General features: G+C 40.9%; 1 protein-coding gene and 1 long non-coding RNA gene across 2 annotated transcripts; one reads left to right on the top strand and one right to left on the bottom strand.

The window, feature by feature from the left end:
* Nucleotides 1–4,407: 4,407 nt before the first annotated feature.
* Nucleotides 4,408–5,582, bottom strand: LOC118495455. The gene is made up of 2 exons (XR_004897885.1): nucleotides 5,422–5,582; nucleotides 4,408–4,868 (listed from the first exon to the last, which is right to left on the bottom strand). It is a non-coding gene; the product is annotated as an uncharacterized LOC118495455 (long non-coding RNA).
* Nucleotides 5,583–24,911: 19,329 nt separating this feature from the next.
* On the top strand, nucleotides 24,912–141,948 carry tmtc2b (transmembrane O-mannosyltransferase targeting cadherins 2b). The gene is made up of 12 exons (XM_031283099.2): nucleotides 24,912–25,395; nucleotides 74,772–75,348; nucleotides 101,806–102,652; nucleotides 104,499–104,613; nucleotides 108,313–108,398; nucleotides 110,949–111,133; nucleotides 112,256–112,334; nucleotides 115,626–115,747; nucleotides 124,204–124,285; nucleotides 125,711–125,825; nucleotides 131,562–131,625; nucleotides 139,542–141,948. Exons 1-12 carry the CDS (start codon nucleotides 25,313–25,315, stop codon nucleotides 139,719–139,721), a joined length of 2,535 nt encoding a protein of 844 aa, XP_031138959.1. The 5' UTR covers nucleotides 24,912–25,312; the 3' UTR covers nucleotides 139,722–141,948.
* Nucleotides 141,949–144,179: the final 2,231 nt, after the last annotated feature.

The raw sequence follows: 144,179 nt of genomic DNA, 5'->3' as shown, positions 1-144,179 counted from the left end.
AGAGAGAGAGAGAGAGAGAGAGAGAGAATGAGGGCCATTTGGGGCATTGCATTGTCACATCCTGTTGATTGTAATGATGTGCGCTCTCCCACTCTCTGATGCTCACGCAAAGCATACAGACATACAATGACTATAAAACTGTCCTTGTCCGTCTGGCAGTAGTAAACAAACTCCATCACTGTGTCCAAATACAGAAAATCTGAATATTGGAAGACATGCACTTTTTATGATGCACAATTTTAGTTGGAACACAAAATAAGAGACTTAATGGGAAGTGGAAAGTGGAGAACTTATTGTACAAATAGAGTGGAAAATTAGTCCCATTGGCTGCCAAAGCTTTTCTTCAACATCTTAAGCACATTTGTTACCTGCTCCAAAGGCATAAAAAGTTTCCGTGTCATACTAGTACATGGCAGGACTTTAACATTCATTATGGTTTCAAAGCAACAGGTCATAGTCCAAAACATTGCGGTTGGGTTAGTTAATTTAAGGCACGCAGAGCAGAATATTGACACAGCCTAAGGCAAGGCCGAGTGTCCTGATTTCCAAAATAGCATGCTTTTCATTTCACTGTACAAAAGTTCATTACCCCTCTTCGTTCCAGTAAATAAGGTGAACTCAGCTAGAATGACTTCTTTGTGTTTGGCTCTCGTGGCGTGATTGCATGCTGAGAGTGAAAATGACCACACTTTAAAGCATGAAGCTCAGACACACACACACACACACACACACACACACACACACACACACACACTTACAGACTGTGAGTGGCAAGCCTTGGACAGCAACCACAGCTAACAGAGAGCTGGAGTAGTAGAGTAAAGTAACTGGAATTAGCAGTGATGAGAGGAGGAAAAAAAAGGCCAGGGAGGAGCACAGGGTTGAAGCACCAACATGAAGCCCTACTAACAGAACGTTACACAACATGGCCAAAAGTATATAGACACATGTACTTGTATATGTGTTTCCTGCCTGTCCCACTTCCAGACTTGTGGACTCTATAGTGATGATTCAACACATTCTCATGAACGGGTTTGTATGATATCGTAGGAAAAGTTATGCACACTAAAAAAAGATATTATACGAAAAATAGGAGACCTCTGACTGGTCACGTGACATCAGCTACCGAGCTCCGTGCTACAGAGTGGCAGTTGTTAGCTGTTTAAGCCGGTACAGAGCTTCGTGCCGCCAGCTATAGTGCTCCCGCATGGTGCTCCGTCAGGTCAGCGGTAGTTGGTGGTTCAGTTACCCGAGAATAAGTGACACAACGAGCTGCCGGTCATTCCGGCAGAGATTACATTTAAAGGGGTGATAGAATGATTATATAGGGTATTTCACACTGTTCCTTAAGGTCTCCTAATAGGGTATGTAACATTGGTTGGGCTGAAAATGTCCCAGGTGCTATTTTTTTTAGCCCTTATGCATCCCTGTGTAATGGCTCTATTTGGAACGACAGCTTTTCTTCCAAATAAGGTATGCTCATGAATATTCAGATGAGCTGCGCGCTGACTGGGTTGAGGAACCACATACACAAACATTGGAGACGATACAGCAGGTCTCATATTTTACAAACACACACACACACACACACACACACACACACACACACACACATCTGCGCGCACACAAAAACAGACACACTGTCTGTTATAGGTGTTATATACTGAACACATCCAAGCTGGTGCGCGCCATCGTGACGTCAAAATGATGTCATATCCTGCCGGCGCATCTGATTTATAGCGCGCGCCGAGCTGTCGTGCACGGCTCTTTTTTTTTCAGTAGCGCGCGACAAAGCGGAAACGGGAGGCCGAACGGGTCGCAGCCAACCGGATGCCAGGGCTCTCACAGTGACTGCTAGTCTCTCTTGTAAACTTACTGGGTTAAGATGAGTTCTTTTATGGTGAATGAAAGTCTTGATCCGACGAAGTAGCTCATCCAATCAAATCGAAGCTGTCGGTACGATCCGTTCTGCACATGCACAAGATAATACTGTTTTACCGAGGATACGACCTGCACGATCTGTTCCACGCTAGCCTATGGCTAGCCTCCACCGGGAAGCTAACGTTAGTTTAGCTAACAGCTAATTCGGCTAACCGCTAGCTGACAGCTAGATTCAGTCTAAAATAACGTTAACTCAAACTTAATGGGAAAAGCAGGCTACAGCTAAATTAAGACTTCACAGTAATAACAATACAGACAAGTATTGAGTGATTGGATTTTAAATGACCACAAGTAAAGTAGAACTGACGTAACAGCTGTTATATATGTTAGGTGTTTGTTATATATGTCAACGTTTATTTTCAAGTTTTATTTTGAGGGTCTTTTAAAGTTATTACATGCTGTCTCAGCTAGCAGTTAGCCGAATTAGCTGTTAGCTAAACTAACGTTAGCTTGCCTGTGGAGGCTAACGGCAGACCGCTACAATCAGCTAGCGGTTAGCCGAATGAGCCGTTAGCTAAACTAACGTTAGCTTGCCTGTGGAGGCTAACGGCAGACCGCTACAATCAGCTAGCGGTTAGCCGAATGAGCCGTTAGCTAAACTAACGTTAGCTTGCCTGTGGAGGCTAACGGCAGACTGCTACAATCAGCTAGCGGTTATCCAAATTAGCTGTTAGCTAAACTAACGTTAGCTTGGCTGTCGACCGGAAGCGTGGAACAGATCGTGCAGTGTCGTAAATCCTCGTACAACCGCGCATGCGCGAACATTTTGCGCATGTGCAGAACGGATCGTGCAGGCAGAACGAATCGTGTACCGACAGAAGCATTGACGGCAATGCTGCAGCCAGTTCCAATATGGTCCAGCTGCGGCTTGTGTCCGCTCACGCCACGCCCCCGCTCACGCCACGCCCCCCGCTCACGTCACGCCCCTTATTTTCTTCGCCTTCAAAATAAAAGCCAGTTTGGGGTGGAACTATAGAATGTCAGTTCATATTGTATTGGATTCGTTTTTTTTTATTTGCTAATACATAATACATTGAACTGCAAACAACAATCATCAGTTCATGTTGTATTGGATCAGTTTTTTTTTATTTGCTAATTTATAATACAAACAACAAAACTTCAAATATGTATTTAAAAAAAAATCTATATCCGTAGTATAATTTCAATCCCTCTCACCACTGCATAGATGCTTGGAAATGTATGCATTTGACTTTGTTTTAAAGATGTGGGGTCAGAAGTGGAGGAAGAAGAAGATATTGGTGACAGGAGGAAGGAAATAACAGGATTATTTGGCAATGGGAAAGAAACAGGGGACAATGCCTTAGTTAAGGGAGTTTTTCCTCGCTACTGTCACACTAAATGCTTGCTCTTGGGGGAATTACTGGAATTGTTGGTCTTTGTAAATTATAGAATGTGGTCTAGACCGACTCTATCTGTAAAGTGTCTTGAGATAACTCTTGTTATTTTATACTATAAATAAAATTGACTTGAATGAGATAATTTGTTGCTAATAACATTTTATTCAAAAACAAAATCAAAACATATGGTATGTATGTCACAAACAGCAGATTACTTACAGTAAGGCTTAGAAGAACATGTTTGGCACAGTTAAAAGCCAACAAGTAAGAGTGTTTTTTTAAGGTGAAGTTAGAAAGAATATCAATCAATAGAGAGTCAATAGACAGAGCCTGTTAACTATAGGTCAAACACAGAAAATTGTTAAGAGTCAGGAAATAAGGCAGGACTGCCTGATTAAAACTACTTGACAAGACAAAATAAAGCAGATAGGTTTTATGCTTTGGACTAAATAATATAACTTTGGGTTTATTCTCATTCTGCTGTAAAAACGTTTCAGTCAACCAGGCTCCTGGAGATGATAATAATTGGTTAGTTTACTGTAATTATTAGGCTCCAAAGGTACATACTGTAGGTAAATCCGTACCTGTACTGGTCTATTCTTGTTTTGCACATGATAATATGTTGTGCACAACTAGGATAATAAATAAATGAAGGGGAAGGACCGAATCCTCTGATTCTGATGATTATGCACTGGTGAAATCACAGTAATAAACATAATATAATTATATTGTGATAACGTTTTGACTTATATACTAATGAGCTATAACACTATTTAGGAGAAGAGAAGTGAAGCCGGATAGGCTTCACAGCTACAGACTGTTTAGATTCAATGTTTCACCTGTTTAACATGTCTGGACTGTGGGAGGAAGGAAGGAAACCCACACGGACATGGGAGAGATCGTGACTGTACTGTAAGTAAACACAACCACATGCAAACACATGCTGCTGAACACAGAAAGACCCCCGCTGGTTTGAAACCAGAACATTCCTGCAGTAAAAGTGCTGAACACTGAGTCAACCATGAAGATGTGGATGTAAATATATGAGAGGACATGTTAGATTGACATGAATGGGGCTGGGTAGGGATTTGCCTTCTTGTAGTTTTTCTTCATCTTATTCATCTGTTCTCCATCAAACCCTCCTTATTTTGTGAGAGTAATTGTTGTGTTCCAAACAATCTTATGTAAGTATTTTAGAGTTTTTGGTACCCTGGTGATCAATGAACAATCTTTTTCACCATCTCTCTTCGGGTTGACCTCTGGTCTGAGAAGATGAACCTGTTCTTCTCTCAGGCATTCCCGTCTCTCTTAAAGTTTTCACTTATCCAAATATTTAAAAATCTACTGGATGGACTGACACAACGTTTGGTTCACACATAGCTCAGGGTGTCTCTAGGGTCACAGCAAAGTCCCAGCTTATTGGAGGACACAAAAAGGTGGGTGACAGCAGCTGTGTTTGTTGCATGGGTAGGTCCTGGTAATGCAACTACTGTCTGTGTGTGTTCTCCTTTTCCTGGGCTGGTCGCAATAGAGTACATTTGAGTAGAAGGCTCTCTCTAGATTGAAGCACTAAAAGAGAAAAAGAGAGTAAATAAATGCAGCAAGTACATATTAAATTATTTTTTCACACCCCTTTGTTACATAAAAAGAATAGTAATTGTATTATTTATTTGTTACATAAATCTAATTTTCCTTTTTCAGATGCTCAGAGCTATTTGTTAAAAGTTCAATGACAAAGTAAATGTCCTGGGGAGCATGTGTCAGGGTGGTACATACAAAGTAATCAGTTCTGTTTCTTCTGATGTTTAAAATACATCTGACAATGCAGTAATGATGTTGTGAAATGTCATGTAGCAATAATAATGAAGCCAGATATGCCAGACCGCATTATTATTTTTACTATTATTATATTACTCTGTGTTGCTTTTATTCAATTTGAATACATTTATTAACTTTACAACTACTATTGTGACACTGCATTTTGCTGTACTTTAATGTGTAGGTCTTACATTTCATTCACTGTTCACCACAGTCATGAGGCGATACCAAAATTTGCAGTCAGTTATTTCAATAAAACATGAGATATTTAATATCACATTGTATGTTTTTAAAAAAAAAATACCTGCATGTTTAACTGTGTTTCGCTTGTGGCCCTGTAAATGAGGGACCAGCTTACACAAGTCTCCCTTCTTTTCACAAAGGGGACACTTGTACTGTGAATCACAGGTCGGTACCAACTGAGGATCATTGTGCTCTGGCAGAACAGACTGAAGAGAAGAGGAAGAAATGATATATACAACACAATGTTAGTAAAAGACGCTTTAACTTTTGAATGTAGCCAATTCTCAATAACTGAAATTACATTAAAGTGACTATGTCACTTTGTAGTGTTTCTGAAACTCTGTCATATTTCATTTAATAAAAACTATCATCATCTGAAGTACCTCACTCAAACACACACACACACACACACACACACACACACACACACACACACACACACACACACACACACACACACACACACACACACACACACACACACAGAGTTAGTGGCGTGTCGTGAGCGGACGGGGGCGTGTCGTGAGCGGATGGGGGGGCGTGGCGTGAGCGGACGGGGGCGTGGCGTGAGCGGCCGCAAGCCGCAGGCCGCAGCTGGACCCTTCTCGCCAGTTCTGCCATTGTTTACCTTTTTCTTCTTCTTCTAGTCCGTAGAAAGAGCAACGTCGGTAGTATTTGCTCATTAGCGCCACCGCTGTTCAGGAGAAGACTGCAACTAGTGTTGCGACCACCAGCGCGGGTATAAAATGGTCACGGCGATCTCATGACGTCACAGTTGGATGCGCCACGCGGGCTGCGGTTACTGTAAAACACGCTTTACATGCCCAGACATGCCCGGGCGTGAGCCGCAGCGGCTAAAACAGCCAATACAAAACGCAGTTTTGACACTTTCATTACAACTAGTGTTGTTGTAACGTTACCCTTAGGACAGGGGTGGCGAACCTGTGGCTCTTGAGCCGTATGCGGCTCTTTGCCTGCTCCTTTGAGGCTCTTACTGTGTGGCTGGGGGCTGTGTTATTGGTGGATTTATTTTTATTCTTTTTTTAACTTTTTGAAACATTTCAGATAAGTACAAAAAAAATGGAATGCACTTGCCAATACATTTGCCAATTATTTTAAAATAAAAAATAATGCAGCAGAGTTTTGAGGACAAATTCTGCAACCCGAGGAAAAAAAAGCTGCCACAGATCACCTTCCTCATTAACCCTTTCACTGCTGAATCAGATTGTTTGAAAGCCCTTTTAGTGACAAACGAGTGAAAGAGTCGCTTCGAGTGGCACAACCGAGTTCTAGCAAGACCTGAAAAGGATTGTGGATAACAAAGACTGTCAGATTTCCCACTGAGTCAATCTAAGTAAGAAAAAAAAACTATGAAAACTGCTATGTATTATGACTGTCATCAGATCTGGAAGACGCTGTTGTAGTGTGGACGTGCATGTGTTGTGTGGCTTTTTGCTATGGTACAGGTTTTTTTGTGGCTCTTTATGATGAACTGGTTGGCCACCCCTGCCTTAGGACATAAAAAACCTCCACCAAAGAATCACATCTCACCTCGTAGCTAGTAAGCACGGGGAGCGGAGAGTGAACCCCTGCAAACATGTCCTCAGCGGCGCTGCGTTAGATCCACAACTCCCTCTCGTCCGATATACTCGTTCTAAACACTTTTCTCTGGGCCAGTAGGCTATTCCGTTGTACAGTATGAAACAATGCATTTACGACCATGGTTCATTTTCAATATCCTTGAAAAACTTCCAAACTTTCTTCTTTCTAAAGTACACAGTGCAGCTCGTGTGTGACATCCTCCAGCTCAGTGGGTCTGCGAAGGGGGAGAGGCCTACAGGGAAGGCAGCAAACTCGGCCACCTTTCCCGGCAGAATGTGGAGCTTGTGAAGTCCGACACTGTCTTACCAAATTTGCAATTAGCCATCAATTTTGGTAAAATGGCCCATATTTGAGCTTTACATAGTTGAATTCTCGCGTAAAAAAAGTCTCAGAAGTGAATTTAGTAATGTAATAGTCTCTAGTCTTTGCCCATTTTCAGAGGCAGTTTCAAATTGTGAGATTTGCAGAGGAAAGAGGTGTCAATGGGATTTTGAGGTTCTATGTATGTCCTATTTACCCACTAATCTGTCATTTTTCAACTATGACAAGATAAAATCGGTTTTGCATTCTATCACCCCTTTAAATTTAGGCAAGAAAAAGTGAGCGTTATGCGGCAACGAAAGTTACGTTTTTGCACAAAAGCTTATCTGGGGGGCAGCAGCTTCAGCATGGCACCCCAAACTTCCCTTCCCTTTCCCGAGCCCCATTAACCAGCTCTTACTTGGGGATCTCGAGGTGTTCCCAGGCCAGGGTGGAGATATAATCTCTCCACCTACATATAGTCCTGGATCTTCCCCGAGGCCTCTTCCCAGCTGGACGGGCCTGGAACACCTCCCTAGGGAGGCAACTCAATACTGTCTTTCGTTAAACCCCTGGTGACATCCTCGGAGTTAATTTTTCACACAATATGTAATAGGAGTGGGGGAAAAATTTGATTCACCTATGTATCGTGCTTTTTTTTGCGACGGTTTTTATTACTTCCCCTAGAATCTATATTTTTTATTTTCTTACCGATGATTCACCTAAATATTTTCTGTTTAGTACTGCCGACGATGACTACATCATATACGTTTCCAGCAGAGCCAAAGCAGAAAATGCAGAAAATACATGTTATGTACTTCTTTACAAAATAAATAAATGTCAGACTGACTGACTGACACGTGATGTGCATTCTTTTTAGAAAAAAAAAAGGTTTTTAGAAATGTCTAATGTCTGTATTATTCAACTTTTGTTTTTGTTTAAGGATGAAAAGAAAATCGAATTGCAATACTTCTAGAATCGCAACAGATGAAAATCGCACAACACAAATGGAATCGGCACCCATGTATCGTGAAAGAATCGAATCCAGACAAAAGCATATCAACCAGCCCTGCAATATCTAAGGAGGGATGTGATGAAAAATGATTTGTTGACAGCAACAGGCCTTTTTAAGGCGCGGTGAGTCATTATCAGTGCATCTGTGTGGGTTTAGTGAGAGACAAGCATCATCATAACACAGGAGGATAGGAGTGGATCCCATAACTCACATTCAATGTTAAGGTCAACTGTTTCCTCTATAAAATAGGGGCTGGTTGCATGGCTTCCAGCATTAAGGAGAAATGTGGGAATTATAAAAAGTCATAAAAGAAGTCCTTCTGCATTCTTACGTGAATGTGTTGAGGGGCAGGTGCATTGCTACAGTAAAGCCTCCAAAGTACAAATGATACAGAAGGGATGCTGCAAACTCTCTGAAGCTCCCAACTACATTTCATTGATCAACAGATGATGTTTTGAGCTGACAACGATCTGTTGAAAACAATAGCAACAGTGTTTCCATCAGTGCCTTTGTGTCTATAATGTGCTGGATGCTAAATCAGAAACTTTCTCGTGGTTTATGGTAAGAATAAAATCCACCAGACATACAGTCAAAGAGGTTTGGTCTTTCTGAGTGGCAGGGAAATTCCCCAATGTAACCTCAGTGGGCAATTCACTTAGGTGACTCAAAATGTCACGTTATGTGCATTCAGGTTGTCACGTTCATACTGTTTGCATGGAATGTAACCTTTAAAAGAGAGTTGTAGGGTGATGTGTGCACGTACAAGTTGCGCACTTTATTAAACACATTAAAACATCAAATTGACTAAAAGGAACAAATAAAAAAATCTCAGTACAAAAAAAAAAAGTTCAACTTCTTCCTTGAATCGCTTCCAGATGTCCAGGAGAAAAATAAACTGAAATTCAAATGTTGCAGAAAAATGTCCAAACATTATCAAACCACTGTTTATCACCAGTCAAAATATTTTCCCCAACATCCTCCACATCTGTCCCCACCCATGTCTGCCGCGCCCGGCTGTACTGCTGAAAGGATGTGCAGATTAAAGGGCTCATTAGAGCCTCAGTGGCACTGTATCCTATATCACAGGGGAGTGTGGTGCAATTGCAGAGCAGAGGGTCTGTGTAATCCTTGTTGACGATATAAACAGTTTGAAGTATCTCGGCGCCCGAAGCACAGCGAGGACAAAAGACATCATTATGCGTGTTGAGGAATCATCAATCTCCTTTTTTTATATATGAGGCTGCAGAGCTGCAGTATCAGAGCATTCTCTGTAATTTCACATGGGAGTTGGAGCCATTTTTCTCTGCTTATTATCTCCCAGGCTTCGGCGATGGAGTCTGTGTACGGACTGTGCACTTTCAAATACGCTCTCTCTTATACAGTGTTACTGTATGTCACTGATTCAGAGCTGATTAACAATAATGGGCTACTGCACTTATCACATCAGTATGCTGGAAGTACACCACAGTACCGTCTAATATCTGCTCTAGGGGCACATACAAAGATGATTTTCATTTTTAAACATTGGCTCAAGATTGACTGTTTTGGGCAGTGGGAATAATAGCAATCAGTGGCAAACAACATCTGCTGCACCCCATTCTTTTTCACTGAAAAACAGAAATTATGATGGTGGAAAATAGCCTGCTGTAACATTCAGTTAGAGCTCTGTGATATGCCAAAAAAGCAAGAGACTGAGTTGAAAAACACATTCTTAGTTTTCTGAAAGAAAGTAAAAAACATGTATTCATTTTGTAGCTGGCCGATCACATGAAATCGTCTCACAGTCTCAAAGTCCATGTATGTTGGGCCTCGCAGACGTTCTTCTGTGTTCTGTATGCAACATTTAAATCCACTTTTATGACATTTGACGGAAAATATGTAGAGGCTGCCTGTGGTGTTGTGGTATTGTGCTCAGCCTTTGTTTAGTATCTGTCATCTCTTCGCCTGGTATTGCGTGCGCTGGCAAACACGACTGCAGCCCATGTGCTGTTGTCCTCAGCTTGTTTTACAAAAACACACCACGGAACAGACTTGTCAGATAAGATGTAGTCGTTTTACATTGATGACATCTTTAATGAACGCAAAGGCCCTGGTTCTATCTTGTTATGAAGGTGAAGCCCTTTGCTGCATGTCACTCCCCCTCTCTTTCTCCCATTTCATGTCTAAGCTCTCCTATCAAATAAAGGCCTAAAATGCCAAAAAAAAAAAGAATCTAAAAAAACCTTTGACCTCATTGCCACTGCCCTTTCAAAGCGCAACCAATTCCAGAAGCAATGCGCTGCACTTTGCCTCTGCTCTGCGCCCTACAGTACCCCATGGTTTTAACGCAGACCATGTGTAGGCAGTGTTGTAATGTAACAAAGTACAAATACTTCGTAACATTACAACACTTCGTACAAATACTTCGTTACTGTACTTAAGTAGAATTTTCACGTATCTGTACTTTACTTCGTTATTTATATTTCCGGAAACTTTTACTTTTACTCCACTACATTTCCTAAATAAAATGTAGACTTTTACTCCACTACATTTTCCCTAACATCTTACTTACTCGTTACTACAAAATCTGAGAAATCTGTTACACTGGAAAAAAAAGCAGGTTTGGTGAATTATTGCTCCTAGATTGAAGTTAATGCATGCTCCATTCCACTTGGTGACGTAATGCCTAGCGGCATTATAAATAAAAAAACATAGGCCAAAACTAAAGAAGAGGAGGAAGCATAATGACTGATAGTGTCATGGAAGCACCTGGTATATGCTCTGCCACCAATGTAACAGACGATGACCACCCCGACGACAGTGGTGAACGGTGATGAACGGCGCTGAAGATAACGTTACACACCTTTGGCCATAAAGTTCATAATCAAAGTTCTTTTTACTTTTACTTCTAATAATTAAGTACATTTAATATCAGAAAATTACTTTTGATACTTGAAGTGCTCATATTATGCTTTTTAGCTTTTTTCCCTTTCTTTTATTGTGTTTTATATCTTTTTTGTGCATGTAATAGGTTTACAAAGTGAAAAAGGGACTCTCCAACAGAAAACACTGTTCACAAACTGCTCCAAACAGCTCTATTGTAGTCCAGCCTTTACTTCCGTGACGAACGCTCGTCACTTTTCTGATCTAGGTACTGCGCATGTGCGACTTCCAACAAAGATGGAACAGAAGTGAGATGCCTCACTCTGTAGCTAAAACAGAGAGCTCAACACACAGGGTGAAAAGAGGAGCTGCAGCAATGTGTAGTACAACAAAAAATATGGTGTTTTTTTGAAAATTAAACTATGTAAACCTGATTCTGATATAAACTCTAAATACAATTATGAACCTGAAAATGCACATAATATGAGCACTCTCAAGTGATATTCTAAAATATTCTAACTTCTACCAAAGTCATTTTCTGGTAAGATACTTGTACTTTTACTCAAGTACTGCTTTCAAGTACTTTATACAAGACTGTGTGTAGGCAGCTTTAGCATAGCCTTTGTCAAATTGCGTAAGCTGGCTTTGTCCATGATGTCGGAGAATTTCGATAAAGCTACGGACATGTATTATGAGTGCGTCAAACATCTTGGGCAATTTGGTTTGCCTGGAACACGCCAAGGAAAATACCCAGTCTGTATTGTTGTGATTTCTTCTTCTATTAATTTCCGGCAGACTAGGCACGGGAAGTGCATTGCTGCCTCCTGCGGGTGAAAAACAACAACGCATTTGGTCTTTGCAAACGGACATGATGTACATGTTTATTTCTTATATAGAGCGGGGAAGTGAAATCCGATCACAAGTGGTCACTGAAGACACGTGTGCCAGGTGTGGACACATACTTACAGCTGTCCACTTGTGATCAGATCACCCAAGATGCATGTTAATGTCAGATGCGGCCAGTGATGGGAGTAACTCTATGAAGGTAAATATGGTGCAAAAAGGGAGAGCTTGTAGAATACAATGTGAGAACTTGCAGAACAAAAAATCTGAACTTGTATGTTAAAATTTGCACTTGTAAAAATGTAATTTGCACTTGTAAAAATAAAATTTGCACTTGTAAAAAATATTCACACACATGTGATCTGAATTTGAAGTCATACAAAGAAAAAAAACATGAGAGCTTGTAAAAAAAATCTGAACTTGTAAGTTGAAATTTGCACTTGTAGAAAATGTTCACACACCTGTATTCTGAATGTGAAGTTACAGAAAAAATATTCACAAATGTGTAGATTGATATTTACATGAACACAATGACAGCTGCAAACTTATAATGCAACATTTACTCGTATACTTTTTTTTTTTTACTCTGGTTCATTTTCCATCACAACCACAACTCAGTGATTACAACCTCTCGTATCTGTCACTGCAACTTCACATATGTGCTCTCTCGCATCACAAAGTGGCGAATCTGCGCACCTCGACTTTCACAACACTCTTGACGATACATTTGGTGCAAAACTAATTTGTACCTGTGGACTTAGGCTGTGGAGCTCTGAGCTAACAGAACGGGAAAAGCAGGGTTTCTATCGCCAGATGAGGGACAACTCTGTCTGGCTTATTTATGTAGCATGGAAACTTGGTGGAATAGCATGCTAGCGTTAGCTAACTAGCAGCCAGCCCGCTTCTAAATAAATACCTTTTAATTGTCTAAACATTTTTAACAGTCAAACTAAAACACTGGCGGTGAGCTCCACGGCCTGCAGCCGCAGACGGACCGTCATCAGTGGGTAACAGGTGCCAAGTTTCGCATCCCTGCCGAGAATTGCATCCACTAGGGAAAATAATGATTTTATAAGGCAAAGTACTGTTTAAAAACTAGGCAATAGTAAATCTCTTTGTCATGTTCATCAATAATGATTAGGATTTTAGAAGGTTTAGAGACATCAATGTTTTATCAGACTCTGTAGTAGCATTTCCTTGCTACCTAGATGCAATTTTCGGCAGCAATGAATTCTGCAGAAATTATTGTTTCTGCCCAAGCGGGTGCAATTCTTAGCAGGGATGCACAACATCAGCAAAGCAAGCTCTGGTAATGGCCGGGGGATGGGCCGCTGCTACTGGATGTGGGGCTCTCCGTGTCCCGCTGGAGCTCCGACTGCAGGTCGAGGTCGGCAGCGAAGCTTTCTGGCAAAAGCAGTGTTACTACGCTGGTCGATCCCCATTGATGACAGTCCGTCTGCGGCTGCAGGCCGTGGAGCTCACCGCCAGTGTTTTAGTTTGACTGTTAAAAATGTTTAGACAATTAAAAGGTATTTATTTAGAAGCGGGCTGGCTGCTAGTTAGCTAACGCTAGCATGCTATTCCACCAAGTTTCCATGCTACATAAATAAGCCAGACAGAGTTGTCCCTCATCTGGCGATAGAAACCCTGCTTTTCCCGTTCTGTTAGCTCAGAGCTCCACAGCCTAAGTCCACAGGTACAAATTAGTTCTGCACCAAATGTATCGTCAAGAGTGTTGTGAAAGTCGAGGTGCGCAGATTGGCCACTTTGTGATGCGAGAGAGCACATATGTGAAGTTGCAGTGACAGATTCGAGAGGTTGTAATCACTGAGTTGTGGTTGTGATGGAAAATGAACCAGAGTAAAAAAAAAAAAAGTATACAAGTAAATGTTGCATTATAAGTTTGCAGCTGTCATTGTGTTCATGTAAATATCAATCTACACATTTGTGAATATTTTTTCTGTAACTTCACATTCAGAATACAGGTGTGTGAACATTTTCTACAAGCGCAAATTTCAACTTACAAGTTCAGATTTTTTTTACAAGCTCTCATGTTTTTTTTCTTTGTATGACTTCAAATTCAGATCACATGTGTGAATATTTTTTACAAGTGCAAATTTTATTTTTACAAGTGCAAATTTTAACATACAAGTTCAGATTTTTTGTTCTGCAAGTTCTCACATTGTATTCTACAAGCTCTCCCTTTTTGCACCATATTTACCTTCATATAACTCGTTACAAAAGAAATGCAATTACAATAATGTATTCGTTTTTTGCTGTAACGCAGTAATATAACGCATTACTAATAAAATGTCGGTAATATTATACCCGTTACAATCTCAGTAACGCGAGTTACAACACATTTTAACCCGACATTTTTAAGAATTCACCAACACCGCCAAACGTTAACAGAAAAAAAAAGTCTGCGAGTGTTATTTCTTGTTGCTGGATTCGGTGGTGGAAATGACTACAGAGAAAGATACATTTGCGACATGGACATTATTTTCAGGAGTTGTTTACGCTGCGTTGAAGCGAGCTGTCCCGTCACTGTTCCCGTGGTCAGAGCCAGAACCAGAGACGGTAGGCTAGGGACATCTGTGTCCTGTCAGTGCCGATAGCAATGTGACCGAGCAACTGACAGATAACAACATGTCGGGAATTAATGTTTAGTCTTGCTACACGTAATATCATTACATTTTATCAGCGGTAGAAAGTAACCGTTATCATAGGCTACTTTGATTCAATTGTAAGGTGCTTTTAATTGAGTATTTTCATTTTCTCAAGTAGGCTATTGTACGTTTTACTTAACTATTTATTTTATAGCTTTAGTTACTTTGCAGATTCAGATTAATAATACAAAATAATATGAATAAATTATGATTTATATAGTGGATAAAGATGAGACTTTGTTGACCCCGTGGTGAAATTCACAAGCTACCTGCCAAGTCATACTTCCGCTGTTATTTTAGTGAAAGTAAATGTGGCAAGCTGGATGGTCTCGTGCCCATTTTTATCAACACAAACAATGGACAGTTCACCCAACAAGGAATCTACACACTGGGAGCCGGAGCAGACAGCTACTATGAATACCTGCTGAAGCAGTGGATCCAGGGAGGCAAGAAGGAGAACAAGTTAGTTGACCAGGGCCTGAGATCTGTCATCATGGTCCACAATAGCTAAGAGCAGTTCTAGTTGAGCACAATGTCATATGTCACATCCATTTAGTTGAATATGGCACTGCTTTTTACTTTGATCTCGGAACAACACATTCAATTGGTATTATAGCATGTAATGTTTGATCAGCACTAAATCCCAGAATTAAAGCTAGGACACATGAAAGTGATTAAGTATTTAGTAGAAAAACAGCTGATTTTTGAACATTTCCTGCGTCATGTGCTTTATCCCACTTGTTTGTCTCTGATGACACTCGTCTCTGTTCTTTCATTCATGTAATGACATTATTACCAGTGTAAAAGATGTGGGTTTCCTCTGATGTATAATAGCACATAATCCCCTAGACCACATTATATGGACAAATTACAGCCTGTGCAGTTCTGTTCAGAGAGTTGACTGTGTCTCCCCCATATCAAGCCAGTCTGACATCCTGGTGTGTGACTCCACTTCAACACTGAGGCACCATGTGAATATTTGGCTTTGAACACTATAGGAGCTGAGGGGAAAACAAAGCAGAAGAAGAACAAAGGAAAACGTTGGAGCCACTTGCTTTTTCCTTGCTTAACCACTGAAACTATTTTACTACGTAGAAAGCATCACAGAGGCCCAACAACAATTTGTCAACTGCGCGTTGTCTCCCGAGAGAGAGCAGGAGAAGTAAGTCAGAGCGACAGCAAGAGCAGGAGAGCGGGCACAAAAGAGAAAACGAGGATAGAAAAAGGACTTGTGCGGGAAGTGGGTTGGCAAAGGCGAGAGGGGGAAGACATTTACATGCAAGGCTTAACTTTGGCACATTAGCATTCAGTGACTAGTCACTCTCCACTATGTGCTCACCCCACTATAAATCAAACAGCATGTTTACAGCGTAGGAGTGCACCGGCGGAGGAGTTATTGCTGATGCAAGGCACACCGTGAGACCACTCTGAGCGGTTCACATTTGATTTTGATTTTATGTGCAAAGTCTGCAGGCTAAGCTGTTTTTTTCTATGCTAATGACATTCAGGAGAACATCTTGATAAAAATGGATTTGACTGATAATTGGCCACAGACAGACAATAAAACCTCTTTGTCTTCCGGTAATTCATGCAATTCAATCAACTTTCTGTGAGTTCCCCTGATAGAGCATCTATGGCTGTTCTGATCTTATATCACTCTCTACCACTCTCAAACCCCTGCACTCAGATTATCACTCTGCGCTCAGATTCATCACGGGAGATCCCTATGACACTCACTACTGTACTCTGTACAGCAACGTTGGTTGGACCTCTCTGGCACAATGGCGCGAAAAACATTTGTGTCTTTTCATCCATAAAACTCTCGTTGGACTCTCACCACCATATATAGCATTTTTACTGAACTGGATCAAAGGACCTTACCAAAGTTGCTCAACACATTGCCTTATGCTTCATGTCGCACAGGCTAAAGGAGAAATCTGGCGCAAAATGAACCTGGGGGTTAATAACACACGTGTACCGAGTCGACCGTTCTCTGGGATATGTTTTCATGCTAATCGAATGTGACCAGTTTTAGCGCAAACCGCTAATTAGCTTATAACGCTAGTCGTCGGGGCACGGGTAAAGTAACGGGTAAAGTGCTTACGGGTAAAGTAAGCACTTCACTTCTGTGTGTGATTGCTTTCATTGAGTATTATTTACTTGTTTTGTGCTTTATGTTTTATATAAACTACAGTATGTCTTGTATCTCGGCATCATTGAAAATGAGGGAAACCTCAATGATTTCGGAGTTTCCTTAATAACGGTTATGATGATATCAACTCATTCACAAGTTTAACAGGATCTGATTGTTCTTCACGCAGAGATTAGGGAGGAGTCCAAGTCTGTCCCACAACAACTAGGGTGGTGGAAAACAAGTTGTAATCCCAACACTGACATACAGTGTATGGCAAACATCACCAGACTTCAGCTACTTTAGCATTCATTTAGAGTCGTGTTTCTGGTCTAATATTTACTCTCGTCTCAGTTCTGTTTTTGGTCTCCACTGCCACGCTGGCATGTTGGGATACGTTGTTAATGTTATTAGTAACACCTGTGCTTTTCCTGCTATGACAAGTCAAACTCTCCGCTGTAATATTATGTAATAAAATTAAAAAAAGCTTTTTTTTCTTGGTGGTAATTTTAGTAAGGTGGCATTCATGAACACGCTCCCTTGTTTCCCTCCTCTGGTTGTCATCTGCAGAAAATGCCGCTCCTTCAAACATCTGCCAAACTGCAGCCGAGCCAAGAGACTTATGACCGGCGAGTCGACCATGTAATTCTGTCTAACTCAGTCTCAAGACATGACATCAAAAAATATGCAATTCCTCATCAACAAGACCTTCATTCGTAGTAAGCCCTCCTCTCTCCAGAGGAGTGGAGGCTGGGAGCAGGAGGAGCAGAGGAGACCTGAGCTGACATTTAATGGCTCCCTCGACTCGCCTCTCTTTTCCAATCCTCTGCAGAACGCATTAACCCAGATCAGCTGTGCTTCTCGTCAGAGCCAGGCTGAGGACCAAATGTTACACGTAAAAAAACCCAACTGGGATGGATGTGTAAACACAAACTCTTATAAAAGACACTGGTTTATATGTGTGTGTGTGTGTGTGTGTGTGTGTGTGTGTGTGTGTGTGTGCAAAACATCCATACACACGTAACCTGTCTTTCTGGCACTGTAACAAACTCACACATCCAGCTCTCTGGAAATCCCAGCATGCTCAGGTTGCTGGGACAGATTCAGGGAGCTGTGTGTTCATTACAGTAAAATATAAACATCCTCTCATTGAACATATTTATGGGCTTTAGGAGAGATGAGCTGGATAAGCCAAAGCAGTCCATTGGGTCTCATTGAAAAGACCATTTACATTGCAGGTTGTTGCTACAGATCACTGTGTGATCTGTAGCAACAGTTTCACAGATAACCACCAACTACTTGCATTTTGAGTATTACTTAAAATATCTCTTTTACTTGTGTTTCAACAATCTCTGTTTTATTTCACTTATTCATGGACCAAGGCAGATTTTTATTCACTCTTTGTTGAGGGATAGAATGGGAAGTCGACTTCCAAGAAAATCATTATATCTGGCTGCATTCAATATCTGCAGGACATTCTGAAGCAAAAACTAAGCTTACTCCAGCAGAGGGTCATTTTGCTCTTTAGGCAAAAAAAAGGCAGTCAGATAAATGTCCTTTGTCCAAGAAGTGTAATTTATGTTGCTTTTAAAGGTTATAGAAGGATCCGGTATGAATCCACACAGCTCTAATGTGCAGCGGAGTTTGGAACCTGCCAGTTGCGAGTATGGATTATAGAGGCAAAGAGGTTCAAAATAACAGAGGTTTCAGCGATTGTCTCTGGAGTGGAGACGTTGATTCATCCATGGAAAGACCTTGCTCCGGGTAATTGTATTATGCAGATGAGAACGAGTGCTCCTGTGTCTGTGACCGTGCTGAAAGGGACATAGGGTGGCGTGCGGCTGGCAGGACACTAATGGGCTGGCGGAGTGATCCATACACTTATGGGAAGCATGCCACCACCACCACCACCACCACCACAATGATCTCCTGATCAGTTGCAGTTATCCCCTTTCCTTGGGTTAACAGGAAACATTCTGAAAGAAAGCCACAGCATTCCTCTGACAATGCCTGTCTGTATAGCATAAACAGATGGGAGTTCTTGGCCATGCTGAGCCCCAGCTTAACTCTTTACTTTGAGATCTATTGTTTTTATTTATAGCAGGCTGCTGTTATGTTGGCATTTTCATCCTGTGGAGAACTTGGTGCTTAATCAAAAAAAGAATGTGTAGTTACTCAACCCTTCATTGCTAATGATAACAAAAATGTAATTTAAATGAATTAATTATATATAATATATCACACGTGTTGAAATGCACCATGGAAACTGTTCATTTTGGAGATGATTCGTTGGTTTTTGGTTCTTGAAGGCAGTTTTTTATGTTCTCCTTCCACTCTGACTTTGTGCCATTAATAATCACCTTCCTCCCACTTGCTATTAAAACATAGCAATTTCTGATGCTGTGCATTGATCCTTCTGAGCTTCACGTTGCATGTAAAAGGTTAGTCAGTGCAAATAAATGCTACATTCTCTCCTGTACTTATCAGTGGAGGTGGCGGGTGATGTGTGGGTAAATGAAGGTAAAAAAATCACAGTCATTCATCTATGGCTTACCCACTCCAGCTTGCTTTCATTTGGGCAAATAACAAGAATCCACCTCAGAACTTAAGATTTAAAAGAGAAAAAGACTTGGTTCCCTTCCTCGCCAAAGATCAAGACTTTGCCTCTGTTCTCAGACTTGGGAGAGAGACAGCAGCGTGGCTGCCGCTGCAGGGGGGCGTCGGGGTTCAAAGCAAGATGCAGATTCTGCTTGATGGGAGATTTTGGTGGTTACTTGAAGAGGAAAAAAAGGAGTGCGGATAAAGAACCATGGGTTATGTAGCCTACCACTGATTTAGGCAGGTACAACCTGAGAGAGAATAGCAAGCTGCAGCTGGGTGCTTTGATGATACAGTTCATTTTATGCTCACAATTTAATTGCTTTTTAAATTGGATATGTTGCTCTCTACGCACCATCGCATACTGAAATGTGGTGGAGGGGAGGATGTATGTCATCTCCATATATATTTTAGAGGGACTAGGTTCAATGTAATCTTTCTAATGTCCCACAACCAGGTAGTTTGAATCTCCCAAGACCTTTACTCTCAACAGCAGAAGGTCCTTCTCCTCCAGCCCCGTCACAGTTAATGGACCTGCCACATGGATTGACTAGCGAACTCCCTAATGAAAAACAGACTAATTATATTAATGGAAATGCCACTGCGTCTTGCTTGACGGACATATGCTTCTTCCACCTCCACTCGATCTGTCTGTCAGCGACACATTCTCTCTGACTGCGCCATCAAGTCTGAAGTGAAAAGTAATTTACTGGTGATAGTTTACTGCTGAGTAAGCTGCTTCGAGATGAATATTCACAGTCTACAAACTAATGATCTCGTGTTTTTCCTGATTGCTGGAAAGTCTCTTTTGGAGTACAAGTTGAAAAGTAGAAATGTGAGGGGACCCATCACACATCTTGCTAGATATTCTGCTGAATGTCAGTCCCTCCAAAACACCCTCAAAGTCGATAAAGCCTCTTGGCTTCGTGCAAAGCCATACTTAGGAGAGCCTGCGTTAAGCATCACTTTCTGTTTTACCACACTCGCGTTTCCTCTTCGTTTTTTTTCCATGCAGAAGTGATTTGGCCCTCAGACATGGGTCTGAACCTGCAATTATCTAACAGCCAAAGCAGTGTCCCTGTAATTCTTTCAAACCGTCCAGGATCCAAAGACATTCAGGGAGGTCTTCCTCTGTCACACACATCAGGCAAACCCCTCCCCCTCCAGCACCACCTCTTTTCTCTCCTTCACCCACACACACACAAATACACACACACACACACACACACACACACACACACACACACACACACACACACACACAAACACACACACACACACACACACACACACACACACACACACACACATACACGTGTTTTCACTTTGGTGGACACTTTACATGTGTGAAGCTGAGAACTTATCTTCATAATGTACAGTCACCATGATTCCCTCGCACAGAAGATACAATATAAATACTTTTAACGTTAAATTTATATATATATTATATATTTAACCAGTCCACACAGGTGTTATTGTGTTTATACGTAAAAGTAGCGATAACACATGTAAATACACTTTAATTGCAGCTTATAAATACTCATGGAGTCGACCAACTTCTGGCACCTGTGAACAGGTATTCCAGCCCAGGACGATTGAACTACATTCCACAATTCCTCTGCATTACTGGGTTTTGCCTCAGAAACAGCATTTTTGATGTCACCCCACAAGTTTTCTATGGTATTGAGGTCTGGGGATTGGGCTGGCCACTCCATAACATCAGTCTTGTTCATCTGGAACCAAGACTTTGCTTGCTTACTGGTCTGTTTTGGGTCATTGTCTTGTTGAAAGACCCATTTCAAAGGCATTTCCTCTTCAGCATAAGGCAACATGACCTCTTCAAGTATTTTGATGTATTGAAACTGATCCATGATCCTTGGTATGCGATAAATAGGCCCAACACCACAGTATGAGAAACATCCCCATAACATGATTTTTGCACCACCATGCTTTACTGTCTTCACAGTGTACTGTGGCTTGAATTAAGTGCATGGGGGTCGTCGGACAAACTGTCTGCGGCCCCTAGACCCAAAAAGAACAATTTTGCTCTCATCAATCCACAGAATGTTGCCCCATTTCTCCTTTGGCCAGTCAATGTGTCCTTTGGCAAATGTCAACCTATTCAGTACATGTCTTTTTTTCAGCAATGGGACTTGCTTCACATAGCCTTCTTCTGATCGTAACAGTAATCACAGGTAACTTTAAGTCTTCTTTGATTTTCCTGGAGTTGATCATTGGTTGAGCCTTTGCCATTTTGGCTATTCTTCGATCCATTCGAATGGTAGTTGACCGTTTTTTCCCATGCCATTTAGGCTTTGGATGCCATTTCAAGGCATTTGAAATCATTTTGGCTGAGCAGCCTATAATTTTCTGCACTTCCTTATATGTTTTCCCCTCTCCAATCAACTTTTTAATCAAAGTTCGCTGTTCCTCAGAGCAACGTCTTGAACGACCCATTTTGCTGAGTATTTCAGTGAGAAATGCACTATAACCAGCATGCACAACATTTGCTTCCTTCCTTCCTTAAATATGGGCCATAACTGACACCTGCTTCTTCACAAAATCAATCACCTCACTAATTGAACACAACACTGCTATTATTTTGAACATGCCCCTTTCAATTACAGATTCAATTACACAGAATAAGCAGCATGCATGTCATGACTGTTGGGTCTGTTGGTTTTCTATGACTCTACAACACTTACTAGTAAATTATTTGCCATGTAGAAATATCACTTCTACCAAAATAATTGATTTATGAGGTTAGTGATGTTGGACTGCTATTATTTTGAACACAACTGTATAAAGGGATGTGCAAAAAGTTCAAAAAAGAAAAAGTTCAAAAAGGAAAAAGGATATGTAGAATGTGCAGAGGACATGATGTAGTTGCTGTTTCTGCCAGTGGTGGATAATAAAGCACAAGCAACAGTGAGACATTGTAGCATGTGTGTCAGGCTTTGAACCTGATGTGGAAACAGGGTTGGATCGTTGATGTTTGGATATTTAATCAGTCCTCAGTGAATCGTAGACCAGAAGCAAAAACCTTGTGCCAGTTGCTCTGATCAGTCTAATTAATTCCTGAAATGTGTTACGTCGTAGTGTGCTGCTGCTGTCCTGTGAAAGGCTACATTGACGCCTGCTCCGACAGATGGGCTCTGTCTATTGAAGCAACCCTGAATCAATATGCAATGGGCCAGGCTACATGCTTTGTCTGTGGAGCACTTTTACAATTATTCTTTTTTTCTCTCCTTTTCTTTGCTGCTGGTCTCTTACTTTTTTATATTGTGCAATATCCTCTATGGAAGCAAGTCCAAGAACATTTGTCATAGTCATGACCAGTGGAAGACTTTGATTTGAATGTGCTATATTGTTTGTGGAAATTAAAACATGTTGTTCATGCAGAAATGGATGATACAGGATTCAATCTAGAAAAGTATAATAATAACCAAACATTGTTGTTACTCTTCATTTTATTTTACTCTATCACTTTTTTTATTTTTTAAATGGGGCATTTTGGAACAATGAGATACTAATTGTATAACTTCATTGCATTTATTTAAGGACAATGAATTTAGTTGTACAACAGAGACTGAAGTAATGAGTATGTGAGTTGTACTGTCTCCCCACAGACATCATGCACTGTGAGCCCTCTACTGGTCACTGTGGGGCCAGCTATAATGTCGCCTTCACTCATTGTTGAGGCCTAAAGCAATGGAAAGCAATTACTGCATTTGACACTGACGAGACTTTTAGTAGCCAGTATGATCAACATGTCACATTCTGTATCCTTCACATAAAGTAAAATAAAAAAAAAAATTTCCCTTTATGATTTAATCAGACAACCACTCTTTTTATCTTTTTTTTTTTCTTCTTTTTTTTTATTATCAAAGTGCTCTCTACTCTAACAGAATCTAGTCAGTGGACTGACAGAAGTCCAGTCACAAAACTATGATTCCTACTAAAGGCAGACTATAAAGTAGCTTTACATAAACAACTAGCCTTTTGCACTTTTTTCAATGAACAGAAATCAAAGCACATACACACAATGTCCCTTTTGCTGTTTTCTGCAGCTGTAATCATTTATGTTTAGATTATTAAAGCCATATCAGAATCAGAATGAAAGTTGATTAAAAGATGATTTTACAGCAATCCTGTTGTACTTTACATAGCTTTGGTGTTTAATTGGTATGCATCCCAATGAAGGAATAAGAGATACATAATAGCCTATACCATAATGTACACTATGCAGCTATTGGTAGATGAGGAGAGTGACATCTCTGATTGAAATAGCATTACATTCATTAAGGTGGTAACACCTAGGGAATGAAATAATAGTCAAATTAAACAAAATATTCATGATAATGCTCGAAGAAACCAAAGTAGCCTACCAACCTGAATAACTTCTAGATGTCCCTGAACGTCACTCTGAGGACCACCTCCATGTTATGGACGTGTTATGTTAGTGGTAGTAAATGACCCTTACCAACGGCTCTCAGCATCATGTAGTGTGATTTATCCCCGTCTCCGGAGGAGGGGCAGTGCGCATGCGCCCCAACTCTCCTAACCTAACCACATGCGTTTGGATTACGACTGCGTCAATTAACCAGAGACACCAAGAGCAGAGGCGGAAGTGAAGCAGATGCATCTCAGTTTTAAAGCACAAGTTCAAGCTCTATTATAAATCAAGAGAAAAGTGACAATAGAAGCTGTAATATAGATAAACTCATGTGAATACATTTAATGTATGTCGCCTACTTTTGCTAATTGCTTTTTTAGATGAGAATAGCGCTTAACAAAATGTAAAATATCAAAGATCAGATAATGCAGTAGTGGATAATAATAAAAATGGAATGATAGTGAATAACGGAAGACTTATGTTCAGTCATAATCATAAGTAATGGGAAATGTACTTGCAGTCATTGCAGACAGCCTACAATTTGGGATAGTAACACATTATTTTTGCATGTCCTAATTTATCTGTTATTTGTGCTATAAAATTAGAAGAAAACTTCCTCATATCATAATGTCTCATATTAGGGCTGGGCAATATATCGATATTATATCAATATCGTTATATGAGACTGGATATCGTCTTAGATTTTGGATATTGTGATCTAAGTGATCTGTCCCTGGTTTTAATGGCTGGATTACAGTAAAGTGATGTAATTTTTTGAATTTACCAGACTGTTCTAGCTTTTCTATTATTTGCGTTTACCCACTATAGTTATTATATAGGCTACACATTAATGATGATTATTTGTCAAAAATCTCATTGTGTAAATATTTTTTGTAAGCACCAATTGTCAACCCTACAATACCGCTGCAATGTCGATATTGAGATATTTGGTCAACAATATTGTGATATTAGATTTTTTTTCCATATCGCCCAGCTCTATCTCATATTGTCTTTAGCACCAGTAGGTCCATTGCTCGTAAAATGTAACTTTGATCAGCAAGCCTTATTTTGAAAGGTCTACCGGAAGTTGTAGATGCCTCTGTGGCTGACTTGAGAGCGGATTATCCAGCAGCGGCCGCCGGGGCCGCTGAGCATCAGAGCGCTGATCGTCCTCTGTGTCGGCGAGGCGTGCGGTTCGCTGTCACAGATTCACGTAAACGCTGCTCGTGTTTTATTTTCTTCCCAACTCCCAGCAGGATAACAAGCTCTCGAGCTCAGACCCAACATGGGTTAGAAAGAAAGCGACCTATGGATTATTACACTTTGTGCACTTCGCCGAGAATGATGGGGGGAGAAACAGACTTGTTTTCGCAGAGACATCCTGACAAAGACGGGGACTGAGAGGGAAACGAGATTGGGATTCGCTGCTTCTCTCAGTCTCGCTTCGCATCTTTGTCTTTTTTATCATTTATACTGTGTATTTTTTTTAATTTTTATTATTATTATTATTTCCCCGCGTGTGTGCGAGACAGAGAAATGTTTGCAGAATTGCTGTGCAGCGCCGTGGCTCTGGTCCTGTATGTCAACACTCTGGGCGCCGATTTCTGCTACGATGACAGGTACTTGGTTAAATGAATGACATCCAGCCTCATGTTACTAACGGCACTGGCTCCACTGTGTGTTCTCACCGATAGGCTACCTTATCATTTCTGGACAACAGCAAAGCAAAAATCATGATGTTGCCATAACTGTGAATGAGCGGTATTTCATTGCACCAGCAACACTGACAGTTAACTCATGTGAGTTTTTTTTTTTTTTTTTTTTTTTTTTTTAACACAAGCAGTCTGCCTCAAGGAAAGTGCCAATGTATCAATCAATAGTGCTTTGAAGAGCTGTAGAGTGATCAAAAATCAGTAACTTGGAAACCACTGTTATATTCGTACAGACACCTGTGTGTTTTTAGTGAGTTTATAGGCATCATGATCATACAGTATGTTCACATTTCCAATTATATTCCTGCAGCATTCTTTCAGTAATATCTTTCTGGCATCACTATAGTTTTCCCTGACTGATGAACAGTGAAACCAGTAGTAGTGTTGCAGTCTCCAGAGTCTAGAGTTGCTCCAAGTCTTGAGTTGTGCTGAGGAACTAATTGATCTCTGGAGGAGAAATATGTCTGCTCTCCCCAACAGCACCACACAGAAGCCCCCTTTTTGCCCAACAGTTCCGAATGTGCATCCTACTGGAACTTTGAGCACAGCATTTTATGATTAATTTACGTAAAAATAGACTGTAAGTTATTGTTACCCTCCACTCGAAGCCATCTGTGTGAGAAGGCGAGCATTGTGCATGGGTTCAGCCGCTGCTGTGATGCGGGGTAATGCATGCATTACTCATGGCTGGCCGTTTTGATATTTGATGGCTGAATGGTTGTCAGTGCCTCAGGCTCTTTTTATGCACCATCCATGCATCGATGTAGGTCAGAGGAATCCTTGTTTTCCTGCCATCACTATGTTGCTTCTTGCTGTCATTTTATAGCCATTGTATTGATTAATAATGAGCTCATATTTCTAGATATTAGGCATGGATACACCTGTTCTTAACAGAACCATTACTAATCTCTTTAAAGTGACTTTGCCCTAGCAGTATGTATAACAATCAATCAGTTACTTTTAATCGACAGGTGCACCCAGAGGATACAGCTTACCTCAACATCCTGTATTTTCTTCACAACTTTGCTCTGTAGAACACGTCTGATACTTTTCTTGTGGTAGAGTTGCTATAGTTTTTGCACTTTGTGTTCTGGTCAGGTGATTCAGGCAACTCTTGTACAAGAAAGATGGTGCTCTGTGTCCATAAAGCTGTCAGGGAGTGGCAGTGCTGTGCAGAGGTGAGAGGCTACCACTGCTTGTGACTGCTGCTGCAGAGTCAGCTGCTGGAGAGCCTCGAGCCTCCCAAGTTTTAATGTAAGACAGAGAGCCAAACTCTGATTATTCTGCGAAGAGATGTTAACATCATGTTATTTATTACCATGTGAGTTATTGCAGGCTTCTTATGAAACGGATGAATGACATACTGTAGTTCTCCAAGGCCTGAGGATTTTCTCTGACGTATTCTGTCTCTGACATGTTTTTCATTGCTGGCTGTCAGTCATCCAGTGTTATCTGTTTTTAACACCATGTGTTTGGTTCAGGCTTGCAATTAGCAGCAGTCTCCTGTCCCCTCGGGCTTCACTGGGAGGGAGGGAGATAGAGGAAGGGAGGGTGCGCAGTGATAAATATATATATATATATATATATATATATATATATATATATATATATATATAATTTTGCTTAGGAAAAACACACACTGATCTAATGCTAATGCTGTACTGCAAGTGTGCCATTACCCAACACCCTGCAGCTCATAGGTTGGATTTATTTTGACAGTAATTTATGGATCATACAGATAATGGTTTTCAAAAGCTCAAAGGACATCAGTATTACAGAATGTAAGGCCTCATGCTCTGAAATAAAGATCTATGGTTGATGTTTTATTTAGTGTGTATTTAAAAGTAAACCCTGTGGCTTCCATTGAATGTTCATGATAAATAGTTGCAGAAGAATTAAATATGGATATTTTGTCACAGCGCAACATTGATTCCTCTCTGTGAGGAGACGGATTGTGCTACTTTTTCGCTCTTGGCTGTGAAACTAATTCATTTACTCAACTCAGTGAGTGATTAAAAGTTAGGATCCAGAATTGTGCTGTGTGTATGGACGCGTGTGAAATGGCTTGGAGCTACAGAGCTGGCATAAGAGACACCTGAGGATTTGCGATCGATTGGCTGGCAGTCTCGTATGGCCCTGGAATACGTAATTATGTGTTGCTTTCTTTCTATGTAGCCTATTCTTGTTATGGTGAAGGGATTGTTTGAGAAAAATAAATCTGTCTAGGACTGTGGGGCCAGATTTATCAGCGCCATGGTCAACCCGCAGAAAGCGCACGCTGTGATACTTCAGCTTACGTCGTATTTACCAAACCTGCAGTTCATTGAGTAATCAGCGCCTTTCTCCGCCCACTATGCCGTAAATTGCGCTGTGGCAAAGCGTTAAGTACTTGTGCTATGATATGGCTGAGTGCAGACTGTGATATTCCCACTGCTGATGCTATGACTGTTTAAAATGATCCTGATGCCAATATTTGTAATGTAGCGAGGAGTTTAACAACTGCTGGAATGGAATGTGAACGCTGAGTCGGAGATTCAATGTCATTTCTTCCAGTAACTGTAATATTGCTGAATCTGTAACCCTTAATGATTTTGTGTTCACTCAACTGAAAAAGTGTGATCCTTGTGGCAAAAATCTTTTCAGCTCGTCTCCTTGGCCTATGTCTTCGTCTTGCTCGGATTACTGCTGCCTTTTCACCAGGAGGCATATGCGAGGAAACCCGTTTGCGGCTGGTTTACACCTGCTTTTAAGAGGCGGAGAATTTTCACCGCAAAATAGAGGCGCACTTTCACGGGCGTTTTTTGTACATACACATAATTAGGCGCACTTAATGCTTCCCCTCCCATCTCTTTATGGGAAACTCCCACTTTCACCTTGACCCTCCCGTGAATGCATATGCATGACACGGAAAAGCGCAATTTCCCATTTTCAGTTCCTGTGACAGGCAGTGTGCTCTTTCACCTCAGTGCGGCCTGTTTGTACATACCTCGCCATGCTTTTACGCGCACGTTGTGAAACAAATACGCCTGAAGTGGGCTCAAAAGCATTAGTACATCTGGCCCTGTGTGTTCTGAGACACATACTTCTTATCACTGGTTACACATTAATTTGAGCCCCAGCAAACTTCATGCATTTCATACATAGTAACCAAGGCCATCAGGAGGTCACAGTTAAAAGGGAAAAAACTGTTTACATGTGTTTATAAAAAATGTTATCCTCCAGGCTGTAAAAAAAAAAAAAAAAAGTAATAATCCCATGCAGGCCCCTCCGCCCCGGGGAGCTTTTCCTTTCTCACCCCTGGACACACTCATCATTAACACACACACAGCTTTGACACCTGCACTGGAAAATGGGAATCATACGTCATATAGTTCATATCTCTGCTGCTACAATCTACAGTTAGGGCTGAGGGAAAGAAGGAAAGAGCCCGGATAAATGTCAGAGGAGAAATACTGGTGCAATATTGTGTGACTTTCTGTAAGCCCGCACACTAGAAACCCGCGGTATAACAGCAAAACCTGGTGAAGTGTGTTATTAGCTTGATTGCCGGTGGTGAAATTTATGTCGCAGTCCTTTTTAAAGTTTCTGAATGAAAAATAGCTTAAGCAAATTAAACATACTAGTGAAGTTAAATAGGCAGCCACTTTCTCCATTACACGGCTGCAAACTTTGAGCTGTTTTCAAGGTATATTTCAGCCTGCCCACACACACCGGCTTTATGGATTATCGTTCCATGTCAGGAGCTTGACGGATGTGATGAACTGCACCCCACCTCATTTATCTGCCCTGGTGTGATGTTGTAAGGTTTGACTGTGTGAGGATGTGTGAAGGTTGCGGGTCACGTGGAAGGACACAGCCTCCCTGGGCGTGGGGGATGATTTATAATGCTCAAGACAGTTGGTAACGGCGAGCCGCTGCTCTACTCCATGCCCTGAAAGCTTTATTAGAGAAGTCGGGATTGGGGGCAGAACCGGACGCTTCACGCTGATGCGGTTTGATCTGAGCTTCGAGTCGATGACGGCAAGGAAGCCACACAGCACTTTGAGCGGTGACTCATGTTGTCTAATGATCATACCAACCGGGTTATGGAAAAAAAAAAACAGTAGTGGATCTGTATTCCTATATATCTTTTTATATTTTTGGTGTTTTTTTGTTCATTTTTGCTTCATTTGATGCCATTTTGTCATCATGTATAGTCAGCAGTTTCCTCTAAGATGCACAGACAAAGGCAGAGAAAAGTAGACTGGGTACTCGACCTCAAGTCTAATGACAATAAGGTTTTTGTGCACTCTTTATACCACTGTCTGGTACTTGTGGGGTGGAAGCAAGCCTATGTTGACCTACCTGGCCTGACGTGGACTTTGCAGCCGTCTGTGCCCATCGCTGCTTCCTCCATGGCACTGTGTGTCAGTGCACTGATCTGGAACCCTACTCTCATGGCCTATACTGTAGGATGGGCAGCTTGCGGTTATGTTGAGAGCCCAAGGGCGGCAACCCAGCAGTTTGAGTATCTCCACTTTTTTCCCCAGTCAGGCTCTCTGTCTGTGTGCTCCCTGTAATTACCGCCCTGCCTGCAGAGAGGGACTCACGCCATGGTTTGGTAGACGTAGCTGCTCTGCTCTCTCTCTCTCCCTCTCTCTCTCTCTCTCTCTCTCTCTCTCTCTCTCTCTCTCTCTCTCTCTCTCTCTCTCTCTCGCTCCCTCTATTTCTCTGTCTGGCTTCCCTTCATCAACCCCCCCAAAAGCCTTTTAGTCCTCCAGTGCCCATCATCCAACGACTGCCTCCAGATGGTCCCGTTTGGTAAGCAGTTTAGGGTTTTTCTCTCTTCTGCAGTTTGAACGGGAAGGTTTGAAGTGGATTCAAATGGAGGATGTTGTGTTTGCTTGTAGTTGCCAGGATGGAGACATCAAAGTGCCCAATGGCACAGACAGTGTGTAACGGAGTCATTGAAGATGGCCTCATGACTAAAAGAACATCCAGCCAATATTATTGTATATTCATATTAGGTTGCTAAAATCAATAAGTATGAAAGGGGTTGCTCATAGTGATGAACCCACAGAGAATTAGCTTTATAGCATCTTTCAGCTAATGGTTTTGGTTTTAAGTCCAGCAAATGTACTATTTTGGTTCATCACTCTCATAGCGTTTTTCGCCCACAACAATTACCTGTTTTCAGCAAAAAAAACCCTCTAAAAAACCCATTACTTCCCCAGCATGAAACAGCTGAGAAAGTTAGCAAGAAGCTAGTGAACATGAGGTCACATTTAGCAGCTTTAGCCTTTTAGCTAAAGCTAAAGAGAAGATCTTTGCTTCAAGAGTTAATGGAGAACAAACCTGCCGTAAAATACTACTCCATATACAAAGTAAATGGTATTCAGTTATTGCAGGTTTAGAAAAATGTCAATTATTAATATAAACACACAATGAATATGACTGATGACCAGTGTGGTAGTGGCTATTTTTACTGTGCAATGGAAGTGTTGTTTAGAGGAGGAAGCTTAAATGTTCCTGAATTTCCTCCCTCAAATCACCAGGGAGTGCAATCTGTTGGCAGGAGAGGAAGGAGATATGTGCGAGGCATCCTGCCCAATCTTGTTGGCCCCCACACTTTCTATGATAGATTTTCTCAGATGAGGGGAAGGCTGTGTGTGAGATTTCTGACCAACACTTACACATTATACACAATTACTGCGCCAACCTCTCGCTCCAGGTACAGTAGCTGTCAACTAATGTATTTTAAAAGTTATTTTCGCTCTTTTCATTCTAATTCCTTTCTCATTGTCTCTCAAGATGCCAGAGTATCAAAGAAACAATAACTAATCTCCTTCCATCCAGTCATTTCACAGAAATGGATGAATCTCTTGTGAGAATACTTCCGCCACTGTGACCATCGTTACTTGAGCTACACCAGTCCGGAAAGATCAGCTCAGTGTCTAACCACAGATAGATTGGATCTCCATTTTCCCAAGCTCTCATTTTCCAACAAATAGCCAATGAGGGTAGAAATTGTTATGTTCACCCTTGCCACTATTGCAAGATAAGCCAGCCTGGCAGAAATGCATTTGTTTCTAAAAATACCATTAATGAGGGTTTCTGATATGTTTGTGAGTTGCTTCCCTTACCCACAAAACCCTACAGAATTACTTCAAGCATCAGAGTGTTGGATAGAGTGAGTTCATATTTAGGTCAATAGGAAACAGGTGACTGGATATGATGCTCCCTTTTCTCCCTCACTGTCATCACCGGGCCCAGAATAAGACTTCATTATACTGTATCTTGCTCACCTCCTGAAGTTCATATAAAAAACGCTGGCCTTTGTACTGCATTCCCTGTGGTGAGGGCAGAAAGGGAAAATCTGAAATACCTGCATATCTGGAAAATGTGCAACAGCGATTAAATTTGAGAAAGTGTTTTATTGGTGCACTTCCTAACATGTAAAATGTGTTGAAACACACTCATTGCAGCAGAACACTGCAGTCCTGTTACTTAACTTTGGACTTCCTTTTCCCTACCTTTCCATTCTGCGTCTCCAGGTTTCTCAGTGACTGTCAAAACAGTTATATTAGCTCCTCAGACTGCTGTGTGGCCCAGAGTGGGAAGGCTGCTTCTAATGTGTGATCTGTGTATTGGCTGGTGTGACCCCGCCAGGCTTATGCAAACTTTCTCCTTCCTGCAGCTCACTTATTGCTCAGGCAATTTAAAGGCTTGGAAATATGTTTAGTTAGCGAAACTTGCAATATTTTGAATCACTTTCTATAATTCAACGAGGCCAATATTCACTGATTTTATTTGTTTGTTTTTGTGCCATGCATGCAAAGTGCCCAACCCTAATGGGTTTACAAGACACCAACATTTCATATGTTGGCCAATAAATAAGATATGTTTAAATAAACAATACAAAACAAGGGAGGAAGCCTAGTAATGGAAGGAAGAGCAGGTGCTCCTCATGCGTAGGCATAATACTGTCAATAGAAATGGAATAGATTCCAGACACAAAAGAACACTGCTTCATTAAAGTACAGAAATTTAAATCTTTATTATTGCGGCTACAGGATTTAAAAACGAGGCCAATGCATATCAATTTGACACTTTTACACTAACAAGTTTGTTAGCCGCATGGCTCTATGGATGGCAATGTCAGTCGGTCAGTCCACCACTTTGGTCCAGACTGAAACATCTCACCAACTATCAGATCGACTGCCATTAAACTATGTACATACATCAATGGTCCCCAGACCATGCATACTAATTACTTTTACTTTCCCTTTGGTGCCATCAGCCTTTGGTTTATGGCAGAATACCTGCAAAACTAATGATATTCCCATACCTGCTTACTTGTTCAACAAATACAGCCTCATATTGGCCACTAGTATGGCTATGGACTCTTGTTTCCAACTGTAAAGTGGCCCTATTTGGTCACAATAAAAAAAGAAAAGAAAAATAAATTAAGAGATCCTTATCAAATGTGTTTGTTTACGTTGTGTTTAAGTTAAAAAAAAATCAGGCAGGCTACAATAATACACCAACTAACAGTATGGCTATTCACAAATCTACCATAAAGTATATTCTCTGCTGCAACTAAAAGACACATCATTGTGCTCAAATCTGATTAGTGTGTGAACAGTAGCAGGATGTAGTGCTGAGCATGGTAGCACCACTAAGCCATACATTTTTCACTTAGTCACAGTTATCCTGAATGACACTTAACACAAGGAACATGCTCCTTCGACGCCACCGGACACCCATAACCTCCAAGTCCAGATGATGTCTAGACTCTTGAGAAAAGTGATACATACCTAAGTCTGTGATGGTGTGATGTGGAGTTGATCACACAGTTTGGAGCTGAAGGAAACTCCCCTTGATTACCGGAGCAAATGTGTGTGGCAGGTAAGGGAGCTGAATCACTCTGGTGATTGCCTGCTTTAGCTGATTGTCATTTGGGATAATCTACAGCACTAGGTAACTGTTCTCACTTTGGGATTGAAAGCTGCTCATGAGCAGTCAACGTGCTCATTGTTTCTTGAAAGCCCTCGATGGGCTCTAGTCCGGCCAAGGCAAGCTGCTTCAAAGCTGTATTAATAAGGCTCTAATGCTTTATAATCACCCCACTGGTATGCAGTGGGATGAGAAATGTAGCCATATGTAAATGTCGGGTTTTCTGCCCGCATTAGAGATTAACTTCGCTGCCCTGCACAAGACGTTAACCTTAGTCTTATTGGGGTATTCTCAGTGCTCCTTGCCTGGCTATTTAATTAAAAGCCAACAGATTATCTCTCCTAATACATCATGTGGTTATAGCAAGCACACACACATACAGTATACTGCACACAGACAGACACACATGATAATAATCACTTTAAATGGGAATAATGTTTAATACTGGACTGAATCATCCAATAAGCAAATCCCTCACATGGTCAGTATTGCGTGGCAGACGTTCAACACAGCTACTCAATAATGTGAGGAAGGTTAAAAAGCTGCCAAGGAATACACTAAGTCAAAATGGTGGAACAAATGTACTATTTGACCAACAGAACCAGATTAGTGGGGTTCAAAATCAAATAACATGATGCATCTGGTGTGTCAGCTCCGAGCAGACGTGTGTGTGGTGATGGGTAAATGCTGGCTATAGGTTATGCTCCCATCATTAGATGTGGGTCTCAAATGATTTAACTCTGCAGGGCTAAGTTGTTAATGGGTCTAGACAAGGTTTTGGATTTCGAGGGCTAATGCTGGCTGATGGCTCTTAAGCTGTGGCCACTCTCAGGCTCTTGGCCCTCTTCATATTAATGGGATTAACAGGACTGAGGATGAGAGGGGGCACGACATGTAAGCAGAGAACACCAAGCCATTAGAAACAAAAACTCCCCTGTCCCCCATATCCAACAGGGATGCTATAGTTTGTCCTTTTCAGTAAGGAAGAGGAGAAGGCTACCCCTCTTCACCGGGCCTCTCCATCTCGGTGGCCTTATTTTCTGACAAGGAGCACTGGCTCGTTTCGATAAGGTTATGACACAAGTTGGCCGGTCCGGGGGCAATGCCTTTGTCCATTGTGAGAAGAAGGGGCTGTGTGGTCCCTCTGTTCTCCCTGGACCCAATGAAGGAGGCCATTTGTCCCCAAATAGAGGGGAATTAAGCCCTGGTTGTGTTGGCCTGTTGTTTATAAAGGACAAAGAAGCAAGACCTCAGTGTTCAGTGTTTGGACAGAGCAGAAAACTGCTGCAGCTTTGCAGACCAAACCAGTCTGGACCAATTGGGTAAACTCATTACGGTCGTACGTGCTCTGGTTAGGGTTTTCAAGTGTCGGGACAAGAAAGGCAGAGGATTCACAGTTAGTGAGCTAACAGAAGCTTCTTTGTGTTATGAATATGCCGGCTCAACTTGTTAGTTTTGGGTGGCATGGATGTTTAGCTGGAAAGATGTTGCAATGGTCAATGCACTTGAGGAAATGCGGCGCGACAGGTTTTAGAGCTGGTTGCCAAAGCTGACAGAATCGTTGCCATACTTTAGTCATTTATAATTGGAGTAATTGCATTGCGTTTTAACTATACGCCATATTTTACTGACGAAGAAGTGAAATCAAGAATGGTTAAACATATTTTACATAACCCAAATCGACGTGTTGGTGCTCTCACTGTGGAGGGTTTGGTGTTTAACGATATATATTTAAACACAGTGGTTAGGCCTTACTGACGTTTCCGCGTTTCTGTACAGTGTTGCTTTGCTAAATACAGGATATCAGACTAAACTTTCTATTAATTTGACATTATCATCTTTTTCCCTTCCTTATTTCATGTTCATTTCTTGAAAAGACACAAGTGTTGGAATTTCTCAGTTTCGTGTTACCATTGTGGTTAAAGCGGTTGTCAAGTATGATTACAGTATCTGGTGTTTCCTAAGTGTGGTAAGTGAGTCAGATGCAGCACAGAACGGCCTGTGGTCTGGGTAACCTGCCGCTCCCCTCAGGATTGGAACACTGGGACACACAAGAAAACATGTGACCCTTGTGGCCTTCATTCTGGTGCTGTGTGTTCCATCAAGTCACTGAGTTGAGGTATCTGTAGAAAGGGGAACTTTATCACACACTTCAGATCAGAGAAAGGAAACAGAGGGACTGGTCAGGCGTGTGTTCTATAACACTTTTCTGTATTTGTGGGCTTGTGAACGAGCTAACAAAGCAACCTGAAGACTGGATACTTGTGGAGGATTTGCCTCCTCTCTCTCTCTTCCCTCTCTTCCCTCACTTCCTACCTCTCACCAGACCACAGCAACGGAGGAAGCACATCTTTTCACAAGCTGCCTCTAATTGATACTGTTGAGCCCTGGGAACCCAGTGCGTGGTTTTAGTACTCTGCAAAATGCGTGCAAAGCACAACAGCCTGCAGTATGCCACCCTCTGGGACACCACAGGTTATTTACAACCAGACGAGCAGTCTGGCCCAGGTCCTCGTATAGTTTCATTTAAGTAAGTTAAAAAAAAATAAAAAATACCCACCGCACTTGGATGTGACGCTTGCCAAGCCTTTCATCAAATAGCTACACTGAGCGAGGGCAAGAGTTGAATCCAATCCAGAACTGTAATCTCAGCCTTAAGGGGCTTTTCACTAAATGGTTGTGTGTGGTTATGAAGGAATGAAAGCAGTTATATATGTAGGTTAAGTTCCTGCTGTTGCCTTGCTGGCTTTATGCTAATATTTCTGTTTGTGCTTTTGCTATTCCTCACCAGCTACACCTGTATAGTTGTTTGAATGAATGCTTTTATTTCTAATAAGTCATATGAAGTAATATTTTTTTTTGTGTTTGGATATATGTATGTGGCATTACCAAATCCAATCAAATGTGGTGTAAATTGACTAGTCCTTATGTAAGCTTGTCATGGCTCGGTGAGGCAGACGAGTCTGACATCTCTCCAGATGGAGAACAGCTTGTGTTGAATTGTATTTCACAGACCGAGCCAACTTTCTCGTTCTCTCTTGCTCGCTCTCCCTCTCTCTCTCTGTCATCATGAATAAAATCACACTGGTGACGGATTGATAGAATCATGATGGTTTACAGGGTTGATTTCCGTGGTTTATTTTGGCTGAGCGCTGACTCTCCGTATCTGTGGCCGTGGTGTTTCTCCTCATCTTTGACCTCTCGCATGTGCGACTTTTCCCCTCTGGCTGTTTTGCCAAGTGAGGTCTTCGTCTTCGCCAGGAGATGGATGCGCACAATTGGCCCGAGTTTATTTTTGATCCGAGGAGGAAGTTTGGGTTGGGAGAAAGTGTGCGCAACTGTTTTTCCTTTACCAGCCCCTGAGGTTTGAGGATGTGGAGAGAAGCGCTGTCAGCTGCCCTGACGGAATGAGACTTCTTAAAGGCTCTCTCAAGAAAAATAAATTTATAAACTGAGAGATATTTAGGGTCTGCAAAAAAACAAAAGAGAAAAGAGCAGAGCTGGCAAGAAAGAACGACTGATGGAGCAATATGGCATTAAATGGAAGGTCTGATCCTTGCATAGGCGTAATTTATGGATTACAATAATCACTGGGGGGGACTTTTTTTTCGAAGTTTTTGTTCCTTTTCAATGTTTTTGTTGTTTTTGAACGTATTTGTTGCTTTTGAAAGATTTTTTTGGACAGTTGTTTCAATGTTTTTGTCGCCTTTTTCAAGTTTTTTTGGGACACTTTTCTATGTTTTTTTAAATACATGCATACATGTCCCGGTACCTCCTTTGATAGTTGAAGATCTCAACCCCCCCCAGTGTTGAACCCAAAGTTAAGCCCTTGGATCCTTGATTGTTTTAAGTGTGACTGTGAAGGCCTCGAGGTTGATCTGTTTCAGTCTATGGTAAGCGTGTCTTGTCCTTACTGTGAACTCCGGCTGCTTTACGGTCTTACAACATTTACCTGATGAGATGTTAAGAGGGCCCAAAACCACATTGGATCCCCCCCAAGTGGCTCTTCCAAACGTGTTCAGCCTGTACAGTAGACACATTTCTCGCCACCACATGGTAGAAACATCAGTGGCTGTTTTAATTAGGAAGCGGTTTAAGGGAAATCCATCCACGGCCCTGCTGGCTCACAAGCTTTTGGTTTTCATTTTGTGTGAGTGACTGCCCGGGGTCCTCGATGAAGACCCTCACCTTCAGACACATGAGGTTCACGACTGTTCAAACAAACTGTCACTCAAACCATCTCTTTCTGCCGAAACAGTGATGACCCGAGCAAGTCTTTTAGCCTCGTGCTCAGGCTTAATGTTTTATTTTCTAGAAACAAGCGCCACTATCTCGTAAAAAGACGGATTACACTATCATGAGAATGACACTTTTATCAAGGAACGTCTTGAGGCGAGTCAATTTCTGTTTGGGAAGAGGTGAAAATATCTTACCCTGCTGGCAGATTTCCACCACTTGTGTAAATAAAGATTATCAGCCCTAAACACTAAATTTAGTATGCATGCCATTTAGTACTGCTCTGAAAAAATGTGCTAATGCAGTGCGCCCATCACTCCACCTGATTGATGGCTCTCCCACATGACAGCTGATGTAAAGCAGGCAGGCCTTGGGGTACCTGCTATGTGGGCTCGTTGAGTCCCTTGGGATCCGAGAAAGATGTTGGGGGACAATAGACATCGATCAGCACTGTGATTACGCCACCTCTTAACACCGCACGTCCCGCACCTCATATTTTCATTCTCCTCAGAAGCTAGCATCTACCACCAGCTCAGGCAGAGGGTTATTGATTTTCAGTGATGGAACAATCCACCATAGTTTACCAGTGAACACACAGAGGGCTGGCCCTTATTAGGGGAATAAGGATTTCATTAATTTCTTCCTGCGGCCATTGCAGAGCCCATTCATTCATTCAATGAAGTGTAAATCCATAAAGGGAAATAAATGACTTATGTGTCTATTGCCTGCAGTGTCACAGCATTAGACATTTGTATGTAAACTGTATTATCTGTGGGTGCGGTTCATATCGAGACATGAGGAAGTAAAACCTTAAAAAAAAATTAGTATGTTTTGTGTTTTATGTGGCCAACAAGTACAGTTCAGATTGATGTCGGAGATGATGGTGTATCTGACACTTTACTGTTGGAGACGTTTGGCTGTAAATCATGTGGACGAATGATGGATATAGGTTGTCACAATGCACAGATGAGTTGGCAGGGCGCACGCTGGCATGTTTGCCTGCTCAATGAGCTTTTAATTAGCGGTAACAACTTGACATCAGCAAATGAGGGGTCTTTGGAAATCAGGAAATTCAACTTGTGTGGAAGAATAAAGGATGCATTTCTAAGATATACCTGTTTTCACAATGCTCTTATCTGGAGGACAAAATTAATTGTCTTTTATAGATTGTTCCTTTTTGCAAAGCTTTTTAGAAATTAAAGTTTTAAAAGGCAGAAATAGTGTTTATGGGACTCAAATATCTATTTACTGTACTTATTTATTTAACACACAACAAGACACATTTGTTTTTCCAGTGTAATTGGTTGTTGTTTTCATGATTAGTGGCAAAATTGCTAAATTGCAAACTTGGCTTTCACGCTTGTGCAATTACTATTTCCCATCTGAGAGCCGTGATTCAGCTATATGTGTGGTCCACAACTTGCTCAACACAGGGCCAGGCCTCCTGGTGTAGTTATTCAAAAATCAATATTTGAAATGTAAATACAAATATTTCATGTTGAAATATATATATAGCCTAATAGTTTTACAATACAGCATCTAAGTGAGTATATTGTTGGAAAGGAAACATTCATAGCTTTTCTGCCATTATCACATAATCATCATTATTAATTACCTCATAGCATTTAGACCATCAAACCTCTGGTTTCCTTCAAGAAACCAGCTCACATCATGCCCAGTATCAGATTAATGGGAGTAATAGCTATATGAAATATTGCTTATTCATTCTTGGAAGCTATCAGTGGTCTTTTTTTTTTCACGGTATTGCATTTCACGTATACAACCTAATCAATTCATCTCTATTCAAATAATCGACATCGTTTTGAGCGAGGGAATACTTGGCCAGGGAATGAAAGGCGGGGAGTGGAAACCTGACCAGAGCTGAAGAAGAGCCACAGGTCCATTGACTGCTCTGCGTTCACGGTTCCAGTTTTGTCCACAATAATCAAAAACAGCTACTTACATGCAGTTCTGCATGTTCCTTAATCTGAAACCCAGAAATAATACTGTAATAATGATAATATTGGCAAAGGTACCTAAAGCAATGTAACAGATGGATGATACTGCATGTTGTTCGCATCTAAACAGCTGCATCCTCAAAATAGATTTGGGATATATAGTTATTAATATAATAGAGGATTCTTCCAAAATCTTTAATTATTTGCAGATTTGCCTGACTTAGGAGGATTTCTGTGTAACTGTCAGTGGACTCCCAAGGGTGAGTCAGCTGCTGCAGCTGTAGACGCACGGTCTAAACTAGATTAAGAGTTGAAACCTTTCAGTCCCTGGTCCACAGGCTGTCCAACTTCTCTTAATTTAGATCCCTACCTTTCTTTCTCAATGTGTAAAAGTGAACATATGGGTTGCTAGATGATTCATGACTCGGGGTGTTGAAATTAATCATTGCATCGATGCATCGCGATGCGGACCTGGACGATTCTGCATCGATGCAGTGACAGACCATAATCGATTATTGCCTACTGATGTTACTGATTTTCCAGGTTTTTTTGTTTTTGTCTGTTGTCTGCTGTGTTCAGACTCCGTTACAGTCAGGAAGTGTCTTTTTTTTAAGAGCAGATACTGCTAAAGAGCAGATTTTTATTGTATCTGCTCTTAAAAAAACTGCTTGGATTTGTTGATGAAAACCATGTGTAGCAATATATAATAATATTGAGGAGGTGACGCATCGTGATATCGATTTGAATCGTAAATGTAATCGAATCGTGACACCAGTGAAGATTAACACCCCTATTCATGACTTCACTGAAAGCTATCAAAAGAAAACTAGAACCTTAAAGTCGAGGTGCATTTGATGTTGAACAGAGAATTCATGAAAAGAATTGATGATTGACATCAAAGTGAATAAAAACTGGTCAAACATCTTGATTTTATTTAAAAAAAAATGTATCAAAGAATCAACATTTTGTCCTGACCCCAGCTGGAGATAAAACCAAGTTCTCTTCTATAAGTGCATGCTTTCACCTCAACACATTTCCACTTTGTGACAGCTCTAAACCTTGAAGCAGAGGTCACCTGCACATTCATAAACCTGGTGCCGGTGACCTGGTGCCTACCTGGATGTTCAGCTCTAAACATTTTCACTTGTCTGCAGCTAATGTTGTCCTGTTGTTGCCTTGTTGTGGACAAACGGCAACGGTAACAACATAACTTGGCAGCTGCGCTCTACATATAAATACATCATGCTATATTGTGTGTTATAATGAACCCAAAGTTGTTAGTCTCAGCACACTAAGTAATCACTATCCATTATAACAATGGATGCAGTATGCAGTATGACAAGACCCTAATGTAAAATGGGGAGCAGCTGAGCGCTTTAACCTTGTCGATTCGCTGTGATGCAAGTGTAGCGGTGTGTGGTGAAACCTTTGGCTGATCTATGAGTCTATCTTTCTGTCAGCTTTGTGCAGTAGCCAACATTAGTTTTACTGGAACACTGGCCGTAGCTTATCACAAAGAGACTACATAAACATTTCATATGTTGAGCTGCCTTCCTCATTTTCCACTTGAATTTTTTCATGGAATACAAATATTGTTTTCTAATGCCCTCATTAGCAAATACTTGAGAAGTCAACCACACTTTATTAGCAGGAAAATATGGAAATATAAAAATCACACCTAATGGCTAATGGTACTGCAAATGATGCAGGTTAATGAGGCAGTCAAAGAATGCAAAAAACGTACTAAATCTCATTGAAATCATTCATAACTGGACCCACTATTATGGACAAACAACCTGGCATATCTCCAGCATCAGTCAACCAGATGCCAGAAGTGAACACTATTTCCTCATACAGTATATGTATGCTAGGATTGACAGCAGGTACTTGCATTATTTTCAGCAGCTTCGGTTTGGGTTATTAGCTCAAGTTGCTGATGTGTTTATGGCTGTTGGGGCTGTGTTTATTTGAGCTGGATTTAAGGCTGTTTATTTGGGACCAGCTTCTGAAGTATACAGTCAGATAATTGTGAGATTTATGAGCTAGATAAAACACCAGCTCAGTGTTCAGCAGAGTTTTTCTCAAGAGTTTTGGTACAGCTAAATCATTTACTTTAGGGAAACCCATAAAATGATTATGCCTGGCTCAGAATGAACAGAAAGTACCTGCTAATTTTCCCTGAATGCTCTCTGATTGTGAGCAACTGCAAGTATGGCTGACATTGACTAATGCAAGGTAATTATCCTGCTGCTTTTTTTTCTACCCAGCTTTCTATGTAAATAGACTGAAACTGAACCACAACCTGTGCAATATCATGCATTATTCAAAAGTAAAATTGTCTACTCCTTTTTCATGTTGCATTTTAAGCATCCAAGTTAATGTCTTACTTACTTTTTGCGTCCAATGCAGTCATAAACATGATCCTCATTATCTTTTTAACTGTTTATAGTCATGTCTCTCTGATCCTGTCTTGTTTAAAGGAGAAGGCTGATGTTACTCTCCTTTTCTCAAAAACTATGGCACTGAGCACTGAGCCTATTCCATTATTCTATTATTGAAGACGTAAATTAAAAAAACAGGTCACAAACATATTCTTTTATTTCTTTTTAAAAAAAGTTAGTTATCTCCTCGATGGGCACTGTAGATTTTACTAAACATTACCTAAACAGGAGTAAATGGTGCACTTGTTTAGGACTACTTTCAGTCGAGGATTAAAGGGGAACTATGCATTTATGCATTTTAGCTTAATTTACCTTAACTGAACTGCTTCAGAATCATTGGAATGGTTATATGACTTTTTCCGGGTTGAATGGTGGTCGTCTCGCTTCCCCCTAGCGCCTGTGAGCGGAAAAACCACCCTTGCAACTTTGGGCCGGCGAGCCAAATATCTATTCCGAAGCTGTAGAAACCTGTGAGCAAAAAGCGAAGAAATGGCCAAAACTGCATAGCGCCCCTTTAATACACATTTTTGGTGCTCTAGTCAGTGTAAACGGCAGCCGGACGGTGTACATGGGATTGGAAATGAACCTAACTACTGTACCTACGCTGATGGTGATGATGGAACATGTCACCCAGTGCAATGATGTGGCTTACTGATGTGTTTTTAATGTTTGGACAACAATGGCGTTCTATGGCACAGACAAATAAGCTGTATCTGGCTTTGACTACACAGACAATACTTGTTAGCTGCATCAATGTATTATTTGTTTTGGTCTGTTCTTGGTGTTTGTTAGTCTATATCCTTGACGTTCCGCTGCCGGGATTGCTCCGTTGCCGATGGAAATTCCGCCGTATTTTATATCATTTAGATATCCGTTGCTATGGGCTTCCTTTGTGTTGGCATTTTAAACTCTGGTCGTTTTTTATGAGGACTATGGTTAACCTTTTCTCAGATCTCTGCATGGTAGATCCAGATAGCTAGCTAGACTATCTGTCCAATCTGAGGCTATTTTGCAGCGGCAGCAGCTTTTCCCGGTGCTCAGCACCGCCTGAGACGATTGTGATTGGTTTAAAGAAATGCCAATAAACCAGAGCACGTTTTTCACGCATCCCGGAATGCTGTGTGGACTAGCCAGACCCTTCTCCGCAGCGCTGTGGAGGTAGTTCAAGCGAGACTAGGTGTTTGTTGACAAATGAGAACAATATAGTGTTTCTTAACCTGACGCGTCGTGTGGTTTGTTACACAAAACCATCTGAGGAGCCGTAACGTAATTGAAAAAAGCAGGCACTTTGCAAAAAGGCAGGTGATTGGATGAACCATCTGTCTATCACACTCTTGCCGAAGCCAGTCGGGAGAAGAGCGAAACAATCTTTTTCATTGAGAAAAGCATTCAGTGCTGTTCTTTGCTCGTCTTTCAAAGAAGAAATACTCTCCAGTTCTGATATAACTAATGCTATTGCAGCATCTACGCTAACATCTTTAGGAGAACACATTACTTGAAGCCTGACAAGATGGATTTGTGTGGGATCTAATGGTATCGCGAGATTCCAGCTGCCAGCCTCATTCTTAAAAACCCATATTCCTCTGGAGCGTTATTGGTTGGAATGAATCATACATACTGTTTTGCCCCAAAACCAAGGGCCAGTGGTGGCCTCTTATAGAGCTAACCAGCAAGAGACTGGTAATTGATTTGTTAAAGCCCCCCTACTGGCTTGGTGAAATGAGATGACAAGTACAGTCCTGAGGCGTAACTGAGTGGAGTGAGGGATGAGGGTAAAAAAGAGGTCCATGACCCACAGGAAGATCAATACTACATGATGAGGCTGTGGAAATGGTGCTGCAGCTTTTTGTTCTCATTCAGGCCTTAGCAATAAACCAACCATTTTGCCACACCACACTTTTGATGTTATCAGAAAAACATATTTTAGTAACACAGGCCATTTGTTTTTACTGGCCATATGTATGACCATGTGGTTTTCCATACTACAGGCAGAGAATCATTCTTTTTAACTGCCCATCATTGTAAGTGATATCAAGCACATACAATGCAATGTGGATCCCAAACAAAGGCTTATGGTAGGCTATAAAATGAAATGGAGTCCCACTACAAAGGAATAGAGACATCACTCCCTTACGCTGTGTTTTTTGTAGTTCAAATCATTAGAAGTTGTTGCAAAGATTAACAACCACAATTCTACTCTATTGGAAAAAGATGAGTTCACATCTTTGGGATGTGGGCTTGATTGCAGTGTACAATACCTGATGTGTGGTGAAAAATGGTGTTCATTAATTCCACCAAATACTATTTGCTTGAAACAACAATTTGCCAGGATAACATGAATAATACAATCGAAGGACACTGATGCAGAGATGTTTGGTTCCCTCTGGGTTGTGGATCCGACTTTGAAACCAACTGTAGCGCTTTATCAATCTGTTTGTATGTACAGTATCGAATCAATTAGGGCTGGGCGATATGGAGAAAATCAAATATCACAATATTTTTTACCAAATACCTCAATATCGATACCACAACAATATTGCAGTGTTGACTAATGGTATAATATTCACAAAATATTTACACAATGAGATTTTTGATAAATAATCACCAGTAATGTAGATATAATGACTAAGTGGGTAAAGGCAACTAATAGAACAGTTACAACAGTCTGGTAAGTTAAGAAAATGACATCACTTTACTGTAATGCAGCCTTTAAAACCAGGAAAAGACAACACTTATGCCATATTACGATATCCAAAATCTAAGACGATATCTAGTCTCATATCATGATAACGATATATTATTGATATATTGCCTAGTTCTAGAATAAATGCAGTGCAGTGTTTGGCAGCATTACCTTCCAGCTCGGCTTTTCCTTAGCCAAAGAGGGGATAGGTCAATTGCAAGTGCACTTTTCAAGTCATAAAAATCCATATACAGTACAAGTATTTATCTTTGAGGTTTAGAGAGAATTCCTCGCCCTCAGGAAAGGCGGCTGAAGGATTGGAGGGAATAATAGCTCACTTTGCACCTCATAAAAACCTGTGAGCACACCTCGAGTGCTGCTGCTGAAGGTCTCTCACTGAAGGTCCTTCGCTTGCAGACCTCAAAGCAGTCCCTGAGGATTATAGAAGTGATGAGCAGGGCAGTACAGAGGATATCTGCCTTCACACCACTGATGTGTGTGTTTAGTCGTCTTCCCTGCTTCCTTCACTATAAACCACAGTTTAAGGCTCATACAAGGACAAGATATCATGAATACCTTATTCCCTTCATTTTCTGAGTTGAGCAGCCTTTTCCTGCCACAGCTCCCATTCGACACTCCAAAGTGCTAAAGTGTGTATTTCTTTGCCACAAGATGCAAGAGTCTGGCCTGAACCCTTGGCTACTGAGCTGAACCAAATGTGTGCGCTGTGTGGTGTTTTAACCCAGTTTGTATGACTTGAATTTTTAATATCTGCTAAGCTCCAGGAATGCACTCTGTTGCGCTGGCATAACAGGCATGGCGGAGAGCGGGTGTACCCATTGCATCCGATGCAAGTGATTTCATTATTCTGCAGCGGTTCACCAACACTAACCACTACTTTTGGGCAATGATAGCAGACTGAGCTAGAACTGAACTTCAGTGAATGAATTATGAGGGGATGAACTGACAGATGAGCGCTTTATTTCATCCTCCCTCCCAACAGATACAGCATGGGTATTGGCTGGAGCTGTGTGGTCCGAGTCTTTTGTTACACTGACAGACATACTGTAGTTGTCAGAGGACAATAGTCGTATCGATTATCTAAGCTCTGGTGAAAAAACAACAAGAAATAAGTCCCTCTCCTATTTGGCTATTTGTAGTGAAACACCAGAAAAAAGAAAAAAATTGCTTGGTCTCAATGTTGTGAAGTCGCTAGCTTTTATTGCTGAAATGATTAGTCAATTAATTTGGTTAATTGATTGAAAGAAAATGTTGAAAGCAGTTTTTCTAATCAATTAAACGTTATATTATTTACGAAATTCACCTTCATCTCAGTTGCTAATGTTTGCTGACTAGCACTTAGTACGTAATACTGCTGAGGCTGATGGGAAATGCATTAGTTTTGCTTGCTTGGTGGCACAAGATAAAAAAGTGAGGAAAATCACCCAAATCTTACAATGTATCCTCTAGGGACTTTGAATATCTGCAGCAAATGCCATGGCAATCCATCCAATAGTCAAGTCAAGATATTTCACTCCAAACCAAAAATGTTGACATTTGGTGGCGCCAAGTAGTCATAAAGTCAGGGGGATCACAAAAATCTGTAGGATTCATCCTCTGGGGACCATGCATGTCTGCACAAAATGTCATAGCAATTCATTAGTTATATTTCAGTCTGGACCAAAGTGGCAGACGACCAAGAAACATTGCCATCCATGGAGCCAAACCGCTAGCGTGGCTCAAAAATGGGCTAATAAAAGATTGTAATATTATTAAGATAAATTTATTGCTGTGCAGCTGAGCCGTAAGTCAAGATCTGAGAGGGAGATGGACTAGGGTATGCAGTACGTAGCCAAACATGTTTGACCAATGTGTAATTCTGGATTGTGTATGGCTCACTAGGTAGGAGACTGAAATGAGTCTGTCCTCCCACTCTTACAGTAATTCATTGACTTCTTCTAGGTCAAACAGACCGGTAAATCTCTCCCCTGAGAAGGCCCGTCCTCCTCTGAACTCTGTTATCAGGGATCTGACATGCTAGCAGGTTCATTTAATTAAACCCCACTGCTTTGTTCACATCTGCATGTGGCTGTGTCTTACATGATCCGTCTCTTTCTCTCTTTTGCTTCAGCACGTTTTGGCTTCCAGTGTGTCCCTACTTTTTTATCATTAAGCATGCAGTTTGCTCGTAATTCAGCACCAGTGAATTAAGGTTCACTGGTGCTGAATTGTTGAGGCAAAACGCTGGAGATGACAGTCTGTCTCTCCTACATGCACAGATACATAAACACAAACCCACGCAGCTTTGTGAGGCTGATTGGACTGATGGCCTAGGATTTGCAGAGCACCTGAGCTTAATTTGGTGGGACTGCGCTACAAATAGCTGTAAATACGTCACAAGCAGGTGGTGTTCTGTAGGAATTCATGTAGCATTTATCCAACAAGGCTTTAGGGCTAGTGCATGAAGGAAAAAGCTGTGTTTACTAGCAGGGTTATTATTTTTTGTTGTTGTTAATATTCATGTCTGAATTTCATTATTTACCTTTCAGTGTTTTGTGAAAAATTCATCTGGTTTCCGCAATTTCTTTAGCTGATCACACTTCTTAAATGTTAATGTAGACTTACATCACCATGTTTCATGTATTTAGCTCTAACGTTCAATAATACCATACAAATCAATTGCCTTGATGCTTTTATCCGTGCTAACATCATGGCTCTCTGGATATGGATGTCGGTCGATCCACCACTTTGGTTCAGACTGAAATATCTCAACAACTATTGGATGGCTTGTTATGAAATTTGGTACAGGCATTCAGCTTCCCCTTAGGCCGGTTACATACTGGATGCGTCGCGCGAGCGTGTCAGCCGCGTGGCGTGTCTGTTTTTATTTCGAGCCGCGCCTGAGACGCGTGCCTGCTAGAAATAGAACCGACGCCTATTTTTCACGCGAGATGCGAGCGTGTTGGAAGCATTTCCAGGCAAAATAGAATAGGAAAATATGTTTATATGTCATTTAGACACGAATGCATATTAATAAATGACATCTTGATGTTTGAAAGTCTCTAGGTTTTGACATCAATGTAGATATAAATGTAATAAAAAATTTCAGAGAAAAGATTTTCAAATATAGCACCTGTCATACAGAACGAAATATTCTGTAACATATTTTGCAGTCAATACTGCCGACGTTGTCTTACTTTAATCAAATCAGTAGGCTATATATTTATTTTAAGTTTAACAACTCTCTCCCCATACGTCGAACAAGCCTATATATAAAGGGTAGAATAGGCTACAATAATAACGTAGTGTGTGTTCTGAGTGACGGTCCAGCTACTAAGTAGTTATAAACAGACAGCCCACTTACCCATTTTTCAGACTTTGAATGTGTCGGCGCTATGTCCCGAGATCAGCCCTCCCTGTACCTAGCAGCAGGAGCAGCGCCGCATCACACACGCTTCTGGTGTGTAGGACACAGAAAAATCCATGCAGCGGCCACGCTTCTGAGACGCAACAGAAACGCCACGCTCGCGCGACGCATCCAGTGTGTAACCGGCCTTAGAGTGATGGTTTATCATTTTGGTGATCCTCTGACTTTTCATCCTCTCAACCTATCATGTTTATCATCTTTTCCAATACTTTGTTTATAACCAAATACCAGCAAAACTAATGAAATTCCCATCAGTCTCAGCTGTACTTTGTATTGTTTTGCTAATTAACATACTATGTTAGCATGCTAACACGCTAAACTAAGATGGTGAACATTGTAAATATTTTACCAGCTGCTTAGCAGGCTAACATTAGCATTTATACTGTTGTAGACTCTTAAAAAAATTGCTTTAGGGCTGCAACTAATCATTATTTTCTTTGATTAATCAACTATTCGACAGTGAAACATCCCCCTTGCAATTTTCCTGAGCTTAAAGGGACATCTATAATGTGTTTGTTTTGTCCAACTAACAGTCCAAAACCCAAAGTTATTTCATTTAAAACAAAGTACAATTAGGAAAAGATGTAAACCCTTACATCTTAGAACCTGGATAAAGAAAAAATGTAAGCATTTTGATATTGATAAATGACAATTATTTATTAAAATGGCAGACGGTTAATTTTCAGTCAACTAATCATCTCTAAAGCACTAAACAGCTTATCTTGTGCATTATGTTGCTATTCTGACTGACTATCATAAACTACTACATCAGGTGAATAGGCAAAGCAGTTTATTAATTCCCACAGTAGTCTTGAATATTTCATCATTACTAATCTGCCCCTGTGAGTCAGAGGATTGCAAACCGAGGCAAATGTAATTCATCACCACCTCACCGTTTTGGTCATTACCACAGAACTAGTAGTGAGATGAACATTCACCTTCTGTCAACATGTTCGTTTTGAGATTATGGCTTCCTCGCTCCTTCATGAGGAAATTGGGTTGACACAGTGAATTTCTTTCCATTTAAGTAGCCTTAATACTTAATGCTGTTTTGTCTGCCCCTGGGGCCCGCTGAGTGCGCTTTGCACTTTCCTGGGCTGGCACACATTCTCATTACCCCTGGAAAAACTTCCCGTGTTCATGTAAAACGGTGTAACCTGATCTCGAGTCTCCTAATAGTTTGCGGGAGACTTAACATCCTCCACAATCTGGTGGAGGCGATGCTGGCTCCCTATGGGATTATTTTTGTGTCTTTAATTCCAAGCAAAACTTCTCAAGTATCAAACAAAAAACACTAACTCAAGCAAAAAAAGTGTCACCTCAAAGGTAAAACTTTAAACTTGCAAACAAAACATTTGTGTAGTTGTAAACTATTGGTCTTATATTTGTTTGATATTATGTCCTTTTGTTTCCAGTTCCCTCTGCTTCTTTCTCAATTATCAGTCTTTTGCTCTCTCCATCACATTTGCAGTTCTGCTTCCAGCGTCTTTGTTTGCAATTCTGACACAAAACTCTCGCGTGGGCGGGTCACAGGGGTGCGTCCCCATTGGCTAATGAGTGTTAAGGGAAAGTTTGAGTGACAGCTCAGCCTCCGTACAGGTAAACAAACATTAGAGACTCAGAGTCTGGTCTGGAGGACACACAAGCCACTCCACAGCAGATTCCTACAAGATTAATAAAGTGTAAGTATTGATCATATATATATTATCTGTGATCTACATTGCAAGCATGGTTACTAGACGTTTGTTGTTTTGTTGTGTTAAGTTACTAGCTAGCTAGTAAAGCTGTTTAAGTTAGCATTTAACGTTAGCTAACTGCTAACGTTATGTAAAACTTGTAGCCAGCGGCTACGTTACTGAGCTAATTTGCCATGGGAATCATGTATTCTTCGTGAGGCCTTACTCAATGGAGCTGTATTAATTATTGTCTTCTCTCTGTAGAGACCTGCAGGACCCGAGCAGAGCTATGATGCTCTCCCAGGTAACGTTAGGTCAGTAACGTAGCTATATGGTCTATTAGGAAAAATGATTATCCAGCTAACTACAAATTGTTGTGGTTGCTATTGGCCTGATAATACACAATACTAATATTGGTTAAGTTGTACAATGTAGAAGCTGTGAATGTAATATTATATCTAGAGGTTGACATGGCAAATTAGCTCAGTAACGTAGCCGCTGGCTACAAGTTTTACATAACGTTAGCAATTAGCTAACGTTAAATGCTAACTTAAACAGCTTTACTAGCTAGCTAGTAACTTAACACAACGGAAACAACAAACGTCTAGTAACCATGCTTGCAACATAGATCACAGATAATATATATACTGTATGATCAATACTTACACTTTATTAATCTTGTAGGAATCCGCTGTGGAGTGGCTTGTGTGTCCTCCAGACCATACTCAGTCTCTAATGTTTGTTTACCTGCACGGAGGCTGAGCTGTCACTCAAACTTTCCCTTAACACTCATTAGCCAATGGGGACACACCCCTGTAAGACCCACCCACGCGAATAGTTTACAACTACACAAATGTTTTGTTTGCAAGTTTAAAGTTTTACCTTTGAGGTGACACTTTTTTTGCTTGAGTTAGTGTTTTTTGTTTGATACTTGAGAAGTTTTGCTTGGAATTAAAGACACAAAAATAATCCCATAGCTCCCAAGAAGAATCACATAAATAGAAAACAGCCCAGCAGACAATGTGAAGAAACAGCGTGTGCCTGTTTAACACCTATAAATATCTGAGACGAGGTTAACATTATCTGTTCGCTCTAGTGAGAGGAATTAGGGGTAATCAGAGGAGACAAAAGGACTTGCAGAGTGGTGCTCTCTCAGCTAATTTTTGATATGGCAATGGCCTTTTCTTAAACTTTGACTTCTGTAATTGTTAGTTAAATTGACAAAAAAAAACTGAGATCTTAACAATCAGTATATTTAGAAGTAATGTATTTGGCTTATAGATATGCAACTTAAAAAAGCGTCTTTGAATAGGAGCACAGAGTTTCAGTCCTAAATTATTGGAAAGCAGTACACGGTGAGTCCACATATACTCCATCAGAAGAATGGGATTGCAAAAGGTTTACAAGACATCATGCATTTTGTGGGGTAGGACGTTATTTGTTACTCCCTGACGAGATAATCTATTTTCACCAGCAACTTGAGAACCGAAGAGAAGATCAAATCTCAACCTGCTGGATAATGGCTCTTCGAGTCCTTTAGGACTGGTGATTGTGATTGCCGCTGCGTTCATTGGGAAGCAGTTAAAATTCATCATTGTGTGTTTGTTTGGGCGTATCGGGGCTGTGTGTGCGAGCTTGTGTGAGTAAACGCTTGTGTGTGTGTGTGTGTGTGTGCGTGCCTTTTTTATGAGCTCGTCTAAGTGATTTCCCAGTGAGGGTGCATTTTACAGCCGGATTCCTCCAGGATGACTCTGACTGTTTGATAGAGCAGCCCCATGGCGGCCTCCCAGTCTCCAGCCTCCATCATGTCTAACAGGTGGTCCATCAGATCACTGAGAACAAGAGGAGGCTGTTTGTACCTTTCTTTTTTTTTTTTACCAGTAGTGCTACTTTTTTCTCCATCCAGAGAGGAAATTGAATCATAAACGCTATATTTCTTAGATCAGCGATTGGCAGCCTAAGATGCTTTGCGGTTTGTGGTGTAAATGATCAAATAATTTCAGAAAACTTGGAAGGTAGTCGCAATTTATTGACTGATTTAAGGTTGCTGACGTTTCATACGCTGTCTAAACTGTGCTGTGAACAAGCTGCTTTGTTTCATGATCCCACTATGAAGAACCTATAATAAAAACGGGGGGGCACAGTTTATACAGCTGGAATGAAAAGAGTTGTAAAAGTGGCAATTGTTTCCAGTTGCACTTCCAGGTTATGTTATGTACACAACAAGGGTTTATTACATATTTTGTGAAAATCATTTTTATGATACAAGCTGTAGTTGCATTAATGAATTATTCAGAAACAGAGTCATCTATAAGCTTAGCATGTACAGTATTGGAAGCTGTCCAATGTAGTTAATGCTTGTGTGTTTTTATGTAAATTCTTTCCTTTAAATGCCAAATTATTTACACACAGGAAGCTGTTTTCACAGCATTCTCACTTGCACATGTAATCAGACTACAGACTACAGTGATACAGTCAGACTAAGTTCCCTTACTATACAGTTAATGAAAGTTATACAGTAATAATAAAACTATTTGTGAAATGCTTAACTATCTGAGGTTACAAAGTGATGATATCTAGCTAGCAGTGTGACATTGTTGGTCGGTCGATCCAGCACTTTGGTCCAGAGAGAAATATCTTAACAACTCAACAAGGAGTACAGGATAAGGTGGAAATCAGTATATCAAACCTAGGCCCTATACAAAAGAAATACAGAGGTGGCACTAACCGATGATTAGAATTGGGCATCGAGAACCGGTTCCAACTTAGAATCGTTCCAAAATGTACGATTCCAATGAAATAGTTTTTTTATTGGAATCGTTTGGAAAATTTGGTTTTTATTCGGTTCCAAAATTTAACACGCGCAAGTTTTAGTTTCTGTAGCAACCACCGTACTTCCAGGCGCTTGTTTGTGTTGAAGCCATGGTCCGAGGTGTCTGCCTGATAAAAGGAAGTTTTTCCTTGCTGCTGGCGCACCAAATGCTTGCTCTTGGGGGGGGGAATTGTTGGGTCTTTGTAAATTATAGAGTGTGGTCTAGACCTAGAAATGGTACTGAGAAAACTGCTGGGATTTGACACTATAAATAAAATTTAAATTGAATGGAGCACAGTTAGCGGCGCTCTAGTAGTGTTGATTTATTTTAAGTTGATAATGCCTGGTAAAACTAAATCACTATTGAATCAAAATAAAAAAAATAAAAAATCCTCTTATCTGTGAAATAAGCTCAACTCCACCCCTTAAAGAATCGGAATCGATAAGAACCGGAATTAAAAGGAAAAATCTGAATTGGAATCAGATTTGTTATAATCAAAACAATGCCCAACCCTACTGATAATCCCAGTGTCTCTAAACAAAAGTATACGTATGCAGGGTTTCCCGCAGCACTTTGCAGGTCGGGCGGCCTGCCTAAGCTGGGGAACCCCATCGCCTTAACTAGGTCGTCAAAAAAAACGCGCGCCTCACGGCCGAAAAAGAGACGTGGTCCGTCGCTGTCTGGAGGATAACTAGCCAGTTGATATTGCGCGTGTGTCCGTGAGAACAATTGCCATTTCACCGCCGCGTGTGCGTCGGAGTTTGTCAACAAATGTGCGGCAGCTGGGGCATGCCCGGGCGGAGACGGGGTGGGTGGACTTATGCGTTGGCATACAGCGGGCAGAGAGCATTTATATATGTTTCTCTGTCCTATTCTTCACATCAGTGAGGCTTTCTTCTCTTGTTTCCACGAAGTGAATACATGACGAAGTGACTGGAACTATCCATCACCTCTCGCGCGTGGATTCTCAATGTCCCGGCTATTGCCAGGTCTTTGAGACACAGCTGTTGTCTGTTTTTTTTTAATCACTACACGCGGTCCACAACACATGGTTAGTTAGCGTAGTTACACACAGTGAAATTACGTGTCCTGTTTTTATTTCACGCATACTATCTGCTGGAGTGTGTGAAGCTATGGGCTGAGCTCTGTTATCTCAGCGCAGTTTGTTTTGGAGAAGAGTTGTCGGGCAAAGTGGAAGAGTGCGTGTCACGGAGGATAATGGGAGCAATGCCAGTAAAACTGTTATAGCACTTTTTTTGAAAATAGTTTAATGAGCTTAAAATTGCACATTTCAACTGTTATTTTGAAAAGCTGGTTATTTAATTATTTATTATTATTTAAATTCAATATTTAGTGTAGTGTAGTGTAGAGATGTATTAATTATATATTAAAATGTGATATTTAATGTAGTGTGTACTCCTCAACCTCCCACCACATACCTTTTCTAATACTCTTAGACATTGCAACAACATTGCCCAGGCAGACTAAGCAGTCCCTCCAGAAAAACGCGATTATGTGATCGCATAATTCAATGCATAATCAGCCAAAGTCTTTTCCGCGCAAAATATGCAGGGCTTGCATGATTTCATAATCCCCACATTTTCGTTGCAAAAAAGTCACATATATGTTAGCAGAAAGTTGAAAAATTCTGCATTTACTTCACACAAGAGCAATCATTTTCCCCTGTTGTGCGACGTGAACTCTTTTTCATCAAACCGCAGTTTTTGCAAGTTCCCGCAATTTTTGCAAGTTCCCACAATTTCATCACATAAAATTGCATAAATATCCCGCATATTCCATCGCATTTTTTAAGAAAACATGCTGCATAATCAAGGATTTTTGTTTTTCTGGAAGGACTGACTAAGAGCAGAGAAAAATGAGAGAGTGTGCACCTTTTATTGAGTACCCCGAGTGATGATTGGCTAGCTCAAAACCTGAGGGAACCAATGAGCAGCATGACCGCGCTGCACAGGTGGAAACCTATCATCTTGTTAACACCTAGAGAGAAAACAGGGGAGGGGAAGAGAAATAACAGCAGGAGGGAAGAAAAACAAAACATACAGCAGGTTCTGTGCCTCTGCTTGACACGTAACAGTTTGTAATGACATTTTGTTCACCATGTTCCCCAGAGGATGATTCCTAATGACTTTGGTAATCCCCTGACATTTTTCTGGCACCACTACGGTGGTAGGTTCATATTTGTAATTGTGAATGAAAGTTCACACATCTAGTGCCATCTTCAGGTCAGAAGTTTAAATTTGTCCAATACACAAAATACTAAACTACTGACATTCCCATCAGCCTCAGCTCGTCTTTGTGTTTAGGGATTAGCAAGTGTTAGCATGCTAACATGCTAAACTAAGAAGATTATCATGGGAAACATTATATCAGCATGTTAGCATTGTTTGTGAGCGTGCTGACGTAACGGTTTTTAAGGTCCCATTCCCCGAGTCTTGAAAGGGAGACGAGAAACATGAAAAGAACTTTGCCTCTCTCAGTTGCTGCTTTGGTAAATGTCTGAGTCATGATGACTAATTTTAGTCTTCATGACTTTTCACAGTTTACTGATTCATCTGCGTTATGTGAAACTGCACTTCTGCAACAGCAAGATCCTTATCTCAAATTACACTCCATTACACTAAGAATTAATTGGGTTTAGTTAGGTTAATTACTTCAATCATACTTTAATCTAATCATAACACAATCTACAGTTATGCCTTTATCTCAGCCAGAAGATAAACAAGTATAAAGAAAAATGACACGCTATCCACTATTAATGCTAATTTTCTTTATTTCTTCTACTTCTTTTTGTGCTGCTTACAACTTTTCAGTATCCTTTTTTTTAACTTAATATTTTGAGCTGTGCTGTAATCCCTCTTCTGCATGAACAATGTATACAGTATGTCAGAAATAAAGCTGTTTAGCATGACCAGAGAAATGTCTTTTGTTTTGGCGTGAGCTCATTACATGATGGTGTGTTAGAATGCAAGGGGTCGGGGTGGGGGTTACGTGCCCCCCCCCCCCCTCTCTCTCCTGTATTGCTGCTGCAGCTGACTTTTAATGGAATCTGATTTAAAAGCATGTGAATAATTCCCGTGGGGTTGTGGTTTGTAGGTCACTGTACCATTATGGTTTGTTCCTGGTCTGTCTGAGGGAAGATGTATGCATGCATGCATGTGTGTGCGTGGGTGTGGGTGCGGTTGGGTGGGTGGGTGGGTGTGTGTTTGTCTGGGTGTGTGTTGGTGGGGGAGGGGGAGCAGAGGCACAGAGGAGGCTTCGCCTGCTCGTCTGGGCGAAGTATCATAGCTTCTCTCTCCATACGGCTGTCAGAGGACACGGAGATAACCCATCCCCCCCCCCCCCCCCTTAGACTTGACCCACAAATCCCTTCCTCTGGGCAACAAAGGGATTATGGGAGAAATAGACTAATCCACTTCTGTGAATTTAATGCAAAGTGTGTGCCACACAAGCCCTGGCATCAGCCTAACCTTAGAAAGCAAAAAACCAAAAAAAATATAGTTATTATTTTTTTTATCTTTTACCTTATTTATTTAATCGTCCAAAGCTAGACTTTTTGTATGTTATGCTTTGTGTGCAGAGCAAAGAAAGCAAACGCTTTGTTTTCTTTATTCAGGATACTTGAGAAGGAACACTGGGCTTGTAAGGGGCCACCTGCAATAACAAATTACTCCCCAGTGTGTATGAAACATCCAAAAGCAGCACTCTGGATGAGTTTTTTGTCTTGATTTATTAATATTCTGCATATGCCAGAGGGTTGTGCCTGAAATATAGCTGGAGGTGTTGCAAGATGAAAAATACACCTTTCTTCCCAGCTAGTAATATTCAGTAGCACATACCAGAAATGACAGCTTGTACTATGCTCGGAGAGAAACTTTCACCTCAGAATGGTATTTCTGGCCGGCTCAACTCAAACATCTTTGATCTTTTCTTTCTGTTTATATCTGGATGCCGTGTCTTTATCTGCTGGTGAGGTGGGAGTGGAGTGACAGTGAGTGGAGAAGACTGAATAAGGATGAACTTATCATCTTGTCTTCTTGTGCAGGGTTTCACCAAAAGCCGGCTCTGTTTCACTTGTTTAAATGTTCCTGTCTTGATGGTGTGATACGGCGTATCCCAGGCTAATTTAACCAGTCCAGGGAGAAATAAGCTCAGGGATTTTCTGCAGTAAAGGTTAACACACTGGAGTGGCTGGAAGCAGATAGAGTAAAAGCTTCTTGGTAGTGATCACGTTATTGTTCCTCCGCAGACATCCCTAGATGTTTGGAAATTAGCCTACATGTTTGCACATACTGTAAAATGATTGTTTCCCCTCCACATTTGGCCTGATGATAAAAGATTGTGTGATATTCTTGTTGGCTGATATTTATCTTAGCAGGAAGAGCTTTGATTTTGCACCACAGGAAGAACATGTGGGTAGTCTTTGTGTTGCACAGCGCTGGATTGTGTTTGACTCATTTCCAGACTAAATCCCAGATGCTGGACCTGGGTGGTCACACCCATAACGATGTTGCACAGTGCCTGTTTGCTGCCTCTTGTTTGTTAACCAAATTTTGAGCCAGATGGGTTGTGCTTTTCTGAGGGTGGAGATGGTCCAACTGATATGTGTTATCATCCCCACTTTTCTAACACCTATTTCTGTAAATTGACTTTTTGACAATAAGAAAAACTTTATCAGACTAGTCCTCTTGGGAAAGTTTCACTGAGATACTGTTAGATGCTGTTTTCTCTTGTAGAAGTGAAACATAATAAAGCAGAACCTGAATCCTTTATGGGTAGGGTTGTTCTTGCAGATTAAGGGCTGACTAAGTCTACAAGACACACTATAAACAGACTTAAAGAAACTAGCTAACCTACCAACATTATGGCTCCAAACAACGAAAACATCTGCAGTCTGAAATATGTAAGCATCTAGTCTTCAAATGTAATATGAACCCCACCTTTTCAAACATAACTTCCAGAAAAAAAAAATTGTCTAATATTTATATTTGGGCCTATACATTGGTTTTATGTACTATGGTCTGCTTTAGTATTGTTATTCATGAAAATGGCAAACTATAATTAAATTGTACCATTTTATTATTAGAACTATGGCCCGACCAACACTGGATTATTGAGTCTGCTACTGATAATTGAGAGTTTGAACAACTCTGATAACAATAAACACATAATATATATTACATTTATTTAATACAGACCCCTTAAATGTTTACGAAAGAATAGGTACCAACATTACAGCGTATACAGTAAGTTAAAAAATGACGTAATAGAGACACTGTTTCTAAATGACTCAGAACCTAGTTTGGCATTTTTGTACTGCAATTTATTGTGACTTACTGGCTGACAGACACAATACTGATTTATCTGCAAATGACTGATATACTGGCTTGGCTGATTCATTGGTCTATTTCTAATTAGGTAGCATTATTAAAAATAAACCAAAAGACACTTTTTTTCTTTTTGTTTTTTTTAGAAAATATTCAGACATGTTTGCTTTTCTCAGCCTGCAGGCTTCTTTCACAAGCTTGAGTATCCCTGTTCTCTCAGCTCTCTATAAGAAATGAATGAGCCTCTGGTGACTTGTCGATCTCGTTAGTCAGAGTGTGATCACACAGTTAGACTTGTTCATTTTATCACTTAAATGCTACCATGAGAGCCGCCTGGATTCAAAACAAATGTTGCTTTTACCGCTGTGTAACGTTAACTATCATATTTCACAACAGTGAGACACACCACTCTGTCCAGGGGCAACAAGCATCCTCTGTGTTGCCATTTACTCAGCCTTATCTGAGCTGATTTCAAACACGCCCCGTCGCATGGAAACAGGAGCACTGCTACATCCAGGCCACTCCCAGGCATCCATCACAGACTGTAACAAGCTGCTGAGAGCCGCTTGAAGGGTGCGTGTTTATGTGACATACGTGCTCAGCGCTGACGGATATGCAGTGACAGTTGTGAGATATGGCCTGCAGGACATCTAGGACAGCGATTGTAGTGTCTGATGAGTGGCATCAACAGCCCGCTGCTCTCTGAACCCCTTTTCTCATCTGCTGTTAGCAGCGGATAAGGCAGCTCTAAAGCCTCTTGTGTAAGAGACCCGGTCACCGTAGATGGGACGGGAGGGGGACAGGGGATGACGTAAGTGTCCTCCTGTTACTTCCTTTCATTCTCCCCTGATCCCTGATCTTGAGCGCTCGGGAGGTCAGCGGAGCGGAGTCACTGACCCTAATTCCTTAAGGAAAGGTTTCCTGAGAAGAGTTGCTCCCTGCCCCCTTTTGGCGGCTGACCTGGAAACAGCGCGGAGAGCAGCGGACGCAGACGAGGCTGCTTGTTTGTAGAGACTTCAGACGCTGAAGGGCCTGAACCGCCTACCCTGGCCTTTTTTGATCCAATGAAGACACGGCTCCATCTGTTTCCTGCTCCCGAGGGCTGCGGCATTAGAAGTCAGATCGGATGAAGACAAATGAACAAACGGAAGGATGAGTCACGGCTTCATTCTCATGTTATGACAAGTCCTTCTGCTCGAGTGCGTGAGGCTGGAAGTATTGACATGTTTGTCAAATGACTGTGAGGGTGGTAGCGTGTCAGGCGTCGTTATAAACAGATAAGCACAAACGGTAGACGGTTCCGCAGACATTTTGGTCTATAACTTTACTATAACATCGCCACGTTTACTCGGCAGGGTTCCATTGTTTGCTCCGTCAATAAACCAGCCAACTCAAAATGTAGGACAAACTTTCTCGTAGTGCTCTCCTCAGGAAGCCAGTGTCTCCCCTTCATCCACCTCCACACTCAAACCCATTCGTCTCCTGTCTCCCGCTCTGTCCTCTTGTTCGTCTTTCTGACGCACCTGTCAGCTCCATTGTCCTCCCCCTGAAGAAGAGTAAACCCATCCAGGCATGGCTCCTGTGACCTTTGTCAATGGCCCTCTCCCAACAGTGCGGGTGCCTTTGTTCCTGGAGCCTTTCTTACCAGGTTTTCAGGCAATCAGCAAGGGGGCATCCGTCTTCCCATTGAGGGAGGCGTGGTGTTCGCTGCTTGCCGGGTGCGATAATGGACCACACATGGTCGTGCTTCAGCGGCTCACCAAGACCTGGGGCCTTGGTGCGTGGGCACAGGCCCTGGCTTTGCCTCCTCTCCCTCCAGCCCTGCCCATAAAGCGCTCTTCTTCTCAGCCTTTTGTCAAGGGCCCTTTCACTTAGCCTGAGCTCTCCCGGGCCCTTTGTCCTCCTATCTGGGGGCCCAGTGCCTCAGCGTCCACTCCCTCAGCTTTGTTCACTTCACCTACAATATGCCACCAACAAGTTTTCCAGAAATGCAATGAATGCAAGTCTTTCTGTCAGTGTGAATGTGCCTAAGTAAAGAAGGAGAAAAGATTTTTTTTTTTATTTCATGTTGCTCAGGAGGTTTTGCTGACGATTTGGGCAGTTTATTGAGCTGAGCTGATGATATGGATAAATTTATTGGGAAACAAGATGTCAAAAAAATAAATATCCCAGCATTCCTTTCCTTACTGAAAATGAAATGAGGAATCCATTAATTAACATTTTTCCTGAGTGAGGGATTGTTGTTTATGTGGTGCAGTTTCTAATATTAGCTCTGAATTAAGTTTTATTAGTGAATTAAAACCTCATGCACGCTTTAATGGCAGACAACTGAACAATATAGTTCCTCTCAAAACCTCAGTCCCAGTAGGTTGAGTAACCCCCATCACAGACCACATGAATCCCAACAAGGGCTTTTTTTGATCAAACCTGTAGACATATTTATCATACTTGACAGAATTAAAGAGCCAAAAAACAGGCGTCAGAAGTCTGGATACTACACTTAAAACGTAATATATGTCTCTCTGTCTCCACATCCACTAACATGTCTGACTTTGCAATAATAAATCTTTATAACCGAGGCTTATTAAGTTTACTTTTTTTATCTGTAGAGTTGAGCTTTTTGATGTTTGACACACGTCAGGGAGGTTTCTTTTTTTCTTTCTTTCATTATATTGGAGGCCTTTCTAATTTAGAAAACTTCTGTCAAGCCCCTTAGCAGTGGTACCACCCTGACACTTTATTAACATGAGGCATGTAGGATGGTAATGATGTAAATTGAATTAAATGCCCATCCTTCTTCGACTAAAATTTCATTGTAGCCATTTTAAACTATAAAAGAGATGTCATTTTATGTACCTCATGAAATCATTCAGCAGTTTGCTCTGGTTGAAACCATACGGATGGCATTGATTTGTTGGTGCTGCCTGCACAGACCTGCAAGAGTGAAGCCTAACATTCAATTGCGAATGCCGGTCCATTTAAGTAATAAGTCCTCCGGACCACATGGTCCTTTGTTGTTTTACCGCAAACCAGGAATACAGTACGGGGAAACATCAAAGGGAAACAGTTAGGCTACCTCTCGGGTAGCCTTACCAGAGGCCTTGAAAAAAATCTGTTTTTTCCCTCTTTTTCATTCAGGTCACCATGCTGCCTGTAGTATTTCACACAGTTTATACAAAGTCCAAGTAAGTTTTTGAGGTATTGGTGGGTTAGAAAGTTTCCATCTACAGAGCTGGGTTAGATTCTTCAGTGTTTCCTCTAGAATTTCTTTCGGCAGCGGTGGGTGTTGAATGTCAAAAAGTACGGGCTTATCTGCTAATGTTAGCTACCGACCATTACCTTGAAACCATCCAGCAAATAGACGGTACCGTAGGGTGATTTAAAGCCCATGTTGCAGGTTAACCACCACTGTTGATTAATGGGTACATAAAGCACTCAACATATGTATATCATTGTTAAAAATGTCACCAAATAGTGTTAAAGGCCAGTTTTTAGAAATAGAAGGCATGATCATGCTAGCTATGGGCTAACTTGGCAGTCCCACCTGTGAAATCCCCCGACATTGTAAACACATTTTCGATTAGATATCTCACGTTTTGATGGACCCTACTAGCTCCAGTAACAACATATTTGCCTAGTGTTTATTTATTACTTGGATGGGGATGCTGTTCAGCTTTTCACAAGTTTAGACAGCTAGCTAAAGCTACGCCGACGTTTTGCTAACGTTAGCGCAACAGCGTTAGCCTAGACGGCTAGGTAAATATTACGACTGCCTTCGTTGTTTCCTCTATCTGCGTCCACGTTGTCAACATAAGACATGTGGCGTTAGTGCTCCTTTTGTACCATAATTGTATTGAATGAAATGTTAAGCTTCGCTCCTACGAGATGGGTGGGTTTTTGTTAGCTACGTTACACACAAAGTTAACTGACTATAGTTAGCCTGTGCTAGCGGAATTAGCTAATGTTGTGTAGCCAGCCAGCAGCTTCGGCAGTAGTTCCGGCGAGCTAACCACGACAGCTAACACATCCACAAGCGTCTCTATTTCAAACATCACTGCAGATTGACTGCTTTTAGCAGGAGAGGTTGATTGTGGGCGACAATAACTGTTGTGGTTAGCTTACCGAAACTACTGCTGATTGCCTTAGTTGCTGGCTGGTTATGCAACGTTAGCTAATTCTGCTAGCATACAGGCTAACTATAGCCAGTTAGCTTTGTATGTAGCTAACAAAAACCCACCCATCTAGTAGGAGCAAAGCTTAACATTTCATTCAATAAAATGATGGTACAAAAGGAGCACTAACACAACATGTCTTATGTTGACAACGTGGATGCAGATATAGGAAACTCTGAAGGCAGTCGTAATATTTACCTAGCTAGCAGTCTAAGTTAACGCTGTTGCGCTAACGTTAGCAAACGTCGGTGTAGCTAGCTGTCTAAACTTGTGAAAAGCTGAACAGCATCCCCGTCCAAGCTGTGTTTCACTTTCCCTCCAATATTATTATACACATAATAAAGCCACATGGACTCGGTCGAGACCAAAAGCCATATTTTGCAACACCAGTGGCACAGACGAGCCCATAGACAGTGAACAGAGACAGGGCTTTAGTCTGTCGTCTCCCCAACGTGACGTAATGCAATGCATTGTGGGGGAAAAGAGAATCATTGCAAACCGCTGTAAAATAGTACTACTTTTTCGTATTTTATTCCGTTTTGTGATATACATTGTATTTGAGGTTGTTGGGTAACAATTTAAATGTTTATTACCAACAAGCAAATTGCACAAATTCATTATAAAATAAACCCTGCAACATGGGCTTTAACGTCACTGCTCATTTTATACGCAGTTTAACAATAAAACAAAACGCTGAGTGAACATTACTAGCTAGTTTTTTGTGTTGGTTTTGAGTGGTATGCACCCCCACTAACCTGGAAAACGGTTTTAAAACAGTAACGTTAATACAGTGTGTGGGAGGAAGTAGTCTAGTAGTCAGGAGTCTCCTGCAGTGGGCAATCAAAGGCAGAGGGACCGCAGCGCTCGCTAACGTTAGCTTCTTGTCTCATCTGGGGTCTGATAAACAGTAAATTCATCAAATTCAGTGTCCATAATGCTATTTTCCAATAAACTGTAGCTGTCATATTTCACGGGACCCACGTGAGTGCGGATTTCATGTCGCGGCTTTCGTCGTCGTTTGTCACTTTGCCTAAGATTGAGTGAGTAGTAGTAGTACTCGCCCTGTTGTTTATTTGGTTGCCATGACTTCGCGAGTGATGACATCCTGTCACTGTTCCAGTTGCTCACCCTAAGGGGAGAGAGAGCGGATGACAGTTCGCTTGAGTTCACTAGAGCAGACGGCTCTGCAGAGTCGTGTAATTATGACTTTATGACTTTTCATAAACAGCTGAAGGAGCAGCGGTGCGCGGTGTACATAGCGGAAACCCTGTTGTGCCTCTGCCCTATTTCTGATACCGTGGCGGCAGAAATTTTACCGTGGCGGGCCGCCGCGGTAAAATAAAAATACAAGCACTGAAATACAAGCACTGAGGCCAGTGTGCTGCCCATACTTCCACATTTGTCGTAGGAGTTTTTAACAATGTTTTGCTTCTCACAATACTGACTTAATTTAAAATGTCAGCGTATGCTTAGTATTCCATCAACACCTGGGAGTGTTTCTCATTTTCAACACAAGTCTCTCAGGGAAATATTGAAATTGAGCAACTCTCCCTGTGGAGTCGCACGACTCTGATCATTTACGCCAGCCAGTTAGGAAGAAAAAAAAACAAGCAGCTGTCTGTTTAACAAACAGGTCTACCCTCAGGACAGAGAAAATATAGATTGCTGTTGTGTGATACATGCTCTCAGAAGAGGAGACTCAACCAAACACATTGATTACTGCCCACTTTATCCAATTGATTCTGTTCACTTTCATCCCACTGTAATTCAAAGCTAATGACACAGCCTCATCAATGTGTACAGTATATCTGAATTTTGTTTTTAATATTTAATATCTTGTGTTGTATATAATGTACAATGTGGCGTTTTGTAAGCCCAACATTGGCAGTGTAGAACAAATGGTTTTAGAAAATCCAATAGTGCTGACTGCTGCAGTGTATGTTGTGTCTTAGTTTGGAATTCAATTTAGCCCGAAAATGGGAACTGAAGGAAATTGCCTGTGAATGTTATTGACTCAGAGATAGAGATTAGCTTGGGAAAGTCTTTTATGGTCCAGTGACAAGATTGACAATACAATAGAGAGAAGACATGGAGACACAGGAGGAAACATTACTGTTAATAGAGAAGGTTTTCCATTTTTGTCCATTTCAAGGCACAAAGACTTATTATTAGTTGCATGTACACTGAATTTGTAACAGTAAAATGTCTGATTTGTTCGCTTTGGTTTTAGATTGGTAGTTCCTTTCCTTTGGGATGAGTTGGTTTTTCAGTTTAGCAGTGCAAATAATCTGCGTATTGTGTACATGCTGTATGTACAGTTCTGCATTTGTCTCAAATGGAGGGCAAAGAGTGTGCCTGAAGTAAAAGAGGAGCTGTGTGTGAAGATAGCGAGCATTTAAAAGCTCTTTAGTAATGATTCGAACACATGGAATCAACTTCTGTGTTCACTTGTGTTTGACTTCTGTATTTGAGAAATTCTACACTTTCTAAATGGAAAACTAAGTGAGTGAATCCAGAGTTTGTTTAAAAAAAAAAAAAAAGAAAAGAAAAGCACAGGCACTGGTTACGGAGGTGGTGTGGTTTGTGTGATTTGGTGGCCATAAAATTTCAAATGCGTAAATGAGCTCCTTTGCAAAAGTGCAAATTGACACCATGTGGAAGACAAAGCATTTAAAAACACGTAAGAGGCTATTTAGGTTCCTCTTGGACATGTTTATAGGTTTACAAGTCAGCGTCTCACGCAATGGCAGCCGGCGCTGGAGATATTTAGGTTGCTTTTGCTGCAGGCCATGGATATGGACCTGATATAAAGTTTTGCGTTCCTGATTGTTTCTTTCCTTTTATATTCATCTGTTTCTCTCTGTCCAATGTTCTGTTGCACATTTAAACACTGTTTACCAAGTGGTTTTATCTCATTTTGCAACATATAAGCATCAACCCCCTAAAGCCTCGTTTTCCGTTTCCAATTTGAAGTTAAAATAAATACCAGATTAGCATCGTGCCTTAACCTGATTTCCCCCCTGTGTATCAGCTCACATTGGCCCTGACTATCTGAGATCAAGCAAAACTTTAATGAGGCAACAATGTCAGCCATCAGAGGTGAATCAGTCCAGTCTGTCATAGAAAGGCCCTCGCTTATCCCTGAAGGAACACCACACCACCAAATCCTGACAGCCTCCACACACTCATATGGCTGTCGATAGGGGCTCTCGATCTCTGTGTGAGCGGGATACATGTGCCTTCAATTATGGCTTGGAGCTGGAGCCCAAATGTGAGAGTAAAAAAAAGAGCAGTGTGAGAACACTGGCCTGTTGTGATAGTATCTAATGAGATCACTCAGAGCTGCATCCTTGAACGCTGCCATTCATTAATGTAATACTTCTTTGTGTATATGTGCATGTGTCCCAATTCAAATAAGCTTTCATGCTGTGTTGTGGTTGCTGCCTTGTGGTGAGCAGAGAGAAGCTGCAAAAAGCCTGCATTAGAGGTTTATATAAAGCTAATGCGGGTATTATGTGAAAAAAGAGCAAAGCAATCAATTGCTCTCTTTCTCCCGGTCTCCATCTGCCTATTTTCTCTTGCGCTGTTAGTGCCTTTAGCTGATTGGTTCTCACGATTATTTGATTGATATGATTGCACAGGGCTTCTAGAAAATAGCCACTAATCACAACGCCTGCAGGAAGACGAGCTCCCGGAGCACTTCTGCATTCGGGCAGCATCTTCATATTTAAACAAAAGAGCCTTTTAGCTGTGAGGAGAACTGGGACGCGACACAGCTGTTTCGAATGCTGCACATATAAGATGGTCGGGGCACTAGAGATGTCCTCTCCTTTCTGCTCCATTGGCATCCTCAAAGGCTCTTCCTGCACTTAAGCCCCTGTGCAATAAACATCAGTGAACGGAGGCCTCTGCATTGATGTTCCATGATTCAGGCTCATCCTTCAGGGCTGCCGTGCCTCGTAAAGCCCCTCTATGCAAACAGGGTTTGGGAAGAAGGATGGCAAAATGTTGGACAGGCCATTCGTTCGCTCATTTGTTGAGCTCTGGTTTGCACAGGATTTTTCCATCCCACTCTGCTGGTCCTCTCCATCTGGCGAGGTCTCCCTGAACCCCTTCATGGGTCAATATTCTCCGAGCCCAAATCAGAATGCTTAAACGGCTCAATGGTGGGCTAAGCTGGATGGTGCTTGAACGCTACACGGCGCACGAAGAGTAGCCTCCCCTGCATTGATCTCGTGCTCCATGTGGAATGAGACTCCACTCTAAACGGGAGAGGAGGAGCAAATCAAACACATTTATTACCACATGGCTGAAAAGGTCAGAGCATGACAAAAGCCCTCCTGTTGTGAGTAGGAGTGCTGTGGAGTGGCCCCCTCCAAACAGAGCCTGGGTGACTACTGCAGCATTAGACATGGGTCAGGCCGAGGGGAAACTGTGAGGTAGAAATAGATTGAGAACAAAGACCTTGTTCTTGATTCTCCTCCGACTGTGACGTTTACTTAATAAAAACCTCTGGTGAAATTTTCCACTTTAGTGTTAAAGTGGATAAAAAGCCAACGAGACACTGACAAATTCAATTATTTGACTTGGTGACCATAATGTGACCATTTTAAGAAATTCAACAAATTGTAGACCGTCAAGTTAATTAGAATATTAAAGTTTATAAGAAATGTAGTGTCACGTTATAGTTATTTTTCTCGCAATCTGGTTAGCAGATGCTACTTTAATAACATTTTATTCTAGGAATTATCAAATGGTGGTTTCTTAATTATTTTTGAAAATCATTTCTCCTCAGCTATAAAACTGTTTTTGTTGGCTACACCAGCTATGTCGGTTTGTGGGTCAGATGGTCCCCCTACTTTTGTTCCAGACTGCAATATCGCAAAAACTATTGGATGAATAGCTTTGGAAGCGTACAGGTGCCTGTGCATCAATATGTGGAAGTGCAGAGGTTCCATTTGAATTTCACCTAACACTTATGAAAACCATCTGGTGGAAAGTTCTCACCTCTGACTGACTGCCCACCACACTTTTCCCCGCATGCATGCATGCTTGCGTGCGTGCGTGTGTGCGCGCATACTGGAGTGACCCAGCAGCTCTGCACATGCTGACAGATTTATTGGATACAATAATCAGAGTGTATTTCACCCTGCTGTGTTCTGCACATGCAGCTCCTGTAATGGGCTCTTACACCTGGAATCCACAATAAACATCAGACAACTTTACACTTTGACATTCAGGTTATTTGCTCGCAATGCTCCTGGTTTGGACAGTGATCCACAAGACATGTTGCTTTAACATGAAGACAACAACATTCATAGCCTTTGTTGAAATTAAATCTTGGATTCTTAAGCCTACAAAATACCATTTAAGTGTCGGTCAATTGTTTTCATGTCTAGTTGGTCAGAAAGGAATAGAGACAGACTTCCAGACAGCTTTATCAAACAGGGCAGTGGCCCTAAGGCCTCTGCTGGACATCAGAGGTTTAAGCAGGACTCATACGTGCCCCTGGCAACTTTACACCATGGGATTTAATGCCGGGCTGCCAGGATTCCTGCTCTGCCAGCCCGGTTGGCTGGATAGAAGTGTGTCTCACTGGTTGGTTGGTTGGTTTGCTGGCTGGCTGGTTAGCTCTGGGGGATCAGCTTTCAGGTCGTGCCCTATTGTGCCCATCCCATACCGCACAAAGGGCTGATCAGGGATGCTACACAGCAGGCACGGGCATTCACCGAGCTAAAACACACTGCAGTCCTGGACGAGCCTGCCCAGACTCAGTGTCTCAGTGTCCCAGTGTTTGCTTGTCTACTGTGCCATGAAATAGAGTGAGTGTGTATGATTGTGCCAGTGGAGCAATGCAAATACCCTCCCTGAAGGGAAGACTCACCCACTTAGTTAGGGGATGTGTCTGTGAAGTTAGGGGATGCTGCTGCTGGATGAATTGGACACAGTGTTGAATGTTGCACTCTGAAAAACACTTTGATGCTTTTGAGTGAGCCTTAAGTGAGATGAAGTGAGCGTTTCATATGCAAGTAGGTTTGCACTATGATATAGAATGTTACAAAAACACACTCTCAACACTTTCAGCAAAGCTTGAGGCAATGGATCCTGTATTTTCCATTTACTTGTCAGAAAGTGTTTTTTAACTAGGGCTGGGCGATATGGAGGCAATCAGATATCACAATATTATTGACCAAATACCTTGATGTCGATATTGCAACGATATTATAGGGTTGACAATTGGTGCTTTAACAAAATATTTTCACAATGAGATTTTAGATAAATAATCATTAATACAGTGGATATAATGATTAAGTCAGAGGATTAGACAAATAATAGAACATTTAGAGGAAGCAGGTAGTGGGAAAACCCAGCATATATAATGCAGTATTAATGACCCAAACCGATGATGGAGAATATTGAAGGAAATAATAGTTCCATTATGGGTACAGAGTAGCTAAAGCCTAGATCCAAACCTCATTAATGACTTTTATCCTGATTGTCCATCACCATGTATGTCCTCCATCTTTACTCTCCTGCCTTTCATCAATCACAGGGATAATAGTGTAACACCCTCCGCTTCTTTTGCTCTCAGGAACGGAAGGGGAAAAAGACAGCATAGCCAACATTTTTTTCCTGTACTGTAAATGAATATAACTGGTTAGTTTGACTGGGGCGAAAAGGATGAAGAAAAATGTTATAGTTCTCACTCAGACGTTTGCAGAACATCGGCTATTTTCAGGTCAATAAATACAAATGAAATAGCATGACATTTTTCCTCTGCCTAGCTAACAAAAAAATAGTCATACTTAAAAATCCATCTTGTGTAAAAAAAAAAAAAAAAAAAAAAAAAAAATGCTATTCAGCGCTTCCCTGAGGCTGTTTTCTTTTATAAAGAGCTTTTATTATGGGCTTACTAATCGCATATGTCGAAAGGAAGAAAGCAGCCATTCATTCGTGACAATAGGGATTTTACGGCGGTCTCCGTGGTGGTGTGTTGGCTACAGTGAGCTACCCCACAACCACTTTCCCTGTCCTCTCTTAGCCTTCCTCGTCTTTCATTCACTGCGCTGCTTTCTTGTTCAAGCTACAATATCAAAACATTCAGTGACACTTTGATACTAGAGTTATTAATTACATTTTAGCCTGAAGATAAAGAAATGGAGAGCTCTGAAAGTAAGCCAAAACAAATTTGGACTTTTACTCTATGTTGAATGGGACCCAGGTGCCTTTTTTTTCTCCCTGGCTGAGCTAGTCGTAAAATGTTAATGCTTGATTACATTTTATCTTGTTTGGTGTCCATTGCTGGTGGCTGGCAGGTCTCATCCATATACCCATGCTTTAGGAAGCCATTTGTAACAATGCCCCAAAATAGTGATTTTCCCCCTCTCATTTGGCAAATTATTTCCCCCCATCTGGGTGTATTTCATCTCCATCACCCTACGAATTAATAATTGATGTATTCAAATGAGCTTATTGAGAGTTGGATTGCTTTTCCGATGCTACTGAATACATTAATCACAGCAGCCTAAAGGCACAAAACAGGACATTATTTATCTTTCATTTCATGAAAAGACTTGAGAGCATAAATATTATTTTAAATAGGCTATTACAATTATGTTTAGACATTATTTTTAATTTATTACCTTAGTTATACAACAATTTAGTAAAGAAAACCAATGGAATATGTACGATTGGCCTTAGGAAAATACTTTTTTTTTTCTATATAAGGTACTTTAAGTGTGTGAGTGAAGTGGAGGTAGGCCATTAATGACCTGCTAGCATGCCCATGGGAAGAAACATTAGACAAAAGAGTTTGCCGGAAACATTGAGCGGGCTACCTCGATGTCTCTGTGGGCAGTCTAAAAATACCACTGTGCCTCTTTCAGATATTGAAGCCGGGTGATGACATATAGTTGGCAGACCTTCGATCACTTTCGCCAAACTCCCACCAGAGTTGATTTTCTTTTCATATGCTGTCACAAATGGAAATCTTTATAAGCCTTGTATTTTAAAGGGCTCACTTTCTCGTCATTGTTTCAATATAAAGTTAGTCTGTACTATTATACACTGTGTACACTGTACTGTACCTTTAAATCCTATTCTTTCCCGGATAGATGACCCAGCATAATGCATTCATTGGTGACAATAGTTTGCTTATTTTCGTGTACTTTTGCTTCATGCTTTGGAGGATTTTAAAAAGGTTTTATTCTGGTTATACGTCTCCATTTCACCCACAGCTTCATCTCAAATTCATTGAGTAGTTGTAAAGGGCAAATTCTGATGACATGTCCTTGGTTTTTCAATCTCCTTTCTAATATCCAGTCTCATCTCCTGTGTGTGCACCCTCTGCTTAGACTCAAAGCCAATCAATCTTCAATTTTAGATAGTCCCTTTCCGTGGGATCCTGTATTCATTGCAGTTTTCTCCACCCTGCTGGCGCCTTCACATTATAAGTGAAATTGTTCCAGGGGTAAAGAGGTTAGCTCTCACATGATTATTCCTCAGACAAGGAGATAGCAGGAGCATTTCTCATGGAAATGCTTTTGAACTCTGCAAAAAGGGTTTAGGGATACGCCCAGATAGAAAATTGTTTTACTCTGGGTTTATAATGACATGGTCTACAGCTCTGCGTAAGAAATTGTCCTTCATTAGAGGCTCATTTATGCAAATGATAAATTACATAGCAGAGGAATAAAAAGCAAGGCTCTTTTGGGGTCAAGGTAAGAAATAATAATTTGATCCAGAACAAAGAATAACTTAAACATGAGAAAGCTTTTTGACTGTTGACTATTAAGCTTTTTCTGTTCAGGTCTTTGTTTTTCGTGATTTCATGTAATACGTTTCTAAAAATGTTCAGTTGAGCAAGTTCTTTTGTTATTAGTAGGGTCTCTGGGTTCACCACAGTTATTCCAATTAGTGGTATTGTGTACAGTATGATGCATAGGCACAGAAAGCTTACATAATAGCATTATCCCCCTTGCATTTCCATACTGTACATAAGTAAACAAGCCCTTTACTTATATAATTCTAAAGAAGGGTAAAAGTTTAGTTTCTCACGTCAGCCCCTGTTTCAGTCCACATTGTGACAAGCAAACACACTGTGACAGATTAGGCTCCAGACAAGACAAGAGCAATTGAGGCTGGCAGCACGAGGTTCATGATCGAGACAGAGCAATGTGAGGTGGAGCAGTTTTTCAGGGGCTCCTCTTATTAGTGGCCACACAATCCCCTCGTTCCTGTGGGAGTCGGCGTACAGGCGCGCAGCCGGGAGAGGAATGTGCTGCCGGCTGGTTTGCAGTGCACAGAGAGGTCCTCCCTGCCTCCAGCTCTACTGATAAATGGGCCGGGCCAGCCGCAGAAACTCAATCTACCTCTCCAGCTGGCCTCTTAGCTGGTAGAGGAGCAGGGTCTAATGACGATGATCAAGACCTGCAGTGGTTTAATGATTTGCTATAGATTGGGTAGACTGCCCATGACTAGTTGGACTGTAGTCTATATCGACGACGTTTCATTTACGTGATAGTTCTGGTGCCGCTGGAGGTTTGGGCGGATGTCCATCATTTTTCGGCCGGAGGTTCGTCACCTTCCGCTTTCTTTGTGTTGGAATTCTAAACTCCGGTCGATTTATGAGGACTATGGTTAACTGCTCCTCAGATCTCTGCAGGGTAAATCCAGACAGCTAGCTAGACTATCTGTCCAATCTGAGTTTTCTGTCGCACGACTAAAACAACTTCGTTTTAGTTCAAAAGTTGAACGTACACGTTCCACCCAAACAAGTTCCTTCCCGTGGCTACTTTGCAGAGGCACCGTTGCTCCGTCCGGCGCTTAGTGCCGCCCAAGATTAACATTAAACCAGAGCACATTTTTCTACTATCCCGGAATGTTGTGTGGACCAACCAGACCTTCCTCTGCAGCGCTGTGGAGGAAGGTCTGGCAATGCGAAACTCGCTGGGCTGTGATGCAAATGTGTTAATTCAGCTGTGGGTGTTTCCCATTCACCCGCTCTGAGTAGTTGATGCAAAGTGGATTAAGAGGTTCCACTCCCTCTTTCTCTGCATTCCTCGATTCTCTGCTTGTCACCCACAGTGCATTCACTGCTTGTCTGCCTCTGTGACATATAAGCAGGAGACTATCTGAGAGGTGAACCTCATGGACGGCGACACAGGAAGCCAAGGCTGTAAGCGAAGTGGGCTTCTGAGTGAGTGGCACTGGCTTTTTGTCTGTGCTTTTGCTGCCAGAAAAATCTAGTGTGGTTTTAGAGCAATATATAATGTATCTGGCCTCATGGGCTCCACCGCACTGTGCAGTGGAAAAAGAGCGCACACTTGTCTCCAAAACGGTTTTGAGATGTAATTGAACCATAATGCCTCTTATGTGAGCATCTTACGGCGGAATGAAGATCTCACTTGACAAATGGGCCAGAAAAAATAAACTGGCATATCTGAGTCATGGAGTGGAGAGTTGGGCTACCGACTCTTAATCCTGCTGGTGGAGGGCTGGAGCCTCCGTCAGTCTGAGAGAAGTTAGAGAAACCCAATCATCTGTGCGCTGACATCTAAGGCATTGTTATTATATCCCAGCTGATTAATTCTATGCCCCTTTCAACATCCTGAGGCCAGGTAGTATTTCTTTCCCTTAGATCCATCTTAAGATGGGCTATTTCTGCTCACCCTTCTCAGAGAGAGCCACTTCATTTTGTGATTTGATGAATGCTGCATTCCCCATTGTGCAACACCAAACTCCCCATGAGCTTTCTGGTATTGAGAGGTGTCAGTTGCCAAGATAAAGTGTTGTACTTAAGAGCTTCAGAACAGCTGAGGGAGCGGTTCATTACTCTTAAGCCATCTATTTTTTTGATTTATCCATTTTTCTCACATTCATTTGTATTTCATACACAGATAAAAATAATGTTCTTCTTGTGTTGCACTCTCTATGGCTCCCTCCCATTTTTTGCTACACCTGTCTGTTTTTGAACTTATTGAGTGTGTTAATTGTGACGTGGGGACGCAGTACAACCTGGTGCACGCGGCTTGTTATCCCGTGTAATGTCCCATCTGTCACGCCTTCAATAACACCTCTGCTCTGCCATTGCCAACAACCTTGTCTCTGCGGAGGCTCATTCTGTTGCCTTCGAATCATCAGCAGCACCATCTCTCAGTCGAAAGCAGCAGAGGCCTGTCACTGCGGCAGACACCTTGCATCGTGGCAGAAGAAGATAGGAAAAACATTTTGCATTTAAGGACTCCTGTAGGGAGAAACATGCCTTCTCTTTTTCCCTCTCCCTTGACCCTTGCTGGCCACCTCCCTCAGCCACTGACACGCACAGCTTGCCACTGATGTAGCAGCATTAGGGTTAGGTCAGGCAGGTTCATTATTGACAGAGGGGAGGTCTAACTGGGCCCTTACTTAGCGGGCATGCCTGCCAAGAAAGGCTGAAAGTACACATTTGTTGTTTAGAAATGTTTTTAACCGTGGATATATCTTTCCATTTTGCTCCGTCGTCCCCAAACAAACTGAGCTGCCATGTCCATTGTCACCTCCGGCCGCCTTCTCTCCAAGCTGCATTATGCCAACATGGCGTTCCCCTACTTCATGCCTGTATTTGTTTGTGGGTTAAGGGTGTGGTGCTCTTGCTTAATCCACAAGTCCACAGCTGTAAGAGCTGTGGCTGTGGTGACAAAGCTGCCCAGAGCTTGAAGCTCACCCTCTAAATGTTCTGTTTGTAAATGCCACATGACCGCACTCTCTGGGAAAAGCTGTAAGCAAATGCAAGTTTTATTTCATAGCAACCTATATTTTCTGCTTAGTGCACTGGTGCAGAATGGCTGTACATCCCCCTCAGAGAATCTGCAGTGGACTGCCAGTAGAAATACTGTATACCATAAACACTAGGGGTGGAAAAGAAAATCGATTCACATATGTATAGCGATTTATTTTTTTTGCGACAGTTTTTTAAATGGATTCTTTCCTAGAATCGATATTTTTTTACCAATGATTGACCTAAATATTTTTTTTAAAAAATACCGTTTTAAACTGTACCACTACATCATACCAATTTCCAGCTAAACAGAATGAAAGCAGAAAATGCAGAAAATCCATGTTATTTACTTCTTTACAAATGAAATAAATGTCAGACTGACTGACTGACTGACTGACACGTAATGTGCATTCTTTTTAGAAAAAAAAATCGTTTTTAGAAATGTCTCATGATATATTGTCTCTAGAAGTTTTGGGATTCATCTTTTGTTTTTGTTAAAGAAGGAAAATAAAATTGCAATACTATCGAATCGCAATACTTCTAGAATCGCAATAAATAAATATCACAATACAAATCGAATCGGCACCCATGTTTCGTGAAAGAATCAAATCAGGACAAAAGGATATCAACCAGCCCTAATAAACACTGTGTTCAGATGTAGCACTTTTATTGAATGTGGCAGGGCGGTTAGGCAGTGTGACATTAATTGAATTGACGGAAATGTGAGCATTCAGTACAGTATCAATATTGATATAGATTTCCATCTACAGTATATACATTGTGTTTTTTTTTTTGTACCCAGAAGTCCTTTTCTAACCTTTTTTTGTTTTTCTTTACAGCCGTGCAATCAAGACTAACCAGGACCTGCTTCCAGAGACCCCCTGGACAAATATCTTCTACGATGACTTCTGGGGCACCTTGCTCACACACAGTGGCAGCCATAAGTCTTACAGGCCCCTCTGCACCCTCTCCTTCCGCCTCAACCACGCTGTGGGTGGGCTGGAGCCCTGGGGCTACCACCTGGTTAACGTGGCTCTCCACGGGGCTGTGACAGGCCTGTTTACCTCCCTGGCTCGCCTGCTGCTTGGAGGAGGCCTGTGGAGCCTGCTGGCCGGCCTGCTATTCGCATCTCACCCCATCCACACCGAGGCGGTGGCGGGGGTGGTGGGCCGGGCGGATGAAGGGGCCGCCCTGTTTTTCTTGCTGTCCCTGCTGTGCTACATGCGCCACTGTAGGCTGCGGGGCCATGCCGGGCCCTGGCGGCTCGTTGCCTGGTTCCTGGGCAGCCTGGGCTGCGCTGCATGCAGCATGCTGTGGAAGGAGCTCGGAGTGACCGTCCTGGCTGTATCAGCGCTGTACGACGTCTGCGTTTTCCACAAGCTCAAGTTGCGACAGGTCATCATGCTCCTCTACAAGGTAACCAGTTTGTTCTCGCCCCGTGGTGCTGCTTTTTCACATGTATCTTATTTCCTGCACCCGCTCCCTGACTGGGAATCTGGCAAACAGCATTGGAAAGTTGATATATGTATATATATGTGTGCGTTTCGTTTGCTTTTCATCACAATATAATTTGAAAAACATTAGCGAGTGTATGCACAGCTGTGTCATTCAGGTCAGATTTGTGTGTTTTCCATTAAATGCAAGGAAAGAAAGTATTAGGAAAGGAAAGCAAACAGAAGTTGTTTTTTTTCTGTTTGTGCAGAGAGAACAAACACTACTGCTGTTTTATAGCCATACCCATGTATATTTATTAATGCATGTATCAATGGGTAATCTGAGAGGAATGTAATTGATCATTATGGTAATCGGTAGGAGGGAGTTTATTGCTCAAGTTGTAATCAATTAAAATGTTCATTTTTACCCCTTTTGGCCTTGGGACTAAATGCGTAAACCCACAGCAAACTGGCCTGTTCCACATTTAAGGTCCAGACCTATAATTCAAGATGTTGCCTTTGTTTGAATCCTAATCGGTCCTTTCAAATGACTCAACCTTAAACAGTTACATAATTTTTTTCAATCAAAATTCTAAACATCTAAATTCGGATTCAGTTTATCCAATAAGAAGTCAATTAAACCAAACTTAATGTGAGAATGTACAGCTAATTGTTCATCGACCCATCAGTGTTTACCATTTTGAAACACATGATATCTTTTTTTAACCTTTTTTTTTAAAATGATGAGAAGTTCAGAACAAATCACTTTGTGTCTCTGGGGGTTTCACATTGCACACTGCAAGAGAAAGAGAAGAAAATGAAAAGATTTTTCAAAAGAAATCGCTGAGAAAACAAAGAGTGATGGCCATTTTATATTCTCTTGTCGCTTTTGAAGCATTCAGCTATTGACTAGCCTTTTTCTCCAACAGCTGCTGTCAGAAGTATTTACTGTTTGCTGTCTAGTCAATGTGACATCCACAACTCACTACCCATCATAACAAATTCAACAAGACGTGTGCACAAATCTCGACAAAAGGGCTCAAGAGCAGCCAATGAGAGGGTGGCTATCTGGCACGCCCCAACAAAGAACAACACTTAAAGATATGTCGAGTGGCAAGGAGGGATAGGGGTCAGCAAGGAAAGAGGCTGAACTAAGAGAGAGAAATCATGCAAAGAAATAGAAGCAAAGAGAGAAAATAAGGGCGGCAACTAATGATTATTTTCATAGTTGATTAATCTGTCGATTATTTTCTCGATTAATCAATTACTTTTTTGTTCTATAAAATGTCAGAAAATGGTGAAAAATGTCAGTATCATCAGTGTTTTCCAAAGCCCAAGATGCCCGCAAAAGTCTTGTTTTGTCCACAACACACAAAGAAATTCAGTTTACTGTCATTTGGAAGTGAAGAAACCTGAAAATATTCACATGTAAGAAGCTGGATTTAGAGAATTAGAGAGCATAGTGTGTAAATGAAGAGTGAAGGCCTCTGCTGCTGTCTTCTCATGATTTAAGCCTTATCTGACTCCCTGTGTCCTCTGGAGTATGGCCCATTCATTGCCACAGGCAGACAGGCCTTCTGATGGCTTGTCAGGCATGGCTAGACTAGAGAGGAAACAGGGCCAAAAGGGCCGAGGGACATGATGCCTCATAGCTGACAGTTTTTCAACCTTTTTGATGGAAAATCCACAAAGCCTGCTGATCCAATTGTCTTAGGGGTTAAAAAAAACAGACTGGAAGATAGTTACACTTCTGGCATGGAGCAAGCCCTACAGATGTCTTTCATGGCTTGCCATCGTGGTTAAGTAAATTGGCAAGCATCTCCAGGGGCAGATGTCTTCTGCTACAGCACGGCACGTCCAGTGTAGCTTCTGAATTCCAGTGCTGCATTTCTAATATTAATAAGGGTGCTTAAGGGTGATAAAGATGCTTTGTTGTAGTTGTGTAAAATATATATATATATATATCAAACGATACATTTTTTCTTAATCGCGATTAATCGCTGAATTTCTATAGTTAATCACGATTAATGTTTATTAATTAAACAAATTAACTGTTTTTAAGTACATATTAACAATGGAAAGCAATTCTTACCAGTGTATCTTGATTGGGAATCAAATGAATGCAAAGAAAGTTACTTTATGAACTTGACTTTAAGATTTGTATTTGTTTATTATTTCACCCATTTCGCAAGAGCTGTAGTAATTTTTTTGGGATTTGGTTTCATCCACAGGTCGGCAACTAGCACTCTCCAAAATAGTGCTTTGCCTGAGCCCGCTAGCATCAACCTGAGTCACGTTAACTATACTATGCTTAGCTCGTAGGTGGTAGCTCAAGCTTGACGTGCTTTGTGATATTTTAATTCGGCTTTACACGATGTGCATATGGCTTTCGACTTGTCTACTGAGTCGTCCGGGAGTTTTGGAAAATAAAAAGCGCCATTCAGAATTGTGTTGCTGCTGTCTTTCTCCATCATGCCTGCAGCAGCAGGATGTGTTACGAGGAAGTATGGCAGCTTGATGATAAGTAAAGGTGTGGCAAAGGGTCAAAATAGTAGCCTAGCCCCAAGAGGCCAACAGCTAAGGGGCATTGTTAGGCACGACGCGAAGCCGAGTGAAGTGTAAAATAAATTAATAAATGGCGGCATGTGATTGATGCGATTAAAAAAAATGAACGTGTTATGCTTGGCCCTTAATCGCATCGCGATTAACACGTTAATGCTGACAGCCCTTATATATACACTCAACAAAGTTAAAAACGCAACACTTTTGTTTTTGCCCCCATTTTTTATGAGCTGAACTCAAAGATCTAAGACTTTTCTATGTAGACAAAAGAACAGTTTCTCTCAAATATTGTTCACAAATCTGTCTAAATCTGTGTTAGTGAGCACTTCTCCTTTGCCGAGAAAATCCATCCACCTCACAGGTGTGGCATATCAAGATGCTGATTAGACAGCATGATTATTGCACAGGTGTGCCTTAGGCTGGCCACAATAAAAGCCCACTCTAAAATGTGCAGTTTTACTGTATTGGGGGGTTCTGGGGGGGTCTGGGGGGGTCCGGGGGGTCCGAAAACCAGTCAGTAAACAAAAAAAAAAAAAAAGAAGGTGCTGGATATTGGCAGGACCTGGAACACGCTGTCGTATACGCCGATCCAGAGCATCCCAAACATGCTCAATGGGTGACATGTCCGGTGAGTATGCTGGCCATGCAAGAACTGGGATGTTTTCAGCTTCCAGGAATTGTGTACAGATCCTTGCAACATGGGCCGTGCATTATCATGCTGCAACATGAGGTGATAGTCGTGAATGAATAGCACAACAATGGGCCTCAGGATCTCATCATGGTATCTCTGCATTCAAAATGCCATCAATAAAATGCACCTGTGTTCGTTGTCCATAACATACGCCTGCCCATACCATAACCCCACCGCCACCATGGGCTTCTCAATCCACAACATTGACATCAGCAAACCTCTCACCCACATGAAGCCATACACACTGTCTGCCATCTGCCCTGTACAGTGTAAACCAGGATTCATTTTGTTTACTGACTGGTATTCGGACCCTCCCAATACAGTAAAACTGCACATTTCAGAGTGGCCTTTTATTGTGACCAGCCTAAGGCACACCTGTGCAATAATCATGCTGTCTAATCAGCATCTTGATATGCCACACCTGTGAGGTGGATGGATTTTCTCGGCAAAGGAGAAGTGCTCACTAACACAGATTTAGACAGATTTGTGAACAATATTTGAGAGAAACTTCTTTTGTGTACATAGAAAAAGTCTTAGATCTTTGAGTTCAGCTCATAAAAAATGGGGGCAAAAACAAAAGTGTTGCGTTTATAATTTTGTTCAGTGTATATATGTATATATGTATGTGTATATATATATATATATATATATATATATATATATATATATATATTTTTTTTTTTTTTTCAGTTAAATAAGTGTAGCAACAAGAAACTACATAAAAGCAAGATTGAAAAGTCTTAAGATGTTTCTTGAAGGAATTAACAGTTGCAAGTTGCATGTCGAATGTTTACAGTTCCACAGTTTTGGTCAATAATAAGTAAAGGCTTATACTTCTTTGTCTTAACTGTTGGTCTATTTATTGCTGTGATGTTTGATGAGCCTTATAAGGCAGGAGCTGGGAGCATAGAAGGAGAGACAGTCAACTAAAAATGAATGTGCTAAAACATTCACTAGCCCCCGAACTAGTTATAAGATTGTTAAAGGGACAGGGAGCCACTGTGATGCCGCTAAAATCTCTTCCATGGCTTAGGTCGTCCAGTTAAAAGAGGATTTCAATAGTCTAGACAAGAGAAGACCAAAGCATGAATCAATCTCCTTGTATCGCATAGTGATAAAGATACAGTATGGTCTGAACTTTGCTTTATTTACCAGGTTGAAAAAATTGCGCTCTTGGTCACATGGTCAGTGACACCCAAGATTTTTACCACTGATTGAACCTGTGTTGCAAGATTTTTTAGGCCTCTTAAAATTCTTTACCAGCAAGTTAAATTCAATGTTGTTCTATGTCCTAAAATCACAAATTAGCCTCAAAGCTTTACAATCTGTTCAGCTAACGGCACCCTTTATCTTTGTTAGGAATAATCAAGCCTTTTCTAGTTAAAGCAGTGTTATGGGTGTTCTTTAACAGCGACAGCAAACAGATGTCATCGCTTTAAAGTCATTTGTAAGATGGACAATGTTGATGGTTATATTGTGAATGTGGAAGCTTTAGCAAAAACATATTATTTACTAAGGTGAAATACTGAATGAACCTTGACAAAACCCTTGATGAGGCCGTTTGCAAGTTTTAAGTGAAGATGCCACAATCACTGGTGTAATGATTAATCAAACTGACACGCTAGATAGGGTGTTAGGAGATAAATCCCTTTTTTGCAGCAAAGAGGAAAACTCACAATGGGTTACTGAGCATTGAGGAGGCAAATAAGCTTTGCGTGGGTTGTTTTTTTAGAAAACACTATGCAAAACAACAAACTTTCTGTTGAAAGAAGACTGTAAAGCAGTATATTTTTCTGGACGGGAGGCTTCAAATTCCTAACGTGCAACTTGGAGCTGACAATTGTCATTATCGTAGCATTTCATTTAGTTGCACCACAGACAACATGAAAGGGAGCCCAGACAGAGAGCTGTCATCATCACGTCAATCATGTTAACTTGGGAGGTTTTTTTGTCTGCCTGTAATGTGGTCTATGATCATAGATCCATATGTATGAGTATTGTGACCCGATCTGTTACCCTCATGGCAAACAGTCCACTACGGCAGTGTGCACATTTGTCTCTCTTTGTCTCTGCGGAGTGAGGCAGTCACTTTGACTGATGATAAGCAAAGGGAGTTATTCCTCAGGGCAAGTTGAGCCTTCAACCGCCTGCATGAACATTAGTTGTGTACAGAGCTGGAAACGATCACAGGGAAAATGAATCGACTTCCCTTCCTCTAAGTCAGGGCTTGAGATCTATCAGGTGCTGAAAACTTGGTCACCCCAAACTCAAGTATATGAATAGGAAAGCAGCATTGTAGCATTAATGTTCTGTGATAAGAGGTATATGCATAAAAGCATGAAAAAGGAGCTGTCACCAGCTTTTTCTTTGTTTGGAGTACATAAAACCCATTCTTGAGTCAGACTAAAGAGCCCAGCCTGTTGCATGACTGACAGGCCACAGTGGGCCGGCGCTGCCTTTTATCACCACGCTCTCCACTCCGCTGAAGTCATTTGACATTTAATGTTGGAAATGGTGAAATGGGCCTGCTTATCCGATCGTGGCGCACAGTCAATTACATTAGAGTTTTATATCTGCTGCAAATCTCCCATTGTGTCATTACAGCTTCTGTGTGCGGTTTAAAGGTTATAGGCGGGCAGGACTGGGAGCTTCACTGTAATTCCATGTAGGTTTATAACTCATTTCATCAAGGCTTTAACTGTAGACTCTCTGCATACAAATCACAGGGAAGAGGTAATGCATGAAAATCTTGATTTATTCAGTAGCTATACATCGCATAACAGATCTTGGAACAAAAGAGGCATGCGCTACAATTAATATGTCTAGAAAAATAAAGTGAGAAAATAATACCTTCGGAGACATCTTACATTAAAGCGTGCAGTATTTAAATTAGGTCAGATTATATTGTCAGTTTGAATGGACTGTAATTTGTTTGTGTGCTGTGCATGTGTTATTTCTTGCAGGCTTTTTTTCTGTGTGATGTCAGCTTCAGAGCTTACATGGATCCAATTTTTCCATTCATCAAACGTAATTGTCCCTTAGGCAATACAGTCCTAGAAGGGATTAGACTAACACATGCCAACTTTATATTTGCCAATAGATTTTGTGAATATTAAACATTATAGAGTGCATTCAGCGTGAAAAGCTAATACAAGTTTAGGAGTACTTCTTGCTCGTGTTAGCGGTACAGGAACTTCTCTGACTGAAAGAATTGAAGAGAAAAGAGAGACGGCGAGAGGGAAACAATAAGGCCGAGACAGTAATTGAATAAGCACACGTTGGGTTAACGGTGACATTGGAGTGAAAGCTCTTCGCATTCTCTGGCATCCAAACTCCAGGGAAAGCTTTTATTAAGAGATCTGGTGCGACCTTTGCATGCTCAGAAAACCTTTCTAAGAAAAACATAGTGCTTTGTAGTGCTGTAGTGTAATGTGATTATAAACATACAAAACACCTCTTTCTTACTACGTCTGGGTATCGCCAACGATTTCCCAAATCGATTCAGATTCACAAGGTCCCAACAATTTCTGATTTAATGTCGATTTGGGATATTCCAGTTGCAAAACCAATTTTGCTTGGATATGAAAGAGATTCCACAATTGTACAAGGTTCCCTCTAACCTGCTGCAGTATTAGAAGTATCAATGTTTACAATAAGAATTGACCCCAAAGCAGTTTCATGAATGTAGTTTTTATTTAACATGAACACACTACAGCAGTCAACACAATAAAGTGCAACTCTACAGACTCTACAGTCAGTGAAATACTGAATGAGGCTGTTTACTTCAACAAAAGAAGAATATAGAAAGCTGCATGGCCTTATTTTCAACATTGCACGCTGCAACCATCCAGTCTTTATATTGCACAATTAAAACTCAAAGAAAATTATTATTATTATATATAAGTTTTTTAAGTGAATATGCCACAAACACTGGTGTAATGATTAATCAAACTGACACGCTAGATAGTGTTAGGAGAGAAATCCCTTTTTTGCAGCAAAGAGGAAAACTCACAGTGGGTTACTGAGCATTGAGGAAGCAAATAAGCTTTGCGTGGGTTGTTTTTAGAAAACACTGTGCAAAACAACAACCTGTTGAAAGAAGACTGTAAAGCAGTATATTTTTCTGGAAGAGAGGCTTCATATTCCTAACGTGCAACTTGGAGCTGACAATTGTCATTATCGTAGCATTTTCATGAATGTAGTTTTTATTTAACATGAAAACACTACAGCAGTCAGCACAATAAAGTGCAACTCTGCAGACTCTATAGTCAGTGAGTATTGAGTGACATTTCATTCAGATATCTTGAGGTGAGAGGTCAACCCCCTTTTGAAGCTTTACTGCGTAACTTTTTTTTTTATATTAATGAACGTCCGTTACATTCAAGCCATTGCCCAATGCCTATCAGCTCCACACAACTCTCTCTGTATTTCTCCGGCCTCTTCTAAAGAGTCCATCATGTTTTTTTAATCCTCCGTGTCCTCCTTGGCTACAAGTAACTGCGTGGAGGAGGGGTGGGGGTGGGGGCGCGTGCGCGATTACATCACATTCATGTGGATGCAACAACAGTGGTGTTGTCATTACTTAGAATTCCTCATCGGGGGCAACAGAAACTACACGCTATAGCTTTAAAATGGCCATGCCAGTTTTTCCCTCGCCAAAATGTAGCATATCTTTGGAGCATTTTTTAACCCTCTTCCGACATGGCATGACATAGTTGGTATCAATGGATTCCTTAGGTCTTTTAGTTTACAGACAGCGTTTCTGGATTCTGGATTTGATGAATCGATATTGCATCATTCAAATGAAAAATTGATTTGAATTGAAAAATCATTTTTTTAAACCCAGCCCTATTTCTTACCGATTGTGCCTGTATTTAATTACAATTTAACTTTTTAGACCAATACTCTCCTATATACCTTTCATCAAGCATTACACCCATTTATTTTCCTCCCTCCAGTGATTAGTCTGTATGTTTGGTGTTGAACCCACCAGCACTTCCAGTGTTGATAACCAATGCCAGTGTATGTCTACAGCTTACAGTGTGCTCTAAATTACTTCTTTCCAAGACGTGCTGTCTTCAAAAGTGGAAAAAAAAAACCTTGTCATTAAATTGTTTACTCAAGCTGACCTTTGCAGTGGTGATATTCTCCAGTTGCCTTTGTGCTTGATTAAAGTATTGAGGGCCATGTGTTGTTGTGTATCCAGCTACTCCCAGGCAATGACTTTACAGCATTCAAATGTAACATAGTTGGCAAAAGTGAGCGTGTGCGGCGTGACCACAATTTATGTGGAAAAACGTCTTTTTACGAGACCATTTCCTGCACAGCATTAGTTAATAGGCTCATTTGCAATAAGTGATACTGAAACACAATTAGATCCCTAATTTAGTGTGGGAAGGAATGCTTTTTAATCGGATCTCACTGTGTTTATGCCATAGCATAATGCAATAAATCGTCTGTCCTGAGGACTGAGGTGTTCTCTCTTTTTTAGTTGACCAATAAAATAAATGTTTGGACAATTGAGGACAGTGTAATTGGCCTAAACGTAGGCTCTATAGCGATGGGAAAAACAAAATCTTTTTGGCCCTATAATTCAATGTAAACATCTTCACTACAATTTGACTCCTTTTCTTCTAATGTGCGGCTTTGTTCAGTCATGAGGATCCATTTTTCTTTTGTTTGACAGTCTCTCCCACATAATGCTACACTCCCTGTCCACATTTTATCCAGGGAGAGAGAAACTGTTAGTGACTTCTTTTCACTCTGGAGAGACAATGCTGTTAACATACAGCACAGGTACAATATGAGCCACAGTCCCTGAGGGGCTGACACTCCTCTGACATAATGAGAACAACCCTTTGAAGACACAATGCAGAAATCTGATGCTTTGAAAGTTTAAACTGGATAGAGAGGAATTATCTTGGTGATGTCATGTCAATGTTGTACATCCTTTAGGACCTCCTGAGTACACAGGGGCTCAGATATGTCTTCGGAGAAACTTGAGACGTTCCTCTGTGGTCGCTTTGTATGGAGCTAAAAGAGTCTCAATAAAGATAAATGCACACACTACGATCACATATGCACACACAGGATTCATACATGCACACACATGATTCATAAATACACACAGGATACACAAATGCGCACAAAATTCACAAATACACACACAAAATTTAAAAAGCACAGAAGATTCACAAATGCATACAAAATTCAGAAATGCACACAAAATTCAGAAATGCACACACAATTCAGAAATGCAAACAACATTTACAAATGCACACACGATTTCAGAAATGTATGTGAATCATATGTGAATGTAGTGTGTGCATTTATCTTTATTGAGACTCTTTTAGCTCCATAGCTTTGTTCACACGTCCAACGACGCTGCCACTGGAAAATGATTTCTAAATCTGGGACGAGACCCAGCCGGCCCTTAGTGAATGTCAAGCTTACACCCTTTATCTTATCACACCTCCCATTTTCTGTTCACACTTTGGCTATTAGTGCAAGGTCACTGCTTGTGACTGTGTGTGTGTGTGTGTGTGTGTGTGTGTGTGTGTGTGTGTGTGTGTGTGTGTCTGGAGGGTGCCGGAGCTGACAGACTTTACCTGGGCTGAGAGATCAGCTGTCGTGGAGCTGGTGACACCGGCGAGGCCTGACCTCAGGGAGGGAAGATGTGAGATGAGGGGTCCCTCCGAACACATGTATGTGTGCAGTGTATGTTTACATGCCGAGTTGCGTGTGTGACCTATAGACCCTGCATACCAAATATGACACCCATACATACCCTTGCTGCGTATTAGATGGGGTAAAAAAGAAACACAGCCCAGCCAATACATTCTTACCTGGGGCTTCACAGATGCTCCTCCATGCTCTAATGGCTCTTGTCACTGTGTGATGGATTGGGCCTGGTGGGCTCAGCTAGTGCCCCCTGCCCTCACCCACCTGCCTCTCACATGGGGATACACCACACCGCTTCTGGTCTGGAGATGGAGATGGGCAATGGGAGGCATGCATAACGGAAACACATTCATAGAAAAACAAAAAAAGGATATACAAGCAGATGTTGTAGGCTTTATAGTCTATATCCTTCGCGTTCCCCTTCCGGGATTGCTCCGGTGCTGCAGGACATTCTGCCGGATCCATGTATTTTCCGTTTTCTTCCGCTTTCTTTGTGTTGGAATTTTAAATTCGGTGGATTTATGAGGACTATGGTTGACTGCTCCTCAGATCTCTGCAGGGTAAATTGACTATCTAGCCTATCTGTCCAATCTGAGTTTTCTCTCGGCAACTATTTTGCAGCGGCTCTGTGCGGAGTTTAGCACCGCCCATGATGATTCTGATTGGTTTAAAGAAATGCCATTAAACCAGAGCACGTTTTCCTACCATCATTGAATGCTATGTCGAATAGCCAGACCCTCCTTCAGCAAGCTTTGGAGTAGGGTCTGGCAAAGCGAGATATATATACGTATATATATATATATATATATATATATATATATATATATATATATATATATATATATATATATATATATATATATATAGGCTGTATAACTTTAAGTAAGACAATTCTTACGCGTATTTCCTTTTCTTGCTGAGAGTTTGATGTGGATGCTGATAGCACGCTTATGTCTGCATGGTGAATATGGTACGGAGAGTGGAAACAGTGGGTAATCACTACCCTGGAGTCTATCATCACTGTAAACTTGCCAGGCAATAAGTGGAGCATACCTGCCAACTAGTCGCTTTTCGGCGAAAATCGCCGTTTTAAATGGGAAAATGTCATCCACGTGAATCGTGTAGATCCGAGACCCGGTGCTAATACGGCACCAGTGCCTTAATGACCGGTATCTACCGGACCGAATAGCAACGCGGATTTCGGTGCCTTATTTAGGTGCCACTTAAATGCCTCTGCTTCTCTCTGATGCTCTGACGTTAGAGGGAACTGAAACATCGCCGCACGGGACGTTAGTTAACACTACACTCGACAGCAGGTAACGTTAGCCTACCTAAAATGCTGACAGCTAAACGGTGTAAAAGTGTGTCTGTATTTCACTGTAGAGGATTCCAACAGTCTGTAGCTGCCGTTGTCTGAAAAACAACACAGACTCAGCCTCGCCTCGCCAGCCTCGTGGTGCATTCAAAGTTATTGTAAAATACCCTTTTCCCATCCAGTGGTTGTTTTTGTCGTTAACAGGAATTTACTGGTGAAATAAGTCATTGTTATAAGTTATTGTTATTACATTTTTAATAAATCATTTAATTTTGACCCTGTGGTCTTAGCAATACACAAACCATTCTTTAATGTCGCCGTTTTGTGCTCCTTTTTTGTTTTTTTTAGATCAACTTTTTATGTTTTATATTTTTGAACAGACAAATACAAATGAACAAGGCGCTCCTTATATATATTAGGGGGGCATTAGCATAGCATAAAACTCCATATACATATATATATATATATATATATATATATATATATATACTCTATACAGTTTTATGCTATGCTATGAAACTGTAGAGGAAAGATGCTCTTACTCTGAAAAATATAATAGCGAATAAGTAATAGCGAAGACATTCCAAACAAATGATTGAACAGATCTTCGGACCCCTGAATGTCCTCGCTGTGGAGTAAAATGAGGCAAGTGCAACCACGGTGATAGAAAGTGACTTGAGCTGGGTTCGCTTCAGCCTGCCGTTCATCAGGCATAAGCGAGCCTGACAGGCAGGGTGCCAGTGACAGCCAGCACAGTGGACCTAACTTTGCCTGCTGTGAGAAGATGGAGGCAGAGAGAAAGAATTGAAAAAAACCCTAAAAACAAAGCCTTGTGCCGGTATGAAAAACAAACGTGAAATACAGCATGAGGCTTGAAGTATTTCACATTGTCCCTTGCTTCGCTTTTGCTGAAAACGATCGCATTGCCCATTCTTTTTATAGCCAGCGTGTCTGCGAATCTATAGTGACATGTTATGTAAGATCTCAGTCCAGGAAAGGAATGTCCCACTGCACCAGTGTCCTGCAGCATCGCGTTGTCTTAATGGAGACATGTATAGATTTGCTGGTTTGTCTGTTTTCCCTGAATCATTAAGCTTTCACAAGGGATAATTGATTCACACAGCAGTATTACGGCAAATAAAAATCACCTCATTTTAATCAACTGAGACTTGCTTTCAGTGTGCTTTTTTTCACATCTTTTCTTTCTCTGGACAGTCCTGAACTACATTGGACCTACTCTTCCAGCACATTCTAGGGTCAATTGATATTTTATATTTAAAGATTCGCAAACTATAGTTTAGTAGGACTTCAACACAAGTGAAATACAGTTTGGGCCCTTGATTTAGTTGCTGACCATAGTTGCTATTTAAGGCTCCCGTTTATGGTCTCAGCAAATAAACTGGCATGTAAAATCAGTCTGCCAGAACTGCGTTACTTGAGACTTCCAACCGGCAAAAGACCAGTGAAAGACTTTGTTAGGCCTCATGTGGACATGTCGTGTAATTTCAGAACAAATCTACATGTTATTATTGTTTTCTCTTCTTTCTTCTTGATGTCGTTTTTGTTACTCCAATTAAACTGAACGGTTTGATTGTGTACATCATTTTACACACAATGCACAATCATAAACTCAATTAGTTTTTAGATGTTATGTGAGTTATTAGTATGTAAAGCTCAACAAAAAAGATGCAAACTGGAACAGCTCAAAGCCTTGTGACAGGTTTATAGCACTCTTGAGAAATTTCTCATGTTAATTGTTTGTATACTTAGCACAGTAAATATGGCTTTCAGGAATCCTAATCAAAACAAGCACAACCAAATCTCCAACAAACTGTAAACTGCTTCCAAAATCGTTAGATGGATAAGATAAATGAAATCATTCAGATGTGGAATGGGCAGACTGCCACTTTCAACAAACAAAGGAAACAAATACAGGGCTATCTGCAAATTGTCTGCGGCATCATCTCATCACATCATATTATTATTCACAATGGCTCCTGAAGGCAGAGCGGTCCGGTCTATGACCTGAATAGGTTGAGTCCCAGCAGAAATTCCCCTTATGCGTGCTGCTGCAAAGGACCACTGCATTTTCCAGCAGAGGTCCTATCATCACCGCAGGCGCTCCTAGCACAGAGGGCGGGAAGCGAAGAGAGACGGGGCATGTGCGAAAGAGACGCAGCGAAAATGGGTTGAAGAGGAGGGGAGAAACATTAATAGATGGAGCTGCCAAGGGACAGAGAGAAGGGGAGAAAGAGAGTATGCTGTAGAAATTTTCTGAGTGATGTTCCTCCGTCAGACGGCCTGTTCCTCCACATGAATCATCAGCCACTGGATGCACTCTATTTTAGGATACCCCGACTGGGGATGGACCCATATACCAAGCTGGCGCTATAGCCGTTTATTAAACATGGGGTATTAATTAGTCATAGAGGTTCCTCTCTGAGCACATGTGAAACCTGCGATGGCACTCATGGCCCATTTTTATTTATTTATTTGTTCCGTAATGGCTTCCGACATTCTTTTTTTTTTTTTATTTTAGTGCAGTATTAATCTGTGTTGACGTTTCACCCTTTGCTTAGAGTGCTGCTAAACCTTAAAGAATATCAGTATCATAGGGTTCACTATACAATTATGCTCCAGAGGCTTTCTTCCCTAAGAAAAAAATAATTTTGGGGAAATGTTTTGTTTGCTTGTTTGACATGAAAATGGTAATTTAAAAAATAACAAATATACTGAATATGGACCTATACTATTTGTTTCTATAAGTGCTGGCTTTGACATTATTGGTCATGTTCTCTACCTGTGTACAATGTGCAGACATGTGGAACACCTCAAGTAACACCTGGGAATTAAATAAAGGCAAGGTATGATCATGTTGATAAGAACATATACATCTTTGATGAACATTATTTGCTTTCTTGCTGTGACAAGAAGTAGCACAGATGTAGTCCCAAAGAAGAAATGTCTTAAAATAGATTGATCATTTTTTCCTAATTTTTTTTATAGCAGGGGTGCCAGGCATTCCCTGACTCCAGCTTCTCCCTGGAGAAGATTTGCTGCTTTTCTCTGTCTTGTGTGATGTTAAACTGAGGAGCCTTGGGCTTTAGAATGTTGCTCAGACAGGGCAGGTGGCTTGGGGATGTTGCCTTTGGCTTTGAGAAATTGTGACAAGCCTTTGTTGCTGCTTTGTGGCACTTAAATGTGCATGTAGCCTACATATTTATGTAAGTATACAGTATGTATTGTATGTGAATATGCTGGCAAATATACAGTATACCTGGCTGACCACATTGATTTACTGTACCCCCAACGTTCATTATTATTATAGGTCCACTATTGTTTTCATTATCTATAAATATATATTTCTTACATATATTTTTTTTATTTTTCTCACACATTTTTTTTTTTCTCTTTTTAACAACTATCCACATCAAATATTGGAGTTGTAACTTTACATTCTTTTTGTGTAAAAGGTTTATGAAATGCAATAAGAAAAAAAAAGATTTTTAAAAATGATGTGGTTACCTGTTGTAACTACAACTGTAGGCATAATAAAACGTGAATTTCAAGTTTGGCGATTCCTACTGTTCTGAAAAGTAAGAAAAAGTCCATATAGCGTAGAGGATGACCACCATTATGTCTCAATTGGTGCTCTAGGAAGAGGAGCATGTAGAGTCATTATGACTTGCACGGTTGTCACATGACGATTGGGATTGCAGATCTTGGAGTATCATTTCAGAATATCAATGTAATCCAGCTAAAACAAAAGTAGATACATACTGGCTGGATATGAGAGTCATGTTAATGCCTGTTGTAGGGAGGGACATTTGTACTGGTTTGTACAGTATTTGTACATGATTGTATGATTAAGAATGTGTCTCTTCTGTGAGATGGAGACGAAGAAGGCATTGTGAATTTTTTAGTTTTTGGATTAAGCCCTGAACTACTCTACAACTCTCTTCCACTCAGTTGTTCTTGACGTCTTTTTTATTTCTCCTGCTGCTCTTCAGCTTTTTCCCCCTGCTTTTACAGTACTTTCTAATTGTTTTCAAATTCCTTCTTGTTTTGCTGCTGAGTTGCAGTTTTTGTCCTTAAACATTCAACCGTGTGGACTAAATGGACTCTGGCCCACACCCAATGCTACTTTCTCCTCTGTGACACATTGGAACGATTATAGCAGCGGGAAAGCCAAGCCACATGGGACAATCTATTGGTTGTAAACATGAATGCAAATTGTGGAAAGAGTCCTCCTCCACAATAGGATCTGTAAAGGGAAATTGTATTGACACTCACGTTAATTAAATCCAGGTACCGTCCTGTCCATATCTGTGATCAAGTCTTGGTTTAGTGAGCAACAACATGTTAACTCAGCCCAAAACCTCTCCAACACACATACTATAACTTTGCTGTTGTTATATTATTTATGCAAATTGACCTATTAGTTTTAACTTCAGCATGTAATCCTACTCGGAATTAATAATAAATTAATCTTGGCTGTGAAAACCCTTCAGCATTCTGTCACAGAAGGATTGAATGTTGCACCAAAAGGAGACGTACAGGTGCTGGATTTCTGCATCAGCACATCTGGGAAATTCTGAAATGAGTTATCGTGTACTTGTGGGAGTTCAAGCCTGCATGGAGACGTGTGGAGGCTCAGAGACCTACAGAAAGATGTGTGCCAGCCAGCATACTCCCACAACATGTAGCTTTCTGTGTTTTCTGTTGGGAAAGGCTCCTTCTCTGTTTCCTTTTTTTCAGTCATTCTCTCTCTCTCTCTCTCTCTCTCTCTCTCTCTCTCTCTCTCTCTCTCTTTCTCTCTCTCTCTGTGGCCATTTTTGATTCTATGATAATTTTACGTGTTTGATCTATGGCTCCATTCCTTTAAAAAACCAAGCAGTGCCTTTTTGGTATTCTGAGTTCATTCTACCTGGTGGATATTCTGCGAAATCTCCATGTTGTTTGGATTTTAGAAAAGAACAGCACATACTGTACATTCATACATTCTCTTTTATGTCTGAACTGCTAATAATGCAATATTATTTATTACTTATTTACTTGTATAACCTCAAAATGTTATTGTTTTATGTTATAGTGAATGGACTAACTGACATATTTTAAAGATGAAGTGTTTATTTTTACTCACTGAGGGAATAGAAGGGATGGCCCTTTCTTATGCAAACGTTTTAATTAATCATGCTAGCTGCGTGGCTCTGGGAATGACGATGTCTGTCAGTCTGTGCACCACTTTGATCTTGACTGAAATATCTCAACAACCGTTGGATTGTCATTCAAATTTTGCAGACATTCATGTTCATGTTAAGTGCTAATAAGCATGCTTACATGCTAAACTAAGAGGAGAACATGGTAAACATTAGCAGCTAAACAGTAGCATTGTTATAGTGAGCATGTTAGCATGTTGACATTAGCATTTAGTTGAATCAGTGCTTAGTCTATATCCACGATGTTCCACTTCTGGGATTGTTCAACTGCCGCCGGAAATTCCGCCAAATGTCTTTTAATTTTGGCCGCATGTCCGTTACCTTCCACTTTCTTTGTGTTGGTATTTTAAACTCCCGTGGATTTATGAGGACTATGGTTGACTGCTCCTCAGATCTCTGCAGGGTAAATCCAGACAGCTAGCTAGACTATCTGTCCAATCTGAGTTTTCTGTTGAACGACTAAAACAGCCATTGAACGTAAACATGTTCCACCAAGACAAGATCTTTCCCGAGGCTATTTTGCAGCTGCACTGTTGCTCTGTGTAGCGCTTAGCGCCGCCCAAGACTATTGTGATTGGTTCAAGAAATGCCAATAAACCAGAGCACGTTTTTCTCCCATCCTCGAATGCTGTGTGGACTCAGTATGACTCTCCTCCGCCGCGCTGTGGAGAAAGGTCTGGCAATGCAAGACTAATCAGTGCTTAAACCTGCAAGAACTGATTTTGTTTGTCCACTTGGGGGCAGCAGAAACAAGTTGTGAACACAACATTGACATATTGTTACCGTATAAGTTGGCAAACTTGTTAGCAAAACAGTTGCTTATTTACACATTCAACAGTTAGATACATATCTGGCTCTTTAGCTGCTAAATGCTCCACTATGTTCACCAGCTAGTCGCTAACTTTGTCCATCTGCCGTTTGGTGCTGAGCAGGTTGTTTACGGTGGGGTTTGGGAGCTTTTTCACTGAAAACAGCTGTCTGCTGCGGCCGAAAAATGATGCTATGAGAGCGGTGACTGCCAGTGAGAGTGAACCAAAACAGTAAAGTTGCAGTCACACAGTTATACAATGAACTGAAACTCGCGTTAAATCTCTGCAAAACGTGATCTGAGCTGCAGATTCAGGTGATAATTCTGTAGGCGCGTCACTACGAGTGACCGCTTTCACATTGTCACATTGTTTTTACACTGTCACTTGATAGCTTTAAATACAGCCTTATGGCTGCAGTTTTGTTTCTAAGAGACTTACTCAGAATATCTTTAGACTACTTTTCATCTGTGAAAAAAGCCGGCTGCTTTATGGTTGGCGCTTGTTTCTGATGTTCGCCATAATCCCACACCACAAGTCATCTTTTTACGCTTCCCGAGCTCCTCTTGTGCTTGTTACTAGCCAGTATAAACAGTAACAAATGGCATGCTGTCACTGAGATGTGGTGCTCAACCGTAACGTGACACACCAGAGAGCTATTTTCAAAAAGTGGTTCAGAGAAAATATGCAATCGGAGCGATTTTCGACATCAAGCATCTGACATCCCTCTGACAGTGTATCTGCTTAGCTTTGGACCATAGCTCTGGCTTTGTGCGTCTCATTCATGCACGTTCTGTAGGAGCTTACTGCCTCTCTAAACCCTGCAATACAATGGCTCTGATCTCCCAAATGCACAGTAATGACTGGGAATCCATGCTAGAAAGGACTAATCTAGTTTGGATACTGGCAACATGAGCAGCATGGGGCATGAAGCACTTCCCTCCAACCCACATTTTACTCCTCTCTGTAGAGCTTGAATCAGCATCTTGTCACAGCAAATTTGCAGTAGTGGTCACACAGTCTAGTTGGCCCTCGCAGTACAAATAAATACGGGAAACGAAAGACCAGAAATAAGGAACACACTATTTTTCAAACCATTACTGTGGTTACACTCAATAAATATCTCCAATGAAATGTTAAGGGTTTTGAGTCGACTTTGGTTTTCCATTGTCATTATGTCCTTATTGTTTGGTCTGCCTGACGCTTTCGCCTTTCCCGAATATGACTTCAGTTTGTATTGAATACTAATGAAGATGAATTTAGAGTTTTATTTTTCTGGGCTTTTCAGTTACTTCAGTGAATCGCGATGCATGTCCTTGATGTGACTGTGTGACCCATAAAAATGCACTTTAAAAAATAACAGAAAACAAAATGGCATGGGCATTTTCCTTACCACTTTGAGTCAACGGGTCGAGTTGGTGGGTGAGTTGAACCTCAAGAGGGCAAACTGTCGTGACTTTTTGGAAAATATAGTGAGATGTTTTGTTGCTTTCCTATACATTTTATCTACCCGAATTTCAGTAACCGCTGAGAATTTGGCAAAGTAGAGGATTTTCCATTGATTAGCTGTTTATGTTACTTGCCTCAGGCCCTCCGTCATCTTCCTCCTGCCTACCTATAACACACTTCTCCATTTAAACTCAACCAGAAGTTCAGATTTCACCCGCCCCCCGCAGAAACACCCTCTGGTTGACTGAATGAGATTTGTTTTTCCTTTGCCGTTTTGAATCTATAGATGCCTGATTGCTGCTGATGACAAAATAAATGTACTCTGATTATGGCACTGGGAGAGGTAGACCCTTTCTGACCCCTGAAAAAGGATCATCTGGCTTCATTATGAAAAGAAGACCTTTTGTAGCATGACTGGGACATCTAAAGTAAGCGCGTTTAAGGTGAGACGGGGTGAGACGAGCTAGAATGTTGAAAGTGTTCAAAAGAAACGGATCCCGTGTTGGTTCAATGATTATGGTTAATAAAAGCTGACCAAGAGAGCATGAGCTGGCGTGTTTTTTATGACATTTTGGTCGGAAACTTTCTTGCTCTGATTTATTTGCTTTCGCGACGCGTGTTTAAATTCCAACTCTTTATTTATTTATTTTTTTAACCGTACGCCTTTGGAACTCACCAGTAGTACTTAAAAAAGAGAACATGTTGCTCTTTTTCACATTCAGCACAGAAACTAAACCTGTCAGTGTCTTTTATTCACACTTTCTCCTACCTCCTTTGTGGTCTTGAACATAACTCCCTCACCGCTGGAAACCGCATGTCTTTAATTGTCTTATCTTTAATGTTTCACAGTCAATAAAAGTCTAGTCTAGTTTTTTTTTTTTTTTTTTTTTTTTTTTAAATCTACAATAGATTCCTGCTTATCACTGGCCTTTTTGCAGGGCTTTGCTGTTTCTGAGGAAGATCTTCTCCCATCTTTGCGCCCGGCCCCCCCCCACCCCCCGCCAGCCAGACCAGCTTACTCTGTGGGTTTTCTGGTGGGTTCACACGGGTTAAAAGCTTTGATCATGAGCAGTGCGAGGCAGGTCCGCTGTGGGGTTTGACTCCATGACCTTTCGCGACATGCTGCTCACAATCCGGCAGTTGTCCTCTTGCCTTTAAGCAAACTACAGTATGTACTGCACCTACACATAGTCATTTATAAAAGGTTATATATCCTAAAGTGATGACAGTACTGTTACAGCTTATCTTAGCTACATGACAAATTGAGGAATGTGATTGTATTGCATGTGCCTTGAGATGACTCAAAATGTGCACCTGTCACCTTTCAGCTTTACATTTATCAAAACTCAAGTGTAAATTATTTAAATGAATAGGTACTCTGTGTTAGTGTTAGATGATTAGATTGATACTACTCTCATATCTGTATGGAAAATATGAAGCTAGCCGGTTAGTTTAGCTTAGCACAAAAACTGGAAACAGGGATAACAGCTGGAGTGTGTTGTCACTGTGAGGTTGCCAGGCAACCAGCAGAGACTCCGGGAAGTGACCTCGCCAAGCCAAGAAATAACCAGGCCCCCAGGACGTGTCCCTGCCTTTGAAGCAAATTGAAGATAACGGCTAAATGGTGGAATTGCAACTCCCGGGCCCAAAACATTTTTTTTTCCCCTTCAGACTTACATTACAAAAGACATGTCTGTAAATCAGTGGATACATTTTTTGAGCGTCACAACCACCGCGAAATGACTCGTTTCACTATCAGAATTTGATTCATACGGTCTGATAACCTTTGGAAAGTCTACAAGAAGCGCACGATTAAATTATTTAATCCCGATTCATGTTGGCAGAACGCTAAACCGGAAGTAGCTGGTTGGCCGGCGGAGGTCTCTAGTGCGCCTTCTCTATGGGGGGCACAATGCGGAAGTAGTACTGATCATCCGGGCCACTGAGCAACTCTCATAGGGATGAACGGGGCTCCGCCTCGAACGCTGTATCCTGTTCTTATTATACAGCCATTAAAATAGCCCCATTGGACCACTTGTTATTACTCTTCAGTTTTTCTACAGGTGAAATAATGTGCTTTAGAGGTGTTGATAGGTGGATTTTGTTACTTCCCAGTCTTTGTGCTAAGCTAAGCTAACCGGCTGGTGGCTTTAGCTTCATATTTATCTAACTCCTCTCAGCTAACAAATAAGCGCATTTTCCAGTCTGTAAATTTAACCAGATGTTTAGCCAGAAAAAAATACACAATTTATTTCTGTTATTGTAGCATGGCTGGCTATGAAATTGAGCTAAACAAAATGCAACAGCTTACACATTCTGTGTATGAGAGAAAATTGTCAGGCATCCGCCTAATCACATTTTGAAAACATGAGCCAGCTGGTGGTTATCCATAACACGTTGTAAAGATGTGCAATAGTCAGGCTCTTATCTTGTCTTGCCTGTTAACAATCAGGTTTTTACAACTAACGGTTCTTTACTGTCTCAGAGAAGGCAATCACAACAGCTGCGGCTGATAAGAAGGAGAAAAGATAGGTGGGGGATTTGTGGTTCATCAACCACAAGCTCAATTAGTTGGTCCAGCGGTCACGGAACAAGAACACAGTGTATACCTATCCATCAAACGTTTCGAAAGCTTTCTGCAGACTTTTTAAGGGGATCCGGTGCTCTTACCGAATTTAAGCTTTCTGTATGTGCGTGTGGGGTTTGAATGTGGTTATACTCTCTGATTGGTACCCTGAGCTCATTTTCACTTCCATTACAAGTCTATCAATGTGAGACAGGAACATGATGAAAGGCCCTCTACAGACAATTGATCTCCGTAATAATGAAGAGGAGGGGATAGGTCAGACATGCCACTTCTTCTTTTACAGGATTTTCTCTGAGGTGCTCGCTGGAGTGTGAGCCAGACACGGCGTTGCAGTTTGATGGGCTAGATGTGTCATGTGATGGATTGTTCTTAAAATGCTCTTGAAAAATGGTACGGTGTCCATCAGCCAATTATGCAAAAAAGCCAGTGTGTACCCAGAGAATGGAGTACTTTCTCCAAACTAATTAATTACATTTCCCTCTGAGCTCTCTCTGCTTTAGTTTGCCACAAACCTTTCACAACACCCTAGCGGATGTTAAAAAAAAACTTTTGAGATCGAGTTTTCTTCTTCTTGATTGCGCCTGAAACACAAAAGAGAAGAAAAAAACCCACTGCCCTCATGCCTCCTACGGGGTTGTGCTAAAGCACTTATTTCAAACTAAACTGGATTATAGACAAAAGACACAATGCTGGAATGCCTTGGTTTTCCTGCATAATAGAGCTATAGCACTTGGGGAGCCGTTGCCCGGCTGGTAATTGAACTTATGCCTTTGAATGGTAGAAAGTTTAACCGCAGGCATATTAGGAATGATGCACATGTTTGTTTATTCAAGAGATAATAAACTTGGGGTTCATGTTGTCCTCCCAGTAATGTGTCCTCCAGATCATCCCTAGAGCACTTCCTGTTTGCTTGCTGCCTCTATACTTTATTGCTTTCACATTTATTTTCTTTAATAAAGTCAGAGCAGTTGGAAAAGTAGGACAAGATGAGGAGCAGTGGGGTTACAATGTGTGCAAAGGTGCAGTCAAAGGATTGTTTTATGTTCTCAATACTAGCCCAAAGACTATTCTGCATAGAAAAAGGGGAAATCTCAATGTGCAAGTGCAGCACAAGAATGTAAAAGAAACACCGCCTCAGTCCTCGGCATCGACATATGGATGTGGTTAAGGTGCTGGTGTCTGAGCGCGTGCTGCGTCTGGGAAGAGTCAGGATGACATATCTGTTTGTCACGGGGGCCAGGTATGAGTATGTATGGGAGCCATGCCAGGTTGTTGTCAGCACTTTCAGAGGGGTTTAGACAAAAACATGAAACACACCTACGGGCGGTGGTCTCACTACAGCAGTAACAAAGCTGCTTTGTGGAATCAAGGGTACTGCACATCAGCCGTAAACAGAACCGAAATTAGCTCAGAGAAGATCTGGGTGTTGTCTGGTTGGCCTAGTGCCCCATGCATATCTCAACCCAATTTTGAATGACCTGTTCACTCTAAAACTAGAGAAAGCTTTTCTTCCAGTCTCTCCTTTACAGTTCTCTTAATTAACTTTGAGGTGGTGTCTCGTCTCGTAAGCCCGCGCTAGGGCCACAGAGGCGACTTGAGAGCTTGTAGAAGAGCCTCGTAAATCCAAGCTGGATCTCCCTGAAGCAGTGATTGAGATGTATTAACACTGCTCAGCAAGCCTCTCTGGCAAAGTCTGCACAAAATACAGCCCCTGGGCCTCACAGACCACTTCATCCTACTTCATCTCTTTGTAGAGTTTCTGCTCACCTGCTTAGATTGAGAAGCGGTCACAGGACCTCTGTTTCTCTGCTCCAGTGGTCTTAGGGATTGACTCAAAGTGCACATTAAATCCTGCGTGTGTGAGATTTACAGAGGATGATCTCCATCCATCCATCCATCCATCCATCCATCCATCCATCCATCCATCCCACGAGTTCATATGAAGTTCAAATTAAAGATGTTTAGTGTGGGCTGTACGAGGGAGTGGTACTACTGTATGAAGGACTTGTATTTTTGAATGCCACTGATATTCTTGTAGAGTTGTTACAATATATATTTGATGAGCATATTTTTGTTTGATTTTTTCATCCATCACCAAACAATTGTAGCAGTTTGGAACTTTTTATTGTTTTGTCAATATGTTAATTTAGAACTCATATATGAAAGGTATAAAATCAAGATGACCGCATCTTGTAAAGTATTTAAGGAGTTTGACATTTTGGTAAATACGCTTCTTGCAGAGTTAGATGAGAATATTGACACTCTCAAGTCTGTACGATAAATATGAAGCTACAGCTAGCAGCCGGTAGCTTAGATTAGCACAGAGAGTGAAAACAGCTAGCTTGGCTCTGTATTAAGGTAACTAAATTCACGTACCAACATCTCTAAAGCTCACAAATGAACACATTATATATTGTTTGTTTACTCCGTACAAAACCCAATGTATACAAATGTCATGTTGTGGTTTTACAGGGGGTTCAATGCCAGACTTTATGCTAATTCTTTATACTAAAGTAAGCTAACCAGCTGCTAGTTGTAGCCTTATTTGTCGTACAGACATCTTATATAACTCTCGGCAAGAATGGGTTGTGTTGAACTATTCTTTTGAGTTGTATGAAAGGATCTATGTCATCTAGTCTTTATGGATGTGTTTATGTTTGTTTTAAGCATGCCTCAGTGGTTAGTCCCACAATCAGCAGGAAAACAGATGATGCATTCCTTTTGTGTCACTGAGGGCTAATTATCATAATACATAGGCATGGTATTATTCTTTATTCGACAGGAAGTGGGGCTTATTTATTTTTATATATTAACATGCTTTACTAAAGCAGTGTTTTGCTTCATGACCCATGTGCTTTCTGTTCCACTATGTTATCAGTTGTATCTGTATATACCGACGGATGTTAGTACTTTTCCTGTTTTTATTTGTAATGGCATTGAGATCATTGTGATTGTTTGGCATAGCCTCCATTGTTTTGTGTTCAGTCGCCTAGCTGTGGTCTTTTGTTTTTATGTTCTAGCATCTGTTATCACAGTGGGTTTCCAGCTAAAGTAGATTAATTATGGCTGACTGATTGAAATGGTTCACCCATCAGGTCCCTGTACTGAGCCTCGATTTAACTCTTAATTTAGTGTTACTGTATTAAACACCATCTGATAATAGCCTTCTATATACTATATAAAATATATTGCCTTTCTTCCATTGGACGTTATGGGGAGCTGACTGTAACACCTTTGACAGTGGCTCAAGTTAATGAGAAATGGTGATGTGGATTGAAATGATGACCTTTTGTTGCCAGGCAACTGAATAACTTCTTCAGCAGTGGCTTATCATCATAAAACCCTGCACCACAGGTTGTTGTCAGGTCTGCGCCAAAGGTTTTGACAGAGTTGACCTTATACAAGTAACAAGGTTTTTTTCTTCTTTCGTGTTTGTGATATTTTCAAAAACTACTATGAAAATTGTATGCCAATATTCAGCTCCACCGTGTTGCACTTTAGCTACACAAGTGCACTTGGTGCTACACTGATTTCTTGAGTGTGGTTGGATTGAATTTCTTTGGCTGCAAAAACAAAGAACTATTAAGAAGTGTTCTTTTCTCAGTCTTCAGCATACACACTAAACATATAAACGTGTTGTGTTTGATTGCATTGTATTTTCAGGCTGTCATGGTGTTGTCATAGTGTTGTCTCCTGTGTTTCCAGTCTCATTTCCTGTTGGGCTGCAGCTCGTTGCATTAGCAGTGATCATTAGCAAACAACAAAGCTTTCCCCCTGCAGTCAGATGAGATTACTGAAGCCTCTCTTCACAGATACAGTCTGTGAATAACAATGGACCGGCGAGGAAATCAATAGTACACCCCCAAAGTAGTGGTGGTATGACGTTTATGATCACAGATGAGACATGTTTGTGCCCTTTGGTACAGTATGTAAAGATGAAGAAATATCACATCCACTGGAATAAAAGTAATGTGAGGTTAGCCTATGCTACTTTGGGTTTAGATTTAAATAATGAAGAGGAATTAATCTGAGAAAACATCTCGGACTGTGATGCCCTGGAGATTTAGATTCAGACTGCTCAGGCTGATGGAACAATCCGTTGCTGCAGAGTTCATGTACTGATAATCTATGATTTTTTTTGCGTTCTGTGCCACTGAATTATTTCCTATTTTTGATGGGTTTTTGAGGCACATTACATGTTAATACTGCAGGACATGAGGGGACATTGCTGTGCATGCTCCAGCTGCTGCTTTGAGAAAAAGCTCTACATTTTTCTAAGTTGATTTCCAACATGAGCACAATAAGAAAGGTCAGTTGGTCCGAACATTGGAATATGCTTGCGGGGAAATATGTCCAGTCATTTTTCAATGCTCTGCCAGCAAAAGTATTAAACAACCAAACACACTATAAATATTTCATAAGTTTTCCCACACAGCATTCTGGAGAGTGTTTAATATCAAGTCAGTAATATGATGAATGGAGTTCAAATAGTTGTGTTTGTTTTGATATGTCCATGGAGGCCATGGAGAAAAAACTTTGTGCATGAATGGAAAGTTCTAATGTAAGGTCCCCTTCATTTATAAACAATCAATGAATTGACTCAGTGTGAATGTTCTGGTTTTAATAAAAGTTAGCGTGCCATGTTTTTTCTTCTTGGTTAGCTTAAAAATTGGTTCAAAGAGTCAATAACAATAAAGAAAAAGATGACAATGAACTGATTTGTTTGCTTCACACGTTTCCTAAAAGCTCACAGCAGCCAAAACAAAACTTAAAAATAAGAAAAATATCAAAGTCACTCTACTTAATCGACACTTTCTAATTTTCCTTTGAACACTTGTTTTGTTAAAGATGGCATTATCCAGCTGTGCTGTCGTGACTACGTAGTAACCATTTTATTCTTGAGAGTTGAAGTCATCTAAGATCGGGCGCTCCTTTGATCAATTTTCAATCCATAGCCCAGGGCAGAGTAAAAGTAAAGGTACAAGAGTCATAAATATTACAACCACCCAGAAAACTAGGTTTGGCTTGATGCTCTCATATGTGCAAAAATCTTTTCTCCAACAGTCGTTCCTTTCCTTTCCAGTGGACTGAGGGTTTGATCACTGTTTTTGTGTTTTCTTTGTCCTTCAGAGAAAGAACGTCCACCTGCTGCTGAATGTGTTTTTGCTGGCAGCCTGGGGAGCCGTCCTGTTGGCCTGCCGCTTCTACTGGATGGGTAACAAACCCCCCAACTTCTCCAACTCCGACAACCCGGCAGCCGACTCACCCTCGCTCCTCACACGGATGCTAACCTTTTCCTATCTGCCTGCGGTCAACTTTTGGCTTCTCCTTTGCCCAGACACGCTCAGCTTTGATTGGTCAATGGACGCCCTGCCTTTGATCAGGAGCCTTGCGGATTGGAGGAACTTTCACACAGTAGTCTTCTACCTTGGATTGCTCTTGCTGGCTTGGTTCAGCCTGTGGACGCACCAGACGGCTAAGGGCAAGGAGACCAATGGCAAAGTGCATCATTACACCAATGGCAGAAACGGGAACAGTAATGGACACAGTTACCAGTATAACAATCATGAACATAAGAACAATTCCCACACAGACACTCACATTAATAATGCACAGAATGGTACCAATAAGCACTATGAGAGCAGGACTCCACTGCCCACCACTGAAAATATCGTGGTGTTCTCTCTAGGCCTGTTGGCTATCCCTTTTCTCCCTGCCACAAACTTGTTTTTCTATGTGGGTTTTGTGATAGCAGAGAGAGTATTGTACATTCCCAGCATGGGCTTTTGCCTACTGGTGGCAGTGGGGATGAGGTCTCTGTACGTCCGTCTGCGACGCAGGTCCTCCAGGGCGATGTTGGTGTACTGCAGCGCTGCCGTAGTTCTTCTTTTCAGTGTCAAAACTGTTTTAAGGAACCAGGACTGGCAGAATGAGGAGATGCTCTACAAGTCAGGGATTTATGTCAATCCTGCTAAAGGTAAGGCCCTTTCATTCAAATCATCATGCGACTGCTCTAACATGTGCACATACACACTTTTATCCCACACCAAAAACCTCTTTCGCCCATCATGGTTTGTTGTTGAAAAGTGAGTGAGTTAGACCCAGTTTTGGATTTGATGTGTGCTGTCTCTCGACTGCCGCCCTGAATCATTCAAAGTGAAGCTGCTTCAAAATGTCTTCTCTTCGTCACTCAGCCTTACCACAGAATATAAAAGTGCTCACGAGTTCAAGTCAGTGCCCCAAATGCAAAATGAGACTAGTGTAATACTTAAGTATTCTTAAAAAAACAACTTGATTTTACTGTTGTTCTGTACTGTTTAATGGCACCAGATGTCCTGTCTCACTTGGAAGGGCAGCATCACCCGTCTCTGATTGGCACCTGTATTAGCAGATAAAATATTCAAAAGCCTTCACATTCAAGGTCATCAGACACAGATTCCTATCCAAGGCAAAGTTCTGGGAGCTGCTGAGGAGGGTAGCAGGCAGTGTACTCGCAAGGCAACAGCGGGACACGTTGTGTTAGCTAATTTCCCTTTCAGATTCTGAGCGGATCTGAGGCGTGACAGCTGTTTGTTTTGGCAGGCCATCAGGCCGAACAGAGCAGCAGCAATGTCCCCGACTCACATTCATTATAGCTAATATGAGATTTGAACAGAACCCAATGTCAAACACAGACGCACTCACTGTTTGAACTATGAAATTTTAGGTCGCACAACGCAAGTTTTCTGCAAAAGGTACTTCATGAATTCATCTGATCATAACTGGAAGCACAGTTGAATGAAGGATGCTGGGGTTGTTTTTCTGCTTGCCTCTGTTTATACTGAATATTCTTTTGGGATTCCATAGATGTTATGATTTTCAACAACTAAATACTGTAAATACATTGCCTAATGGCATGCTGCATATTTTAGCACTTTACACATGTAACAAAAGCAGCATGAGCCAGGATTTGATCTTCCTTTTCAATAGGACTTGCAGATGCAAGAAGAAACAATATAATACAACATCATAGCTTCACAATGACTATATTAGGCCTGTCTGTGTATTTTTACTGTATGGCAGTTTTGTTTGAGACATTCATTCTGTTGAATCATAATTATTGTGACGTTTGTGTAGACATAAAAAGAAAAGAAAATTTTCACAGAGGATGCTTGTTAACTAACTAACAATGATTTATGGAGTAGTACTTCTTCCCACTCCTTTTCGGACAAATCTAAAAAAAAAAAAGAAGAAAAAAAAAGACCAAGTGTTTGTTATTCATGTATCTCTATGCTTTCTATTTTTTGTAACATACTTTTCTGTATGACCTTTTCTGTTTTCTTTTACATGTTTGAAATACATTTCAATCAATCAGACTATAAAAGAAACTTAAAAACAGATCTATTGGCATTGGCATCGGCATAATATCTTTTTGCTCCATCGCCCCCCTTCTACATTCATTTTCACTCTCCACAGTCTTTGCACAAAATCTAGCGAACCCCTCAGCAACCTTATTTCACCTCTCAGTTGCTGCACTCTGCCTTTCAACACTAATGCCATTAGCTGTGCAATAGCACTGTGGTGGTCTTCTTTTCACTCTGTCATAGAAATAAGTGGTGCTTTTGGCACAAACCTCCCCCGCTGTGTCATCTCTCTTTACCCATAATGTCTTTCTCTTTAGAGGTTAAAAAAAAAAAAATGAACCCGTGTCAGTAAGGGTTCTGACAATAACAAAAGAAAATAATTACTTCCCACAGAAATGTCCTCTCCTAATGCTGTAATCTAGGAGTTTTTTATTTTAATTTTATTCTGTTTGATTAACCTTTTCTTTTGTGACCTGTCAGCATGGGGCAACCTTGGAAATGTCCTGAAGAGCCAGGGCGAGATGGAGGAAGCTGAACAGGCGTATAGAAATGCCCTGTATTACCGCAGCAACATGGCTGACATGCTGTATAACCTGTGAGTTTGTTTTATCATATTTTTGTGTTATTTATATTTTCTTATTCCTAATGCTCAAGTTCATTTGCTTTTGAGGAATCTGTTGATCTAGTAACACTTTATAATAACCATCATTAATAAGGGGTAAATTCATACTTAAAGTGCCCATATTATGAAAAAATCACTTTTTCTGGGATTTGGGGTGTTCTTTTGTGTCTCTGGTGCTTCCACACACATACAAACTTTGAAAAAAATCCATCCATTCTGTTTAGAGTGAGATACAGTTTCTGAATGTGTCCTACCTTCAGTCTCTGGGTGAGCTGTTACAAATCGGCACGGCTTGTGACGTCACAAGCCGAAACGAGCAGGCTAACCGCAACCATTAGCTCGTAGCGTTAGCATGCTAACGCTAATGCTAACGCTAGCATGCTAACGCTAGCATGCTAACGCTAGCATGCTACCTCGTTCTCAATAGCAAAGCACTGCTACAACACACACAAGTTCACCATAATCTACAAAAGAACTACTTACATGTGCGCCCTCATTTAGAAGTCTCCCAGCTAATCCTGCCTTGTAACTGACCGAAGTTGTAGAAACAGCCTTTCTTTTACTGTCTATGGAGCCTCTTTTCTTCTTCTTCTTCTGTACTATCTTTGATTGCACTGCACATGCCCAGTAGCTCAGATGTAATCATGTCAGCTAGCTAGCTCCATAGACAGTAAAAGAAAGGCTGACTTCGGTCAGTTACAAGGCAGGATTAGCTGGGAGACTTCTAAATGAGGGTGCGCATGTAAGTAGTTCTTTTGTAGATTATGGTGAACTTGTGTGTGTTGTAGCAGTGCTTTGCTACTGAGAACGAGGTAGCATGCTAGCGTTAGCATTAGCGTTAGCATGCTAACACTACGAGCTAATGGTTGCGGTTAGCCTGCTCGTTTCGGCTTGTGACGTCACAAGCCGTGCCGATTTTGAACAGCTCACCCAGAGACTGAAGGCAGGACACATTCAGAAACTGTATCTCACTCTAAACAGCATGGATGGATTTTTTTCAAAGTTTGTATGTGTGTGGAAGCACCAGAGACACAAAATAACACCCCAAATCCCAGAAAAAGTGATTTTTTCATAATATGGGCACTTTAATTAAACTTTAGTTAATAGTTATTTTACTGTTAAATTACAATGCTGATGATTTATCATGTTTACTAATTATTAATAATGTTATAATTTACATTATTTTATCATTAGTTTAGCGTAGTATAAAAAAATTACTTTATAATAATAAGTTTATAAAATATACTTTCCCCCTGGTTAATAAACATCTATAAACATGATTTGCATAGCTATTATAAAGCTGCAACAAATGCTTACAATATTTAGTAAATCAATAATAATTGGTTTATAAAGCATCAAGTAACATTAATTTGGCCCTATTAAATATTTTTGTAGTGATCAATAAAAGAGATGATTATTGATTATTTGTGCACTGATAATAGCTATTTAAATAATGCTTATAGATGCTTTACAGAGTATTATATTATTATAATCATCAGTTGCAACTTTTTAATAGCCATCCAAATCATTTTTATTGACAGTTTATAAACGGTTTCTTAAAGGCTTACAAATCATTTGGTCATCATTAACAAATACTTAAAGTGCTCATATTATGCTAATTTTCAGGTTCATAATTATATTTAGAGGTTGTACCAGAATAGGTTTATGTGATTTAATTTTCAGAAAACACCATATATTTGTTGTACTGCACATTGCTGCAGCTCCTCTTTTCACCCTGTGTGTTGAGCTCTCTGTTTTAGCTACAGAGTGAGGCATCTCACTTCTGTACCATCTTTGTTGGGAGGCGCACATGCGCAGTAAGTACTGCTAGTTTGTCAGTTGCAGAGTATGAGCAAGGGGGTAAACCAGCCTCCACAAAGCGTACCTCCTATGGAGCCATTTTGTTGCTACCAAGCCATCACCCGCCGTTAGCATCCCATTGACTGCCATGCATTTTGGCGCCACTTGGACAGCGAATAACTAACTAAGAAGCGTTTAAAGACTCTATTTGTCCATTGTTTATTTCTAAAGAAACACAACAATGTATAAAAGGCTCCATTACCTTGTATCTCACGTTATGGCTCCGTAGCAGGCGTTTTTGTAAAAATAGGCTAACGATTGTGTCATCACATCACTTTCTGTCGCATAGTAGAGGAATTACCGTACAGTACAGGACAGTACAGTACAGAAGCTCGCAGGCAGTTTCAACTTACATTAGCTGTTTAAGTTTAATTACTAATGTTAACTAGCATTTTAGTTAGCAATAATTAGCCTGTGCCTATGTTATCTCCTAACATATACCTACGCTCTCCATCTCTGCAAGATTGGGAATGATTGAGATTTCTCTTGGCACAGCTACCAGAAGACTTACAACTTTCAGACAGGTTACTCACATCACATCTACATCGTCAAGCTCAGTTGGAGGCTGCGCAGTAACGTTCAGCCATCACCGGAAAAGTGCTTCTAATAGACTTCACTGGTCTCCATGGAAATCTACGGCGTCACATTGTCCATTTCTTTAACTGTCTATGAGTATGAGAGGGTGCCATGCTAGCAGCTAGGCGAGCATTATAACGTGTGTTACTCCCTTTGGGGTGGACTTTGGGCTTTTTCACTTTGTAAACCTATAACGTGCACAACAAGATATATAACACAATAAAGGAAAGGGGGAAAGCCAAAAACCACCAAAGCACTTTAATATAACATATATAAAAAAAAATTATGTTTGCAACAATAAACTGTTAAAATAACATAAATTATAGCATTACTAATCATTTACTAAACATTCAATTCAATTCAATTCAATTTTATTTATAGTATCAAATCATAACAAGAGTTATCTCGAGACACTTTACAGATAGAGTAGGTCTAGACCAAACTCTGTACTTTACGAAGCCCCAACTATTACAGTGGTTGCCTCAAGAGCAAGCATTAGCAGTAGCTATTGCGACAGTGGCAAGGAAAAACTCCCTTTTTTGTTAGGAAGAAACCTCGGACAGACCCAGACTCTTGGTAGGCGGTGTCTGACGGCACCAGTTGGGGAAGTGGTGAATGGTGGCAATAATAGTCAATGGTGGCAATAATAGTCATTATAAATCATAAAAAATAAATCATTATAAGTCATTATAAATCATTTCATTGTTTGTTAACAGTAAAATAACAATTTACTTAAGTTTAATCTACTATCAATTTACTTTTTATTAGTGACGGTTGTTATGACGGAAGTGTTACCGTTGATCCTATAGTATGCCTCTAAGGCTTTCCTACTTGATTTTCTTTTCAGTGTGTCTCCGCTCACAGCTGCTTCAATGACTTAGGAGTGTGTGCAGCAAAATGGATGAGTTCTCCTCTTACAGTACATGCGTGTGTCCATTGATTAGAGCTGTTCTCTCAGAGGAAGTGCCGTCCTGTCTTGTTTTCCCCAGAGGGCTGTCTGTCTGAGTTATTAATGCTGCTGTTTTAGCCTGAGGGGGGGAACACAAACCATCCACAGCCAAAACTCAATGCGTGCTCAAATGTCTGTGGTTTGCTACGATCTAAATCTTCCTCCTCATTTTTATCAGCTGCTTGTGTTCTAATCCTAACAAGCTTTTTAACTTTTCAAGCATCTCCTCCTTTGAGTTCTCGACAACTCTAAACTGCCTGTACTGTCTTTCCTTTTGTCTGTTCCAGCGGTTTGCTGCTACAGGAGAGCAACAAGTTCTCCGAGGCACTCCACTACTATAAGCTGGCCATTGGGAGTCGGCCAACTCTGGCTTGTAAGTACAGCTTCTCTTTTTTATTGACAGTCTCCAGCTCTTGTAGCTGTGGCCGCGCTGTGTCCAGGCAACAGTGAACACAGGCTGTGGTTATGTGAATGAAGAGGGATAGGTGGCAAAGGGCAGTGGGTATACGACTGAATTCAACAAGCAACTCAGCTGTCTGATGGGCTTTCAAAGCCAAGTCATGTCAACAGATCAAGTGACTGCATGATGTCATTTACTATGCATTCAGGCCATGACACTCTCATTTCATTTTAGCCCTCCTACGTTCGCTACATCTACTTCTTTCTCCGTTTTCAGCATATCTTTCCCTCTTCTTTTTTGCTCATCACTCTTCCTTCCCATGAGAATTCATCCCAATTTTTCCGGCTCTTGCTGGAATTAAATTTCCCGTAAACTGTCATCTTCAGCAGGTTGATGAGAACAAATCGCGCACAATCTTACCTCACTGCGCAACAAATTAGCTCCCCATTGTTCTAGGCTTCAGTCAATGACAGATAAACAGAGATTCTTAAACGTCTCTTCCTTTCGTCCCCCCGGATTAATTATCGAACTAATCAAGATCACGGTTCGACTAGAAAATTTCCATTCAGCATGCAATTATCCAATCTGTTGTAGCCGATAACGAGGTTAATTAATTACTCCAAGCAGCAGACATGTTGAAGGCAGAATTAGAATGTGACAGTTAAAAGTGTTTTTCAAGGTTGAGCCATTACTCACTGCCTAATTGGGAGTGATCTAGTGCGAACTGTAGCATGTATTAAATATGGAGAGCTATTCTGTTTTGTGATAAAGTGCTATTAATTCTGTCCCATTTTTCGCACACAGAAAATCAGTTTAGAAGGCTGATGACATTGGAACTATCTTTCTTTTGTCTCTCTGTGCATTTTCTTATCTGTCCTTCCATGCAATAGGAATGAAAGCCTATATTTTAAACATCTAATGCAACACAATGTAGCACAGATAAGACTGCGAGGTGTAAGGATGTGGAATGAAATAATGTGAGCTTTTAAGATAACAAGTTCCAAGAACACAAGAGGAAGAAGAGAACTTGTTTGATGGTGGTGAAAAAAAGACACGTCAACACCCTGTAGAAGAGCCTTCTAGATTGATCTGCTGTATCAAGTTAATTTATTCCAACAGCCAGACTTGATAGGGAGTTGTTTAGAGAGTCAGGTCCACAGAGACTAATTACTCTCCAGCAGCGTATTGACTATTAGATGTTGCCTTTGACCGCTCAAGAAAATGTTTAACAAGCATCCAAAGTATCCCACAGCATGCACGCAAAGGTCAAACTTACAGTAAAGCATTAAGAGCAACAGTGGCTTATTGTTCCACCTCAAAGCTGTAATACTAAAAAAAAAATGGTATTACTCATCTTTTCAGAACCATTGATCTCTTAGGCTAAAGGTCAGTGAGAAAATAGTTATATATTATATATATATATATATATATAACTATAGTTAGATTTGGCAGCAAAGGCTCTTTTCTTTGAGGGAGTTTTTGATTAATCCAAGCAGCATTTTAGGTTTCTGCTTAATGAAATAATCCGCCTTAAATAAACACATACATACATATTAAATCTTATTTAAATTGGCAATACAAAAATGTACGCATTGACTCATAGCATCCGTTACGCCACCAATTGGTTTGTGGACTTCTGTTTTGAAGCCTCGAGTTTGGCAATACGGGCGAGGCCTCTTGGTTTTTTGCAACCAGATGTGATGATTTTTGACGAGCGGGTGGAGCTGGGGAGGATGGCGCTGCCAAGCCAGTGTTGTTTATGGTTGCAATGGCGCTGCGCTATGCTAAATGCTGAAGAGGGAAAGTTGCCGTCGTGAGTCATGCAGTGGAGATTTACCGACGGGTAAACACAGACCGGGTACTGCCGCCATTCACCTGCATGTACAGCAGTACAGAAAATCTGCAAACGTTCCCTTAAGTTACCGACTAGCTGTAGCTAGCTTGGTTAGCAGGACACTGAATAAGGCATTTTTAGGCAACCAAAATGTCCCAGTTAACTTTGACGAAGTGAAAACAGACAGTGAGAGGGTCACAGTTCAAGTTTAAAACACGGACAACGCCCAAAAACAAGTTTACGGCTATGTTAATGTGCAAAGTGCCATGGATACGGATGCCATGGATAGAAATAGACTTCTTTTTGCAACCAGTGGAGTCGCCCCTCTTCTGGAAATTAGATACTGTAGAATACAGGTTTAAGGCACTTCGGCATTGGCTTCATTTTTCAGGCCCAGAAGCTTTGTCCATTATTTTTACATTCTATGAATCTACCACATATAAAGGAGGTTGGGGTGGTGGAGGAAGCTGCAGTAGTAAACATTGTAAGCATAAATGTATCAGCAGAGTAACGCAAGTCAGGTTATAGTGGCTTCACTGTACATCTGCATGAAGCTGTTTGGACATTTCCAGTTAGCGGATTCTTAAGCAGGAAGGAAACAGATGATCCAATCAGCTGATGCAATCCGAACCTTCAGTAAGCGCTCAGCCAGATCTAACACTATTCTCCATGATTTGTTTTCCCAACAGCGGCCTACTTGAATACGGGCATCATCCTGATGAATCAGGGTCGCCTAGATGAGTCCAAGCGCACCTTTCTGACCTGCGCTGACATCCCAGATGAGAACCTGAAGGACCCCCACGCCCATAAGAGCTCCGTCACCAGCTGCTTGTACAACCTGGGCAAGCTGCTCCATGAACAGGGACACCAGGAGGTAGCGACCCAAACTGCAAAAAAATATATTTCACATTTTGCTCTGAAAATCCTTAGAGATACATGTATATTTCAAAAATATTTTACGCTTTATTTATATTGCTTTATTGGCAGGCATAGTACTGTTGACGGGACTATGATAACTTTAACTTTACAATGGAGAAATGTAAAGGTTAGGTACATTTTAATATTTAGCAAGTTGAGATAATTGAGTCATTATGTTATTTGTCAGTGAATGACCCATAGCTCACCAACAATATAAAACAAAGGTACAGTTTAGTTTACATGCACAAACCTATTTTGCCTCACATGTATGTATTTTGAAACATACAGTATCTCCAAACACATTGTGTCTAACAAACTCCCCCACATTTCCCATAAGAGTTCAAAGAGTGTTCCTTTACGTGCAGTTTATGCTGGAAAAAGTTAAACCATAGTGAATAAAGATAAGATGCAAGCAGTTGCCCAAGGAGCTTCTGGAACACTGAGAAAATGCTCAGTTTGATGTCCAGAATTGCTTGTGTCAGAGGGGACACAGTGTTTTGTGCAGATAATCCTCAGGCTGTATCTAACAAATTCGCTCTTTTTTCACGCCCCTAAAGACCTACAGTACAAGTAACTGGTTTTTCCAATGCTGCACATTTATATTGTACATAAGCACTGATGCTGCTGATTCAATCAGGATTGAAGCAGTGGTACTGCAGATTCAATAAGGGCTTTTATAAATTGTTGGCGTGCTGGAGAAAGAGAGCAGTCCCACTTCCTCCGACCTCTAACCGCAACATTTGCGTCAGCAGTAAAATAGTTCCAGCTCCTTCTTCCATTGAAATTCTGAGGGACTCTGAGGTGAATCGCTGGACCTACACTCTATACATACCAGAGTCAATATGTGACACCGCTCTGGTCGTCTTAACAGCCGTGACACTGAGGATAGACCCTTTCTGCTCGACTCTGTATGAACCTGCCTCCCAGCGACCCCTAATTCCACGCTGTGTATTCACAGTGTCAGGGCCCCCGGCTGCAGGGGAGGAATGACTAGTTACCACAGCACCGGTTCCTCTGGCGGGGTCTCTTCTCTCTCTGCAAACATCCCCCACCTTATTTTTTTTTGTTTCATTCACAGGAGGCCCTCACAGTGTTTAAAGAAGCAATACAGAAAATGCCAAGACAATTTGCACCACAGAGCCTCTACAACATGATGGGTAAGAGCTGCTTTTGTTTCAAGACTACAAGCATGAAAGCTATTGTTTTTAAATAAAAAAAGAACTGGGCACTGGAACTGAGGGTAAATGGTTATTTTTTGAGTATTTTGGAGCAATTGCCTGCTATAAATCATTCATTTTTGTTTCACTTTGTTGTTCTGGGTCCCTTAAAGCAAATGACCGTTTTGTTTCTTATGGACAGGCAGTGTCTTAACTGAACCACACTTTTAGTAAGCATTTGAGGATTACTAATTGCAACTAAGACCAGTGCTTACAGCCCCATTAGCTGTTTTACTTGCAGCTTTGAATGTGGGATGGCCCAAGGCTCATTAACACCCACTTTGGAGCAGAGAGATCCTAGACTTTTGGGAATTTGCACCAAAATATGCACGTTAACAATCACTAGAATTAGTTGAAGTTTGCACAAAACCATTCATACCGCTAGTGCTGTGAGAATTCCGAAGATGTTAACCTCGTGTTCACATTTCCAGTTGTGACTCCTAAACCTGGGGCTTACCGTAAGCCCTTGCTTATTAGATATGAAGATGAAATCTAGGTCAAGCTCACTCTAGCTTTTTGCAGCCGAGTGTTTAGGTTAAGCCAGAGATCAGATATGCTGCAAAAAGTTTTAAGGTGTGCTAGAATAAAGTAGATTGTCCAAAGAAATGTGTAAGATCAGTGTGACAGATAGACATCAAGCAAACAACCATTGATATCAATCAGTAAAATCCTTGTTTTAACTTGAATTGATGCTGTTTTGAGACAGTGGTAAGCTTTACAACATAATGTTAAACAGAGTTAATTTGCTTTTCACTGCAAGAACAAGCCAGCTTGTTAGATTACAGCTGTAGGACAGCTGCTTTCAGGCTCATTATAGCTGCTTTCTTTTAGTTTTTTTTACTTTACTCTGTCTCCCTCCTGCTTCTTTTTCTCTCAGACACATGCAGCTACTCACACACACACACACACACACACACACACACACACACACACACACACACACACACACACACACACACACACACACACGAAACATGGAACGTCTGTAATCCAGACTTGGTAGTGCCACGGCCAGTTTATGTGAAGGCAAAATCCAATTTGACGGAGCTACCAAGATTATGTCAAAATGTTGATGAAAGCTCTAGTCACCATTAAGGAGCAGCACTGCGTCTGTAATTGAGGCCCTGAGCCAGAGATCTGTGATTTCTGCAGCTTAGCGTTGTTTCCTCGCTGAACTGATTTGCACATTTGGCACACCTGCTCATATCTATCTCCAGTTTTTTCCGCTCACTGTGCTGCTCTCATGCCGTTTGTCAGACGCCAAGGAGCAGAATCTTTCATCAGAGGCAGACCTGGGTAATCTGCACCCTGCTGGTCTCGCTCCAACGCTCTCTGGTGGGCCCAGGAATGTTCCACTCCGAGGAGCAGGTTTTCAGCTCCTCGGATTCAATGTCACTTCTAATCACACGTTGATGTTTGTGCTAATCTCATACAGAGGTCTGCTGCGAGGTGGGCGAGACAAGTCTTTTGGCGGCTTTTAAATCCATCAACTAATGAAGCGGGCGTGTCTAATCTAGTCTATATCCACGACCTTTCGGTTCCGGGATTGCCCCGTTGCCTCCGGAAATTCTGCAGTATTACCGTTTTTTCGACCGGATTTCCGTTACCTAACACTTCTTTTGTATTGGAACCAGACAGCTAGCTAGACTATTATTATATATATGTTGAATCTGAGTTTTCTGTTGCATGACTAAAACAACTTTTGAACGTGACATGTTCCACTAAAACAAGTTCCTTCCTGAGACTATTGTCCAGCGGCACCGGGGCTCCGTGCAGCGCTTAGCGCCACCCAAGGCGATTTTGATTGGTTTAAAGAAATGCCAATAAACCAGAGCACGTTTTTCTCCCATCCCGGAATGCTGTGTGGACTATCCAGACCCTCTTTCGCAGCGCTGTGGAGGAAGGTCTGGCAAAGCGAGACTATGTCTTTACAGACCTATACATATATTTGTTAAAGTAGTTCAGTGCACCATTATGGTTGGTGGTAAATCTCTGGAATCTCGGTATTCTTAAAGAGCTTTAGAACAGAAAAGAATTACTGGCCATAGGAATATGGGAATCTTTAAAAATATCTCCAAATGTGCAACATCCTTTGATCCATGCTTTTGCTCTATGTGATGTTAGCGTTGACAAGAACATTTGTGATTATGTAGCTACAATATCATGGATTTCCAACTCTTAAATCTGAAACTTAAGGCTGTACTGATGGATATCATCTTAAGAATATATTCTAATGTATTGCTTTAAAACTCTGGAGGGGGGGAGGTGCGTTTTTAAGCCTTGAGCTTTCGTTTCTTTCACAATAAAAGGAAGCCAAGTCTTACATTTGAGATCTATTTGATGTCTTTTACATGCTTATGTGTTAAGAGGTACTATTACACAGCGTTCTCATTCGCAGCAAAATGAGAAAGTGTGTTTTCAAATCATTAAAAAGGTCCCAGAGTTGTGATTAGGCGTGGGACACCTGTTGCTTATCACAGTTTCCAATCAGGGAAGTGATTAGTCCTAATCCTCTCGGAATTAAAGTGTCAGTCCACTCTAGTCTAAACAACGTGTCCACTCCAGTGCTAGTGAAATGTTAACAACTGGGATACATTCAGTTTCTTTTTCCTAAATATGTTATAATGTTGATTTTAACTGTGTTGTCTCCAATTACCAGCCAATGTTGTCTAATTCTCTCAATAATACACGTGTTATTGGATGGCTGTGAAAGAGAGGTATTGTTTTTTCAGGTGTGAGCAGGCAGAGGGTCAAATCTGGTGGTGGGGGAGGTATCAGATGATGTCTGACAGATCAGGGAGAGAGCGAGAGAGTGAGAAAGAGTGTGTTATAGACTCTGTATATTCTCCTGAAGTTATTAAGCCACACACTGAGCTCTTCCTATTTTAGGAAAAAAAATAAAAACACTGACAGTGATGACAAGTGTTAGTAACTGACTGGTTTGCTGTTGTGAAAGCAACATCATGAATTGTTTCTGCAGTATGAATGTGGTACTCCAAAACAAAGGACAGCATTAGCATTGTTTTAATCCATTGCCAGATATCATACAAGTAAACATATCATTTAAAAACAACATGGGGTGTGATGCTGGATTTTGTGCCCCTCTGGATTGAGGTCTGGTCTCACTGCTACTCTGTCACGGAAACACTCAGCTGAACAATGGCAAAGAAGTGTGATGTCTTAACCTCTGACAGCTCGACCCCTGACTCAAGCCTCACTTTGCTTTCACAGGAGAGGCCTACATAAGACTGAACAAGCTGACTGATGCTGAACACTGGTACCGAGAGTCCCTGCGAGCCAAGCCGGACCACATTCCTGCACACCTTACCTATGGCAAACTCCTGGCTATGACGGTAAGACTTCGGTTTCTGTGTCATCCTCGCTTGTTCTACCTTTATTTATTTTCAGGTTCATACTTGTGTTTTGGGTTTCTACTAGAACGATGAAGAAGAATGTTTACATGCTTTAATGTTCAAAACACATTTTTTTTTTCATACAGTCTGTGTGAATATACCTGTATTGACCCTGTCTGAAACACTTCCTTTTAGTGCCTGTCTTTAAGCCCCCCTTTTTCGAAAAAGCCATGTTTCCTGCGTTTCCTGTAAATGTGGGTCTTCCACATTTGCACGCTTAGCATCTCTGCGCCGTCATTGCAGCCGGGGAATGACTGTAATGGTACTGTAGCAGCACTTTCTAGCTATCTATAGTTTTGTTATATAAATATAATATACAATATAAAATACATATATATATAGATAATTTTTTTTACTTTCACAGTATTTATAATGCACCTCGACCTTTATTAAAAAATACTTTTTACAACATGGGACCTTTTAAAGCTGCAGTGGGTAGAAAAAAACAACCCACATGCATGCGCAGAACAGCCAATACGAATACTCTCTCTCGCTCTCTCTCTCTCTCTCTCTCTCTCTCTCTCTCTGAAATGACCTGCAATTGTCCGATGTCTCTCCATCACAGCTAGATTATCCAAAGCATTAAAACCAAGAGGAGGTGCAAAAGTCTGGTTTTCTCTCAGACCACTAGCATTACAATATGCTAAGGGATTATTATGGAATCTTTGCCCAATGACGCCAACAATAAATTGCCTACCACAGCTTTAAGACGAGAGAGATGTTACTTTTGAAGGAAGAAATAACCCATATTTTCTTTTACAAATTAAAGTTGAATTCATAGATCATCTGCCAGTCGACTGTATCGAACCGTTGACATCTTCTAACTTTTTGTTTCCCTGAACCAGTTCTCATTCTCTACATGTACTCGCTCAGTTCTTTTAACTTTCCTTTTTATTACACTCTCTTTCAACTCCCCTGGCTTTTCATTACTTCACTCCAGCTCTCTACTCATGGTCGTAATGTCCTCTGAAGTCTACAGTTAATCAATAGTGTGTGGGTTAGAGAGAGGGACAAGATTGGATGGGTTGAGCATGAGAGAACAACGAGAGGAGGGTTGTCACGTTGTATTTCTCAAGATGCTCCTATCTGTCAAGGGAATAGAACTTCCTGATTAAAAACCTTGCCCTTTTTTTAGTCCATGTAACTTGTGATTAGATCTTTAAAAGTTGCTCAAAAAGCTGTAATCGCAACTTAGAACCAACAGCGAAACAGATATCAGGCATTTGGCATGTTTGCAACGTTGAAGAGAATTTAAATTTCTGAGCACTGACAGAAAGAAATCGACATCTGCCCAGCATTTTCCAGGACAGAGATAAGATCCTCTCAGGGTCCTGACCTGTGTTACAATACCATGAAGAAAATGCTTAAGCAGTTTCCAGAGTCGCAGAGTTTACGAGGAGGTGGTCATGTGGTCGGGTCATACAGTCATCTGTTACAGATCACAGCTAGATAGGCGTATTTGGAGTAGTCTCGTATTGCCAGACTTTCCTCCACAGCGCTGCAGAGGGTCTGGCTAGTCCACACAGCATTCTGGGATGGGAGAAAAACGTGCTGTGGTTTATTGGCATTTCTTTAAACCAATCCCAATTGTCTTGTGCGGCGTTAAGTGCCAGACGCAGCAACGGTGCCTCTGCAAAATAGCCTCGGGAAGGAACTTGTTTTGGTGGAACATGTGCACGTAGGGAGGCGAGCTCTGGAATTAAAAAGGCTGTTAAGTGTGTGATGAGAATGTTTCCCGAATCGACCGGAGCTTAGAATGCCAACACAAAGAAAGCGGAAGGTGAGAGACATCCGGCGACACCGGAACTATCCCGTAAATGAAACGTTGTCGATATCAGAATCAGAATCGGAAGATTTATTGTCATTGCACAAAAATGAGCAAGAAATTCTTAGCAGCAGTTCACCCAATAAACATAAATCTAAATCTAAAAAGACAAGAAATAAATAGTAAAACAATACAATCATAAATAGAAGAAATATACACACTAAAATATATATATAGACTATATTTGGAGTAGAGCTGAAAAAGAGGAGCAGTTAGAGCTGAAAAAGACTGTCGGAGTAGAAATCAGACAAACAAATCGGAAGAAGAGCTACCCAGCAGGTCAAAAGAAGGGTGGAGGCCTTCTCTTCAGCTGACACCGCACTCTCCCACAGTCTGATCCCTAATGAAAGGCCGTCAATGTGTTTCTGTAGCCTGGAGCGCTGGAATCTGGATCTCCACAGAAAGGCTTGAGTCTTCCTGGCCCTGTCCATTTTCATTTCCCTAATGGAAGCAGATTCTTTTTCAAGTTCTTTTCATTTCATTTATAGTCTTTCCAAAATTATGAGTTTATGTTTTACAGCTGATACAGTACTTGTGGAAGAATTTTACTTGCACGTCATTTACTCTAACTTGCTGGAAAAAATAAAATTTTTCCAACAAGTTTTAACAAAGGTTTACATTTACCCTTACAAAGAATTTGGGGAAATATTCTAATATTCTAGCTTAGCTCTGTCCATGACATAAATTGCCTATCAACATCTGTAAAGCTCAACAATTAAGACGTTGTATCTCATTGGTTTAATGTGTACAAAAACTGAAGTGTAAAACATACACTTTGTGGTTTTACAGTTGTTTTTTTGCCAGACTTTTACTCAGTAACTTCTGGCATGTAAGAGAATATGATTAGAAAAGACATTTTAACTTTGTTGGCTTTCTTCGAGTTGGATGAGAAGATGAATAGCTTTGTCTGTAGGGTAAATGAAGATGGAGCCAGGACACAGTTAGCTTAGCTTAGCATTGTTTGTCATTTCTTCTTCTTACTTCTTCCTTCCTGTATGCTAATATATGCTACTATGTTGCTGGTGGTAGCTTCATATTTACTGTACAGACATGAACGTGGTATCAATTAGGGCTGTGCAATTAATCGAATTTTGATCATGATTTCGATTTCGGCTTCCAACGATCACAAAAAAAAATTCAATTGAATTGATTACCCATTACATTTTACAAGTAAACTTTTATTTCGTCTTATGTTCTGAAGGGGAGTTCAAAAAGTTCAACGGGAAAAGTATTAAGGGAAATTTCACTGTTGATGTATCTAAAGTGCTCATATTATGCTCATTTTCAGGTTCATAAATGTATTTAGATGTTGTACCAGAATAGGTTTATGTGGTTTAATTTTCAGAAAACACCATGTTTTTGTTGTACTGCACATTGCTGCAGCTCCTCTTTTCACCCTGTGTGTTGAGCTCTCCGTTTTAGCCACAGAGTGACGCATCTCACTTCTGTACCATCTTTGTTGGGAGTCGCACATGCTGTTCACAACTGACAGCTAGCTAGTCACTTGCAGAGTATGAGGGCGTGCCATGCTAGCAGCTAGGCAAGCATTATAACTTGTGTTACAAAGTGACGCATGTTCATCACGGAAGTAAAGGCTGGACTATAATTGAGCTGTTTGGAGCAGTTTGTGAACAGTGCTTTCGTCAACAAAGTGAAATGTCAAACTGTTCATTTAATCTGATAATCGTGTTAATTCTCTCAATAATGCCATTACACAGTGTATCCTCGGTCTATCTTGCAGTTGTAGATCATTGTGTGTCCAAATGAAATTGAGCTCCAGCACCATACTAGATTGATTTTTGTCAATTGTCAGCTTAAAGACTAGTTCAGCTGACACTGCAGTTATCTTGTTAAGCTGACATGAACTCCTCTCTGTTCAAAAGCCACTGGACATCAAAAACTCTGAATCTGAAACCAAACGCTGTCAACGGGAACAACACAATTCTTTAGAGGAGATTGTTGTGATTTGGTGAAGTGGACTCAGGGAAGTATTCAGTGGGCCGTGAAGAGAAACTCATTTTATTTAAGAAAGTGTTATTGATTTTGGAGGAAAGTAGAGTTTAAACCTGAGGGATGAATCTCTGTGGATCTCTGACCATGATGGATGGTAGAGGAGCCCCCGTGATTCTGTGACTGCAAATAATGCTGCCAGAGGAGGGAACTTAGTTGTTTGTTAAAGCTTCGGACCTCTTAATCCATGAGAAAATCATGGGAAAAAAGAAGTTTGTTGGAAAGTTTGTACCGAAGAATTCAAGTTAGGGTACCGTAGGGCTGCACGACATGACGAAAATATACAATATGCGATAACGTAGTTGAATATCGCGATAACGATATTACCTGTGATAAATAAACCGATATTAAAGTGTACTCAGTTCTGCCTTTCTGCTGCTTTCAGTATTCTGCCCAAAGACAACAAATTGCTTGTTGAATTTAAAACAAATGAAAAGTAATCATTTCCAACATTCTTTTATTGAACAAATTGAACATTGAATATAATATAAAAAGCATCACTAAAACAAAATCTTGTCTTATGTTATGTGTAATGTTACATTTGTGTATTTTTTTACTTTCTCCTTTAACTAACACAAAAATCTCTTGAGTGTCATTCGCGATAAGTCGCAGCCGTTTGCAATATGTTTCTTGTGCAAGTTGATATCGCCATGGCGATAAAAAAGCGATATAATGTGCAGTCCTAGGGTACCATTTAATGTATTCTCTTCCTGTTGTATGGCCTCTGTGCTTGATGACAACAGTGTTTAAGTGTGATCACAACCAGCCCAGGAAGTTTAACTTCCCACCAGCCCCTGCGTCTTTCATCCCATACCCCTGCGCTCCTTGTGGCACCACTCTGAGTGAAGAAGACGCTTCGGATACTGTCAGGAGTTTCAAGGTTCAGATCCCTGCGGGGGGGGGAGAGGCTGCGAGATGAGGCTTGATATAGGGTCAGAGAAGGGTGAGAGGAGGACGCTGGAGCTGAGCTGATAGTGGAGGTGCAGAGAGTAACAAGTTGCTGTGATTTGTGGATGAGGGAAAGACAAAACAGGTGGGAGGGAGAGTTAATAACCCAGATCAGTATCGTCCCCCACGCTGCGCTGACCCCTGCACACCTCCGCTCACACCCCAGGGGTCAGGATGTGATTGGGGCTCTCTTTACACATCGCAGGTCAGAGATGGACACAGCCGCCCTGATGCCTGCAATATTGGATTCAGTCATCTACTTGTCATTTTGTCAGCTAATAGGATGCAGGCTTCATTCATAATCACCCAGATGTCCATAGAGCCGAAGCTACATCTGCAGTTTATCTGTTGCTATCAGGAGATTTGAGGAGTGAGGAACACACCAATAAGCTCAGCATGTGTGTGACAAAAGGGAGGATATTGTATTCACACAATGAGCTGACTAGAATGAGAAGTGGATATATTTAATGGAAAGTGTGCTTTGAAGGGTGGTTGGCATTTTGTTATTGACTTCCTATATTATTTTTGTGCCCCCCCCCCCCCATCCCAAGCTAGTGGCCTCAAGGTGCTTTCAATTCAACAAAAGAGTGAGTGTTGTCATGTCAGGAAATGTGGAAAAGGGTAAACGTTACGCAGTTGTGTGAAGTGCTGGTTGGGTTTCGTGATTATTCATAGAGTCATACAGGTGAGCTAAATGTGTTATAATCCAGAAATTTGAAGATGAAAGAGAAAGCAGTTGGCTGTTTAGTGAGGTTCGACAGCTAAGTAATATAACAAGTAGTGTAACAAAGTGCCTCTCTGGGGATTAATAAGAACTGTAATAACATTTATTTTAAGACGATTAATGAGAAAGGAGCAACTTGTTAGTTTTTTTTTCTGGTCCTAACTACCATATATCTTGCTCTGGGCATGGTATCCATTAATATACTTAGATGTGTCATAATATGAATCCACTCACAACTGCAACTCATTCCAATGTGTGAAAGCTTAATTCTGAGGTTTAACAAACAGACGTAGACCTGTGTTATTATAAAACCAGCTGGCCCTCAAACTTATACATTCCTACATCTGTGAATACGAGTATAAAAATACACAGAGAGGATGCTTTTCAGACTGGAACTGTGATCGCTATTTGGATACCATCAACTCTATTAAACATATACTTAGCACGGGCATGATTTTCCGCAGCATCAAGGGGAAGCCCACTCAAATATTTACATTAGAAAATTATGTATTTATTGAATCTACAGCTCACTGAAAATGTATATGCTTGACTAAGTATATGTCATTTATGCTACACTGATTGGATTTGAGCCCATTCTTCTATTTGACTAGTTGAAGCAATTTGCTGTATATACATTATTTTTCCTGGCTTATGCAATCTTTATGCAATCCGCCTTCATCTTTTCTGATGCTTTGTTATTTTACCTCAAGCCTTTATAGACTTGGCTCAACTTGAAATTAACAATATATGTTTTATTCATGCAAATGTATTATCTTATAACGAAAACACACACTAATGGTTGCATTCTTAAAAGACAAATCAGGCGCAAAATGAACCTAGTGGTTAATAACACGTGTACCGAGTTCGACCGTTCTCTGGGATATGTTTTCATGCTAATCGAATGTTACCAGTTTTAGTGCAAACCGCTAATTAGTTTATAACGCTAGTCGTCGAGGCACGGGTAAAGTAAAAAGAAATCGCTATTTCTATACCACTAACACGGCTCAAAATAGCACCACACTTCCAGCATAATAGGGTCCCTACATGTAAACCGAAGCATTGAGAACTTTGTAAGTGTCAGACATTTTATTAAAAAGATAGCTTATATATACTTATACAGGCGGGCGCCATCTTGGGAAAACAGTTCATGATCAGTCGAACGACGAACGGCGTAGTTAGTCACCCATATATTTTAATAAACAGATATAATTCATGCATTTCCATGTAATTACATTTCACAAACGTAATTCCTATCGACCCATTGGGAAACCACGGACCATGGGAGATTTCAAGTGACAGTTCAGCTCACGTTGCACGGTGTTCGTCGTTTGACTGGTCATGACTGTTTTCCCAAGATGGTGCCCGCCTGTATACGTGAACGGTACTGTAGTTATAAACTATCTTTTTAATAAACTGTCTGTACTCTTACAAAGTTCTCAATGCTTCGGTTTACATGTATGGACCCTCATTATGCTACCGTGGAAGTGTGGTGCTATTTTGAGCCTTGTTAGTGGTATAGAAATAGCGATTTCTTTTTACTTTACCCGTGCCTCGACGACTAGCATTATAAGGTAATTAGCGGTTTGCGATAAAACTGGTCACATTTGATTAGCATGAAAACCAATCCCAGAGAACGGTTGAACTCGGTACACATGTTATTAACCCCTAGGTTAATTTTGCGCCGGATTTGTCCTTTAATGCTAAAACATCAGCCTTTATGGATGAGTGTGCATTGTTAATTGTTGATCAGATGGCATCTGGTGCCCAACTGAGAGCAGGGGATGTGTCAAAGTCCCAGCTGGCATGAGTATTGGCCAGCTGCTCTGTTCTGTCTGAGCTGTGATTGGTTACGTGTCACAGTCTAAAGGACCTGAGGGAGTTTTGGAGGTCCACAGGGTGCTATGCTCACCCACCCAGAATGGGTTCTTTCATCTGTCTGAAGGCTGGAGCAACACTGTACACAGAAAAAAAAAACTCAGTGTGTGTGTGTGTGTGTGTGTGTGTGTGTGTGCCATGCACTTCTTATGTAACCCTAAAAATCCCTATATATATATATATATATATATATATATATATATATATATATATATATATACTGTATATTTGATCACACTTAGGGCTGTGCAATTAATCGAATTTTGAACGTGATTTCGATTTCAGCTCCTAACGATCACAAAAACAATGTAATTGAGAAAAACTATTAAATATTCCAACTCGTTTTTTTGTCTTATGATCTGAATGGGGGAAAAAAAGTGTTTAGTGAAATTTCACAGTTGAAATAGTCACATTCCAACTGTCACAATACTGTTGATTGAACTGTTTCACAGTTTTTTTTTTAACTTCAATAAATGCAACATCTTTCAAAAAGTCAATTACAAATCGTGTTAAATAATCGTGATTTCAATATTGACCAAAGTAATTGTGATTATAATTTTTTTTCATAATCGAGCAGCCCTAATCACACTCACTGTTTCTTCTTCTTTCCTTTCCACCCTCCCGCTCCATTTCCATCCACTGCTCTCTGTCTTGTTTCATAGCAGTCAGGCCACACACACCGGCAAGCTGCGGTTAAACTCTGGAAGTGTTATTTGCACAGATAAAAGTGTGTAATGAATGAGCTTTTTGCCCTGCCTGGTCCGCTGTGCCAAGCATGACAGTGTGTACTTTGACAGAACGACACATGAGCTTGAACGAATAACACTCGCGGTCCATGTGTTTCATGTCTATTTATTAAGATTTATTGTTAAAGTAGGTCTGCGGTTTGGAGAAGGACATTGGGTATACACAAAGGTATTTTGGTCGTTGAGCTGAGTGCGTTGTTTTTATAATGAGTAGTTTTGAGGAGCAGTTGAAACAATAATGACACTGTGTTTATTCCATCTCTCTCAGGGGCAGAAAACAGAAGCGGAGAGGTACTTCCTGAAGGCCATCCAACTTGATCCCGCAAAAGGCAACTGCTACATGCATTATGGTAAGCATTGATATTTTTTTTTTCCTTTTAATTTGACATATCCTGCCTTTATTCTTACATCCTCATTTATTATATTTGTCAATTTTACATGGTGCACTTGTGTGCACAAAGGCAGGAACTTGTACACCCTAGTAGGTTGTTCCAACAGTGTTGGCTGACCCTTTTGCCATCTCTTCCCCTAATCAGCCAGGGTGTCAGTCTGTACGTGGTTGGGGGAGGATCGCAACAAGACAGGATGATTCCCTCTGATTGTCCTCTTTGATTTCCTGGAAATGCGGAACGTGACAATTTTGACGTCTCTCTTGTCTTGCATTATGTCTGTGTGACTCACACATGGCAGCGTTACCTCTTAGATTTAATTACTGTCATAGTAAGATTGAGTTTGAATAAGCTGTCAAGTTAATTACTTCCTTTCTTTCAAAGCCTTTAAAACCGCGTCTGCCTGAAACAGCATTTTGGGATGAACTGATGTGTCAGCTCGCTATCATTCCACAAGCTTGTATGTGACATTTAAAGCGATCAATACACCAGGTTAATGGTGGCTTTTTACGTTTTCTTGAAGGACTGTATGTCTAAGTTGTCATCTGGCAGAGGTTAAGTACTCTGTTTAAAATAAGATGAACTCTATTGATCTACAAGAGGAAAGAATGGCATGGCAGAGGCAAAGAACAGGATATAAATAGAAATGATTGAAAATGATTTAAGGTGGAGCGTATCAAAGTCTGTATGCACAGCTTTGTAAAAAATATTTCAAAACAATATATAGCAGGACACTGGCATTTACTGATACAGGGGCTGTCTTTCCTTTATTACTCATAGATGTGCTTTGATATATCATAAACCCTCCATAACTGCAAAAGTGTTTTTAAAATGAAACTATTTTACACTCAGTCATGGTCTGAAGTCTCACTTTACATCTGTCTCTGACCTCAGGCCTGTATTCACAGCTTCAGTTTCATCCACAGTTATTAAGGAAAATATGCTTAGGTTCACATAGTGGTTTAGCATCCTGGTACAGTAACCAAAGTCAGCGGGGTAATAATTCCTCTCTGAACCTGGCTCTTACCAAGGGGTCCACCCCTCAGTTCACAGCCTTGTCAAGCTTCTGCGATCCCATCTTATGTGTTTGACTGCAAACACAGCCACACTCGTAATAAGACACAAACCTTCAGCGAGAAACATTTTCATCCTAAAGAAACAGATTTATCAACGTCGGCTAGTCTGAACAAATGGGTCTGAGAGATGGCCAAAGAGTGATGGTATGTTGCGCTCATATCTAGTGTTTCAGCATATTATTTCAGGGGCAGACCTGGCTGTCCCTCTACCAGGGCCAAAGGCAACACTTGCACACTGTGTATCCCTCTTTGCCTCTGTGAGGATCGCTCAGCGGTCTAACAGCAGCGCTGTTCTCTCCTGTCCCGCCAGGTCAGTTTTTGTTGGAAGAGTCACGGCTGCTGGAAGCGGCGGAGATGGCAGAGAAAGCCGCGCGCCTTGACAGCGGGGAGTTTGACGTGGTCTTCAGTGCAGCCCACATGCTCAGGTGAGGCTTCGATCGGAATGATTCTATTTTTGAGGATTTCCATAGCTACGGTACATGCATAAAGACACTATATGTATTTCACTCTTTGTATATGAAATGGGTAGGCCACAGTTTTCCATGGCTGCGTAGCAAGGAGGCTGTGTATTACGGAGAGGGAGGTCTTCTGTCTGCACGGTTTATCCAGGGGCTTATCCTGCTCCTTAGCCAGTGTGATTTACTTGGCTGTACTTTGTAATCCTGTTTTAGCTGCCAGCCCGAGAGCTGCTGGTTTGTCTTAGCGTGCTCCATAGCTATGTATCTTCGTATTCTCTCTCTCACTCCGTCTCACTCTTTCTCGTCTGGCCCTGGCTCATACTTGAAGGTCTGCTTCCAAATTAGTGCAAGGTTGATGGATCTGAGCGGCAAAGCTTTAGCAGCCCACAAGCTGTTGTGTTTCTAAACACAAGCTATGGAGTGGAAATTTGTAAATACAGCCACGTGCCAATTTATTGAATAAACCTACAAAATTATACATTGTGACTCAGTGTAGAGATTTCCTTCTTTAAATAAATCATGGGTAACTCAGGGATTTTTAAATTGCAGCTGCCTGCTGAAAGAAAATAGTTATCTTTAATGGAATAGTTTTGCCCAAAGTTAGGGGAGAAATCCGATACCACAGTTAGCGTAGCTAGCGTAAAGACTGGAAGCTGGGGGAAACAGATCGCCTGGTTCTGTTCAAACATAACAAAATTGGCCTACCAGCACCTTCAGCGCTCACTAATTAACACGTTATATATTGTTGGTTGAAGCGGTACAAAAACCAAAATGTAAAAATGACATGTTGATATGGAGACTCCGGGAAGTTACTGCGCCCAGCCAAGAAACAGCCCAGCACATACAGTATGCCGCCTTCATGTCGATTAGACAGAAATCACGAGCAACAGAGTCAGAAAAACTGTTCAGGTCTAGCACCTCTACCTCCTAGTTGTAATTCCAAGTCAGAGAAATCAGGAGTTTCTGACTGCAACAATATTTCCCACATGGTGAAAAGAACTACAGAGGTGTAACTACCATAGTAGTAACATCTAAATAAAATCCAATAGTACACTGATACAATCAACTCAAGTAATTTCACAGGATATGCCCTGCTTTTAACAGGTTTTACTTGTTTCAAATTCATAACAGCAAAAAACAGCTAGAGTAATTTAGGCAATATAAATGATGGAATCATTTGAATATTACATAAACAGCCCAAATTTGGAATAACAGAGCTGATATTGGAATAACAAAGGTGATATAGCATGACGGCAGCCCCAGCTTGTAAAACCTAATGTGTCATTTTTACACTTAGCGTAACGTAGCTGTTTCCCCCTGTCTCCAGTCTGCTTAGTTTAGCTATAGTCTGACTCACAGGATGTAGTCTGTGCGTATAATCCTGCAACTGGCCGTCTATTTCAGATGGAATTCTTCTTCCCTTCCACTATCTGTGTGTTACTGTTTTCAAAATCCCCGTCGACAAAACAACAATCTCTGAGCTAGCAACCTACACGCTGAAAATGGCAAGTTTTGACGAAGATTTAGAGGCCTGCTTGGTTCTTTCAGTGAATGGTTGTAAAGATTTAGAAGGCATATGTTGCATATGCATAGGCTATGAGCATTTGCTGTCTAACAGGGACGTTCTTGTATGTTTGCTCACCGGTTAAGGAAAAGGTTTCATATTCCAAGCATGGCCTGTCGTCCGTTCCACTTCACGTGAGCTTCTGTGATATTGGTTTAATAACATTCTGCAAGAGCCACATACAGCTATCAAATTGTCTATGGTTTTAACGAGTCCAGTGAGCCACTTTGGAGCTTAAGTATAGGCAGGCTTTACCTCTTGGCCACCATTGATCAACTTATGTTTAATCAGTAAAAGTTGTACCACATTGTCGGCATAGGGCATATGGTTTTATGTTGCATTTTCTTTTGCGGGGCTTTATCCATTGTCATGCAAGGGCTTGCCTCCCCACGTGAAAATGTTCCAACAAAACAAGTTCCCTCCCGACACTTTTTTGCAAGGGCTCCGTCGCTGCATCTTGGGCCTAGCACCACCCAAGACAATTGTGATTGGTTAAAGAAATACAAACAAACCAGAGCGTTTTTTCCCCTTAGTGTGGAATTATGATGGCTGGCACAGCTCTAAAACGAATTGTGGACATAGGTCTGGATATGCGAGACAGTAGGCGAGCTAAGCTAAACTAACCACCTGCTGGCTGTATCTTCATATTTAGCGTACAGTCACAAAAGTTGTACAGTATCAATCTTCACAAGTAACTCTTGGCAAGAGTTTCCTAAAATGTCTTGAATCTTGAGTTTGGTGTTGCTTTACCCAAGAGTACAGCGTTGCACAGCTCTATGTAAGATTTTTACCCAGCTGCTTTATGCATAGCTTTGATCATGCAGGATCTTCACCACCAACAGCCTTCAGTATTGAGGGCCTCTTCCAGGGTCCAGACCCCTGGCTGCTAAAGAGAGCCTCAAGCTGTGCTCGGGCTGAACTTCTCTCCACCTGCTTGGCATGGGGTCTCACTCCTCCACAGCTCATGTTCTTTATGTGTTTGTCTTGGACACAGACACGGAAAGGCCCTCGGTTGGTGGGGACACAAGTGAATCTACACGGGGGAAGGGAAGAGATTAAAAGGAAGGGTAGACGCTCTCAGACGTGCAAATGTCTTTTTATTATCCTCCTGGGCCCTTGGTTTTTTGACCATTTTGTTTCCAAATTAATAATTTCCTTCTTCCTCCTATGAACAATTCTTATGGGGTTTATAGTGTGAATGTAGGACATTAAAGGATGGTTAATGGTAAAGCCGATGGGATGTACTTCTCTTCAATGTGTCAAATCTCTTTGAAAGCCAAAAATTACATCATACAGCGACTTTAAATCTGTATATTCACAGACAGCCGGGGGGAAACAAATTGCCAAAAGACACACTCAAACTAGTTATGCACTTACAGTTAATCTCATAAATTCCCATTCAAACCATGTGTGGTTATATAATAATATAAACCACCATATCTGAAAGACCACTTTGTATTTTACTAGCATGTCATGATATTAGGTACTGTATGCCAATTTGTGCAAAAGGTACAGTATATACATTGGTTTAAATGGTGTAATTTGATAACCTTGTCATGGTAATAAAATGAATAGATTGGTATCAAGTTACATTAGGTGTACTGTACACACAGTACCACCCTTAGGGAAGATGTCTGTGTTCAGTGTAGCATTCTAACAGAAAGAATCTTACTCTAAAAAAATAAAATGCAATTCTGTGCTCGAGATAAATGGGACGGCTGCAGTTTAAGCACAAATATCAGGCTGTTGTTGAAAATGCAATTTGTTCATTCAGTCATTAATATCCAAAAATGTCATGCTTATAAGAAATACTGTCAGTGTTGTGATTTGTGAATGTCTGGGATTTATAGACCATCTCTAGACAACAAGATGTCAGGCTAAAAACATCAGTGGTTGAGTTGCTGATTTGAAATATGGTTAAGAATTCTTTCCCTTGGGGGGAATTTTTTTCCTTCCTTCCCCCTTTTCCCATCCTTCTCGATATTCCTGTGCTCTTGTAGCCTGACACTGACTCTTCCTCTGGTTTAAACCCAGGCAGTGGTTTACTTGGCCTCCATTGTCTTCTGCGCTCTCAGAACCCGCAGTCAGACAGCCCTCGGAGGTCTCACTGCCCCCTTGGTTATGGTGTGGCAACTCTCCAGTTCTCCTTTGATAATGTGTTTATAAATGTGATAATTATATTATATAATTAGATTTGTGCATTTTTTCTCAGAAGGTTGTGCTTTCTAAATATTATGCTGGCAAACAAACGTATGGTTGTGGTTGGACGTGAAACCCACATTTATAATCTCAGGACAAATTCAGCAACTCGAGTCAGTGTCTGGATCGCCTTTGGAATGTAAAATGCTTTTTTGGAACAGCGATGGAAAAATTCAGTTGTAATAAAAAAAATAAACAGCAGTGGCATGGTCTTCTGTATTTCTGAAGTATGCAACATGATAACCTGTAGGAGAACTTATTTAAGATCAAAATTACACACAAACAAATTGCTGTAGTCATGTTACCGTGACTCTAGAGATGGCAGTGTCGGTTGATCCACCACTTTGGTCACAGACTGAAATATCACAATAACAACTATCTGACAGATTACCATGCAAGTTTGTACAGACATTCATGGTTCCCAAAGGATGAGCCCTACTTACATTGGTGATCCCCTGACTGTGAGGTTAACATATGTGGTTTTATGTGTGTGTTAACAAATGTCTTTTCTTGGTATTAATTTGTTTTAAATGTCAGTTATAGGGTCACCACTTTGTCATATTCTTCACTTTTTCATGTTACTAGTTATAACAATGATAACCCAGTCTACGACGGAATATAAACCGTTTATTAGCCCAACAGCATGTCTTTACAGCAGCATGGCTAACACCAACAACGGAAGCTAAAGTTACCCACAGTCCATCAGGTGTATCTCACTACGGATTAAGGAATAGCCCAAAATACACAACACATTTGACTCACAACTCTTGGTGGACTTAAAAGTCACTATTTCTGTGAATGTGATATTTAACTTTTTAAATAGGACCTGACAAAAATGTGTTAAGTTATTAAAGCTTTACTATCTTATATGTAACATTGTCTCATCATTGATCAGTACAGTAGTATAAAAAAGTTTGGACACATAAGACAGTGTCTTAAACCAAACATAAATACTATGTGTTTAGGTAGGCCACTAATCCTAAAATAAAAGCTTTGCCTTTGATCTGGAACCATATGGATGATGATCCCTTAATAGACCTTGACAGTCTAAATGAAACTGAGGTTCCTACGGCCTCGCTTCCTTTGATCATTACGACTTAAGGGGGTCCACAGCCAGCTGTCGTTGACTCTGTCCTTGACTTTGTCAAAGTTAAATTGTTTGCAATGAGACAATTGTTACCATCAGTGAGAAGCATGCAGCTGTGGACCATAAAGGTGATTTCTGTGATAGCAGAGTATAAATAACAGGAAAGGCCTTGTGACAGAGGAGCCACAGGTTTGTGTATAACAGTAGGCAGAGCAGGGGGTTATGAAAGAAAGTTTAAAAAGCATAATATAGGACATCCTGTCTTGATTGCAGGTTTTATGTCCTCAGGAGCAAAGTATTTCTGGTTCCAGGGACTCATGCCGATAAGCCATCTGCCCCCCAAATCCTTTTTGTCGCAGTGTGGCATATGCAGCATGTTTTGATGCATCTGCGCCATCTACTCTGCTGTCCTGGTTGTTATGATAGTATGATCAAATTACTTTGTGTTTCCACACTGTTTGCATTCCTTCAGTATCTCAGTATCCATCCAGCATGTTAAACCACAATCTCCCCCACCAGCTGTAAACAGAAATATACTGTGAATATTCTTGATCAGCCTTGGTTTGTTGATGAGTTTTCTCTTTGCAAGTACCCAATAAGCCAACTGTCCTGACCTCAAAGTTCAATTAAAGCAGAAAGTGCTTGCTGTGCAACATCTGTGTTCAGCACAGATGTTATCAAATGAGAAACCTATAGGCGAATGGATCGCGGCTTTTTCCCCTCATTCTCTTCCCTCCTGTTATTTTCTCAGTGACCCCTGAGTGCCAGTAAACCCGCAGGGTTCAAGGCCCCATCCAAAGCCAGGAGCAATAAAGATGAGTAATGATTGCCTCTCTCTGTTTTTCCTTTGCAGACAAGCCAGCCTAAACGAGGCAGCCGAGAGGTATTACGGACAAGCGGCAAGCCTGAGACCGAACGTGAGTACAACCACAACTAGCTAATCATCCCCATTACTATTTACCCGGACAGACACTGTGCAATCACAGTCTGGGTGGCTTTCCAATATTATTACTGCCCGGTCTGCCGTGTCACAATGGCCTTCATTGTCAGTGGGTCCTAGGAAAATGGAGGCTATGTTTTTTTCTAAGCTCAATGGTTTGTTTGTGTAGCATCCATCACCAGCTTCAAAGGACAAGCCAGGGTAAGTAGATTGAAAAGAATAATGATAACAACACTCAGTCAGGGGACTTTGACATCTTGAAAATGAATGGGGTCCAGTCTTTGAGAGCTCTGGCAGGAGGGGTCGTTGTTTAAGTGAGGGCCACAGAGGGAGGAAAATATGTTTGCCATGTGGTCACCCTGTTTGTTCCTGTGTCTTGATTAGAAGAAATCAGTTCAGGATTAATCCTCAAAATATATCTGGACAGTGTTATACAGACAATAAAGTTTAGTTCTACAGGCACACAAACCCCAGTATAATATATACAAACAATGACAAACAATACGTTGAGCATAACAAAAGGATAAAATTTAAGATTTTCACAAGAACCATAAAATTGAGCTTCTATCCCCTTTGTTGATCTCAGTGTTAATGTAGAATTCAACTTTTGCCAAAGAATTGTGTATTTTTAACATCTATTTAAAAAAGAAAAAAAAAAAAAATATATATATATATATATATATATATATATATATATATATATATATATATATATATATATATATATATATACTGTATTTATTTAGGTTTTTTGTTCAAAGCATAAATAATGTAAGAGAACCAGAGTTTAAGTTGAGTGTTTCCATGAATTCTCTTTTATAAGTAGCACAAACTCTTCTTTCTGCTGTGAGGACGTTCTCACATCTAATCACCGCTCCCTTTTTTCTATTTTGATCAAACTTTGTAGAACCTTTGGAGTTAAACAAAGATTTGGAAATCTTAAAAAGGATTTTTGTTGAGAAATTGGAACTCACCTTGCAAGATAGACTATAAAGCCTCTTTATCGCTGACGATTTATGTCTTTTGTCCAACAACAACAAAATATTGGATGGTTTGCTGATGGTTTTGTTCATCATCCATTCATTTCATCTTTACTTGCTTATCCCTTAAGGGTTATGGGTGCTGGACCCTATCCTGCAATGGGTGAGAGGCAGGGTAAACTTAGGTCACCAGTCTGGGCTAACACTATCGCTGGACTAACACAGACGTCCGTGGGAGTTGTTAGGTGACAGGGTTGGCCATTGAGATGACCACTGTCATGCTGCACCCTGATAGATATGTACTTGTATAAAGTACTGCTGAGGAAGTTTGTGTTCCTTCCAGTTCCAGATCTGTGTAATTTTCACATGACTGTTTCTTGGCATCTGTAATTGTACAAACATACATTTGAAATCAACATCCAAACACAGAGGCATTTTTTTGCCCCTACTTGGTCACTTTTGCTTGGATGCCTTTTGCCATTTGTATTGCTTGTATTACAGCTAAGGCACAATTATAATTTAGCATCTTCATCCATCTTCTTTACCATTAGCCTTTGTTCTTTCCGATGTGACTTGACTTAAGCCGTGTACCCTGTCCATCTTCATTTGACTCTTCACTCTCCAAAGGCACTGGGGTTTTATATTAAGCACATATGTTTGCTCGCTCTGAGTGAGAGAGGAGAATTCTCTCCATTCAAAGGATTTAGTCCTACAATTCCCTCTATCTAGACAAGCTAAATCCCATCGGATGCTTGGTTTGCTTTGGTCGATCTCTGCACCCTATGACTTTTATCCTTTTCCCATTCCATGTAGATATTCTTAACCAAAATGCCAATCTGAAGTCATTATGGTCAGGTCATTCCCCATTGCCTTCACGTTTTACTCTCACAGCCTTTACAGCATATGTTGCTTTACGGTCTAGGCTAATATGCTCCACATCTGGCCGGGCCTCTGCTGCTACATGCCAGTTTTAGGAAGGGTAGGCAGGCAGAGAGGTTGCAGAGCAGCAGGAAATGAGGAAAAAATGAAAGCTTTTGACAAGGGAACGTTTTGCAGAGTGTTGCAAGTGTTGCAAGGGTGAGGAAGAATGCAGGAGTAGGGTTATAAATCACAAAAGTCTTAGCCATATGAAGAAGGGGGAGAAAGGCCTGGGTGAGGAAAGGTGGGAGCCTACAGTGAGAGTGGAGGAAGGAAACTCAACTCAGGAATTGATAAGTCCTTCATGGGCGGAGAAAAGATCTTTTGAGCTGCACTGAGAGAAAAACCAGGAGTTAGTTGATTTTCTACCCAAAAGTCAGAAGCCCATTTCAGAATTGTGTAGTTACGCATCTTCACCAACCTCTCATCCATCTAAATCCTACTCTTATCTGGACAGATTTTGTTTTGGGCAAAACTCTTGTTAAAAGCTTTGAAACATTCCTGTGTACATTTGCCATCAATCAAATCCACTCAATGCCATTAGATGTGCAGTAGTTGTTTCTCCCCATGGCCAGCTGGGTATTAGTCGACCTTTGTCATTCTTTTATTTTGTGACCATATTCTGAGTCATGTTACCTTGTGAACTGATTGACATCTTAGAAACAGACCAGGCCAAGGGTGTAATTTCTTACAGGGGATTTCAGTTTGATCAATCACTAAAAGATAGGGATGAGCGAGTACAGCATTATCTGTATCTGTATCTGTTAACCATATGAATTATCTGTATCTATATCTGTACTCGGACTGGGCGGGGCCTAACCCGGAAGTGGGCGGGATTTAACCCGGAAGTGGGTCGGGTTGTCTTGAAAAAGGGGGGGCTTTAACCGGTATGTTATTTTAAGCATGCAATTGATATGGGTTGATCAGAAATTGTTATATTTATTGCTGATTAGAAAACTATTTACATGACAGCATCAGCATTGAGCTTCAGATCAATGGTTTTGATCACGATAACAAACAAACTATATACAGAACAAGAACAATGAATACAACACATGCGGTTGCAATTATGAAGTAAAATGTAATGAACAAGAGTTTTCATACTCAACATAACTTTCTTTTTTTAATTTAAAATTTTTTTATGATCATTGTGATTTTTTTTATTTTTTTATTTCCACACCAGGTATGTGTGTGTGTGTGTGTGTGACTGTGTGTGAGTGAGTAAGAGAGAGACAGAGAGAGAGAGAAAGAAAGAGAGAGAGGGCGGCGGGGGGGACTGTGTTCTACGGATCAAATAGTCCGACGCTGTTTTTCAGATCTGTTTAGAGCCAGCTGACGGTTTAAAAAAGAAAAAAAATCTCCGACAGGCAGAGACGCAACGCGAGTTGCATTCTACCAAGAACCACGTCTGAACAAACCCCACGTTTACCAGAACTCTACTGGTTAATAAGTAAGTACTACAAACCGAAGTAAAAAACAAACCTGAAGCTGAAAAAACCCTAAACGTTAACGGAAAAGACCCGCGAACCTGAGTGACTGAGGGAGAGACAGAGAGAGAGAGAGAGAGAGAGCTGTTCTCTGAGAGAACTGTTCTCTTCTCAGTGTTCTGTGTGTGAGTGAGCAGTGCGGGACACAGCAACACAATAAATCTGTATGTGTGTAGGGGAGGGGCGCTGTGACGACTAGCCTATCACAGAACGCAGACACAGTCAGCTACCCAATGAGGATTTTTATTCAATCCGAGCACCAATATTGACTCGTATTACTCGTATAATACTCGGCAAAAGTGCTTTGTGAATGATAGTTAGTTTTTGTCCAAAAAAAAATTATGTAACGTAATAACAACATTTATCCAAAGAAGCGATCCATAAAAGTATAGGTGATTATTGGGAATTTCTATGTGGAAATGTTTTATATACTAACATTATTATGCAGAATATGATAACCAATTAAATCATAATTTATTATAATTCATAATAAATTAATCATAATGTCCCCCCCACTTCTGACACCAAACCTACACCCTTGACTAAGGCTAAGGGATAATTGCAATTCACTTAATATCAGATGCTTACCAACTCCACAAAATGGCCGTAACACCGATTTGTCAGTATACACCTACTTGTCACCTATGTGTTGTGGATACAGTATTTGTGTGTGGCCCTTTCTCTGTCACTTTCAACTATGTCCATATGTATAAACAGTTATATATTTTGGCCAGCATTATCCTGAGTAGTAAAAATCCCCAAACTTGCAAATGGATCCCCGAGCGTTATTTTGTGGTTTGACCTTTAAATGGTGGGTCAAACAGAAGGTAATTTATTGTGCAAACAGCCTCAGAATTACCCCGACCATTAAAGTCAAGAACTCTGGCTGCTCCTGTCCTGTGAACAATAATGGAAACACAGAGAGAAAATTGTGTTTTGCTATGGGCTTAATGTAATTGCACAATAAGCAGTGAACGTAGTGCACTGGTATCTAGTAACTTTAATGCTGAACATTTGGGGTCCGTAAGCAACACTAGAAGTGTTGGTCATGCTAGCCTTTACTTTGGCCAAGGCATCTGTAGCATGTTTTATATGTGTGGAGGCGAATAGTGACTCCACTCTAACGGACAACAGGATTATTCCAGAGTCTCTTTGATTTATTCATCAATTTAACTCTTCCTATGAGAAAAGCAGCCCTATTGGACATACTGTTCCCATTGAAATTCTCATGCATGGAGCATCACTCATCCAAGCTTGACACAGGAAAACAGAGAGATGTTTTGAGAGTTTTGTGTCACAAGAGTGGAACAGTCTAACAAAGGAGGGCAGTTCACACACAACCTACAGTGTGGAAAAAACAAGATAAATGGCCGTACTATCTGTCTGTGTTTGGTAACCTCTATGGAAAGGTATTCTCAATTGCCTAATATAAGATATGTACTGTTTGGGAAGTGTTTACGGCCAAAAGGTCATTGTTTGTTCTCAGGAATGCATTTCCTTTTGGTTCAGAAACAGGATTTTCATTCCAGTCTTTTAGTAGTTATTATATTTTTAATTGAGGCCACGAAGCAACTGTTCTTCCAGTAATTGAAGGAATATGTAAAAATCGTCCCAGCTATGTAATTGCTACCTGTTAATTGTATGTTTTGTACGTTAATGCATTTTATTACTGAAAATGCTTAATGTCAAGCCCTGAATTGTAATAACTTTGGTGATCCCTTCACTTCTTCCACGTCTAGGTTTTAACAACAAAACTTGGTTGTGCTCGCACATTTAAAAACTACAGAAGCTAACTCTTAGTCTATATTGACAACGTGTCATTTCCGGGATTGTTCAGGTGCCACTGGAAATTCTGCCGGATGTCCCTAATTTTCCGCCGGATGTCCGTCTGATTCTGCTTTTTTTGTGTTGGCATTACTACTAAACTCTGGTCGATTTATGAAAACTATGGTTAACTGCTCCTCAGATCTCTGCAGGGTAAATCCAGACAGCTAGCTAGACTATCTGTCCAATCTGATTTTTCTCTCGCACGACTAAAACAACTTTTGAACGTATACATGTTCCACCAAAACAAGTTCCTTCCTGGGGCTATTTTGCAGAGGCACTGTTGCTCCGTCTGGCACTTAGCCCAAGACGATTGTGATTGGTTTAAAGAAATACCAATAAACCAGAGCAATTTTCCTCCCATATTGGAATGTCGTGTGGACTAACCAGACCCTCTTTCGCGACGCTGTGGAGGAAGGTCTGACAACGCGAGACTAGCTAATGCTAGATCACCAGACTGGAGTTAAGGATTTGGGCCTAGCTGGATTTCCGACTCCGGGAGCCGTCCTCCGTTGCTCTGCGGCTGACACGCTCCTCCTTCGGCAGACCTCGGCTCAGAAGTCTCAGCTTAGCCGCTGGCCATTCCGCTCCTCTTCCTGCGTCAAACAATGCAACTTCCCACATTGCCACTCGCTTGACAGTTTGACACAAACTTAACAATAACATAACTTGATGGGGAGAAACATCAATTAGCTTAGGAAACGCTGATCCTCTCATGCAGCCTGTTTCGGCCATCACATGGTCAGACTGACCCCCGTCCCTCTGTTTCACTTCCTCTTTGAGCTCTGTGACGCAGATACTGTAGGTAGGTCTGGGTATCGTTCAAACTTTTTCGCTACCAGTACCCATACCAATACCGTGACTTCAATATCGGTTCCTAAACTATACTTTTTTTCGTTACCAATTTTATGAAACAAAATGAAATTACAACATTACGGGAGAAATATTTAAATTAATTACTACGTGAGCCCCGTCTCTGTGCGTAACGTGGTGTTTTTCCTGTCTGTCTCTACAACGTGTATCGTTAGACAGCCAATCACCAGCATTATTAGATCTTGGTAGAAGCATACTGCAAGCTTATTGGCTCACTGACACTGATGAGATTTACTACTTAGGTATTGAAATGAAGTATTGAAAGACGAGGCATTTTTTGATTCTCGATACCTAAAAAGTATTGAATTCGGTACCCAGCCCTACAACCACCCCAGCCAGGCGGCCAGTGAAACCTAACAGACTGACATGACACATTGTCATTGTGATGTTACCATATAGCTCAAAGCACAGCCTCACAGAGTCACTAGCCACTAGCATGGCAATAGACTCTAGTCTTGATAGTAAGCTCTAACTGTTTTTGTGCAGCACTGCTGTTGTTGTGAATGGTTCACATTTGTCATAACATTCCACAGATTTCTCATAACATTTATAGAAAAAGCATCTCATGCAAGAGTGTTGCTCTGGGAATTACTGTTGATTAGTTAATAGGCCATGAGAAAGAAATTACGGCTTAATTTTGTGGTACAGCACATCAGTAAATGCCAAGATGCCATAATCATGTGACAATGATGTATGGGGCGATACTTATAAGAAAAAGTCACAAACACTGCAGTAAAAGCCCATGATTTGCCATTTTTACGAAGACTGTTTTATTGGAACATTCCTCGTTTCCTAGGAATGGCAATTACAGAAATTACAATAGTCTCAAGCAGTAAAACAGTAGCTTCGCTACAGGATTAGACATATTTTCCACACGTCTAACTAAAATGGAGATCAGATGTGGCCCCTCCCTTGGCCTGGATACTTCACGGTCTTACCGTGATTGCAGCTTGGACACTTTTCCTGTACTTATGTCCTCATGACTCACCCGCCCGTCGCACTGCCCCCTGGCACCAGCAGGAATTTACAGTATATTCATCTAGACTCACTTCAAAGTGGTGGTTGCTCCCTCTGACATCTGTGGCCACAGACAAGACACAGGGACACGCAAAGCAGCATGGTTACCAAACTCCAAACACTGCACCGCAGTCTGTGTGATCTGACAAACAGGAACCAATAACGTTTTAGGGTCTCCTGTATAGCTTCACAAGATGACCATAGTTTATTTTATTTAAAAGGACAAAATAACTGTTTATTCTTTAAATTCATGTAGTCATCCACTATGACATATTTCCTTGGTTTTGTAATAAGATTCATATTTTAAAGTGTTTTAAAGCTCTGACTTTCAGAAATAACATCTGTTCAAAGTTTGTCTGTTTGGAGTCCTGTCAGTGCCTAGACAACAATTCATTGGATGTGGCTCAGTGATGTAATTTCTGGTCAAATTCAATTCCCTGTTAAATTATGTATACCCTCAAAGTGTGAATAGTTAGTTCTCACTTGCATTAATCATCGTATCCACTCATGTCCTCTGATGTTGTAAAATCTGAATTTTTCATCAAACGAATTCTCTAAACAGACCATTAGTGGTGAGTAAATAACAGTCAGCTTGCTCTTCCTATGTCTTCACAGCAGACTCACTGTGTTTATAGGAACTGCACCTATGTCTCAATAACAGGGTATGAGTCCTGTGTTGCTATTCTTGAACAGAAAAGACAGTGTATCTTTGGCACAAACCTTTAAGCTACCCTGAGGTGTACTTATGAAACTAATCTCGTCCTAAAATGACTAAGACTCTTTTTTGGTTTCAGTATCCTGCCGCCTTGATGAACCTGGGGGCTATCCTCCACCTCAACGGGAAGCTGCAAGAAGCTGAAGCCAATTACCTCCGAGCACTTCAACTGAAACCGGATGACACCATCACCCAGTCCAACTTGCGTAAGCTGTGGAACATAATGGAGAAACAGGGCCTGAGGACCAGCAGCCCCTGAGCTCACCCTGCCCACCTATACCTGCCATCTGTATGCCAGACCTGGGGGAAAGGATGGCATACATGCTCCTCTTTTTCTCTTCTCATCCAGGAAAGATGGGAGAAACTCAGGGAGGATGTTTGCTCAGAGAGGCCATGACTGTGCAGCACAGCCCGCCTAATAACTCCTGAGCTCTGCATACACCTCAGGCCAGCAGCTTTCTGAGAAGCATTGCTCACAGTTTGGCAGGCGCTGTGTGGTATTTGGACTCTTTAGAACTTTCACAGGAACCACATGTTTGTTTGTTTTCTTTTTATTTCTTTTATAACTAGATCACTTGAACTTGAAGTGAGACCATAGGTATAGTACATCCTTCAGCATTTGTGATGAATTAGATTTTTTTTTTTTTAAATAAGCAATTGCAGTTGAAAGGGGTGAAATTTGTCCCCAAGCAGTGTGAGATGAAGAGAGAAAAGAATCTCAGAGCACTGCACTGAGGGTATTTTCCATCACCATTTATTAAAGTTCTTGGTTTGATCTAATCCTTTTCTTGATAATGACAAAAAGGCAACATGAAGGACTGGATACCATCCAAAATCACCAAATTAAGTTAAAATCACTAAAAACTCCATTCACATCCTCAATGAGTCACATACATAAGATTACACACATAATCACATCATGAAAATAAGACAATTAGCACCATCACTGCAAACCATTTGTGACAGTCCTGATATTTGGTGAAAACTTGAAAAAGGGAATTTAATTTGGTAGCCATAACAGCACAACAATAGCCTCTAAAAGCTCCACGAAGGCTGGACTTTGTCAAATACAGTATGTTTTGACAAAAAAAACTTAAAAAAAGCAAAGGAAGTGAGACTTTTCCCATTGTAATTCCTAATAATAAAAGGTATGAATCTTCTCTAGCAGTGTACAGTAGCATACAGGTGGCATTTATACCACTACTGCTTTTTATTCTGCACTGGCAAGGAAGCCAAGTCACCATGGTTGCTTATAAACTTGTTTGTCAGCTTGTTTGAAGCTATGAATGGAAATAACAAGATAGCAGGTACAATAGTTTTTGGGTACACATTTCCCCACACGCCTGAAGCTTTTACAAACAAGTGTGCGGAGCTGAAACCGATGAAAGAGTTCTTCTAACCAAATACAAAAGCTATGCCGATGCACACCATTTCATCACAGAACAATTGCACAGACATCGTCTGAGGGAAATGTTTTAATGCCTATGTTTTTTGTCGGAGTAAAACTAATTTCATTGTGTTTTGTATAAATGAATCCTAATATATACCTACATTGTGTATAGTATACAGAAAATCTTGCAGCAAAAAAGTAGCCAGACTTAAAGTGGAAGCTCAGATACTGAGCGAGTTTGGTTTGTTACATGAAATATTTCCCATATTGTCAAAACTCACTCTTAAGGTCTCATTTTGTATATATTCTGAGTAATTAACATCTATGTGTTTTTTTTTGTTGTCAGCATACAGTAAGTGAAACGGCACCTTGCGGGAAGTAAGAATATGTACAGTATTTGTGATTGTTTGTTTGTTATTGGCCACAAACCTCCTGGACTATCTGTGTCCTTAGTTTATACATTGTAAGTTATTGCTTTGTGTTACCTTAGCAACAGAACCAGCTGGCACTGTGTTTTTACTTGTAAAATGAAGGAATGTGATGTACACGTATGTGGTCATTACTGAGAAAAATCTCCAAATGCAGTTGAGTGGCTTATTATTAGTAAGCACCTACAATGGAGGATAAAATTGTTGAATATATATGTCACTTGTTGCAGTCACAATGTTTTTAACACTGTTCTGTTTTTGACTGTGATTGTCACTAGTGATATGTTCAGTAAGATAATCACAATTCACCTGACACACACCCCGTAAAGCGCTCGCTAAGTTCTCCTGTGTACTGTATATAAAGTGTTCATGAAGAAACACTGATTATTGTTATTGCTTGAGTGAAGATGTAAAAAAAAAAAAAAAAAAGTTTTCACTCTGTGTCTCTGCTCAGGGATCTCAAGCGGTGGGTTATTGCAGAAACTTGTTCACAGAGCGTTTACTAAATTAAAGATTTATTTTTGAAAGTTGTCGTATTTGTATAAATTATCGAGATTTGTAGCCTTTTTCTCCTTTTTGTAATATAACGATGAACAATGTGCCAGAATCAACCTTTTTTTCTTCCCAATGTTGCTTTTTCCACAATAAATTTATGGTGTTCTGCTTTTGTTTTGGTTCCTGTGCAGACGTTTTTTTAAGTAGATGTACACTACACTAGGTTACATTTCAGACTAATTTATGGATTTTATATGGATTTTTAACATTCTCCGCCATTCAAAAACACATTCCCTTCACACACTGTAGCAACGTCTACAGTCCTAAGTCAGATTTCCTTTATATTCATGTGGGAGAGCAGACTTAATGGGGTGGTCTTGCATGCTGTGGAACAGGTTTTACAGAGCATTTAAAGTTCCCCCCCTGCAAATTTGCTAGAATGTGTCATAAAATCAACTCAAATGGATCTCCTCTGCTTTCATCTTTGAACAACAAAGAAGACATGTAAATAATCCCATATGGTAAGGGTAGCACAGTGTCTACATATGGCTGGTGTGTTTCAGTTACAACCACCTCCACAATTCAGACCCCGCTGACAAGCAAAAGGCCCTTCCCTGAGAACGAAGCAGTCTGCCTTGTGATGTTTCTCACATGTCTACATGGAAGGTCTGCTCCCATGATCGGAGCTCACCATGGTGCCCAGCTTTCCTTATTGGACTGGAATGCTCAGAGGCTGCCTGCGCAGTCTGGTCCAGTTTGAATCTTCTTCTCATAACACAGGTGCGCCTCACTTATCTTGACAAATAATGAAATAGTAAAGCTTGCTGGTTTGTTGGGTTTGCAGAGTCACGATACGAAGGCAATGGGCTTTCATTTCTAGCTGTAGGCCTCAGGAGGCATTTGGGTTTCTTCCCATATGATGTTAAATAGACTGCTGACTTTGAAATTATGACATTGCACATGATAGTTGCAGCAGTGGCAGAAGATACTGTTTAAATCTTGCAAGCAAGTTCACAGACAAAAAGTCGTTGCTCTGTTTTAAAAGGATTGCATGGCTCAAGGGATAGTAATGTCGTTCGGTCCACTACCTTGGTCCAGACTGTAAGCTCAGCAGCTATTGGATGTTTTCTATAAAACTTAGTACAGACATTTGTGGTCCCCAGAGGATAAATCATAATAACTTTAGTGATTCTCTGTAGAGTTTAGATTCTCGGCCCAAGCCCGAGTCCGACCCGAGCCCGACACGACCTCGGGTCAGGCTCGGGCCGTTATTTTCTGCCACTATCCTCGGGCCGGGCCCGGGCCGGACCCTTGATCAAGCATTTTTTATTTTTTTTTTATCCATTACCTATTTAGCCTAATTGGGTGGGGAGAAAGCTATGCCATAATTAGAAATATTATAAATATGTATATATAAGCTATATAAAAGTAACAAATGTGTACAAAATTTAGGCTGCAGTCTCCTCCTCTCGCACGCATCACACCGGGCCTGCTGTGCTGTATTGTGTATCTTAAGTGCAACATGGAGCTTGAAGATGTAAAGGAAAAAAAGAAAAACAGGAGAATTACCTTTGAGCAAGTGTGGAGGAAAGTCGGAGGTATGGAAGCAGTTTAAACAAGTCGTGGGCAGTGACAACAATATGTTGTTCATCATTGTTTCTTTTTTTTACGTTTCTTCATTCAGATCCATTTGCAATCCGTTCCATTCTGAATAAACAAACAGCGCAGTTTACATGCTTCGTCCTTGTTGTATTATTCTAAACAGATTGCTGTAGTTCAAACAACTGAATTGTAGTTGAGAACGTCAGTTGTAACGGCCCACGTATTAAAAAAGTGTCGGGTTTAAATCGGGCTCGGGCTCATAATTACAGTTAATGTGTCGGGCCGGGCCGGGTAGGTTCGGGCTTGATTTTTTTGGGCCGATCTAAGCTCTAATTCTCTGACCTTTTCTCCAGTGCCACCAGCAAGTTAAAGTCTTCACTTAACCTGTGAAATATTTACGATATGGATTGGCATAAACCTTTGTAGGCATTCATGGTTTCCAGACGATATACCATGGCTTTGGTGATCCCCTGACTTTTCCTCTAGCAGCACAAGGTTCACGTGTAGGTTCAGGTGAAATATAGAGGGGTATTAGTCTTGTTGAAAATTTAAGCAGTTTCACAGACATGGTATTTTTAAAATACAGTAAATGGACCATAATTTGGTCCATGCACCCACACCACATACTGTTCAAATTGTCTCTGCAGAAGTCTAGCTATAATATGTAATTGGAGCCATAACACTCATGTGAACTGTCCTAAATTGAGCTAAGCATATACATGTTGAGCTTATGAGTTTATTTGAGTTTCAGTGTCTGTGGCCACAAACAATGATGTTTCAGGGCTCTGGTTTGTCCTCATTT

The sequence above is a fragment of the Sander lucioperca genome, chromosome 7 (genome assembly GCF_008315115.2).
Source record: "Sander lucioperca isolate FBNREF2018 chromosome 7, SLUC_FBN_1.2, whole genome shotgun sequence".
Classification (NCBI taxonomy): Eukaryota; Metazoa; Chordata; class Actinopteri; order Perciformes; family Percidae; genus Sander; species Sander lucioperca.
This window is presented reverse-complemented; position numbering and strand designations above follow the sequence as displayed.

Coding starts and splice junctions, on each gene's coding strand:
- tmtc2b (XM_031283099.2), top strand. CDS start 25,313: ATGTTTGCAGAATTGCTGTGCAGCGCCGTGGCTCTGGTCCTGTATGTC. Junction 124,286..125,710: donor CAACTGCTACATGCATTATG/GTAAGCATTGAT, acceptor CTGTCCCGCCAG/GTCAGTTTTTGTTGGAAGAG. Junction 131,626..139,541: donor CGGCAAGCCTGAGACCGAAC/GTGAGTACAACC, acceptor TTTTGGTTTCAG/TATCCTGCCGCCTTGATGAA.